The following is a 141,467-nucleotide window of genomic DNA, read 5'->3' as shown; positions in this document are numbered from 1 at the left end:
CAGAACAGGTTGGCGAATAGAGAACTGAAGGCATGTACCCACCCAAGGGCCCAGCTGTGCCATGAAGCCTCCAGAAGCTGCCCTTGGTAACCCTAGGTCAGGTCCCTTCAGTCTCACCCTACAGTCAGACCAGTTGCCTCTGGTTATAGACTACGGCCATGTGGTACCCAGGTCTCAGGAGAAGGGAAGATGTAAGAGCATCAGGGCCCCATTGACAGCGGCATTCTAGGACACAGCCCTTCCACTGCTTGCTAGGTCTGGGTGTCACCACCTACAAGGGGCTCTGATCTTAAGAGGGGCAGAAAGCAAGGGTCTCTTCACACGGCAGTCTGGGGGCAGCTTGAGGGTTAGCTTCCTGGGTGTGAGAGCTCTGTAGCCCCGTAGGACCCACAGTGTCCCCTTGTCCCACAGCATCTTGGTATTCTTCCCTTTAAACCCGAGCAGGTGGGTCAGGGGACTCTGGAGTAGGCTTGTGAGTTAAGGAGACATTGTACCCTGTTCGTGTTCAGCCTTGCCACCTCCCACCCCTTTGTCAAGTCCAAGGTCTCCCAGTTACACCTACAGCTGAGCAAGCTAGATACCCAGGGGCCACATTTCTCATTCAAACCAGGAGCTGGCTTCAGAGGCAGGAAGGAGACAATGCAAGCATGAAGGGCTGGGGGGGACAGGAGACAATGTCTGCCTTAGTGGGGAGACTTCCCTGCAGCAGACAACCACTTATGCTGAATATGCTGACAGAAGGGCAGGGTCAACCCAGCACCTTTTTGTTGTGGCTGTTGTTTGAGATAGGGTCTTACTGTATAGCTTTGGTTGGCCTGGAACTCACAGAGATCCGCCTGCCTCTGCCTCCCAAGTGCTGGGATTAAAGGCGTGCACCACCACTGCCTGTCCTGTACCTCCCCATCAGTAAGCAAGGATGAGGAGTACTGACACGGTACACAAACCATTGAATGTTGGCCATGCTGTATCTCTGGGATACCTGGAACTATGTCTTGTCAGATTTTCTGAATACCAGCTAAATGTTCTTGCATTTGTATGTCTAATTGGCATCATACAACAAACGGGCAGATGGCAACATTATGTTATTTCTTCCAGTCAGTCTTTTATATTTGAGGGCAACTAATTTGGAAAATTATCACCCCTAAGATACCCCAAAATGGGTGCTCAAGACTCCTCTATAGAACCCTGTAGTATGTTATAGAAGCTACGCATCTCTCGTGTGCTTTAATCTTCCTTCTGTGACTGGCAACACAACAGAAAGCTGTATGTGATGGGTTCATGTCCTATGGACAAGAGAAAAGTCCCCACATGTTTACCAAGGATAAAACAGTTTTGTAAAATATTTTATTTTGTTTTGTTTTTTAGAGGTAGGTTTTTTTTTTTTTTTTTTTTTTTTTTTTTTCTGTGTAACCCTGATTGTGCTGGGACTCACTCTGTAGACCGGGTCTGACCAGAGATTCTTCTGCCTCTGCTTCCTTAATGCGGGGATTAAAAATGTTTGCCACCACCCCCAGCATCTCAAAATATTTTCAATGGACTAGAGAGACGGCTCAAACTTTAAAACACTGCACAAGCACAAGCATTAAGACATGAGTTTGGGCCTCTGCAACCATATAAAAAGTCAGGCATTTAGGTTGTTTCCACCCGATGAATGAATAAGGAAAATGTGGTACATTTACACAATGGAGGACTACACAGCAGAAAAAAGATGACATTTTGAATTTTGCAGGAAAATGGATGAAGCTAGAAAACATCATTTTGAGTGAGGTAGCCCAGATACAGAAAGACAAATATCACATGTACTCATTCATAAATGGTTTTTAAACATAAAGCAAAGAAATCCAGCTCACAAATCACAATCTCAGAGAACTTAGACAACAATGAGGACCCTAGGAGAGACATACATAGATCTAATCTACATGGGAAGTAGAAAAAGATAAGATCTTCTGAATAAATTGGGAGCATGAGGACCTTGGGTGAAGGTTGAAAGGGAGGGGGAAGGCAGGGAGGGGAGCAGAGAAAAATTTAGATTTCAATAAAAAAAGAAAAAATAGACATACAAAATAATAATAAAAAACGTCAGGCAAAGAGGCATTTGTCTGTAATGCCAGCTCTGGGGAGGGGCAGATAGGAAGATCTCTGGTGTTTTCCATTCAGTCAGTGTAGCCAATAAGACAGCTTCAGGCCCAGTGAGAGACCCTGTCTCAAAAACTAAGGTGCAGAAGAAGAAACCCAACATCAGCCTCTGGCTTACACACATGCACACACATGTATGTGTACCATGACTGGAAAGCCCTTGGATACGGAAGGCCAACTGCAATTTAAATTGTTCATGTTCCTTTCTTCACAACATTAAATTAGTGAGTATGAGACACGAAGCAGTGAAGAAGAAACCTGACCTTCTGACTCCTTTTAGAGCAAGGAGCGTCTCAGTTCGGCTTCCTGTCCCACAATGAAGCGCTGGAGGTAATCAGTCCCTAAGCAGAAGAGGTTTATCTCAACTTGCAGTTTCAAAAGTTTCAGTGCAGTCCCTTGGCTCTGTCTCTTTTGGGGAGTGGGGTGGCACACATCACAGTGGAGACCCATGGCAAGCAGAAGAAGGTTGCACGAAATAAAGAGAGATGAAACTCCACTTGCTTTGCTCTGGGCCCCAGGTTTTCCTTAACCTGCCCTGGACATCCTGCATCGTGCAGCATGAGTGTTTGTTCCTGTGTTCTTGTAGAGCTCAGGTTTGGGGACTCCAAGGGCTAGTCACAGCTGGGCTCCCAGGGCTGCCTTGACCTCCTTGGGGAGACAGTATCCTGGGCAGTATGATGCCTTCAACGGTGCTGCCCTGCAATGAAAAGAACCTTGTACAACAGGGCCTTGACTGACAGACTGGTCTATGCAGCTCACCTGAACCCCGGGGCATCCCAGGCCAGATGACTGCCCTATGAGGTCAACACTATAGAGATGGTTCTGAGAAACTGGGGAAAAAGGACCTCTGCTGCAGCCTGGGGCCCAGTACATACCCCCTTGACACTACCATGCAAGAGTACATCGGCTGTCTGGAAGATGGCATCTACCAGAGACTGGGCTCTGGGGGGGGGGGGTTGACATGTGACACACCTCATTCCTAACACAGAGCATGGTGCCAGTGAAGAGTCCCTGGATGTGTGGTTGGAGACCTGAGTTCATAGGATATTCAACCTTGGCGACCTCCCTGACCTATTTTGGGGTCCTTGTGTGTCAGTGACTACTCCCCGCTAAACACACAATGTGGAGAGCCAGATTTAGGAGAAAGTGATTTTTGAGCCAGAGTCCATAGAAATCTTCCCAGGATACACTAGTGTTCCCTGGATCCTAGGTCATTGGATTGCCCTCTACTTCTCCACTTACCCCTGCTGGGTAAGCATGACACTGAGTGTGACTCTGTGAATGGTAACCATTCGGAGGGAGGCACTACTCCACCTTGTCCTGTGGACGGGAGCTCCAAGAGGCTATCCCTGCCCCCACTCCCCAAACTGATCCAGATCACCTTCTGCCTGGAATGGGCGGCTCTCCTTCCAGCAGTTCTGCTGCTCCCCACCCCCACTCCAGCTGAGCCTAGGGCAAGCCAGGGGCCCTGTCCAAGAGGTACTCTGCCTAGTCTAGATTTGTCTGTCCAGAATACCAAATGTTGGGGGTGTTCTCCCCAGGACAGCTTCAGGGCCACCACTCCTGACTATTCAGGGATGAACGAAAGCCCAGGGCCAGAGTCCCGTTTACATGCCATGATCAAGTTCTGTGGCTTCGGGCACTTAATCAGTGGGGATTGGTGTTCCGTAATTGACAGCTCAAGGGACCTTCTGAGCAGAGCAGCAGCTCAGGTGACTCACCTGTTGTCTGGCGCTTGTAAACAGACCTTTTACTCTCTACAGTGGTCGCATGGGGATAAGTTTGGGTAATGAATTAGGTGGTGACCACACCTCCTATCATGAGGCAGGTTACAGGCACAGGACAGTACGCTGCCCAAGAGAGCGCCACTCTGTCTCTCAGGCTACCATCTGCGAAAACACAGGGCCAGGGACTCCAAACACCATGCCTGGGACAGATTGCTTCCAAGAGGCTTAAGAGATCTATGCAGCAAGTTTGGTGTATGGACATGGGATGGACCCTGGTTCTACAGGTCAGAGAGAGAAATGGTGTCACTGGCCGGCAAGCTGCACTTTCATCACTGTGATAAAAGGCACTGGGGGTTTCCTTAGGCATGGAAATCATACAATCTGGAGGCGCTTCAAAACTGCATGGAGTCAGGAAGCAGGGCGGGGCGGCAGTAGCCTCCTTAAGCCGTAACCTGGTTGTGGGCTTAAGCAAAGCCTTCACCTGGCTCCCCACGATCTGGTACAAGCCTCTTGCCAATAGGCTTGTCTGCAGCAGAAGGGAAGTTCCCTGAGGCTGGGGTTTCTATCTGGCACACCAAACACACCCTCAGTTCACAAAGCAGAGAAGTTTCTCTGTGCCTGTGTTGTGTATGCGCCTATTGGTGCTTGAGGATCAGAGCATCAGGCACTGGTCCTCACCTTCCACCTTGACATACAGGGCTCTAGTTTTTCTGCTGTGTGCACCAGTTTGGCTGGCCTGTACACTTCCAGAGATTGCTCTGCCTCCCATCTCCCCATAGGAGCTCCGGAGTTACAGATGTGCTGTGAGGCCAGTTTCTATGTGAACCCTGAGGATTTAAATTCAGGCCCTCACACTTGCACAGCAAGCACTTTCACCCACTGAGCCATCTGTCCTGCCTCCTCCGCCCCCACCCCCACCCCTCTGAGCTCAGACTGGCCTGAAACAACAATCCTCCTGTCTCAGTCTTAGTGTTCAGACTACAGCTGTGAGCCAATAAAGTTGCCTAATGAAGACTTCAGATACACTATAATATTACAGGAGCACACCGCTAACGTCACCAGGGATTTGTGTACACAGGGTGGCTTATGCTTCCAGCTACACCCCACCTTTCCACAAATCACTTTGAGATATGGAAAAGAAAGCAGGAGCCAGGTCTCATGGCTCGGTAAAGACACTGGCTGACAATGGGCTCCTGGGAAAAGGATGACTCTCCCACAGTGGTCATGACATGTCTCATGTTGTCCACCAAGACAGGTCCACTCAGTCCTGCGGCCCCAAGCTGTAGCTGGGCTGACCCCAACTGAGCCTGATCCCCATCAGAGCAGCTGACAAACTTTGACCCTGGCTCTAAGGTTTTGGGTCCTATGGGGAAGAAGGGACCCTGTCGTTATACTGAGACAGATGAACTCCTTATACAAAGCCTTCTGTACCACAGGTACAGGGAAGACATCTGCTCTGTGGCACAGCCCTTCCTGCTTCTCACAGCCCCAACGGTTGTGCTCCAAACCACTCCCTCCTGAAGGGGTGCTTGAAGCACCCTAAAACCACCTGGGGATCCCCTCTGCCCCTCCCAAACCACTGCAATAAAAGGGAGCTTTGGACACTCGGAGACTTCAAAGCTGAGAGGTTCAGGGTCAAAGGTGGAGCTGGGTAATATCTCAGCAATCACAGCCTGGTTCCCTGGGCTAAGGAACGTGGGTGGGGAGTCCTTGGGAAGCTTCCAGATCTTCCTTGAGGGATCTATCTGCAGGGTCTAAGGATGGCCACTAGTCCTAGCAGCCAGCACAGGGGCCGCCCAGCACATGTTGGCTGCAAGCTCATGGACACGTTTTCCATCCCCTCTAAAACCTGGAAGGTTTAGACTTAGCACCATTTGCCAGCTAGGCAATTTGCCAAGGGCCACCCAACCAGGTAAGGAAGAAAGAGACCTGGGCTTAGATATGCCCACAGTTCAGAGATGGGAAATCAATAGTTCACACACATCAAGCTACGCTCGGTCTAGCACCCTGCACTTGCCCCTCTCACACAGACCCTTCCTAGTGGCAAGCAGCCATGCAGGGCAGACACTGGTTTACAGACAACCTGCATAAAAGCCCTTGTCCTCCAAGGTGTCTGAATTGCTTTGCTATCTGTGGAGAGATGGCTAGAATAGGCACTCACACCCATGCATCAGCTCATGCAATGTGGGGCTCAAGAGAAATCTCAGACACTGTCCACCCAGGCCTAGCCCTCACCTAGGAAACAGGGACGAGACGGTAGAAGGCACTGCAAACACCAACGAAAAACAACTTTATAGAATAGTACACTTTACAAGAGCGGGTACACTTTCCCACGCTGGCCAAACATCAGCGGCAGGCTGGCTTCAGAAGAGGAAAAGTGCAGTCAGGCATCTTGCCCTCAGGACCTGACTGGTCCAAACTTTGGCCAGGTTGGAAAGTTCTAGACAGTGGGGGTGAGGGGCAGAGACAATCTTTATTGTGCTCCAAGCCTAAGGATCCTTTGTACAAAAATAAGTCTTCATATTTTCAGTAGAGTCCCTCCAGCAGTTCAAGTTAATTCGTAAAAAATAGATTGTCATTGTAAAATCCTCTCTCCTGAGAAATCTCCAAGTCCTAGTGCTACACAGACTGGGAGAAGGTGTCATTCCGAGGGGTGGAGGCCGAGCAGAAGTCAGCACTTGGCTTTTGGTCAAGCTGCACCATACAGCATGGGCAAAACATCGCTCCAGGCTTCGTGGGCAAGTAACGCGGGTCTGTCCACCAGGAGACAGAGATGTGGCTGTGAAAGGGACAGAACGCATTAATGTGTGTGGACACCGCCCCACCTCCCAAGGCGCAGCAGGTAGTTTCGTTTGCTCGGTTAGTTTTGGAGTCTCAGTTCGTGGGTGCCTCGATCCGCTCAGAAGCGCCGACGGGGGCGGGGCGCACGCTCAGAGTCGGCCCGCGGTGACTCAGGGGCCCGCTCCCGCCGACTCATTCAGCACCCCGGCCCAGGACGCGATTTGCAATGCAAACTCACCCCGCCTCCAGCACTCGACTCGGCCGGGCTCCGCCAGTACAGGGACCTCGCCGGCCCGGCCCTGAGGCCGCTCCCCTCCTCTATCCTCCCCCTCCCCCATCCGCAGCAGAGCCCAGAGAGGAAGTTTTGCAATCCCGGACAAACAAACGCGGGTCTTGCTCAGGCTTGAAAAACGTTGAGGAAAAATGAAGCCTGCGCGAAATCGAAGTGATCGCCCCAGCCGAGGCCTGGCTGCACTGGGTCCCCGTGGCGCAAAGTGCCAGGCCCGCCCACCACGTGTCTCCTTTACTGCCTTTCCTCCCCGAGGCCCTGGAATTTACCTCAGAGGGGTTGGGTGCTCAGTAGCCCCCTAACCAGCTGGAAAAGTCAAGCAGCTCGCGCTCTACGGGACTCAGCTCTCCCTCGCAGCCACTGTCCTCCGACGAGTAGGCGGAGCGCGGGGAGCCAGGCTCCGAGCTGCCCCGGCGGTCTGGGGATGAAGACGCGCAGGACAGCGACGCACTGGCAGGGGAGGCAACAGGAGGCGCGCGGGCGGCCGAGGGCCGAGTGGCCGGTGTTAGCAGCCCTCCGGCAAGCGCGGCGCGCACCGCGTCGTGCTCTGCAAGCAGCCGCTGCAGCGCACGAATATATTCTACGGCGGAGCGCAGCGTCTCCACCTTACTCAGCTTCTTGCTGGCGCCGCCGTGCGGCACGTGCTGCCGCAGCGCCTGGAAGCCCAAGTTTACCAGCTTCACGCGGTTGCGTTCCCGCTCGTTGCGGCGTGCCACGGCCGCCGAGCCGCCCCCAGCCTCGGTTGTGCCAGATCGCCGGCGGCGGCTGCAGCGCAGCAGTTCCGGGGATGCGGGTCTCCGGCGAGCAGCACAGGTTCCAGCGACTCCAGGCGAGGCGGGCATGAGTCGGGGCAGCGCGCAGCCGTCCATCAAGCTCGCATCCAGCCCTCGGGCGCCTGCTAGGAGTTTCGGAGCGCTACAGGAAAAGTGCCCGCGAGGAACCGGGTGCGGTGGGAAGCAAACGGTCTCACCTCCGCTGGTCTCAGGCAGGGCACTGCTGCAGGATTTCCTGGTGCACGCGTCGCTGGCCTTCTGGAGTCCTGGGACCCCGTGTCGTACAAGGGCTGAAAGTAGGGAAGCGTGGTACGCTCGTGTCCCGCGCGTGCGGTCAGACCTCCCCTGGTCTCCTTGTGCACCGCTCAGGCGGCTCCTTTTAAAATGTATAGATAACCCTCCTCCTCGGGCCGCCGCCTCCTTTCTCACGCCCTCCTCCTTTCGCCTCGCCCTCCCGCCACGCTTCACCCTCCCCCTGGCGTACACATTCTGCAAAGCTGACACCGCGCGACCCCACCCCCACCCCTCTGGGTGCAGTTCGCAGGCTACTGCGCCCCTACGCCCTGGGCAGGTGCTTAGTGCGTCCACGACAAGTACTAGAATGCAGATCCGGGACTGTGCTCCTAAAGTCCCACGCCCCCAGGGCCTGTCAGAGGGTCCGAGTGTACTCTACAAGCACCCCTACCCACCCTGGTACTCAGCACTCAAGCCCCAATCGCTGCCAGGTCTCTGCACACCTAGAGCGCGCGACCGGGTGACGAACCCGACCAGGCTTTGCAGTGGCCGAGGAGTGAGCGCGAATCCCCCACACCTCCACCCCCGGCACACGAACCTCGAGCCCGCTCCCACGTTCTCCCCCCCCCCCGCCCCGGCGGAGGAGGCGGGAGCCGGAGTCTCAGCCAATCTGGGATCGTCCCTTTGGCCAATGACAGCTGGCGCGGTCCTATGCTGGGTCAGGAAGAAGCGTACGCCTGGCGCGTGGCTCCAGAGATGGGGAGTGTCTTGAACAAAGCTCCACGCCCACTCCGCCCCACCCTGCTCCTCCTCCCGGTCCCGGGCGTCCACGCACTGCTGGTACACACCTGTCCCACTTTGAGTGTAAGGAGGTCTTGAGAAGTGGTTCAGACATGTGCTAGGAAATTTCATGTTCCCCAGGCACCTTGTTCCCGTTCAGTCCCTCATGCACACCCCATGCCTCTTTGGTTTCAAGGAGCCTCAGGACTCGGTGCCATGACCTGAGGGGATGCAATCAAGCCAACTCTGACCCCTCCTTTCTCACACGCTCTCTCATAGGCATCTTACTACCAGCTCTCCAAGTCTGGGTCTCTTTTCCCGACTATTCCTCCTGAATCCAGCCAGACTAGTTCTCGTTCAGTTCCTGGGCTTTTTGCTCAACAACACTTCTCAGTATTCCAGCGGGCCTCTCAGTCCCATCCCTCCCCTGAGGCTGGTGGAGGGAGAGTCGAGGGGCAGGGAAATGCACAGATCTTGGAAAAGTCTTAGTCCTGCCCCCCGCTGTCCTGGAACTGTGCCCTTGGGGCCATAGCAAGTCCAGTTTAACCCAAAATGACTAGGTGCTCCTGAGCCAAGATCTATAGTGCTGAAGTGGTCTATTCGGCGGGTCTGGGTGCGTGTGTGTGTGTGTGTGTGTGTGTGTGTGTGTGTGTGTGTGATTGAAAGAGGACAACCGGCCGGATCCAGGACTTCTCTCTGCTTCCACACTCCCAGGGAGCGTTTGCCACCGGTGTGGTGGCTGCCTGCTGACTCCATTACCCTCCAAGATCCACCGGAGCTGTATCTACCTAAACTTCTAAATTAGCTTTTGACCATGCTGTGGGAGGTGGGCTGTGAGTCTCAGCTTCCTGGGTGCCTGCTCAGAGCACCTGAATGAGTCAAGTCACTTCTCTGCCTTGTGGAGCAATTCAAGTAGAAATGGAAGCAGAAAGTGGACTGGAGAGATTGTTCAGTGGGTAAAGGGCTTGCTGTGCAAGTGTAAGGATCCCAGTTAATATCCTCAGAACCCATATAAAGCCAAGATGGGAAGCAGAGGACAGAAGAATCCCTGTGAACTCCCGGGGCCAACTAGCCCCACGAATGCAAAACTGAACAATAGACTCTAATCTCAAACAGACTGGAAGGGGAGGACCAACACCTGAGATATCCTCCGAATTCCACACCCATCGTTGTGTCCACCCACACACACAAAAGCATGCACACACATACAAAATAAATGTGAACAGATTGTATCCTGGCTCCTTGACAAGCCTTGATCTGCAGACCTTCCCTGTTTAGCGATCACTTTTGTCCTGCTTGCCTCTCTGCTTTTCCCTGAGATTTTTTGCTGTTTGTTTTTGTTTTGTTTTTACTTTCCCTTCATGGGGGGGGGGGAGGGCCTCTTGAAGCCTAGATTAGTCCCTATGTAGTTAAGGATGATCTTAAACTTTAGAACCGTTCATTCTCTTTCTAATATCTCCAGAATGCCGGGTTTACAGGCATGCACCACCATACCCATTATATGTGATGCTGGGGATTGAACCCAGAGCTCTGTGCATGGTGCATGCTAGACAATCTAGCAACTGAGCCACATCCCCAAACTCCTTCCCTGGTTAAAAAAAAAATAAAGTATATATATTTATTATTGTATGTGTATGAGTGTATACCTGGTGTCCACAGGGGTCAGAAGAAAGTGTCAGATCTCCTGGAACTGGAGTTACAGATGGTTGTGAGTCAGTCACCATGTGGGTGCTGAGAATTCCACCCAGGAGCTCTTAAGCACTGAGCCATTTCCTCACACCCCTCTTCCCAGATTCCTTCTTGGCAAGCTCAAAATGATGAGAGGTACTCTTCACTCTACACATCACCAAGTGAAGGCTGCAGAGCAAGGGTGCTGATAGTCCTGGGCCCTGCCCTGGTGGTGAAGGTCCACACGGGTTAATATTTCTTGGGACTCTGTGGGACTGTAGCCATCGCTCAAAGGTTTGTTCAAACTTTATTCACTTTGGGACTGTGGAGAACAGCAGCTTGTCCTAGTCATCTACCTGGCCTTCGACTAGATTTTTTTAATTAAAATTTAATTTTTGAGAATTTCAAATATGAGAGATGTAATTATATCACCTCCACCCCTTCCTCTTCCCACTCCAAATCCTCCCTTGTTCACCCCACTCCCTCCCAAATCATGACCTCTTCTTATTTATTAGTTTTATACATGTATGCACACTCTACTAAATCCATAATGTTGTTCCTATGTGTTTAGGACTGGCCACTTGGAATGGGATAACCTATCAGGGAGATCACCCCTGGAGAAAACAGATTCTCCCACCTACAGAGCCTTAATTGACTGTAGTTTGTCTGCTAGGGGTGGAGCACTGTGAAAGTTCCCCCATCCACACTGGTTTTTCTCCATTGGTGATGTCATTTTTCAGATCTTGTATAGTCAGCCACATGGTTGAAATTTCCTGGGGGTAGCTTCCCGGTCATATATAGAAGACACAGTCTAGAAGCAGACTTCCTAATCCTCTGACTCTTAAAATCTTTCTGCACCTTCTTCCTCCATGTTTCCTGAGTCTTCTTTATAGAGATGGCCTTATAAACGTGACAGCTGGGGTGGGAAATCCACAGCCAGTTTTTGCGGATTTTGGTAATGGTCTTTATCTGCTGTAAAAAGAAGCTTTTTTTGATGAGATCTAAGAGCTATATTTAACCAGCAGACACAAGGGTAAATATTTAGAATGCGGCTGGCAATTTTACTGGCTCAAGAAAGAAAGTGGCTGTGGTAGACTTTCTTCTTTATCCATGATCTCACCAGCCACGGGTAATTGGCTAGGTTTATAGGACCAGGTATGAATCCTCCTACTGATCAAGCCACAAATCCAATTAGGCAGTTGTTGTTACTACTAAGATGTGTCATGACGCTGGAGAGATGGCTTAGTGGTTAAGAGCGCTGGCTGCTCTTCCAAAGGACCCCGATTCAATTCCCAGCACCCACATGGCAGTTCACAATTGTCTGTAACTCTGGGATCTTACACCCTCACACAGACATACATGCAGGTAAAACACCAATGCACATAAAATAAAAATAAAATAGCCGGAAGGTGGTGGCACACGCCTTTAATTCCAGCACTCAGAAGGCAGAGGCAGGTGGATCTCTGTGAGTTCGAAGCCAGCCTGGTCTACAAGAACTAGTTCCAGGACAGGCTCAAAAAGAAAAAAGAAAGCCACAGAGAAACCCTGTCTCAAAAAAACAAAATAATAATAAAATAAAATATTTTGAAAAGATGTGCCGCTACTGCACCTTTAAGGATCTCTTGCTGGGCTGGTTGTTGCTGTTCATAGTTATAGCTTCTTCATCTAGCTCACTCTCCACAGCTGGTTTCTGGCTCTCAGGAGCAGAGTTTGCAAGACTCCTTGAGACCCAGGACTTCTAGGAGTCTCGTTGAGACTTAAAATCCTTTCCGAAGTCCGACCATGTTTCCTTTATCCCAGGTTGCACCTGCCCTACTTTGTAACTCATCTTTCTCTGTCTCACCCAGCACCCAAATAATAACATGGAGACTTCTTACTAGTTATGAAAGCCTGGCCTTAGCTCGGGCTCAGTCTCAACTAGCGCTTAAACTTAGCCCATTTCTATTGATCTACATTCTACCACAGTTTTTTTTTTTTTTGTTTTGTTTTGTTTTGTTTTGTTTTTGTTTTTCGAGACAGGGTTTCTCTGTAGCTTTGGTGCCGGTCCCGGAACTAGGAACTAGCTCTTGTAGACCAGGCTAGCCTCGAACTCCCAGAGATCTGCCTGCCTCTGCCTCCCGAGTGCTGGGATTAAAGGCGTGCGCCACTACCGCCCGGCCTTTACCACAGTTTTTTTATTTCTCTCCTGACATCTCTCTCTCTCTCTCTCTCTCTCTCTCTCTCTCTCTCTCTCTCTCCCTCTCCCTCTCCCTCTCCCTCTCCGTCCCTCCCTCCCTCCCTTCCTCCCCCACTCTCTGGAAGTAGTCCCTCTTATACCTCCTGCCTGTCTATTGGCCATTCAGTGCTTTATTAAGACAATCACCGCAGTATATCTTCACACAGTATACAAACATCCCACAACACGACTTCTATCAAGCCAGTGTCTCATCCCAACCAGCACCTTTCCCATCTTTGCCACCCCACCCCCACCCTGGCCCTCTCACTTTCTGCAAGCTCACCCTGTCCTCCTCAGCCTAAAGGTGATGGTTCCCTAGGGATTGGTGTCTTCCTAGGTGTCCCCTTCTTTTCTTAACCTCACTCACCCACACCCTCTGACCTCTGACTTCTTCCAGCCTTCAACATGGGGCTGTTCCCTTGCTCTGGAAGTAGTTCTCTCCTGGACATGTGAGTCTCATGTGTCTCTCTTGTAGAACTTGGACCCTGGTTCTGTCTTTATTCATGTAGTCCATGTGACTATTCTGAAACATATGGATGGATAAAGCGTGAGCTGACCTAAGAAAGGAATATCAATCAAACATGAGAAGAGATGGACCAGTGGTAGGCACCACGGTGTTGGTAGAGATGAATGAGCAAAAGAAGGCAAAATCAGAAGACCACAGATTATATGGCTTCATTTACAAGAAATGTCCAGCATAGGACAATCCCCAGAGACAGGAATAGACACAGGGACAAGAATGAGAGGGAGGTGGGGGCTACAGAGTATGGATTTCCTTTTCATCACAATATTCTAAGGAGGAGGGAAATGGCTCAGCAGATAAAGTGCTTGCCATGCAAGCACAGAGGCCTGAACCCACGTGAAGCCTGGGAGTGCATTCCCGTAATCTCTGCCTTGCTCTGACGAGCTGGGAGATGGACAGGAGAATCACTGGAGGCTCTAGGCTTAGAATCTATACTTGTTAACCATGAAAAAACCTTGTCTTAGAAAGGTAAAGGTCGAGGACTGACACTCGAGAATCTGATCTCCATGCGTGCTGCAGCACACACATGCACACAGGCCGGCCGTGCTGAAGTTTACGTGTTGTGCTTGAATGGTTCAATGAAGGGTGTGGTACATGACTCTGCTCACAAAATGACTGGAAGGCTTTGATATGGCCTGTGCCCTGTCTGCTGCTTGGTGCCACTCCTTTGCAGGGGTCTTTTACTCCTGGCTTATGGGACTTCTCCTGGGTCTCCATCCTTGAGCTCTCAAGCAGGTGCAGAACAGCTTTTTCAGAGAAGAACCTGGTAGCAAACATGTTTTGTAGGTGACACAGTCAGTGTCACGTGCCCTGAATTACTAGTGAACAAATGCTGCTATGGATAGTAACAAAACACCCAGAGTGACTGTTTCCCAGCAAAAGCAATAAAGATGCTGCATCTGTAACTTCAGGTCCTGTTTATACATTACAAAAATGTATTTTTATTGTGTGTGTACACACGTTTATACGGGTGCAGGTGCACATGTGTGTGGGATAAATGCGCACTGTATGTAAAGGGACACGAGGCAGCCAGAGGACAATCTCAAGGGTTATGCCATCTACTTTGTTTTTTGTTTTGTTTTGTTTTGCTTTTGTTTTGAGACACTTGCTGACTTATATCAGGTGGCTGAGTCCCAGGGATCCTCTTGTCTTTGCCTCCCCTGGGACTGCAAGCAGTTAGCAAGCCTGACTTTTTAAAAGTAGATTCCAGAGTTCAAATTCAGGTCCTCATGTCCAGCAAGCACTGTACCAACTTAGTTGTCTTAGGTAGCCTACATTTTGATCTTTTTTTAACCACTTTAATATTTTTTAATTAAAAAATGATATTTATTTTATGTTATGGTTTGGGTGTTTTGCCTGCGTGTCTATATATGCACCACATCAGTACAGCACCTCCAGAGGCAAGGAGGAGGCCTCAGAGTCCCCGGAACTGGTGGTTGTGGGCTTCTATATGGATGCTGGAAACTTAACCTAGGTCCTGTGGAAGAGCAGCAAGTGTTCTTAGCCACTGAGCCGTCTCTCCCACCACTCTAGATTTGGAATAGTACTACAGCAGGCGAAAGTCATAATACGAGCTACAATTTCTGTCCATGTGACATGTGGACTGAGCTCCCCAGTTTCTCAATCTGAATTCATGGCAGGCTTATCTTATACTTCTTTTCCCTCAGCCCGCGTCCCTCCTAGGTCCTCTCCTCATGGATGTCTCCAGAACATTGATAGGTCAGTCACTTGGATACTGTCCTCTTTCATCCTTGTCTTCCATCTGTGGACTGGCCTCTTCTCTGGCTGATTTCCATCTTGCCCTTGGAGGCTGTCCCATGACTACTGTGGTCTCCTGAATGTGAAGGTCACCTCCCACTATCTAAGCTCCAGCTGAAAGCAGGGACATCCTGGAAAAATCTAGTGAAAGCAGGCCCGGTCCTTGGGATTCAGTCTCAACTTTCCGCATGCTGTACCCAGAGCCATCTGTCTGTATGGCTCCCATGCCACTTGGAAATGGTGCAAACACAGTCATCCCTCAACAACTGTCATTTCTTCATCAGTTGACTCTGTGACACTCAGATAGCAATGGAGCCTACATCCTAGACCATCCATGGGTCTCACAGAATAAAAGGGGAAACTCCCTAAGGTTTGCTGGTAGAGAGAAGCAAAGGATCATCTAGTTCAACATAGATTGCCTACCATTATGACACCTGAGATGCTCACTGAGGCTTTGGACAGACAGCTTGGTTCTAGGCCATGCCCTGGAAATGGGCAGTGCCATTGGGAAGAAGCCACTCAGCCCTCTGTCAACTCATCAGACATCAAACCATGAGGGAAGCTTCCATACATAATACAGTAGATATTCTCCAGGGATGTTGCTACCCATAGCAAGAAAACCTGGAAAGGAAGTGTCCCAAGGACAGTGGTTGATGCAATAAAAGCAGAAAGGAAGAGTCAGGTGACATGTGGCTCTCTCTAAAGTCAAAGAGTAATCAGGAGGAAGGGTTGGGTAGAGGGCTCAGACAGTAAAGTGCTTGCCATGCAGCCATGATCCCCAGAGCCTTCACAGAAAGCTGAGTGTGTGGTGTGCGTGTAGTCCCAGCACCAGGGAAGCAGAGACAGGTGGATCCTTGGAGCTTTTTGGCTCTAGGTCCCAGGAGACCAAGATCAAAAAAACCCGAAGTGGACAACCCCTGAGAAACGACACCTGAGGTTGACTTCTGGCCTCTATGTGTACATGCACACACACACACACACATTCATTCATACATACACACAAACACACATACTCATAAATAAACACGCGTGTGCCTACACCACACACATGCAAACATGCATACACACATACACACATCTACATACGTATGTATATACACACAAACATTCATGCACATACACATAAGCACACAAACATGCATTTATACACACACACAGCCTGCAGGGCATCCACAAGACTGAACGAAGGTGATGTGGTAAGAGTCAGGCCCACGAAAGCCTGTAGAGATGCGACTTCATCATGGGAGGATCCTTTACAAAACAGGAAAGACAAGATGGAAATAAACAATGAATACAATTAACTCTAGAGCATCAAGAAAGAAAAATTTTGCCAGGTGGTGGTGGCGCACACCTTTAATCCCAGCACTCAGGAGGCAGAGGCATGCAGATCTCTGGGAGTTAGAGGCCAGCATGGTCTCCAAGAGCTAGTTCCGGGACAGGCACCAAAGCTACAGAGAAACCTTGTCTTAAAAAAAGAAAGAAAGAGAGAGAGCTTTTCATCAAGATGGCGCCGAAAGCCAAGAAGGAAGCTCCTGCCCCTCCCAAAGCCGAAGCTAAAGCAAAGGCCTTGAAAGCCAAGAAGGCAGTGCTGAAAGGCATCCACAGCCACAAAAAGAAGAAGATCCGCACATCGCCCACCTTTCGGCGGCCCAAGACCCTGTGGCTACGAAGGCAGCCTAAATACCCCAGGAAGAGCGCGCCCAGGAAGAACAAGCTTGACCACTATGCCATCATCAAATTCCCCCTGACCACCGAGTCAGCCATGAAGAAGATAGAAGACAACAACACACTTGTGTTCATTGTGGATGTCAAGGCCAACAAGCACCAGATCAAACAGGCTGTGAAGAAACTCTATGACATCCATGTGGCCAAAGTCAACACCCTCATAAGGCCCGATGGAGAGAAGAAGGCATATGTTCGGTTGGCTCCTGATTATGATGCTCTGGATGTTGCCAACAAAATTGGAATCATCTAAACTGAGCCCAGCCGGCTAATTATAAATATACACTTTTTCACCATAAAGAGAGAGAGAGAGAGAGAGAGAGAGAGAGAGAGAGAGAGAGAGAGAGGAGGAGGAGGAGGAGGAGGAAGAAGAAGAAGAAGAAAAAGAAGAAGAAGAAGAAGAAGAAGAAGAAGAAGAAGAAGAAGAAGAAGAAGAAGAAGAAGAGAAAAGAAAAGAAAAGAAAGAAAAAAGAAGGAGAAAAATTTTAAAAAATTCAATAATTAATGATTAGGGAAAGTCAGCTGGAGTATATATTGGTGGTAAAATCATGTGCTCAGTGAGCTCAATGATCTGGGTTCAATCCTCAGAGCCCCAAGATCAACAAACATTTTTTAAAACACCAGAAAAAGGAATGTTAACAAGAATAAAGGCAAAAAATATTTTAAGTTGAGGAAGTTCCCATTAATAACTAAGATAAAGTGTCAGGAATAGAATGGAACCTCTCTTTCCTAAAACAGAAATGATCAGTTCAGAAAGCCACAAAGGACAGTGTCCAGGAGATGAGCAGCCAGTGAAGGGCCGCTGATGCCCTGCTCCTCTGGAGACGCTCTCCCTGCTGTGGTCCAGAAGTCACCAGAGTCACGGAGGCATGACAAGACTTCTGTAGGAAGGAGTCAGAGGCTGAGCAAGGGTCATGCGAAGGACTCAGTTCCAAGCCCAGCTATCATTTGAGCTGTCCAGCAGCCATGGCAGGGGACCCCACAACTCAGAAAGCATCAGGTAACTGTGTGGGGGCTGCAGGAGTAGGGGACACTATCCTAAGTGAGCACCACTCAAATCCTACCAAACCCCAAAACATCAAAGTGTAACTCCACTCTGCAACTCAACCATGTCCAGGACAGAGCTGGAAACCAGGAGCACAAAAAATACCGGGGGTCAAAAAGCCTAAAACTTGGCCTGATGATGATTCAGCAAGGAACAGTGCTTACCGGGCAAGCCTGATGACCAGAGCGCGGGACCTGGGAGCCATAGTGGAAGAAGAGAGTCTGATTTCTGAAAGCTATCTTCTGACTCCACAGGCATGCTGTGGAACGTACATTAGAGCACCTGCACGTCGTGTGTGTGCGCACGCGCACGCACGCACGCACACACACACACACACACGCACGCACAGACGGGTGTAGAAATGAAATCAAAATTGAAAAGAAAAGGATAGGGGCTAGAGAGATAACTTAGTGGTTAAGAACAGCTACTGCTCTTGCAGAGGACCAGAGGTCAGTTCCCCGCACCCATGTTGAGTGGCTCACAGCTTCCTATAACTACAGCTCCAGGGGTCCAATGCCCCCTTCTGTCCTCTGTGGGCATGTGAATATACACACACAAATACACATTACACACATACTCACATATCCTATACATCTTTAAAAAATATATTTTTTTTTAGATTTAAGTTATGCCGGGCAGTGGTGGTGCACACACCTTTAATTCTAGTACTCGGGAGGCAGAGGTAGGCAGATCTCTGTGAGTTTAAAACCAGCCTTGTTTACAAGAGCTAGTTCCAGGACAGTATCCAAAGCTACAGTGAAACCCTGTCTTGGAAAACCAAACCAAAACAAAACAAAAAAGATTTAAATTCCAATGTCTAGTGCCCAACTGTCTTAATAACTTTTCTTATTGTTGTGACAAAATACCAGGCAAAAGGAACTATGTGGGGTGAAGAGATGCTTCTTCACATCTCCCCAGGAATCGTGTCATGAAGCAGTTCACAGGCAAGGTCAGCAGAATATGACTGTACCTGAGTTTCACATGTTGAATGTCAAGTAGAAGCGCAGGAGGCATTTACAAGAGCAGAAGATGTGCCGGAAGTTCTGGAGACAAGAACATCAGCATTTGGGATGAAAAAATGCATCGGTGGCAGACTGGATGCTGTGGAAGGAAAGGTTAGTGAATCTGAAGGCACAGAAGTGGGCGGCATCCAAAGGTCAGCGCAGACAGGCAAGGCGAGGAGACGCACGTGTCTAACGTACACTGGAGCTCCTGAATGAGAACAAGAAATGAGACAGAAAAGACACCTGGAGAAAAAAAATAGCTGAAAAATTTCCAAATTTGATAAAAATCGTAAGCCCACAGATCCAGAAAGCTCAGCAAAACCTAAGAACAAAGAAAATACATCACGATCATATTATGTGAAACCAGGAAAGGAAAAAACATTCTTAGTCAGAGGAAAATGATACATATGCATACATGCAGAAAAAATAGTCTGTATGCAGAGACACCAAGAGGAGATGACACAATACTGGCACATCTGTTCGCAGCAGTATTTCTCAAAACAGCAAGTGTTGGAGGAAGCCCACATCCACTGGGGGCGGGGTGGGGGTGTGAATGGATAAGCAGAATGTAGTTTGACCCATTCTTAAAAATGAAGGAGAGGATGGGATGGAGGGATGGCTCAGCAGTTGCTGTTCCTGCAGAGGTAGGCATTAGGTTCCCAACCTCCACAAGATGAATCGTGTCTATTATTCCAGTTACAGGAGATCCGATGCCCTCTTCTGGCCTCTGTGGCAATGCATGGACATGGTGCCCAGACATACATGGAGACAAAACACCCACACACACAAAAAGAAATATCTCCTACCCCTTTTAAATGGAGGGGGCAGTGAGATGGCTCCGGGGGTAAACTGTGCCTGCCACCAAGCCTGACAATCTGAATTAGACACCAGGGACCCACATCGTGGAAAAAATGTTGTCCTCTGATCTCCGTATGTGTGCTGTGGCAGACACCCCTCTCACTCCACCGCACCCCACCCCCGTCCACCAATCAATCAACCAGTCCATGTAATTTTTAAAAATGAAGGAGGTCTGGAGATGTGGCTCAATTTGATAGCATGTTTATCTAGCAAGCACAAAGCCCTCGGTTCAATCCTCATCACCTCATAAACCAGGCAAGGCGCTCACTCTGCACTCAAAAGATGGAGAAATCCAAGGTCATCCTCAGCCACATAATGAATTCAAGCCCAGCCTGTGATATGTTAATCCTTGTTGAAAGGAAGGAAGAAAGGACCTAAAGGAAGGACATTTTAGCCAGAGGTGGTGATGCATACCTCCAACCACGCACATAGGGGACCAGGAGAGAAGGTCACAAGTTTGAGAGCAGCCTAGTCTACATAGTGAGACAGAAGAAAGAGGAGAAAAGAAAAGTGTGGGAAATTCATAGACTTGAGGACACAATACTAAATGCAATAAACTAGTCACAAAAGAACAAGTGTTGAGGCTAGAGAGATGGCTCAGTGGTAAAGAGTACTTGTTACTTTCTGAGAGTACCCAAGTTTGACTCCCAGCACCCTTTCAAATAGTCATAACTGCCTGCCTAGCTCCATGGGAACTGGAATCCTCTTCTGGCCTCTGTAGGCACCAGCAAAACACACACACACACACACACACACACACACACACACACAGAGGGAAATCTGGGTTGTGTCACCTTTTATTAGTATCAAAATCCATGCACAATAATTACAAGACAAAATGAGAAATTCGGGCACGTCGCCAGCTGCTCTGCTGCTCCTGCTGGGGACCAGCTCTCCACCTCTGCTGCTGCAACCTGGTTCTCAAAAGATAATGGGGAAACTCCAGGCTGTGACTTGCTGCCAACTCATTCACTGTCCAAGAGAGTGTGTGACCCTTGCCCCCTACCCTCTTGTTTCTTATTGGGTCACTTATCCCCAGAGAAGACCATGCCTATGCGTATTGAGCCAAGCAGCCCCAATGCAATTGGCTATCAGACCAAATTCCCACAACACATACACACACACACACACACACACACACACACATTTCAATAGATTCTTAAGGTTTACTTTTATTTTTTCCATAAAATAAATTTTAGAAAAATAAAAGGGGACTCCGTTTCTATGAGGTCCCTGGAGTCATCACATTCTTGGACACATAAGGTAGGATGATGAATATCGGATACTTGCCTTATTGCTGTGTCCAAATGGCCAACAAAAAGCAACTTAAGGAAGGAGGTATTTATCTGGCTTGTGGGTATCAAAGGTACATCACTGTGGAGAAGACACGCCATGCAGGAGTGTGGGGCCGCTGGCCACACTGAACCTAAGTCAGGAAGCAGAAAGAAGACTGCTGATGCTCAGCTCACTTCCTCCTTTTTATTCTGTGTGGAGCTCCAGACACAGGGTGATGTCATCCCATTCAGGGTGGATCTTCCTTACTCAGCTAAACATCTCTAGAAACAACCTCACGGAACCACAGACACATGGAGGAGTCTCCTAGGTGACTCGACACCCTGTGAACTTGATAGGGGTGACCATCACAGTGGGTGGGGCGGGGGGGGCGGGAGGAAGATTTGTAGTCCAGGTTTAATGGAAAAAAACTCTGGAAGGTGAAGACACCCTGCAGTTGGATAGTTCTGATAACTGCACAGCAATATCAACTTATTTATTGTTTTTGTTCCTGAACTCTGCATCCTAAAATGGATCAGGTGATGCGATGGTTTAAATGTGAAAGGTAATGAACACTCAGTCCCCAAAGAGTGCTTTTGGGGGATGTTGTGTACCCTTTGAGAGGTGAAGTCAATCTAGGAGGGCAAGCCTTGAGTTGTAGAGACTAGCTCTGTTCACGTCCTGTCCTATCTCTACTTCCTGGCTACCAAGGAGATGTAAGTGGCCACCATATACTTCCCCCCCACTGCTGTTCCTTTCTTGCTAATGAATTGTATCTCCAAACCTGAACTGCAACCCCCCAAAAACACAATCCTCCTTTAAGTTGCTTCTATTAGGTGTTCTGTAACAGTCACCAAAAGTAACCAATGCGGGATATTGGTATCAGGAGTAGGGCAGTTTCTGTGATAAACCCGATTACAGGCCTTTGGGATTGGTTTTGAGAGGAATGTGAATGAGTTTGGAGTTCCGAGATACCAAAGCCCTAGAATGCTATAAGAATTTACTGGGCAACTCTTGTGGGAGTCCTGAAGACCTGAGTGTTCATAGTAAACCAGACACTGAAGAGTGCGTGCATGTGGTTTCAGAGAACAAGGACTTACTCAGGAATTGAGCTAATGACATCAGTGTTACATTTTGACAAAGATATATTTTGTCTGTGTACTGAATACTTGAGTGTGGCTGAATTTAAAATAATAGACTAAGTTGTCTGACAGAAGAAATTTTAAGATAGTATAGTGGTTATTGCTTGCTGTGTTGACTAAGATTTACAGCGAGAGAAAGCAGAAAGTAGGGAAGAAAGATATGAAAATGTTTAGCTCCAAAGAAATAAGCATGGATATATTTAAGGCTGCAGACAAGGTAGCTATGGACAAAGTAGCATTGATTATGAAGAAATCAGTGCAGTGAGAGGGAAGCCAAGCACTCTGCACTTGGACAATAGGAAAGGTATATTGAAGGCCAGAACACACCCATCAATAGCTATAACGTAGAAAATGCAAATTCACTAGAAAGAGAATGCTTAGATAGAAAAGTGGCCACAAGTGTTCCCTATTTAACTTTCTAGGAAGTGTTTTCCCATACTGCCCTGAGATCACGCTGACACACAGAGGTCAAAGAATATCAAGCTACAAGTAGAACTGGCAGCAGAAGCTGGCAGTTGTGATCTCATGGTGCTGATTTTGCAGACATGCAAAATGGAAAAAATATGGGGTTCATGGAGGTTTGCCCCAAGGTTTAAGAAAGCCACCAAGTACCTGTGGTAGGGTTGAATTCTCCGCAAGGAGGACCTTAGAGGTCATTATGAGAAGCTGTAAAGATGAAGTCTAGATTGCATTAGAGACTTCAGGATGCTAGAGATTCCAGAATCCTGGGGTATTTACTAAGGAAAACTGCAGGTACCGAATGGAGTCAGGCAAAGTGAGGAGCTGGAAAAGCAGGCCCATCCAAGGCTTTTGGACCCCGCATGGCTCCTTAGTCCCAGACATGGGACATGAAGCTACTTGAGTTGGTGGTTTTCACTCTGGACTTCTGTCTTGCTCTGCTTCAGTCTTTCCTTGTTGTATCCCTACCCCTGCCTTTGGAATTTAGATGTTTACTCCGTGCCATTGTGTATTGGAAACATGTGTCAGAAATAGTGATCCTTACTTTATTTATTTATTTATTGGTTTTTCAAGACAAGGTTTCTCTGTTGCTTTGGTGCCTGTTCTGGAACTAGCTCTTGTAGACCAGGCTGGCCTCGAACTCACAGAGATCCGCTTGCCTCTGCCTCCCAAGTGCTGGGATTAAAGGTGTGTGCCACCACCGCCAAGCCTGATCCTTACTTTATAATAAAAGCACCCTCGTTTCATAATAAGAGCACTGGAGACAGAGCAGTAAAGTCAGGGTAGTTTACTTTGCAACATGACGAGGCTGGGTGTCAGCATGGGGTGCCGAGCACACTGAGCGCGGCAGAGAATCATCTTTGTAAATCCCAACACATGACCCTTCATCCCTTCTTGAATGATCAGAAAGTACAATCTTATGTGTCATCTCAGACTTACCTTTCCTTCTGACACTTAGTCTTTTTCTCAACAAAAGCCATGCACAGGCTCTATGTTTTACAGTGTTTGCTTTAAAGTTTATCAGATGTGTGACCTTGTAAGCATGGCCAGTTGTTAGTTTTCTACTCTAAACCTCTAGTTTTGGGGGCAGAGGTAGCTAGAATAGCAGGCAACCGCAAGAGTCCAGTGTTTTATGTTCATTTGAAACTGAAACTGAGATATTATTTCTAACGGTGTGTAGCTTTTTTAAATTTTATTTTACTTCTGCTCCTGATTTGGACCTTGAGATATCTGTCCGGTGCTCCAATGTGGGTCTGTCTCCTTTCATTGCCTGATGAAGTTTAATATTCAGGAGAATGCCTATATGTTTTTCTTTGGGTTCACCTTCTTATTTAGCTTCTCTAGGATCACGAATTATAGGCTCAATGTCCTTTATTTATGGCTAGAAACCAAATATGAGTGAGTACATCCCATGTTCCTCTTTTTGGGTCTGGCTTACCTCACTCAGGATAGTGTTTTCTATTTCCATCCATTTGCATGCAAAATTCAGAAAGTGATTGTTTTTTACTTCTGAGTAGTACTCTAATATGTATATATTCCATACTTTCTTCATCCATTCTTCCATTGAAGGGCATCTAGGTTGTTTCCAGGTTCTGGCTATTACAAACAATGCTGCTATGAACATAGTTGAGCATATACTTTTGTTGTATGATAAGGCATCTCTTGGGTATATTCCCAAGAGTGGTATTGCTGGGTCCAGAGGAGAGAGAGCACGAGCAAGAAACTCAGGACCACGAGGGGTGCACCCACATACTGAGACAATGGGGATGTTCTATCGGGAACTCATCAAGGCCAGCTGGCCTGGGTCTGAAAAAGCATGGGATAAAACCGGACTCGCTGAACATAGCGGACAATGAGGACTACTAAGAACTCAAGAACAATGGCAATGGGTTTTTTATCCTACTGCACCTACTGGCTTTGTGGGAGCCTAGGCAGTTTGGATGCTCACCTTACTAGACCGGGATGGAGGTGGGTGGTCCTTGGACTTCCCACAGGGCAGGGAACCCTGATTGCTCTTCGGGCTGACAAGGGAGGGGGACTAGATTGGGGGAGGAGGAGGGAAATGGGAAGTGGTGGCGGGGTGGAGGCAGAAATCTTTAATAAATAAGTTAATTAATTAAAAAAATTTAAAAAAATAAAATGAAGATTATAACCACTTTAAAAAAAATAAAGAAATTTTATTTTACACGACTTCACAGTTAAGAGATTGGCTGGCGTGTCAGAGGAGATGCTAGACTTTGAACAGTAAAACTAGAGAGACTTTAAAAACTTGATTCATTTTCCATTGTAAGCTGATCATGAATGAGCCTTAGAGGCCTGTGGGGAAGTATTACTGTTTAAAGGTAAAATGTCCCTCATGGACTCATGGGTGAGAACACTTGGTCCCCAGTTGGTGCTACTGTTTATGGAAGTTGTAGAACCTTTGAGATACAGGGACCAGTTGGAGGAAGTGGGTTTCTGGGGGGCAGATTTTCAGATTTATGACTAGCCCCTTCTTTCTCTCTGATGTGACAAGCCCTATCACACCGCACTGAAATAGCTGAAAGCTCCTTCCACACCGTGACAGACAGACTGCATTCCCGGAACTGCAGCGAGCTAGGAAACCCTTCTCCCCTGAAGCTGCTTCCGTGGGGTCCTTTGTCACAGTAATGAGAAAACCAGTGATTAGAGATGGCAAATTTCATCTGTGTGTTTTATTTTTAACTATGTCCTTTATAGGCTCAGGTATTTGAACACATGGTCTCCAGTTGGTGGCGCTGTCTGTGGAGGTGTAGGAGCTGCATCTTTTCTAGGGGAAGTATATCATTAAGGGTAGGCTTTGAGGGTTTACCCCACTTCCAGTCCAAGCTCTGCTTCCTCCCCCCCTCCCTTCTTCTCCCTCTCTCTCTCTCTCTCTCTCTCTCTCTCTCTCTCTCTCTCTCTCTCTCTCTCTCTCTCTCTCTGTCTCTCTCTCTCTCTCTCTGTCTGTCTCTCTCTCTCTCTCTCTCTCTCTCTCTCTTTCTCTCTCTCTCTCTCTCTCCTCCCCCCTGTGTTTTTGAGATGTAATCTCTTAGCTTTCTTCCTCCTGCAGCTGTGACTTTCCCACCATTATGGACATCTAACCCTGTAAACTAAGAATAAATCCTTCCTTAAGCTGCTATTGATTATGGTATTTTATCACAGTATCAAATGTTGTGTTCATCTGAATGTTTTTTTTAATATTTATTTATTTATTATGTATACAGTATTCTGTCTGCTTGTATGCCTGCAGGACAGAAGAGGGCACCAGACCTCATTACAGATGGTTGTGAGCCACTATGTGGTTGCTAGGAATTGAACTCAGGACCTTTGGAGGAGCAGGCACTGCTCTTAATCACTGAGCCATCTCTCCAGCCCCCATCTGAATGTTTTTAAGGCATAAGAAACTAAGCAGGGGCTGGGAAGATGATGGCTCTGCAGTTCAGAGCTCTGGCTGCTCTTATAGAGGACTCAGATTAGATCCCCAGAACCCACAAGACAGCTAGCATGCATGTGTAACTCCAGTTCCAAGGGGTCTGATGCCCTCCTCAGGCCTCTATGGGTACTTTACACATGTAGTAAGCATGCAAACATAAAGGCAAAATAAGTACTATTTTTTTAATAAACAAGGAACTGAATAAAAATAGCTACAGTGTTAGGTTAATAGCACATCTCAGAGTAAATTATGTCGTACTAACAATGAGGCCAGGAGAAAGTCACATGACACACTACCTTCAAGTTCTTTTTTTCTTTCCCATTTTCATGTGTGTGTGTGCTTGCATGTTTTTGCATATGTGAATGCATGTGTGCATGAGTACACATGCAGATGTGTGCACAAGCATGTGGAGGCCCAAGGTTAAACAGGAATTATCCTCAACCTTACTCTCATCTTATCCACTGAGACAGGGTCTCTTAATCAAACCCAGACCTTGCTGATACGGCAAATCTAGCTAACTGCTTTGCTTTGGGAATTCTGTACCTGCTCTGTGGCTGGAATTACAGGCAGGCAGTCCACACAGGAGTTTGAACGAGAATGGACACATAGGCTAATATATTTGAATATTTGGTTCACAGTTGGTGGAATTGTTTGGGAAGGATTAAGAGGTGTGCCCTTGCTAGAAGAGGTGTGTCACTGGGAGCAGGCTTTCAGGTTTCAAAATCCCATGCTCTTCCCAGTTAGTTCTCCCCCTCTCTCCTACATCTCTTTCCTATCTCTCTCTCTCTCTCTCCCTCGTGCTTTTGTGCAGACATATCCTCTCAACTACTACTCCAGTGTATTGGCCTGCTGCTATGCTCCTTGCCATGATGGTCATAAACTCTAACCCTCTGGAACTGTGAGTCCTTGAATTAAATGCTTTCTTTTATAAATTGCCCTGGTCATTGTTTTTCCCCCCATGGCAATAGAAAAGTAACTAAGTCAGAAATTGATACCAGGCCCGACAACGCTAAGGCTTTTTGTTTTTGTTTTTTGAGGAATGTGGAAGACTTTGCAACTTTGGACTAGGAAAGTGACTCAACACTGTAAACTGAGATTAATGGGTTATTCCAGTAGAAGCTTGGAAAGCTGAGAGCAATGTAGACTATGGAAGCCTGGCTCAAGAGGTTTCAGAGGGGAACAATTGTTGGGGAAGGCATTCTTTCATACCCAGCTGCCCAGACCCGAAATAAGCACACAGAAACTGTATTAATTGAAACCACTGCTTGGCCTAGCAGCCAGACACTAGAGTTCTTACCTGTACCAATGCTCAGACCAAAGGAACAATCCTGTTCTCAGACTGCCTCCTCAGACAGCATCCTCAGACTTAATTGCTTCAGTCTGCTGCCTCAGACTGCATCTGAGCTCCTGAGTCCTTGCACCTTATATTCCTCTCTCTGCCCAGCCAATTACTTCCCATCTTCACCTCCCTGGTGCTGGGATTAAAGATGTGGCCAACCACCACCTGGCTCTGTTTCTCTTTGAGAATGGATCAATTTAGTGTAACCCAAAGTGGCCTTGAACTCAGAGATCTCTGTCTCCTGAGTCTTGGGATTAAAGGGGTGTGCCACTACCACCAGGCCTCTAGTGGCTTAGCTTTGCACATTGATCTTCAGGCAAGCTTTATTTGTTAAACACAAACAAAATATCACCACAAGGATCAATACCCAAGGTTGACCTATGACCAACACACACAGACTATAGATAGCATTCTTACACCTACACACATACATATACACACATCTATAAAAATAAAAATTTCTAGTCAGATGCCACAATTTCCTTAAGGAACGTAAGAAGAAAAAAAGGCAAATTAAATTCAATAATCCAATAGAAGTGGACAAACTAGATACACGGGGCCATTAACAAGCCAAAAAATACACAGAGAGAAATGAGAAACCAAACACAGTCTTTGAGAAGGTAAATAAAATGGACAGAAGTCAGATTGATTAAGGGGAAAAAAAGAAAAGAAAATCTACTAGCTACCAAGAGCAGGAATGAATAAGAGAAGATCAGGTCTTGCAGATAGCAGTAGACACACATCGAGACAACAGAGAGCAACTTCGGGACATTAGTGCCTCAACTTAGCTGGAGTAGGTATATTTCTTGAAAGACACACACTAGCAAACTTTACATAGGAAGAAATAGTTAAGCATAATAGCCCCACATCTACTCAGTAGATTAAATTTGTGGCTGTGCTGACTAGGATTTTTTATTTTTTTTAATTTATTTATTTATTTGTTTGTTTGTTTGTTTGTTTGTTTTTTATTGTCAGCCTGACACAAGCTAGAGTCTCATGGGAAGAGAGAACCAAACCTCAGCTGAGAAAATGCCTCCATCAGACTGGCCTGTTGGCAAGTCTGTTCGACACTTTTCTTCCTTTCTTCTTTTCCTCCCTCTTCCTCCTTCCTTTTTTTTTTTTTTTTTGCTTGTTTGCTTTGTTTTGCTTTTTGAGATAGGGTCTCTCACTATATAGCTCTAGGTGTCCTGGAACTCACTATGTAGACGAAGACACATCGATCTACCTGCCTCTGTTTCCCCAGTGCTGGGAATAAAGGTGTACACCACCACTTGTTGTAGGGCATTTCTTAATTAGTGATTGATGTGGGAGGGCCAAGCCCACTGTGTGGGGTGCCACTACCCCTGAACAGGTGATTCTGTGTTGTATAAGAAAGTATGTTGAACCACAGGGAGCAAGCCAGGGAGTAGCTTTCCTCCATGGCCTCTGCCCCAGTTCCTGCTTCCAGGTTCCTACCTTAAGTTTTGCCCTGACTTCTCTCCATGATGGATTGTAAACTGTAAGATGAAATGAACCCTTTCCTCCCCAAGTTGCTTTTGGTCATGGTTTTTATCACAGCAGCAGAAAGTAAGGGTAAAACCTTCCAACAAAGAAAACTTCGTGTCTGTGTGGCCCATGTCAGTGAATTCTACTAAATAGTTAACAAAGAAATAAAACCAACCTATACAAACTTATCCAAAAAAACCTTTAAAAGGATGCAACCTTCCCAGATTTCTATATAAACCAGCATTGCTCAGATGCCAAAACCAGATGAACCACAGTCTTTTGTGCCTTGTGGATGTGAATGCAAAAATTCTAAAAGAAAATTCAGCCAATCCAAACCAACCTACACAGTGATGTTTGTCCTTGGAATGCAAGGTTGACTTAACATCTAAAAAAAATGGACTTGACTAGGGTTGGAGAGACAGTTCAGCAGCTAAGAGCACTGGTTGCTCTTACAGAGGACCAAGGTTTGCTTCCCAGCATCCACATGGTGGCTCACCACCATCTGTAATTCCAGCCCCAGGAGATCCAATCCCTCTTTTGGCCACCAAGGGCACTGAACATACATGGTGCAAATATATACATAGAGGCAAACCATTTATCAACATAAAACAAAATAAATAAGTTAAAGGAAGAAAAGAACTTGCTCTCTAGAAACTTTCAAGTTCATTGTACTGTGAATGGCATCTTGTCCAGGTTCCATCCTTCTAGATGCCTCCATCACCTTCCTGAACTTGTGTCTCTGGTTGTTTGAGTACTTCTTTCAAAGGGTTGGTACAGTGGCTCTTTCCGAAGCAGGTATCTGAAGCATGTCTTAGATGAGTGTGCCTAAACTTATTTTTATCCCAATTGCATGTAAATATTAGTTATAGCCTATAAAATCTCATGTCTGGGCTAGGGAAGTGGCCAGTCAGCAAAGTACTGGCACAAACTTGAGGACCTGAGTTTGATGCCCAGCACCAATGCAACAGCCAGATATGTAATCCCAGTGCAGAGGAGGCCCAAACAGGAGGATCCCTGAGGCTGGCTGATCAGTGAACTCCACGTCCAGTGAGAGACCCAATTTCAAAAAAAAAGGGAAGAGGAAAGCCATTAAGGAGAAACCCGTAGACCTCAAGCCTCCACATACACAGATACTCTCTCTCTCTCTCTCTCTCTCTCTCTCTCTCTCTCTCACACACACACACACACACACACTCACTCACACAGTGTCCAAAGATATTTCTCTTTAGAGTTATAGAACTTACTTTTCTCACATTTAGCGTTGTGTGTGTACATGTGTGTATGCATGTGTGTATGCATGTGTGTGTATGCATGTGTATGTATGCATGTGGAGATTGAATGTTGATGTTAGGTACCATCCTCAATCACTCTTCCACTTTATTATTTGAGGCAGGGTCTCTCTATGAAACCAGCGCTCACAGATAGAACTAGTCTTGCTAGCCATCTTACCTCTCCTTCCTCAGGTAAAATTACTGGCGGCCTACTGCGCCCATCCAGCAGCTCTGTGAGGTCTGAATGTCTCATGCTTGCCAGGCAAGTGCTTTAACAGCTAAGCCAGCTCCATTTTTAAAAGTTGCATTTTGAGCCAGGCACAGTGGCACATGCCTTTAATCTCAGCACTCGAGAGGCAGAGGCAGGTGAACCTCTCTGAGTTCCAGGACAGCCTGGTCTACAGGGTGAGTTTCTACACAGAGAAACTCTGTCTCAAAACAAACAAACAAACAAACAAAATATTTGTGTGTGTCCTGTGTGTGTGCACAAGCACATGCATGCACAAACGTGTGTGTGCAGAGAGGACAGAGCACAGCTTTCAGGGTTCAATTCTCTTTTTCCACTTGTAGGTTCCAGGGATTGAACTCAGGCCATCAGGACTGGTAAGCCTCTTACATGTTGACCCTTCACACAGATCCTCTAAAATTACCATTTTCTGATAAAAAGGAAGAGTTCTTCAGAGTGAGGGCCATTCCACCACCAGGCATAAAGCCCCGAGATGACCGTCTCATGTCAGAAAGCATGTCAGCACTTGGAGGCGCTGGGCACTTGTCAACATGACACAGGAGCCAGGTTCAAGGGACAGCACCGCTGGCCACATTAGGGACACCTGGGTAAATGGCAGTGACAGATTTCAACAGTTGGCAGTGGGTCCATTTTAAAGGTCATTTATTATTCACTTTGCTGTGGGCAAGAAAAAACTGGGGATGGGTTTTTTTGTTTTGTTTTTGTTTGTTTTGCAACAGAATGTCAACTAATAAATGTACAGAGAAGGATGGGGTTAGAAGGCCATCTCTTAGCAACATCATAATAATGAAGTCGGCCCAACTGGGTAACAATGAGGTTTTAATGGGACAGTTATGTGGCTTTAGCTTTCCTCATACCGTGGGTGGGTTTACAAGGGAAAAAAGACGGCACGACACTGGAGAAAACTCCTGGGTACAGCTTTTAGCCAGCGCTCAGTCAGTCCTGCCTGTGCTTCTTTTCGGACAGTGATGACAGGAGCAGGCCACACGTGCCTGTCCACTTCCAATACTTGAAAACAGGACGTGATCTCACCCAGGTGAAGCAAGAGCCTCCCGGCAGCATCAGCAGCAGGAAGCCAGCAAGGCCTGAAGCAACCAGGGACCTGAGCCGTTCACTGAGCTGAGGGCTCCTGAGGTGGGAGATACCTGGGGGGAAGGGAGGAGGAAGAAGTGGAAGAGGGGAGGAAAAGGGAGGAGGAGAGGAGGGAGGGAAAACAGGGAGGAGGAGGGCGAAGAAAAGGAGAGGAAAACAGACAAGGGAGGAGGGGAATGGAAAGGAGAGAGCAGAAAAGAAAGAGAGAGAGAGAAAGAGAGAGAGAGAGAAGAGGGATGGAGACAAACAGATGAGGGAGAAAGGAGAGAGACAGAGATGGGGGGAAGGAGGACGAAAGAGCAGGGATGGAGGAGGAGAGAGAGTGCGAGAGGTAAGCGAAAGACAGAGACAGCGTGTTCTGCAGGTCCCGGGGAGGGCTTTGAGACACTGGCAGAATACTGGTCCCCACATGGATACGTGGTCTGGAAATTGGGTCACCATAACAGTTAAAGAGGAGGGAGAGGCCTCAGAAGTCTCTCAAACCGTGATATCAGATGAACCTTGACCTTCAGCAGCTCTGCTAACTCATTGATCCTCAATAAGACTTTTTCATAGGAGGAATGGATTGGGGTCCTGTGGCTTGGGTATGGCTTGAATCATCCCCAAAGCTTCCTGTGTTAGAGGCTTGGTCTTCAGTGTGGCTCTGTCAGAGGCCCTGGGTCCTTTAAGAGTCGGTAGTAATAGCCACAGCAGTGGCACACGCCTTTAATTCCAGCACTCAGGAGGCAGAGGCAGGTGAATCTCTGAGTTCGAGGCCAGCCTGTTCTACAAGGGCTAGTTCCAGGACAAGCTTCAAAAGCTACAGAGAAACCCTGTCTTGAAAAACTAAGGGAAAAAAAAGAGTCAGCAGTAGTGAGTGAGAGACCAGGTCTCTGGAGGCAACATTCTACGGAGAGATTAAATAGATTAAATAGTATGCAAGGGCCCCAGTTGGTTACCAAAGAGGACTGGCGCAAAAACAAACAACAAACAAACAAAGCAAAAATAAAAACAACAAAAATCCAAGATAAGCCATATCAGGTAAAGTGCTTGTCCCACAAGCACGCAGGCCTGAGTTCTGTATCTGATGGCCACATAGGAAACCAGGCACAGTGTTCCATGCTTGTAATCCCAGAGCTGGGGAGACAGGTGGAGCCCTGGGGCTCGCTGGACAGACGATCTGGTCTTATCTTCGACTTCTGGGTTGCAGTAAAGCACCCTGTCTCAAAACACAAGGTGACTGTCTTCTGAGGAATGACAGCAGAGACTGACCTCTGACCTCTACAGGCACTGCACAAACACGCACCCAACACACACCAACGTGTACGTTCTTGCTTACACACAAACAAAGCAACTCTGACCCCTCCCCACTCTCTTACACCTACAGTCATGGTGACACCATCATCACGAGGTCGTCACCAAAGCCAAGCTGAGACAGCTATCATGCTTTGAACCTATACAAACCTCTTTTCTTCACACTTTCCCCAGCTTCAGAAGTTTCGATATAGTGAGGAAAAATGGGCCAAGACAGGGCTTGACACTTGTCCTAGACTGAGGTGAACACGGGTGACTGCTACCCAGGTACTCATCTGCATTTGACACACCCTTTAATGGAATGTGCCCCATCCCCAGATTCCTTAGCTTGGACTTGCTTCCAATGTGTTCTGGCTTGAAGGTGATCTGAGTGTGTCCCTACAAGACTGTTCTGGAAGTTCAGTCCCCAGAATAGCAGGGCTGAAGCCTTGCAGAGGTGGCTCTGTTCCTGGAGGCACCCACCTCAGAAGCATTAACGTCAGTCTCAACCTCGGCTTGCGTATGTGGTTGTGAAGGGAGGCAGCTTGTCCTGAGTCCCCTGGCATCCTATCTCACTGTGGGTACTCTCCTGCATACCTGATGAGACACAGCCAGGACACACTGGTCATCCAGGAGTTGACTGAGCAAATAGGAGGCAGCCACTGAAATTCCAGTGGAAAACTGGAGACCCCTTGGCATTCTGTGACATTTAAACCCACTGCAGCTGATTTCATCCTTAAAGGAGAACGAGGGAGAAACGGAAAGGCAGCTGCAGGAAACCCTATGTTTCCACAAGTGGAACAGTGATCTAAACGAACCCTTTTCTATTATAAAATACCCGCCCTTGGAATCTTGTTATAGCTTCAGGAAGCAGACCAAGATGAACTGTCTGCATCCTTCGTGTCTCTGTTGTACGCACGTGACTCTCATGATTAGACATCGTAGCAAATGTGTCACGAGTCTCTCAGTCATTTTGTCTACCCTCGGTTTTATTTCATAGACTAAAACAACGAAACCTCCAGAGGCCTCATCTGTCCAAGGGGTGACTCTAAGATGAGAGCGGCCAGGTGAAGGAGGCAAGGCTGGGGGCTGACTTGTGGACTATGCCTCTTATTCTGTCAGGACCCGCTGCCTGCTGACAGGCAGGAGTTTCTAGTTTTTCCTGCTTTCCCCCAGCCATCATGGCTGCTGCTACGCATTCCTTTGGTGAAGGGGTCAGCATTGACTACAAGGCCACTGGTGGGGCTTCGGGGGTAGGGAGTAGTGACGCTTCCTCCAACTACTGGCCCCTGTCATTGCCTCTGGCCGTTCATCAGCATGTACATGCATGTACATCCACGCGCACACCAGCCACGGTGCAGTGCAAAACAAGGACAGTACAGTGCACACACATGTGCCCCACCTACCCACATGTATGCACACATGTAAAAAGGTGCACACACACATACACATACATACCCTGCAAACATGCAGACAGGTTTGCACACAGGTATAAATATACATGCGCCTGGGCACATACACATGAAACCAGGCAGGGATGTATACATGTATGAAGGCATGCACACATCTATAAATGCCTGCACACATACATGCATATACACATGTATGGAGCACAGAAACACTTACATATGTGTGCACACGAACATGCAGGCATGGATATATGAATGAACACACACCCACACCAACACAGTCGTTAGTATCTGGTTGGTTGCAGGCTTTTCCTCAGATCCCTGAGAGGCAAGATCTACAGTACTAATTGGGGGACAGAAACACAGTCTGGGCAAGATCACCATGCTGGCTACTAATGCCAGCTTAAAATGGTCATACTGTTACGTAGATAGATTAGGTGAGGGAGGGCAGACCAGTAAGTGTGGAAGAAGACTTCTGGGGGAAGTGAGCAGAAATGATGGCCTGCACAGGCAAAGGGGAAGGTGGAGCAAAGAATGTTCCAGACACTGCTCAGGGAAAGAAGTCTACCACAGAGACATGATATAGGATCCCTCTCCTGAGGTCCCTGGAGACCTCAGATCCACAGAAACAGAAAGCAGGGTGGGATGATGGGTGCTGAGGAGGGACAGAGAGTCCGTGTTTCATGAGGAAAGATGCAAGCAGGAGGTGAACACCGCCGAGCTGTCATTTAGACGGTGCAGTGTTGTACACTTTATCACAGTGTGTGCAGGTTGTACACAGGCGTGTCTGTAGAGGCTGCTAGGACTGTATGGGGTCTCTGTTGACCTCAGGCTTCTGCTGTAGTCTGCAGATGAGATGGGAGAGGATGAGGACGGGAAGAAGAGAATACGGGGAGCATGAGACCAGGGTCCATGGAGCTGGCTATGCCATCGAAGAAGCAAGAAGAGAAAAGGCAGCTTGAGGAATTTCCTTGTTTCTACAAGAATAGAACAAGAAGAAGATAGAGAATGGTCACATTCTAGTAACCAGAGCTGGGGACAGATGCCACCCAGGCACTTCATGGGGAGGAGTGAGGGCCAAGACAGAGAGCCCTGCTAGACTTGGGGTCAGGAGCTCATAGAACATGTCCTGACTGATCACAATACACAGTGACCAGTTGGGGTCCCAGGGGATGAGAAGTGGGAAACAGGAGGTCCCCTATGTTGCTGGGCTCCCAGGAAATCTGGATTAACCTGTGGCAGACAATTGCCCAGCTCTGACCTATGAATAGCACAGGAAGAGGCCAGTACCCAAGACTTCAGGGATGGGTTCTAGGTGGGCAGGCCAAGACAAACGTGAGACCTAAAGAAGATGGTCGCCCCTTCACCTCCACATCCAGGGCTGCCACTTTCAGCTCAGGGAAGGTGGTACCATGCAGACCCCATCTCGCCCTGGCATCCACAGATACTTCTCTATGAAAAGAAAATACTTCATTGCATGTAATTGACATGGGATCTGATTTGCTCTTAGCATAAAACATAACAGCTCCGTCCTTTTCAGTAACTCCACTAGACAATCACCATTATGTGATGTTAGAATATTCCCAGCACACAGGCCCCAATCTCCCTACTGCCATTAGCACCCACTCCTCCCTTTATTCCCTCCCTAGCTCCAGGAAGTCACTTCCTTCTCTAAGAACCCGGCTCTTCTGGGTTTCTTACATAAATGGAACCCTTTGGTGAAACTTCTGGATAAAACAAAGCAAAGTTCCACTTTCACCTAACGGACAGCTGGGACTGCACAGCCAGGTGTGCATCCCCACCCCCACAGAGAGGGCAGGGATGGTACCCATCCCCCTTCTGGCTGAGCTGCAGCTGGAGCGGTAAATCCTGCGAGAGAAAGGTAGCATCTAGGAAATCATAAATACTAGGTGCAACGGTCTAGAGGAGGGGAAGGAAGAGTCATCATTCCGTCCTACTTGCTCACAGCATAGGGAAGGATTCCATAGCCCTCACAGGCTCAGAGCTGCAACCGGTCACATGGTCTGGCTGGTATTTATAACCATCTTCCTGCATGTCTCTTTCCTTCAGCCTATGCCTTGGCTGATTGTGGCCCTTTACCTGGTGGGTGACCTAAGCCTTCATTACCGAAGGGTCTGGGCCCTCGGCGGTCCAGCGTGGATTGGGCAGTAGAATCTTTCCACTGATGTTAATCATTGGGACCAGAGCTGCAGGTCATCATCTACGTTCTAGACTTTCTGTTGTGGAACCACAGCCTGTCTCCCCTGGTCAGGGCAGCTGCACCAGTCGGTAAACAATCAGCCCCTTGCAGCCTGGCAACTCTCTCACAGGAGTACCTCAAAGTGGACCTATGGTCACTTCAGCCTCCAGGATACTGGGAGTTAGTGTAGCACCTATTGGCAGAGGTCTTGATCAAGAGGACCTAGACTAGTGGGGACAGGGAGACAAATGCTACTGGCAAAGGGCTAGGATATAACTTGGTAGCAAGGTACTTGCCTGCTACGTGCAAGAGCCTTGGGTTCAATCTGCCAGTCACTGGTGGACTTTCACTGGGGAACAAGAATATCATTAATGCGTTAACCTCTGTGTTGCCAGGACCATGCGCAGTGGCTACAGGGACACGAGCACATGGATGGGTTCAGAGGATATTGTTCCGGCTCCTCAGTGTCCTCAGACCAGGGAGGGGGAGCCCATGAAGGATGGCAGTTCTCTAAGCTTGCACTCTCTGCTTTATGGCCCTGCCTGTGCCAAGTCCCTGCCCAGAAAGAAGCCCTGTGACACACAGCAGGGAGTCAAGCAGGCTGTGAAGGTACCCTGGGTCAGGAGAGCCAGTTCATATTCAGGTTTGCCTTGGTGCCAGTGGCAGCAGAGGGGTACCCCCATGATGGCAGTACTCCAACATCACCCAGTAGTGTGTGCCAGGCAGGGAACCTAGCAGATGGACCTCGATGAGTGGACACCCATGTACTGTGCCATACCATTCTCAAACCCTTTGGGGAATGACAGGGACATCCGGGGGAAAGGCTGGCTGGCGGCCACTGACTAGGTCCTCTCATCCACCATGGACCTCCATTCAGCCCAGGGGTTTATTTATGTGGCAAACATCTATAAGGGACATATGCCTCTTCACATCCTGTGCTCTGCACCCTGGGAGACCCTGGGAGAGGTCCAGCCTTTTCCTCAACCTCCTGCTACCACCTTTTTCAATGCTTGCCTTTCAATTCTTTGAGCATCATGACCTATTGGCCACCAAATGGTGGAACTTATAACCCTGATCTCCTTCCATGTCAAGTAGAGCAACCAGGGTAACTGTGCTGAGCCTCACCTGCTGGGGTGTAGCCTTCCTCCCATTCCCGACAGGAGGCTGCAGGTCACCCTCTCACTTGGGGATTGGGCTGACATGCCATGCAAAGCTACCGGAAGTGGAGGCAAGACGTTTTCTTTCTCGGTGACTGGGTACCAAGAAATGACATATGAAGGACAGGTGCTGCTGGGAGGGGCTGCCAAAGAAGCAGGAACAAGCCACTGGCATCATGGGAGCTCTTTCTGGAACTCCATGGAGCTTTGAAGTACGCAATGGTCAGTCTTGACTGTCAACCTAATAGGATTTAGAATCGCCATGGAAACAAACCTTAGGGCATATTTGTTGGGGATTTTCTAGATTGGGTTAGTTGAGGTGCAAAGGCTCACCCTAAATGTAGGTGGCACCATCTCGTAGACTGGGGTATCGGGATGGATAAAAAGCAAGCAAGCTGAGCACCGGCATTCATCTCCATCTGCTTCGTAACTGTGCGTGCAGCGCTGTGAGCTGCCTTCCTCACCATGGTGGACCGTCCGAATGAAGCTTTTCTCCCTTAGGTTGCTTTTGTGAAATATTTGTTTCAGGAATGAGTGAAGTGACTAACACAGAGTTGGTAGTTATCAGGCCTGCCCTGCACCCACTGCTTCTACGAAATGCTGAAACACACCTGTGTCCCCCAACCCATCGAATCATGGGTCATTTCATAGCTCATTTATACATACAGTTCAGGTCATGTGGTCAGTTGGTGTCACATGGCCACATGTTCTGTAAAGCCTAAGGGCCATCCAGGGTCTGAGGAAGTACCCGTGGGGGATGGCAGGGCTCAGCTCCATCGACCAAGGCGGCGGACCGTGAAGTCCCTGCAGGAGCCAGAACGGCCCCCACAGAACTTCCTACCTCCCACAGGCACCTTGCACACTGAGACTCTGATGCTCAGAGACACTCACACAGCTAAGAAGATTGCACAGCAGCCTGGGCCTGTCGCAGAGCCTCTTCTTGTCTGGATGTTTTCCATTGATGTGAAAGGACACCATGACCACGGCAACTCTTACAAAGAAAACACTTAATTGAAGGGGACCACTTATAGGTTCAGAGCTCTGGCTCGTTATTGTCATGACAGGGAGCATGGTGCCATGCAGGCAGATGGGATACTGGAGCTGAAAATGCTATAACTTGCAGGCAACGGGAAGTTGACTGTGTGACATTGGGTGGTATCCTGAGCATAGAAAATCTCAAAGCCCACCCCTACAGTGACTCACATCCTTTAACAAGGCCACACCCACACCAACAAAGCTGTGCTTCTTAATAGTGCCACTCCCTATGAGATTATGGGGGCCAGTTTACACTTAATACACTGGGCCTCATTGAAAAGTGACATCCCTGTAGGTCACTTGATGTCATGTATCTGATAACTGTAAAATCCAAAGAGAGCCACAAGGCCCTGTGCTGTATCCTACACAATAGAAAGTACCCTAAGCAGTTCTCCACTTGACCCAGGCCACTGGAGTATAGCAATATCATCATGGCAGAAGCCTCCCCCAAATCATGTGGGATTTGATCACCTGACCTTCAAATGCACACACACCATCTTTAGATATCATGAAGGTCAGCATTAAATGTCAACTTGATACAACCTAGAGTTGTCACCTGGGAAGAGAGTCTCAGTGAGGGGTTGCCTACTTTGGACTGACCTGAGAGCATGTCTGTGAGGACCTGTCTTAATTAAGTTAATTATGAGAAGACCTGGTCCACCATGGGCAGCACCATTCCCTATGACAGGGGTTTCTGAACTGTGTGATAGTAGAGACTAACAGCCAAAGAAATAAAACCAGGACAGATGCTTGCAACTTCCTGCTCAGATGGCGCAGGAAGCACAGCTGTGTGTTTGGAGCAGCAGAGCAGCAAGATGCCCATAGGAAGAGAAGTCAATTCGGATCCCTAGGGTTGGAATATAACAAGGTGTTCCCAAGCCTCTGAGGTGGGACAGACTAGTGTGTTTCTTAGTAGCTGAAGACAGCAGGTTCCTGGAAGTTTTATTAGATGTACGAAGAAACCCAGTGCATTCACCAGCTCCACAGCCAATAAGCTGGACTTTGTTAAATCAAAAGCTTCTGTTGTATTAGTCATCTCAGCTGTTGCTATGTCAAAATGCCTGATAGAAACAACTGGAGGAAGGAACCATTTGTGTGGGCTCCCAGTCCATCGCGGCAGTGGGAACAGCTCGTAGCTTCAGCAGCGGAACACAGGATGGCTTGCTCACTTCTCTGTGGATCAGGAAATAGAGACAGGTTAGAAAGTGAGGCCATGCTATGATCTTCTATGTCCATCCCACAATGTCCTACTGCCTCCAAGGAGGACGTACCTCCTGAAGCTGCAACCTTCCCAAAACAATGCCCCAGGTGGGAACTAGGTGTTCAAATACATGGGCCTGTGGGAGGCATTTCACACCCAAACAACACATCTCCTTTGCAGAAACATTGCTAAAAGAAGAAAAGGAACTGGATATGATAACTTGTACCTGTGATCCCAGCATTTGGGAGATAGGGACAGGTGAAGTCCAAGGTCATCCTCAGCAAGTCAGTGAGCTCAAGGCCAGCCTGGGATACAGGAGACCTGTGCCAAACAGAGAGGGTCAGGGTTACGGGAAGCTGGTGAGATGGCTCAACTGTTAAGAGGACACACTGAACAATCACGGAGACCAGAGTTCAGATCCCAGCATTCCCATGGTAACTTGAGAATTCTGTGTCCACCTGTGACCCAGCTCTGAGGGGATCAGAAACAGGAGGATCACTGGGGCTTCCTGGTTCCCAACCTAGCTGAGAAAACACAAACCACAGGCTCAGGAAGAGAGCCCCTGCTTCAAAGGAACAGGTGGAGAGTGATATACAAAGACACCTTATATCCTCTTTTGGCCTCTGCATATAGGCATTGATGTGTGCACCCCTCCACACACAAGTGTGCATATACTCACACAGACATATACACAAATAAGTAAATATTTTTTTTTAAAGATTTATTTATTTTTATTATGTATACAACATTCTGCCTCGATGTATGCCCGCACGCCTGAGGAGGGCGCCAAATCTCAGCACAGATGGTTGTGAGCCACCATGTGGTCGCTGGGAATTGAACTCAGGACCTCTGGAAGAGCAGCCAGTGCTCTTAACCTCTGAGCCATCTCTCCAGCCCATAAGTAAATATTTTTAGAAGAGGAGGAGGACAAAAAGAGAAGCCACAGACTGGGAAAATAACTTTGCAAATTTTTAAAAAAGATTTATTTATTTTTATGTATGAGGGTTTTATGTCCATGTATATATATGTACCACATGCATGCCTGGTGCCTATGGAGGCCAGAAAAGGGCATTGGATCCCCTGGAGTTAGAGTTACTGATGGGTTTGAGCCACCAGATGGCTGCTGGAAACTGAAGCTGGGCCCTCTGTAAGAGAGGTAAGTGTTCTAACCAACGATCCATCTGTCCAGCATCATCAAAGTATTTTATATGATAAAGGACCCCTATTCCAAATATACAAATAACTCTTAAATATCAATAATAAAAATTTATTTAAAAGATGTAGACACCTCACCAAAGGTGGGTGGGGTGGGTGCCTCACCTGTGGGTGTCAGACAAGCAGATTTTCAACATCTCACAGAATTGGAGAACTGCAATTCAAACAATAAGGAACCATCACTGACCACGATGATGGCCAAAGTCAGGAAAACTGACAATACCTGATTGTGTGTTGGGACATCACATCACTGCTGGTGGGAATGCCACATGGCACGGTGCAGAAGCACAGTATGTCAGTGCCATAGGGTAAGTGTGACGTTCCTGACACTGGTCCACGTGGTAAGCACTTAGACCCCAGTGAGTGGTGCTATTATTGAAGGTGGAACACTGGACTAGGGGGCTCAGCTGAAGGAAGGAGGCCATTTAGGGGAATTCCTTGGAAAACATGACTCTTCACCAGGCCCCTCTTGTCTTTGCTTCATGTCCATGATGAGATGAGCAACCTCCACCTGCACATGCTCCTGTCATTCCAATGTCGCTGCTGCAGCCAGGAGACACTGAGATGCCTCTGTCTCAGATGCTGTGAGTACCAAGAAATGGTCCAGAAACACCTCCAAATCCTAACTATTTCTCTTTCCCCAAGCAAAGGCACCAGGGAGTGGTTGCAGGTTCCTTTAGGAAGCTGGAAGAAAGAGGAATACGAGATTGTCTAGCAGAACAGTACCCTTTCTCAGTCTGGGATGCTGAACTGGGTCTTGGCAGAGTCAGGGCTTGTGTGAGTGCTGCCAGGGGGCGGGGCCTGAAGCTCCTCATTAGTGCTGTCAGCTGACTCTAGTGCCAATCCTTCAGTCTTGGAGATGCCATGACCAACTGAGCAGGCACAGGTATCTATAGGCCAGGTGACTCTAACCACTGTTCACCACAGATGCCACATTAGCAACAGGCCCAGGGGTTCCAAGCCATGTCCTGGCATAGGTCTTCCATAAAGGTCTCAGTTCTCCCAGCCCAGCACCCACCCTGACCAGCCACCCCTCTTACATCTGCCTCATTACTGATGCTGGGGTTTGAAATGTCAGGATTTGGTTGAGCACAGTTGTTTATGCCTGTAAACCCAGCGCTTTGCAGACGGAGGCAAAGGATAGAGTTCAAAACCAGCCTGAACTACTTAAGTGTTTCCGAGCCAGTCAGAACTATATTCGAAGGCCCTGTGTCAAAAATGAAATGAAATAAAACATCATAAGTTTATGTCACATTGACGTAAGACAGGAACAGTGGTTGGATAAGGTCACCATGAAAGCCCAGTGTGAACAAGCACATTGACTGGGACAGGACTGCATTCTCTGTGTGCCTGTGGCCTCTAGGAGGCAGAGACAACCCTAGTAGGCTCCTTCCTACTTCTCAGTACTCAGAGTAACCTCTTAGGGAGACTCCAGCCTTCAGTGCCATAGCTAGGGTCAAGAGGGCCAAGCCTTCAGGGCCACAGCTGGGGTGATTACCTAAACTTGGTTCTGGCAGTCTCTGCAAGCCCTGGTATGATAGAACTGAGAGTCTCTGGGTCTCTCAGGGTCTTGGCCTTTCTACTTAGCCCTTGATACCTTCAACCACATCTAGAGCTTTGACTGTTCAACTCACTGCTGCCAACCAGAGCCAACTCACTGTTGCCAACCAGAGCCAACACATCGATATCTGATCTCTAATCCCAGAAACTGGGTATAAGAAGATACAAGACTGGTCAGGTGGGGTTGGGGAGTTACAGCCATCATGTTGGGACACCACAACAGAGGAACAAGCATGACTTCAGTGGTCCAGTTGATGAATTTCTGCCTGGTTTTCCGGTGCCACTGGAGCCTGGAGGAGGTCCAGGGGTCACCCCAATAACAGCCCTCCCAGGTACCCCGAGCACTGGACCTTTCTCTTCTTCACCATCACAGGTAACCCAAGTAAGACTGCAAGACTCTTCCTTACACAAAAGAATGGGACAGCATGGAGTAGAGGAATGTGCTTCCTTAAAGGGAAGGGGGTCATGGACCTTGGACACCTCCCCTCAGGGAGGACAGCTGCAGCCTGCAGGGTGAGCTGGACCCCACTGATGAGGAGGGAGGGAGGACAGGGATGGGTGGAGCAGGGCTGGCCTTGGTGTCCACTATTGGGGCAGGTGTGAGTGCAGACTGAATGGGATTAGCGACCAGACGCCATAAGCAGAAAGCAAGAGACCCCTGGACTCAGCTGCAGGTAGAAGGCAGCCCCTAATGTATCTCACTCTCACCGGAGTGGACAGTTTCAGAGTTGGGACAAAGGCAAAAATCAGGCTACTCACAGGTTAGGCTCCCTAACAGTCCCCTCAGGTTTGGAGCCCCACTATCCAGGAAGTGACAAGGGCAGGAAGAGAACCAGGATGTGGGTGCCCCCATGCACCCAGGTAACTCTGGCCTCCCGGAGTGGGAAGGGCTGTGTGTCACCCACCCTGCCCTACCAAGACCTCAGATGTCAGGTGCAGGTTGCACTGGTCCCACTCTGCTTGGCCCCAAGGAGCCGACAGGAGTTTCTTCTGTCACACCTCCCTCAAGGTGGCTCTTAAGAGGACAAAAGAGGAGATTACTTCTTTGGCCCAGGCATTAGTCTTCAAGTTGCGGGAGCCTGCTCTTAGGCCAAAGTCCCCCATCCTACCAGGGTTCCCAGAGGCAACTGTGTAGGTAAACTGAGGCATTAGTGAAAGAAAGCTACACAGGAACCAATGAAGCATCGCACAGATGAGCACTGGCTTGAGGGGAGGGGTGAGGACAAGTGGGTGGTAGGTGCATGGATGGACACCAGCTGGCAAGTGTTGTCCTCTCCCCTCTCTGATGGAGAAGGAGCAGCGGGAAGGAAAGGTTTGGGGGAAGACTAACAGGGCAGGGCTTAGTGACACAATCTGGGACCGACACAAACAGGCTTTGAAATGAAATCAACTCTGTAGAGTTGTCTGGGCTGATAGAAGTGCTGGGGTTATGCCAGAGCTCACAACAACCCTCTCACAGCCTCTACTGCCAGCTGGGAGGACAGACCAGGGGAAAAAAAAAAGAACTGCATCCTTCCTGTACTGTCAGGATGTGGCACAGCTGTAACCTGGTGCATGGGGGTGGCCCCCACACACCAAGCATTTCTCCGGCATACGCTGCCTGGGTTTCCCAATTCCATCTGATTCTGCATGGCCTGCCTAGAGACAGCATTAGATCCCAAAGCTGAAAGCTACATCCAGTCAGAGTGCACAACCCAGCCCCCTGCAGCAGCCAATCATAGCTCCAGGCTGTGACCTGTAAGTCGAGAGCTCCTGCAGGCCCCTCCCTGGATCTGGGTCACTTGCTGGAGTAGCTCATAGAACTCAGGGCAGCGCTGCCTTACACCTGCCCACTACTTTATTATAAAGGCCACGATGAAGGGCGACCACAGCCACCAGACCAGAGAGCCTCGAGGTGAGGCAACTGGAAGGGGATGCCTCCATGTCACCTGCAGGCCCACCGCCCTCTGGCGCCTCCCGTGGTCAGCAGTTTGGATACTCCTACACTGTCCTTTACCTTTGACTGCGGCTTTAAGGTGCAGTTGGGCTGATGCCATCACGGGACTCCAGTTGTCCCCTACTCCATGGAGGCTAGGGAAGGGGTGGGATTGAGATCCCCAAACTCTCTGCCCTAGCTTGAACTTCCTGGTGTACACCCCCAACCCTAAGGCAACCTGGATGCCAGAACCAGTAGCCAACCCACGAAGGGTGTTCCTGCCACACTGGAGATTCTAAAAGGTTTTAGGTGTGTCCAACTTCTAGACCTCATGACCAACACTGTCACCTACAAAGTTCACGATCTAAACCAAAAGCTCCTACAGGGCTGGGAAGATGGCTCAGTTAGCGAACTGATCAACGAACAATGAGGACCTGAATTTGATCCCTACGCTCATCTTAAAAGTTAGCTGTGAGGGGCTGGAGAGATGGCTCTGCGGTTAAGAGCACTGGAGCCTCTTCCCAGGGAATCAGGCTTGGTTCCTAGGATGCTTATGAAGGCACACAGCTGACTGCAATGCCAGTTCCCGAGGATCTGACGCCCTCTTCTGTCCTTTTCAGGTACTGCGCCATATATGTGCAGGCAAAATACCCAAACACATAAAATGAAAATAATCTAAAAGAAAAAAAAAGGAAAAAGAAGATGGAGAGTAATCAAGGAAGACACCTAAAGTTGGCTTTTGGCCTTTGCATGTGCGTGAGTGCACACAAAAAATTGTGGAAAACAATGTTCTTAGTATACTCACAATCTTTATGTTCAGCCACACATAGGATAACTAGCTCTCCTCGGTCACATGCAGACCACAGGACCACAGGCTGGGCATCTGTAGGAGCTTTGGACCAGGAAACCAAATATGTTTCACAGCAACATGTGACATTGGTGAGAGACAGCTGTCACCCAGTATTGATGTATTGCTGTCAATTACCCATCTCCTGTGTCCCTGCCTGTCATTCTCTGGCCCAAGGCTCATTCAGGATCCCACATGACCTGCATCCTGCCTCCCAAGGCTCTTCTGGGCTAGAGTAATTTCTCACTGTCTCTGCTGCAACCATGAGATCTGAGGTGGCTGCTCAGGTGTCCTGTGGAGGGCCCTGAGCTGGGAAATGTCCCTTTTATTTTATTTTATTTTTTTCAGTGTTAGATGGGAGTCATTGGTTATGGAAGAAGACAGCCCTCTCCTAACCTCCCATACAGGTCCCCACCATCCACATGACTTGTCCCTGGGTGTCATGGCTGGGCTGCCAGCAAGGCCTCCACTACACAGAGCCTCTCTCTCTTTTCAGGAAGGAAGAGGCTCTGGCTGTGCATGCTGAGATCTGCTCTACCTTCAGGAGAAGGAGGTTGGAGCCTTGGGATGGTTTTGCTGGGATTCTTCTGGATGGGACATTTGCTCTCTTCTTCCTCACTCACTGATATAGTTTATCATTTACCTTATTGGAATGGATTCACTATGGGGGTGGGGCAGTGCCACAGCCCAAGTATGGAGGTGCTGTCAGGGGACAACTTGTAGAAGTCCATTCCTTCTATTGTGCAGCACCCAGAATTGAGCTCAGCTTGTTAGAATGGCGGCAGGTGCTTGCTTTTTTTTTTTTTTTTTTTTTTTAATCTAACACTATTACACTATTCAAAATTTTCAGCTTTGGCCATTGAATTTTTTTTTTTGCATAGAACCGTTTTTAGTCAGCTAACTCATTAGATAAAGGAAAAAGCAACAAAGAGGAAGTAGTGAGTAATATTCCAGCAATAAGTGCCCTATTGTACATGCATTTGCACACAGCGAGGGGGGGAGGAAGAGAGAGAAATAAATAAATACACACACAGGGTCATATACACAATACAGAGAGTGGCAGACACAAATACAAGTAAACACACACAAATACACAACATAAACACACACACACATATACAGAGACACACATACAAAGACGAACTAACCCACAACATACAAAACCACACACACAGATATACACAAACATACATAACACATATACAAACACACAAATGTACACATGGATACACATAGATATACACAAGCACACAGAGAAAACACATAAATGTACACACAAACACACATATATACAAACACACATGGAGACACACAAATACATACATAGACAGACAGACAGACAGACAGACACACACACACACACACACCATTTTGGAGATCTGGGCAGCCAGCAATGGGCCTGGCCTCAGGACAGGGTCTAGCACAGGACCAAAATGGATCGATCCCTGAACCATCTCTTTGAAGCCGAGCATGCAGCTTTGGGCTTCTTCCTGACTTTAGAGGGCCAGTACTGCCCTCTACTGGGAGTGGGTCATACTGCAGGGTGCCCTAAGCTAGGCAGTAGGCATGACAGTAGCTTTCTCTGACATACCACTTCCTTCTAAAGAGAGTGTGTCAAAGCAGAAGGTGGTCCTGCAACACATGGCTCCTTGGCCCTGCTGGTGGACTCAGGGAAGAGAAAGTAGTCACTGGTATTGGGGGGACTGGTTTGTCTCCACCACTTTGAGAAGACAAAGTAAGACCACCTGAGCAAAGCACCTGGCTCCGCTCTTTTCTCCTAGGCACCGAGTAATCAGGGACCGGACTCTAGGTGGTTCCAGGCCTATCTTGGGCCCTGGCGGCTTCCTGGCTCTCCCTCCCGTGCATGTGGAGAAAGGTGTTGAGGAATGAGTAAAACTAGGTGGCGAGCAAACGGAAGACTCTGCTGCAGGTGGCCTGCACACTGGAAGCTTAGGTCACCCCGGAGGCTTTGCTCGGGCCGCACCTAGGCTGCTCTGCACCCCAGCTCTACCTCACCTACCTTACAGTCTCAAGACAGGGTCTCTGGAAGATGACAGCTACAGGGGAGTCATCCGGGAATCTGGAAAGAGTCCCTTGAAAGAGAGAAAGAAGAGGCGACTGTAGCAATAGGCTCCCGTGTCAGTCTTCCTGAGTGGGTAGCCACTTGGCCATCTTCCCAGCACCAACACTGGTAGCCAGTACAGAGCCCTGTTCCACTGGCTTCTAGAAGGCCCAGGGGTCACTCCCTCAGTTACCTATTTTTCCTACCAAAGTGCTCCCTGACCAGGAGGACCCTGTATTACAGGATGGGAAAGGAGAGCCATGCAGTCCTTGCTGGAGTACCCAGAAGTCGCCTCAGGTGTTTACAAAGGCCCAGACTTAACCAGATTTTATGGGAGCCAATCATGTTATGACCAGGTACACCATGGCCTCAAAAGTCCACTTAGCATGGCCCACATGTATTTGAATTTGCAGTACTGTGCTATCCATGACTTATATCATTCTGTGTTATTGTAGATGATGTTTTAACAAAGATTCCTGTGGGTGTGCATGAGGCACAGGCCCTCCTGTGAAGCCCTAATATTTGAAATAAGAAAACAGTTGTTCCCCTTTCAAAAAGTGACTGGTAGCCACTTCCTAAATATAACCCCAGTAGCACAGACACTGAGAGAAACAATTAATAAATGGGACCTCCTGAAACTGAAAAGCTTCTGTAAAGCAAAGGACACAGTCAACAAGACAAAACAACAGCCTACAGAATGGGAAAAGCTCTTCACTAACCCCACATGGGACAGAGGGCTGATCTCCAAAATATACAAAGAACTCAAGAAACTTGACATAAGCAGAACAAATAATCCAATAAAGAATGGTGTACAGACCTAAACAGAGAACTCTCAATAGGGGAATCTCAGAGGGCTGAAAGACACTTAAGGAAATGCCCAGCATCCTTAGCCCTCAGAAAAATGCAAATCAAAACAACCCTGAGATTCCATCTTATACCTGTCAGAGTGGCCAAGATCAGAAACAATGATGACAGCTTACACTGGAGGGGATGTGGGGTAAGGGGAACACTCCTGCATTGCTGGTGGGAGTGCAAAATTGTATAGCCACTTTGAAAATCAGTATGGTGATTTCCCAGAAAATTAGGACACAATCTACCTCAAGACCCAGCAATACCACTGTTGGGCATCTACCCAAAAGATGCTCAATCATACCACAAGGACACGTGCTCAACTATGTTCACAGCTGAATTAGTTGTAATTGCCAGAACATGGGAACAACCTAAATGCCCCTCAACTGAAGACCAGATAAAGAAAATGTGGTACATTTACACATGGAGTACTACACAGCTATAAAAAAAAAAAAACAATGACATCTTAAAATTTGCAGGCAAATGGATGAATTTAGAAAAATCCATATTGAGTGAGGTAACCCAGACCCAGGAAGATAAATATAGTACATATTTACTCATAAGTGGCTTTTAGACATAAGCAAGAAGAAAAACCAACCTACAGGCCATAATCCCTAGACAACAAAGAGGACCCTAAAAGAGATATGCATAGCTCTACATAGAAAGGTGAAAAAGACAAGATCTCCTGAGTAAATTCGGAGCATAGAAGGGAAGAGGGGAGGAAAAGAAGGGAGCGGAGAAAAATGTATAACTCAATAAAAACAATTTTTTAAATAGATAAAAAAATAGTATAGACAAAAGTCATAAATTTGAGATGCATTCGGGACACAGGAAGAGTGGGAGGATTCATGGGAAGGGTAAAAATGATGTAAATACAACACACAGGCATGAAATTCTCAGAAACTAAAAATATATAAATAAAGGACGAAAAAGTGACTGGTAGCATCTCGAATAGTTCTTTATTTTTGTGTATTTATTTATGTGTGTGTTCCTGGGGTGGGGTGAGGTGGAGGCATGTGAAGGCCAGAGGTGAACCTCAGGTGTCCTTCCTCAGCAGCCAGCTAACTTGTTTATTGAGACAGGATCTTTCATTGGCATAGGAGTCACCAGATAGGCTAGGCTGGCTGGCCAGTGAGTCTCAGGAATCCTCCTGCTTCAGCTGGAATTACAAGTATGCCCTCGCTTAAGGCCTGGCTTCTTCAACATAGACTCTGAGGAACTCTTGAGTCTTCACGCTTGACAGGCAGGCAAACACTTTACCAACTAAGCCATCTTCCCACCCTATTTATTTCTGAGCTAGGGTCTTACTATGTGGGTTAGGCTAGCCTCTAACTTGCTATAATCCTCCTGCCTCAGCCTCCTAGGTGCTGGTTGTGAGAAACATGTTTTGCTTTCTATCAGAGATGGCTAGCCCACCAAAGGCCAATACCTATAAACTTGCCCCATCTTGAAACTCCTATGTATGCACCATGCCTGCTTGCCCAGCCCCTGGACATTCCTGAGAGCTGACTCTATCACAGCCTTCCCCTCTGTGCTGATTATAAACTGGCCAATAGCATCAGGTCCTGAGATAGTCACCACCTGCAGGAGTCCGTTTGAGGATTAACACCAGGAGGACTTTGGGACACTAAGGGTCCTAGTGTAGCTGGGCAGGTTAGTACACTCTTATAACCAATGCCAGACATTGGGCTCTTCTCTTACTGTTCCTCTCAAGACTCCACCCCCTCCCCCATGCTGCAGTGTGGCCCAACCCATCCACTGGGAAGCCTCATATACCTACAAAAGCCCAGTTGTCTTGGGCCAGGCCAGGGCAGCTGCAGGTATAGAAACTGCCCCTCTTCCGGCCTGTCTTTCTTCCTTCCTCAAACCCAGCCACTATGTTAGAAGGGCTGTTGACAGATGGGAGGGCACAGCCTACCTACTGGGTCAGCTGTGGTCTGAGGTTCCCCACCCAGTGGGGAACCACAGAAGGGAGGGGAGGAAGGGAAGAAAGAGGAGGTAGAGGGAGGGGAGGGGAGGGGAGAAGAAGAGAGAGGAGAAAAAGAGGAGAGGAGAGGAGAGGAGAGGAGAGGAGAGGAGAGGAGAGGAGAGGAGAGGAGAGGAGAGGAGAGGAGACCATGGAGCACTGGAATCGAATCAAGATTGCCAAATACCAGATACTGATCACCAACTTCTTTGTCTTGGTAACATGCAAGTGGAACAGAAGGAGTGGGTGGGCAGGTGGGCAGGTGGGCAGTAGGGGAAATAATTCACCATACCCAGGTCCTCCAGCACTGTGGTCTCCCCTCCTCCGACACCACAGTTGCGCAGACTGGGTCTGGGTCTCTGGTGGCCACCCTTAGAGGACTGTGTACACATGTCCTTGTAGCTGTCACCCAAGGGGCAGTGAAGAGCCTGGGAGAACCCAGGTTGGCTGGTGATTTGGAGTGTGCAGGGACAGCCAGGAAGGGGTGCTGCCTGGGATCCAGGCGAGGACAGGGATGCAGGGTCTCTGCAGACAGTTTGATGTGATCTTCTGGGTCCCTAGAGAAAATGGGCACGAGTATGTGTGTTGCATACTTATCTGTGTGTGATAGCCCGTCTGTGGAGGGCCCGTCCCTCCCATCCACAGAAACATGTAGGCCTCCCGCAGATGCCTTGCGCCTGGAGGGAGCCAGCTTGGGGCGCCCAGAAGCCCAGGCTCGACACTCTGTCACTGTGGGAGGGCCTTTGCAGATATGCACACCTCACTTTCAGCTGCTGGGTCTCTCTACGGCCACCATGGCAGTGGTCACTCACTTTGGAGACCGCTTTACTGTCATTCGTCAAGTAGCCCTGGAGAGGAACCCCTATGAAGGAATGCACTATTGGGGTAAGTACGGCCAGAAATGGCTGTGGAGCGGGAGGTGGGAGGGCTCCAGGGTCAGAAGCATCTGGGAGGAGTGACCTAACTCCCCAGCCCCAGACAGTCCTGACTCCCTGGCCCTAGGCTTTGGGCAGAGTCAGAGGTCAGGGCAGGGAGGAGATGCCGCAGTGTCCTGGCTTTACTAATAAAAAGCGGCGAGATTTAGGCAACATCAGGCCCTCCTGCCCTGGTTCTCCTGCCACACAGGACCGTTCAAACTGTGGCAGACCCCAGATCTGTGCTTTCAGGGCAGGGATCAAATGGCCTGTGGGACTCGGTAGTGAATACCATATTCAAAGGGCAGAAAATGCCTAGCTAGGGCCAAGTCTGCCAGAGTGCCCCACCTCCACAAAAGCAAGGCTTTAGTGATGGGGGTGATCCTGATAGGAATGCAAAGAACCTAGGAGGGTAGGAAAGGGTAGGAGAAATTGAGGCCCCTGAATGGGGGGTTGTCAGCCCCAGTTCCTAGGCCCCCTGCTTTCCAAGGTGCTAGGCCCCGCCCACGCAGGAAGCCTGGGGCCTGGGCCTGGGCTGATAAGGTCACAGCCCCACACTGCCACCTGTCACTAGAGCATGGGGATGTGGCTTCAAGATAGTCTGTGAGGCAGGGAAGGCAGTAGAACTGGGGGAAAGAATATGGTCCACAGCTTGTTCCCTGATCTTCCCCCTTTCTTCCCAGTTTTGGGAGGAAACAGGCTATCAGGCTATGAGACACCCCTTCTTTTTGGGCCAGAGATATGTGACTTTTGGGACCTCCCTAGAAGTTCAGTCCTGGTTCTGTGACACACCTCCCCCCCCCAAGTAGTTTTCAGATCCAACCTCCGTGCCCAGTCCCCATACTGGGTCCCTCACCCTTTGCCTCTCCCGTTCCACAGCCTTCTACGTGGGGATCAGCCTAGCAGGTCTACTGAGCCTGGGCGCTGTCCTGAGCACGATGGCCACAGTGAGGGAGGCCCATGGCCTCATGGCTGCGGTAAGTTCTGTGGTCGGCCAGATGACCCCAGCTTCCAACAGGGACAAGAGCTGGAGAGAAAAAAAGCCAGGGAATTGCCTGGCCTCAGTCGAAGTATCCTAAAAGGAGGACAGGTCAGGGACTATGCACCAGTGAGTCCCTCTACCTACACAGTTAGGGCCTTCCACTTGGCCAGACAGGACTCTCCCACCTGGGCTGCCACTTAAGTCTCCACAGGGCTCTGTGATACTCTGCCTTCCCCAGATCTAACAATGGTTCTGCAGCACCCCTGAAAGAGAGTTGGTACTCTCAGCCCTGGGGCCATCTCCAAAGACCTTGGGAGGACCTGGTTCTGATGTCTAGCCAGGTCTGGACACAGGACTGAATGAATTTCAATTCTCATTAGAAGACCAAGCAGGGACAAGGAAATCCTGTTCCTGCAGCCTGGGCTTCCTTCTCACAGGTTCACTATTCCTGCCTAGCTGCTGACGGGAAGTTTCACAACCCCATAGAAGAAAGCCCTTGTTGCTGCTGTAACTGTTTCTCCATGTGGGTGTCCTAGTGTGCCCCTACAGCCCTCAATAGTTAATCCAGGTTCCATCTGGCAGGACCCTCCCCATGGCCACCCAGTCCCCGTTTGACCCAGGCTTTCCCAGTCACCCGAACCGAGGCAGCTCCTTCCTGATGCCCTGGTCTCTTACCTGCCCCACTCCATTCCAGGCATAAGATCTCATTTCCCTCCTCCATCCATCCCTGTGCCCCTGTTTGTAGACTCCCAGCCTATGAGTGACTGGGGGAATCCAAGAACCCTCAGGAACCTGAGCTGGAGGCTATGCTTCCTAGATAGACCGAAACTAAACTTGGCAATCTTGTCTTCATGTTCAGTGTATTTGCTGATGACCCTTGGTCTCCAAAGACAGTGACAGAGTCACCTCCTTCCCAAGCTCCTCCCTGTCCTGCTTGGCAACTTGATCTGTGGACAAAAGATTCCAGGAACTTTAGAACCCACCCAGGCCTCCCAAGTCCTCAATCCCTCAGTTCCACATCCCTGACAGACTCAGGGCCTGGTGCGGTACTGTTATAGGGACAAAGTCACCCCCTAGCTAGAGCTGCTTCAGGGACCAGCCATAACTGGGTTGTGGACTAGGCAGAACCTGGCAGCTTTAGCCTCCCGGGATTCTCGCTCTGATGATACAGGGGCAGGGATAGTGCTGGTCGTGAACAAACACTAAACAAAAATAGCCTGGATTTGCCTCCCAGAGGGAGGCCCTAGCAAAGAGGTCACAGAACTGGTGGACTGTGACCCCAGAGGATTTGTGTCTTGCTGGAAGAAAGCATGGAGGAAAGACAAGATGGAGGCAGAGGTATGCAGGAGACAGGCCGAGAGGCCTGCGCCTGGATATAACTTCAGCCACCAGGGGGCACCATAGTCAGCATGAAGACTGTAAAGCGGGAGGCGGGAGGAAGGTGGGCCAAGGGGCCCAGCTCTGGATCAGCCTTTCCCAAGCTCCTCCCATGTCCTGCTTGGCACCTGATCCGTGGGCAAAGGACCTCCCAAGTCCTCATCCCTAACAGACTCAGGGCCTGGTGCGGTTATACGTGTCTCAGCTAAAAGACACATTCAGATTCCTTCTGTTCAGAGTTGTATTCTCAAGGTCACTCCAGGCCCAGTGCTCTGCACTTTGCTGAATCCTAGCACCCTCTACCCCGGCATGAACAGTAAGCCCAGTTCAGTCACCACAGGGTCACTGGGAGCTCCACTGGTCACAGGGCCTTAGTGTCATGTTTATACTTGTGCCTGTGTGCACGGTGGGCACCGTCTGCCTCTGCCTGCCTGGCAGCTGCCTGTGTACTGTCACTGGCCTGCGTTCTGGAGCACGTGTAAAGTACATATAAAAGGGTCTAGGGAGGGGAAACATCCCCCTTTGTGACTCTGGGCCCACTGCTCCCCTCCATGCTCTTTCCTGCCCCGCCTTCTGAAACACAGGAAATGAAGGAGCTAGCTAGCGGCAGGAAGCAGATTCAAGTTGTTTACAAGTTTATTTATTCATTTATTTTCATTTTGAATAAGTAGAGAGAAAAATGGTCACAGTTAGGCCTGGCCCAACCTCTCTCAGCACTAAGCAGATCTTACACACACACACACACACACACACACACACACACACACAGAGAGAGAGAGAGAGAGAGAGAGAGAGAGAGAGAGAGAGAGAAACAGAGAGACTAAAAACCAAAAAAAAAAAAACAAAAAACAGAGACAAAGACGGAGGAGGGAGGGAGAGGGAGAAACTCCCCTTGAGGATGAAACGGTTGAAATGGTTTCTGGAAAGGGCTGGACTCTGTGGCTGGCTCACAGCCTCAGCTGGAAGGCGGAGTTGAGGAATGGCTTCCAGACAGGGAAAGTCAGCAAGAGGAAAGAGCAGAGAGGAGGAGAAGGAGGGAAGAAAATGTGGAGGAGAGAGAACAAGAAGGCGGGAGGAGGAAGGAGGGGGAGGAAGGGATAAAGGCAAAGATAGGAGCAGAAGCAGCAGGCAAGCCAGGGCCAACTCCAAGATAGTGATGCAGGCTCCAGGTCAGGCAGGAGAAAGCAGGGAAGGGGGCACCCCACCACCGCAGAGCCCACACTCACCCAAGTGTGAGGGGGTAGTGCAGATGCCCCCAGCTCTTTTCACACACTTGGGAGAGCTAAGCTGCCCCTGGCGTAGACTGTTTGTTCCTGTCCTCCTGGCCTGTGACTGTAGGCTGCTCTGCACACTGGCCACTTTTCCCAGAGTGAGGCCACGGCTACTCATACTCATGCCAGTGACGCTTGGGAGTGAGGTGGTGGTTGATCCCGAAGGCTCAACGGTCACCTGGGGCCTCTGTGTACTGGGTGGGTCTATGTGCATGGCACTGGGGCTGACAAGAGCACAAGGCGGAGCCTCCGAGGTCACCCAGATGGGAGGTCACTAGATGGGACTTTGGTGGGTGCTATTGAGGAACAGGGTTCTTAGTGCAGAGCGACCCTGTGAAACTAATCACAGAAGGGCAGGGACTTGCGCCAGTGCCTGTATCAGGGAGAGATGGGCACTGCCCTCTAGTTCTGTAAGGAAGTCAGCAGTTGTACCCGACTAAAGCCAAGAAGGAAAGTGTGGAGTGTGTAAAGAAGTCCCTTTTTAGCTCTTGGGGTGAGGGGTAGGAATGGGATGACCACGGGGACCCACACAGTGGTGTAGAGGAAGGGCAGGAAACTCACGAGGAAAGGAAGGTCACAGTCTGGGGTGCCAAACCTATGCCCGGGGTTGTGGCCTGTGGTTCTCTATGAGTCAGGCTGTAGAGGTTAGGGTTTCCTTGGAAACGGGTTTCAGAAACGAAACAACAAAGGGCCCACAGAAGGCGCCCTGTATGAGGGGGCCATTACCTACCTTCAAGGGAGACATTTCTGGCTGGGGATGTGGGTCAGTTGATCGAACGCTTGCCTAGCACATATGACAGCCTTGGCTGAGACACTGGCACTGACTAAAACGTCGCGGTTGCGTACACCTGTAATCACAGCGCTGAGGAGATGGAGGGTCACGAGCTCAAGGCCAGCCTGGGCTACCTCCATGAGCGTCCACCTCAAAGGAGAGGATGGCAGGTGAATAGGGCTGGGGTCAAGGCTCAGCAGTCACAAGAGCTGCCTGCTCTTCCAGAGGATCCAAGAAACCACAAAGAACTACTTGTGGAGCCTGTTCTAGAAGATCCAATACCTTCGTCTGCCCTCCCCATATATGTGGCATACATAAATATAATTTTGTTTAAATCTAAAAAAAGTCTAAAGGGCAGGGGTAGAGGGTTCTGATGCCAACATTTCAGATCTGGGGAGGCACTACCTGGCCCTCCTGGGGTCACTATTCCTCCTAGACGTAGCTGTAGTGGGCTAGGGCCTCTACCATATTGGAAAGGCCTACCATTCCTAAGGAAGCATGTGCCACCTTAGGTCCCAGGTCCTCCAGAGGCACAGAGGAATCCCCCAAGCAGTACTTAATGGAGCTCAAGCCAGTAGCTCAACCCAGGCCAGTTGGGAAAGCTACCTACCTAGTACCCTGCCCTACCTCCCCAGGCCACATACCTGGCTGTACAGTGACCAGGCCATCTCTGTCCCCAGGGTTTCCTGTGCTTTGCCCTGTCATTCTGTGTCCTGGTGCAGGTGGCATTCTGGAGATTCCACAACCCCACCCAGGTGAGTGCAGCCAGGACCCTCTACCTGGACCAGCCTAGTTCTTTGCTCAGAGTTTCTGTTTTACCCTTTCTCCCTGCCCAAGGAGACCCCCAAATGCTCACCCCAATCCTGATATTAAATGAAAAAAATATTTTTTCTATGGTCCAGAGGATCTGGAAGAGGGCCGAACCCCAACAACAGCTTGAGAGCATGGGCGACCAGAGTTCTGCCTGAGGCAGCCGGGCCAAGCAGCATTTGGGCAGAACCTTCCTGTCCACTGACGGGTGGTCTGGATGGCTGGTCACAGCGTGGGTGGCCTCAGTCAAGACAGCTGCCAGGTATCAGGGGCTGACCTCGGGTTAGCCTGCAGCAGCTGCAGCCCATCTCCCTGTTCTAAAACTGTTTACATTCTAAGCCCTAAACTCGGGGTGCAGAACAGGCAGAGGCCTTGCAGGAACCAGAGGGCAGGCAGCAACTAGGGTTTAATCTACAGAAGGGAAAGGGATTCTTACTCCAGTCCTCTTAAGACTGGCTGCTAGGGCAATTCTCCAAGGCCTGCCTGACCGTGGTGGGCTAGGGTTACTCCTGGACCCTGGCTTGCTGGCCTGTCTTTTGTCTTGGATTTCTGACTTCCAACATGGCCCTGAGACCTGGTGAGCTACCTGGAGGTAGCCTGGGTGAAAGCACCCTAGGTTTAAAATCAAGGGTGGCAGGCCAGTCCTTTGTCCTCCCTGGGCCTGTGTCTGCTTCTGTAAATGGAGAGTAGAAAGCCCTGCTGCAGAGCTACTGCATGGTGGAGATGAGCCAGCAGTGGAGGGGCAGTCCGGATCCTCTGCACTCCCAGGTTGTCTGGAATGTGGACCTAGTTCTGGGTTGTCCTGAGGAATGAGGCCGCGTGTGGTACCAAGCACAACTTGCACAGAGCCACCATCCTCCCGTCCTCCCATGTTCTCCCTATCAGCGAACCAACCCAAGCCAAATAGGTCACAGCCTTAGACTTAGTCCTCCTAGCTGCCCCAGCCCCATGGGTAAGAAAGAATACAGGAATCAACTATTAATGCTTAGAAGCCATCCCAGCTCCCCAAAACCTCCCTGGAAATATCCCCAGGACATCCTAAAACAAGGGTCTAGCAAGAACGTAAGGGCAGATGAGGAGGAGACCTTGACTGTCTCTGTAGACCAGGCTCTGGCCTGAAGTGAGGATGGGGTGCTCCTTCCTGGTCCCCCCTCCTCCCAGGACACAGGCCTTGGCAGGCACCCAAGGTTGGTGAGGATAGCAGTGTGGCCTAGCCTGCTATGTACTGAATACAGAGAGATAGGGCTATTCATTACCCTCACTGTGGCTTCAGAGCTGCTCTGCCGCAATCTCCCACTGTCCCCAAGGAGTGGAAAATGAATTGTTTAGCTTTCCTTAATAATTCATGTCAAGACCAAGCACAGAACAAACATGTCTGTGTAGCCTGGGGACCCAGTGCTGGTCCACAAGCCACCTGCAGTTCCACGTGGGGTCCTCCTGGCCATGGCTGTACTACCCTGATCTAGCAAACGTGGAGGAAGGGGAATCACCAAGCCCGGTTAGATATCACAGTGTCCTGGTCTTAGGAAGAAAGATAGGGGGATCCCCTAGACATTGCTCCTCAATCTGCAGTAGCCTGGGCTGCCATGTCCTGCACAGATCCAGGGATTGACCTGAGGAGGCAAGGGAATGAAGAAAGGACAGACACACAGACACACACGAGAAAGCTAGAATCGGGCGGTTTGAACTCTCTGACAGGAAAGCTGCAGTCTCTTTGTCCCCAGCAGCTCAGTGTGTTTTTTATCTACAGCTGAATAAGGAGGCGGGGTTATTACAAGCAGATAAACAAGGAGAGTGCGTTTATCGCACACAGCTGGACAAGAAGGCAGTTTGAGCTAGTCTTAGTGGGACTCACGGGATGGGAGGCTTTGCCAACATCTCATGGATCTGAGGCTTTGGTCTGAGGCTTGACAACAAACACCCACTCAGTACATCATATACTCAGGGCTTCCTCTACCCTCCACACTGGACAACACACTTACAAAGGAGACTGGGTACCCCAGAAGCTGCTTGCCAACCCTGCAGACACAGATGCTTGCTGGGAGGGACCCTTGGATGAAGGATGTGGAGGCTTGGGGCCCTGGTTTAGGAAGCCTCTGGTCTACCCTCCCTATTCCCATGAAAGAACTACAGCCTCAAGTCTCTCACAGAACAATTTAAATGCCAAAGGGAATGCAGATGGCAATGCACTAACCCCACCCCCACCCACCGCCCTAGTGCTGGGCTCTGCAAAGAGTCCAGCCTGGTCTCTAAGACCCCAGAGTCCGGTTTTGAGGTCTGGGCAGACCTCTGTTATTCTGCTCATGGTGGGTGGGATGCTGGGCAGAACCAAGCTGAGCTGAGCTCTAGAGCTGATGTCATCTCTATTGTCCTGTAGGAATGACAGTGGACAGAGGGCCCCTGGGCGCTGGGACATCCCTGAAAAGTGGCAGGACTGATAAGGGAAATAAAGTCAATTGTGCCAGGGAGTGGTGCAAAAAGGGCTAGTCCAATAGTGCCTGTTTGTTTCAGCTACCTGCCCGACCCACGCAGCTCCAGGTATTCCCAGCCCTCCCCAGGATTTGCTCTCTTAAGGACACAGTAAGCCCACAAGAGGGCTCTGGCCCAGACTGACCAGCAACCAAGGCCAGCTTGGCACCTGCCCTGAGTGGGGGAGGGCCGGGGCAGGCTGAGCTGGGGATGACTCATGGGGATGTCTGGCTCTGTTGCATGGATGGAGAGGGAGAAGTCGGTGCCAGGATCAGCCGTTAGCACGGAGTTCCCCTGACTCCTACAGGGCCCTTGGGCCTGGGCTGGACTTGGTTATAAGAACCTCTGACTACCTGCCTGCCCACTATGACCTGCAGGCAGCTGGTGAGTGAGGCCCATAGTGGAATGGACATCAGGCTGTGGGACAGACACGCTTCCTCTCTGAAAGGCATGAGTGACCAGGGGAGACATAGGGCTTCAACACCACTCCAGCCCATTCAGGACAACACTCTGTGTGACCTGGCTGCTGGCCTGGCATAAGGCTGGGAGTCGGGAGAACTCAGGGTCTTCAAGGCAGAAAGTCGTTGGAGGACATGCCCTGAGCCAGGAGATCAGTGAGTTCCACATATTTGGGATGCCTTCCTGGAAGAGATGAAATTCCAATTTGTCTCTGAAAACATTCAGCCTGGAGGAGGACATCTTGGGGTAGGGACTGAGCAGAGTAGGGAATCAGAGCTAGGGCACAGAAGCAAAAAAAGTCTAGGCTATTTGAGTGTGGAACAGAAGCAGGGCCAGCCTTAGCCCTGCCCAGCTTCCTTCTTCCTCTCCTGTGTCCCCCTGGATCTGGCTCCAAATGCCCTTACCTTCCCTGGTCCAAGACTAGAGCAAATCTTCCCAGTATTCTGGGTAGTTCTGAAGAAGGGCCAACAAGAACCTTAGGGAACAGAGGAACTAGTCCAGGCTTCTGTCCATGCTTCTCAGCAGGCTGGGCCTATTTCCTATATCCAGATGAGCAGAATGCTACCCCATGCTACCCAGAACCCACCACTAAGGGTGGGTAGCTGAGATCTACTGGCCTCTTTTTTAACCCTTGAGAGTCCTAGGGGCAACAGGCAAGCCATAGGATTACCATGGAAGGAAGAAAGTTCCTGAAGAAGGAGGCCCAGGATGTGGGCTTCCCTGGGTCTCCCTCAGGCCATTGTTTCCTGGGATGCTTTTGGTGCAGGTGGAGGATGCAGTATTGGACACCTATGACCTCGTGTATGACCAGGCAATGAAGAGCCCATCCAGCAGCTGGTGGCAGGAGCTGGCCACCATCCAGGACACGGTGAGCGAGGGACAGGGTGGTCATACTTGCTGTGCCCCCAGAGAATGGGTGCCAGACATCCTCTAGAGTCAGCCATCCTGGCCAGGCTTCCAGAGAAGATCCCAGGACACATGTCCCATTGTGGGTAGATGACTGAGATCTCACCCATCCCCCTCTGTCCCTAATAGGACTGGCTACCCAATGTAAGTGCAGAATAAAAGGGTAATGTCCTTGTTCAACACAGACTGAGAATTCTAAGAAAGAATTGGGTATTCTTCAAGGAAGTAGGTGTTCAGGCAATAGGCAGGCAGTGGGGCCCTGCTCTACAGGGACGAGGTCCTCAGGGAACTATACCGTTCCATCACCAGGGCTAAGGCACTGGTGGATATTTTTCCAGCAGCTGTGATCCTGATTCCTGGCTCTTGGTCTCTTGGGGGCCCCCATTGCAGAATCGCCTAAGTTGCTTATGCTTTGGTGCCTAAGTTTTCCCATAAGTCAGTCCTGCCCACGCTATGCTCCTCTCTGGTCTGTCTTCCAGTTTCTGTGTTGTGGGAAGAAGTCTCCTTTTGGGTTTCTGGCGAGCACCAGAGCCATCCCATGTCAGGGCCAGGAGGCCATGAGAGAGGTGAGGAGGAGGGGGATGAGAGTTTCTGTACTCAGATCAAATGAAGGTTGGGCACTTCAGGTTCTACCTGTGAAGGGACATCTTCATCCTCTTTGCCCCTTTGGCCTCTCACATTTTGGGATCTGTCCTAAAGTCTCAGGGATGTACCCGCCCCCCTCGCAATCCCCCCCCCCATGATAGGTGGCTATGGGGCAGGGAACTTATGAGATGGCTAGCTTGACTTGGCCCAACTCCCTTCCACAGGCTAGCATTGGATATGTACCCCGCCCACTCTTTTCCTCCTTTCTGAGGCTTCCCCAGGCCATCAAACTCCTCCCCCACCCTCCCCTCTGAAGCTTCTAGAAGCTCAAAGCTAAGGCTCTATATAGGAAGGTGATTGATTTACTATTTAGGAGGAGTAGAAAGGGGTCCCCCAGAAAGAGCAGAAAGTGCCAGGGGAGGGACAGGGAGGAGCTCTTCTAACCTGAGGACTAGGCCCTGACCCACTCTCCCCCACTCTGGCCCTCTCTCCCTACCCACCCAGCCCCCTCTTTGTCCCATCCCCCTGCTATCCTGGAAACAAACCAGCCTTATCTCATGGGGAGAGATGTCTGGCTACCCTCCAAGAAACAAGAGGGTGGGGAATGGCTCAAGGCCCAGCAGGGAAGGGAGCTGGCCTGATGGGAAGGGGCTGAGAGTCAGGGAGTCCCAACCACCCAAGAATAGTCCTCAGGTCCCAAATTCAAAATAGCTCAGTGCCTGCCTCCTGTTGCAGGGTGGCCAGGGACCACAGCTGGGTTACAAAGGACCCCTGGTGGGAGAGAAGCCAAGGCCAGCTCAGGCCAGCAAGAGGATCACTTACTTGCCAAAAGGCAAGAAAGCCCCGTGTAGGGTTTCACATGGTCCAGGCTATCCCCAACAAAAATGCCAACGTCTGAATGTCCCAGAGGTCAGCTGTCACCTTCCTGTGCCCACAGCAAAGAGACCTGCAGGTCCAGAGTCCCTGCCCCCACCACTAACAGCAGGCCCTGGGAACTAGAGTACTTCCACCCTGGACTGCCTGGAGACAAACAGCGGCCTAGGGAGGAGCTCAGGGCAACTAGAACAGGGTAGTGAGCCACTGCCCCCACAGAGACAGGCGTCATGGCCTCAGTCTCAAGCTTCCTAAAGCCTCTTTCCCACAGGGTTCAGCAGTTCGGCTGGGAAAGGTACACACCTTGACTGCCCTAGCCTTAGCACTGGCTGAGCAAACCATGCAGCCCCAGGGGCATCTAGGAAAAAACTGGAACGAGGAGAGCCACACACAGTGTGCAGGGAGGACCAGTCAGGGTGGGCAATCAACCGTGCATGTTGCCTCTGTGCAGGACTGCCTACAGAGGATCGGGAACTTCCTGTGGACACATTACAGTATCGCCTCCACCCTGACCTGCACCAGCCTGGCCCTCACGGTAGCCATCAGTTCCTTCCTTGGCCTCCTTCTATCCCGCCCCACCTTGATGCTTCCCAGAGAGAAGCAGTCCTGGGTTACTGCCTCAGACCGACATTCTTTAATCATGGCACTGCCAGGAACTTCCAGGCCCAGTCAGCAGGGAGGAGCCAGCCCCTGACCCAGGGAGGTGGTCTGGTGTCTATCTCATGCCCTACACTTTTCAGTCCTGGGAACTTCCCTGGAAGTGGGAAGGCTCTGCCATCAGGACTGTTGGTGGCTGCTGAGGCCTGGGAATCTCTCCTGATTGCTCCAGGTGTACGCTATGATGCTCTGCGCCTTCCTGTGGTTTGCCATTCATTCCTACTGTGGCTTGGATCGCAAAGGCAGATATACCCTCACCCCACGGTAGGCCCCTCTCTCTCTAGAAGAGTCTTACAGCACCACAGGGTCCCAGTGTATCTATGCCTCCCACAGCAGATATGTTGTTACCTGTGCCCAGTCGGAAGCCCTTTGGAAGTGTGGGGTGACGACATGCCCTCCTCTACTCTGCCCATTTCCAGTCTCTGATGAGACCTGACATCACCCTGCCACCAACACAGAGAAAGGAAGATTCCAGCCCTGCCTCCCCACTCCCTGCGGCCCAGAGCCATGGCTCCCAGGCCAGAATAATTGGTCTTAAGGAACCCCAGGACTCCTCATTGACAGAATCAGGAAGGACCCAGTCCCAGCAGCCAGGAAAGCCCTTCTGTTCCCAGAATACTTAGACCCTGCTGTGAGCAAGCTCCATCCACCCACACACCCAGCACTCTGACATCTGGATTCCTATACCCAGCATCTGCCCTGGCCCTCTACATTCTGAAAATAGCCATGCCATTGCCTCCAGAGCACTCTGGGGCATGTTTATAAATGTTCGTATGTGCGCACAAATGAGTGTGTAGAGGCTGGAGGACAATACCCGTTGTCATCCTCAGGAATGCTGTCCTGCTCTGACATAGAGTCTCTCCCTGGCTTGGAGCTCACCAACTAAACTAGACTCAACATCCAGCCTCCAGCATTTGCCACCCTCTGATCCTGCTGCCACAGACACAGCCACCCCTCCGTGCCTTCCCTGTTGTGATGGACCAGAATCTCTCTGGAACCATGAGCCAGAGTAAATCTCAGGGCTGGCTAGAGAGCCCTGAGAGCCTCTGTCTCTGCCTCCCCAGTACTGGGATTACAAGCATGCACCACCACACCTGGCATTTTTAGGGTTTTAGGAATCAAACTCAGGTCCTTGTGCTTGCAAAGCACTTTTTTAATTTATTCATTTATAATTTATTTAATTGGCAGGAGGAGGGACATGTATACATTCCACTGACTGAATTATACTCCAGTCCTTCTTACAGTACCTTCTAGAACATTCTGAAATAGCCTCACCACCACCATTCTGGGATGGATTTGCAGTCCCTTCTAGAATGTTCTACAACAGCCTCTTAGTCCCTATAGAACATTCTGGAACAGATCCCCAGTTCTTTCTAGAACATGCAGAACAATTTCACTGTCCCCTTTTGCTTCTCAGAGCCCATGGCTGCCAGCCCCAGGAACCCAGCCTCTTCAGATGGACCAAAGATGGAGTGCCTCAATGCCCCTCTGAAGCATAAACATTTGCTAACTATTCGACATCCCCTCTGAAGCACGGGTGTTCGCCGATCATCAGGTCTAGTAGGATGCTTGCTGCCTACTTGCCCACAGAGATGAAGACGTTGGCGCTGAGCCCTCCATGATCCACCTGGTGGGGCAAGGGAAGGGGAGGAGATTCTATCAGTGTGTTAGTTATTTTTACATTGTTGTGGCCAGACATCTACCAGAAACAGGAAGGACTTACTCTGGCTCATGGTTCCAGAGAGATTCTGGTCCATCACAACAGGGAAGGCACGGAGGAGTGGCTGTGTCTACCGCAGCAGGATCAGAGGGTGGCAAATGCTGGAGGCTGGATGTTGAGGTAAACTAACTTGCTCTGGGTCATTGTGGAGCAAAGGTGACTTTGGCTCTGTAGTCCCGATAACAAAATACACAGAACCACATGGCAACAGCCAGGGTTTTGAAACTAACCATGGGTTTGTCAATGCTCCTTAGTTGACCATATCCTCTCACCTGCGATTCCAACTACCGCTCCCTCCTGCCAAGGAAGTGTTAGGATCTTAAGAGATGCTGGAATGTGAAAAGTTACCTGAAGCCAGGTCTCCATGATCCAGCATCCATGAGGTCGTCACCCACCATGGCAGGGCTTTTTAGGGGATGACACTGTTTGGGGGTCACCCATGCTCCCTATAAGTAACTCCTCATCCCAAGAAACCAATTGGTTCAGGTTGAAACTTGGGTAGAATCCTTTCCATGCCCCATCTGGGGTGACCAATTTCCTGTTCCTGTTTCCCAGAGAAAAGTAATAGCACAGAACAGATAGAGTAGAACCAGGGGCAGTGTCTTAGGGTTTCCATTTCTGTGAAGAGACACCATGACCACGGAGACTCTTAGAAAGGAAAACATTTAATTGGGGGCTGGCTTACAGTTCAGAGGTTTAGTCCATTATCACCATGCTGGGAAGCATGACATCATGCAGGCAGACATGGTGCTGGAATGGTGGCTGGAAGTTCTACATTTGGATTGGCAGGCAGCAGGAAGAGAGGATGCCACTGGGCCTGGCTTGGGCATCTGAAACCTCAAAGTCAGCCTCTGGTGACACACTTCTTCCAATAAGGCCACATCTCCTAATAGTGTCACTCCCTATAAGCCTACAGGGCCATTTTCATTCAAACGACCACAGACAGGTATAACCTTCAAAAGCCCACCCTTAATGACCTACTTCTGCTAACCAGACTCCAAGTCCTTCAGGCTCCACAACAACACCAGAAGCTGGGGATAGAACATTCAGAATATGAGCCTGTGGGAGAGGTTTCAGAGCAAACCCATGACACAGAGCAAGCGTACATGAGCCTGTGGAAAACACCAGATTACAACTATGACATCAGGTAAACAGCTCCATGCGGAACAGACAGAAACACCTAGGGTGATGTGATGAGTCTGTGGAACAGGACAGAATAGGTAAGCACAGAGGAAACCAACACAGGGCAGGCCAGGAGCCCTGGTCAGATATCGCCCTGCACCTCCCACTTCCAGACACTGCTATGTTCATGTCCTGTGCTGTGAAGCAAGGAGCATCAACCTGGCAGCAATGTCTCTGTCTGTCACTGTGACAAAATGCCCGGGGGAGTTAAGTTAAAGGAAGAAAGGGAGAAAATCAGCTTAAACAAAGGGAGAAAAATCAACTTAAACCTGAAAAAGTCAACTTAATTTGACTCTTTTTTTTTTTTTTTTTTTTTTTGGTTTTTCGAGACAGGGTTTCTCTGTGGTTTTGGAGCCTGTCCTGGAACTAGCTCTTGTAGACCAGGCTGGTCTCGAACTCACAGAGATCCGCCTGCCTCTGCCTCCCAAGTGCTGGGATTAAAGACGTGCGCCACCACCACCCGGCTTGACTCACGTTTTAAGAGGTCTCTGTCCATGGTCAGCTGGCTACATTGTCTGGGGGCCCGAATGAGGCAGAACACAGCAGGGATGTGTACAGTAGAGTTAACACCCATGGTGGCCAGGAAGCAGAGAGAAGGGCCAAAGACAAAGAAAACCCTCTTCAAGGGCACCACCCAGGAACCTCTTCCTCAAAGGAAGCCTCATCTTCTAGCTTCCTTTTTAAAATGTCATTAAATTATAAACCTCTTCATGGATTAATCACTTCCCAGAAGCCCAGACACTGAGAACTGCTCTGGGGACCACGCCTGTGGTGTGTGTGTGTGTGTGTGTGTGTCCGTGTCCTCACAACAGCAACCTGAAGTAGCAGCAGGTTGTGGGTCAGAGCCCAGATGTGGGCAGGTTCTTTACCTAACCTCTCATGAGGCAGGTTTGCTGGGTCCTACTCAGAGGCTTCTAGAAGCTCCTCCATCTGGGCTCACTCTGGCTGCTGGAAGAACCTAATTTATTGCAGCTGTGGGCTTGTGGGCCCTCTCTCCTCAGTGGCTGCCAGCTAGGACAACTTTCTGCTCTGTGAATTTGGTTTGCTCCCCTCCTCCGGCTCCTTCTTCAGACCCTAGCACAAGCTGAGCCTCCCTTGTGCTACGCAGTCTCTGGCTTCCAGCAGCTGGTGAAACTCTTTGCTTTAAGGGCCACATGATGATCTTGTCTGAACAAGAATTCTTTCTTCTATTCCTGGTAAAATGCACTGTGCCTGACACTGGACATTTGACCGCGTTCAAGTGCATAGCTCAGCAGAATTAACATCCACCCACACCATCCGCCTCCAGAACTTTCCATCTTCCCAGACTGAAACTCTGTCCCCATTCAACGCTGACTCCCTGCTCCCTCCCCAGCTCCTGGCTCTAGGTCCTGCTTGCTGCCTCTGCTGATTTGGTGAGCCTGAGGCCCTCCTGGATGTGACTATCTCACCACGTGGTTCCTCTGTGTTGCACAGTGAGGGAAACATCTTACCATGCTTACCATGGCCTCATAATCACCTGCTGGGGGACTGTGACAGAGCAAGGTGGGGCATGTAATCTAAAATCCCTGCCTCCTGTAGCCACTGTCACATGACAATGCAGCCACCTCTACAGAAAACTATTACCTGCTCTTGAATATTCACATAATTTGTGCAAGCTGCTAAGTCCCAAGGAGATACACTGACCCAGCCAAGGTCAAGGCAGCTGAGACCCCAAATGCTGCCTAAGAGAACATAAGGGATGTGATCCTGCCTCACACCCAGACCCAGAAAGCGAGGGCCCCCCTCTGCAATTGGTCACCAACACATGGGGAAAGCCAAAACCTGTTAAACCCCACCTTGTGTTTCGGATGCACACACTCCCTCCTTCCCACACATTCACTTCCTCAAATAAGAGGAATTAAGCACCCCACATCTGAAAACATACAAAGTTTTCTCCCTAGGGAGATTCCCCCAAAGTCATAAGCATTTGGTTCCCTGAGATGGAAAGTTCAGGGTCTCTGGTGCAAGCAACTTCTTTGGTTCTATTTTTGCCACCTCACTCTACTTCATAAGAAATCAGCACTAAATAGAGCACAGATATTCAGGATGTTCTAGTACCAACATGGGGAGGACAGGATGTATTTGGCTTACACTTCCAGGTAAAGGCCCGTCATTAATGAAAGCCAACTCAGGAACTCAAGCAGGTCGGGAATCTGGAGGTGGGGACTCAAACAGAGACCACATAGTAGCATCGCTTACTAGTTTGTGCTTCATGTCTTGCTCAGCCTGCTTTCTTTTACAACCCAGGGTGGCACTGCCCACAGTGGGTTGGACCCTCCCACATCATCATCAATCAAGACAATGCTCCCACAGACTTGCCTACTGGGTAATCTGATGAAAGCAATTCCTCAGTTGAAATTCCCTCTTCCCAGATACGTCTAGGTTTGTGTAAAGTTGGCAAAAAACTAACCAACACACAAGGCAAGGTCCAGCACTCAAAGAGGCAGAGAAGGGGATTATGAGTTTGAGACCAGCATTAACTTAATAGAAAGACTCTGTTTCAACAAAAACAACAACACAAAAGAAGGGGGGAAAGGAAAGGCAGAAGTAAGGAGGGAAGGAGAAAGGATCCCACACACAATGGCGGTGGGAAGACGGCAAATAAAGAAGAAAAGTAAGATCTAGAGCCTGTAAAATGTACACAATACAGTACAAAATAATCCACCAGATGCTGTAAGAGAAAGATCATCTCTGCGGCTGCTCCCCAAGTCACAGTGTGTGTGGCTCTAAACATCCATGGTTTGTCCTGTTTTCCCAGCTCTTCATTCCTGGGAAAATCTCTTCTTGACTCCTGTTGCCATTTCTTCCATCACTAACAAGGTGGGGTAAGAGAGCTCAGACCACCAGAGCCTGCTTAGAACAAGCATCATTATCCTGTTTCTTCATTAGGACACTACTCAGTCAGCACCATTTAGGGTCTCTTAACCCAGCAGAAGAGAAGTCTGAAGTAGCCAGGTGCCACCACAGTTTCTAGATCTGCAGTACACTCTGTTGGCTGACCAGAGTGTTTGTTCCCCTGTTGGCTACCGAGAGCTTTGACCCAGTGTAACGCCTTTGCAGGCACGAGGCAGAACTCCTAGGATGGTTCATTAGCTATCCTTATAAGAAGTGGTGCCCCCACACCCATCCCTCAGGCTTCCGACCTAGGGGCTCTCGTTTGGGAAAAGCAGCACCACACTGGTTACACATACCACATGCCACAGGAGGCTACACAGTTTTGCAATGGAATCTCCCAATGTGATCTTAAATGATACTTGAGAAGCGACCCACAATTCCACAAAATGTCCCTGATCGCTAGCTGAATAGCAACTTCAGTGAATCCAGGGCAGCCTTCCCATGATCTTGTGCCTTTGGCTTTAAGGTTAGTCCCTTAACCAGAAACAATTATACGGGTTGGATGCGGTTAAACTGAAATTTAAAGTTAAGAGTCAAAGTTTGATCTCCGTTGTGAGGATTAAAAGGATACAAACTTAATCCGACAGTGGTGTTCAGAAACAGGCCCTCTAGGAACAATAAATACATGCAGGCCTACTCGCTTGGTTGCTCTCAGCTAACTTCATCCTTCCTATTACTGTTCTGGACCATTTGCCTATGGAATGGTATTGACTGCAGTGGCTGGGGCTTTCCAAATCAAGTAAAAGCTGCGACAATTCCTCCACAGACCAAGTTGATCTGATAATAGGCTCACAAGAATAAGGCCCCACAGATTTCTTCATGGCTTTACATTCATTCTGTCACTTGCCATGGGGATGCCCTTTATTGCCCCAGGACTCTGAAACAAGGAAGCCATCACCAGCGGAAAGCCCCTTGACCTTGACCTTTCAGAAGCATGAACAAAATAAAAATTGCAAGAGCATCTTGCCTCAGGTATTTCATGAAGATAATGAAATGCTGATTAACATAGAGAACTGGTAGCAACAGATAGATCTCATTAGAAAAGGGTAACAGAAGAGACAGTTATGGATGGATGTGGGGAGCCAGAACAGAAGGATCAAGTGTGGATGGGGAGGAGAGAATGGGACAAAGGAGAGGATATGGAAAGAGACAACTAAAATTAAGGTCCATTTGAGAGGTCACATAATACAGTAGAAGCTTCCTAAAATATATACATATATGAAGGAAATCTAAATGAAACCATCAAATAAGGGGGACAGACAGAGTCCCAAGTGGTCATCTCTTGCCACCAAATGAAACTTCCGGTACAGGGATTGGGTTACATCTAACTGAGTTGTTGGCCAAAAGGGTCTCGTGGGTATCCCCAAACAACCCAGACAACCAATTGTTGCCAAGACAATAGGTTGTTCTACACAAACTTGGGACAATAAGGCCCCACTGCTGAAGACAACACCTACACAACTCATGGAACATGGCGAAATTAAGCTGGCGCCTATATAAAGCCTTGGCTTCTACATTCTAGCATCTTTGGTACAGGTAAGTACTCTGCATACTAGCAAAAGAAAAACATAAACAGCAACACAGCTACAAACCCTTTGATCTACAGTAGGACTACCTGCAAGATACGCTAAGGCAATAGTGGCATAAAGCTTGTAATCAACCAAAACCTGAATTGACTTAATGTTGGAACCCAAACCCAACACTGCTTGGGTAGCCAAGAACCAGAGACTAGATAGCCCAGGGACCTAAGGTAAAACAAAATACTACTGTTCCAAAATACAAACGAACAACTGAAAATTAGCAATAAAATGACTCCTAGGGACATTCTGCTATACTCATGGGCCAGTGCCTTGCTCAGCCATCATCAGAGAAGCCTTCTCCTGCAGTGGATGGGAACAAACCAGATATCATGCGGAGAGTGAGAGACATTGAACACCCAGTCCTAAATGGGATGTTTCTATCGAACCCCTTCCTCCTCATGAGCCAGGGAATCCAAAGAAGATGACGTGGAAAGAGTGTAAGAGCCAGAGGGGATGGAAGACACCAAGGAAACAAGGCCCTCCACGCCAACACGATCAAAGAACATTTGCACTCTCAGAGACTGAAGCTGTGCTCACAGGATCTGCTTTAACCAGCACCAGGTCCGCTGCGGTTATATTACAGCTTCCAGTTAAGTGTGTTTATGAGATTACTGAGTGTGCAAATGAGAAAGTCTCTGATTCTTGTGCCTTCTATTGGACTCTTTTTTTCTTCTGTTCGTTTATCCAACCCCAATGTGACAGCTTTTGTTTTCTCTTATTATATTTTATTTTGTTATATTTTTACCATTATCCCCTAGAGGACTGTTTATTTTCTAATGAGAGACAGAAGAGGGGTGGATCTGGATGGGAGAGGGGTCAGGAAGAACTGGGAGTAGGAGAGGAAGGAAATGAAATCAAGATATATTATGTGAGGGAAATATCTATTTTCAATAAAAGAAAAAAAATAATTTTAAATAAATAAAATTTTTTAAAGAAAGAACAAACAAATGAGCACTGGTACCAAGAGTCTCACCATTAGAAGTGTACCGGCGTAGAATTGGGAAGCTGGCAGAGGAAGGGAGAGTTGAGAAAGTAGTTATCAAATGACTAAACTGTGCAGGGTTGATGGCTAAGCGGTTAATAGGACTTTCTGCTTCTGCAGCCACACCAGACAGACCACAACTACCCATGCCTAACTTCAGCTCTAGAGAACACAGCTCCCTCTCTGGCCTTACATGTACATACTGACACACACGTATACATACAATTAAAGATAGTTTGTTTAAAGAAAAGAGGCTGAACTATTGTAAAGGAAACATTGTGGGTAATTCTGATAGGTACAGAAGACAAGAGACCAGGGAAGATCAAGGACAAGTTAGGGACTGCCTACATGGTGGTTAACTAGGACGCTTTGGGAACTTGAATGGCTCTTGTCATGAGACTCTATGGGGGCTGAAGTAAAAATAGTGAGCTTGTTTACTTGCTGAAAGAATCTCAACATGGCACAGCATCCAGGATATGGCACAGGTAGTTGGGCTGGTTGGTTTGGTGGTTTAAATGAGAGATATCTCCCATTTGAACACTGTAGTGTGTGTTTGTGTATACACCATGTGTATGTGGGGCCCCACAGAGGCCAGAAAAGGGTATTAGATTCCCCTAAAAGTGAAATTGCAAGTGGTGTGAGCCACATAATGTGGTTGCTAGGAATCAAACTCTGGTCCTCGGAGCAGCAAGCGCTCTGAGCCACTGAGTCATCCTCTCACAGAGCCCTGTGCAGATTAGTTTTAACGGTCAACTTGCAATAGCTCAGAACCACTTGGGAAGTCTTAATGGTAAATTATCTAGCTCAGTCAGGTAGCCATTAGGCATGGCTGTGTGGAGTTGTCTTGGTTGTCAATTGGTGTGGGAAGACCCAGTCCACTGTGGGCAGCACCACTCCCTAGGCAGGTGGTCCTGAACCATAATACAAGGGAGAAAGCTAGCTGTGGGCTCTCAGCAAGGAGGCCTGCATGCATTGCTTATTTCTTTTTGCTCTTGATGTGATGTGACTACCTGCTTGAGTTCCTGCATCGGCTTCCCTAAAATCATAGACTGTGACTTGGAATTGTTAGTCAAATGAGCCTTTTTCTCCTCTGAGTTGTTTTTTCTAACTTTTTACTTTCTAACTCTGTGTTGTTTGTCACAGAAACAGAAATGAAGCGAGAACAGTTTCAACAATTGCTTTCTATCAGGTTAACAGGCTCAGGAGCAAAAGGGGCCCAGAGTACAATGGTCTGGGGGAAAAAATCTTGGCCAGAGAAAAGCAAGAAATAAAGGCATATAGGGAACAGCACAGAAATCATTTGCTATGATGTCAACACAGATAAAATGGAGCCAGTGGTTTTACATTCAGACAACTGGGAAGACCTCCAAGGCATCTCACAAATCTAAGAAAGAAACCCTCCTTCAGGGTGGAGGACGAGGACTGGAGGTAAAGTCACCAGCAGGTGTCGACAGGTACCTCAGAGGACACTGCCAACATGTTTCCCAGATGCTGGTCCCAGATTAAAAACTCCCTGGCCATATGTAGGTGCCCTGTTTGATATGAATTTCTTGCTCACACATTTAAAACTTGTATATGCCAGCCATGTAAATTGGTATTGTTTTCTGGTTTTGATTTCTTACTTCTCTGCTTGTTAAAATAAGTTTGCAAGAGGCTTGGCCATGTCTGTTTCCATTTCACAAACACCTGCTGTGCCTCCTGTCAACCGATGGACGAGATAACATGCCTCGTCTCAGATAGATGAGATAACATGCCTCTTCTCATTGGCTCACGGGAACTCTAGTGTATCACCATAGAGATCACATGTTGCTCATAATCAGGGTAAATATACTCTCCTGACTTGTGATCCTCACCCCATGTGTCTGTGTGTCTGTATGTCTGTCTGTCTGTCTCTACATTTTACTGTACAGCCCTAGCTGTCCTGGAACTCACAGAGATCCCTTCACCTCTGCCTCCTGGTTGCTAGGATTAAAGGTGTGTGCACCATGGGTGGCTCCTTCCACTTTCTTTTTTTTTTTTTTTTTTTTTTTTTTTTTTTTTTTTTTTTTTTTTTTTTTTGGTTTTTTCGAGGCAGGGTTTCTCTGTGGTTTTGGAGCCTGTCCTGGAACTAGCTCTTGTAGACTAGGCTGGTCTCGAACTCACAGAGATCCGCCTGCCTCTGCCTCCCAAGTGCTGGGATTAAAGGCGTGCGCCACCACCGCCCGGCCTCCTTCCACTTTCTTCATGGAGACTTTTATTTTGAAAATTTGGAAAATCTTTGTGTCTTTTACCATTTTATGGAAAAGCAACAGAAAGAACACAGCACAGACACACACACAAACACACACTGTGATGGCTTACTCTATGCGACATCCAAGCAGAGTGTTAATTTTGATTGTCAACTGGTCTGGATTGAAAAACCCTGAGAATGTTGGAGAGGTGGCTTGGGAGTCAAAAGTGCCTGCTCTGAAATCATGAGGACTGGAGTATGAATCCCAGGACCCATGTAACAAGGTAAGAGATCTCCACAAAAACTTGGAGCCTCAGCTCTGAGGTGAGAAGAGACAGGAGGATTGCTGGAACTTGCTGGTTCCAGCCCAGCTGAGAGTAACCCACATGTTCAGGGAGAGACCCTGACTCCAAAGAAGAGTAAGGAGTGAGAGAAAACAGTGGAAACCTCTGACCTTTGCATGTGCACACACTCCTGCACACATATACCCATATCCACACACAGGTGCATACACACACATAAATAAACACAAAATAAAAATAAAGCACTTGGGTCTATTAATGAGGCACCTTTGGATGAAGATGTTTCTGGTATAACCGAGAAGGGAAGACACCACCCTGAATATAGTCGCACTATCCCTTAGGCTGGGGTTCCAAACTGAATAAATAAGTTAACAGGAGAAAGCCAGCTTAGTTGGGGGGGGGGTTCTCATTTCTCTGCCACATGCTCTACACCATGAACCAAGTAGCCCTCTGCCATGGTGCACGCTGCATTCCCTGAACTGTGAGAACAACAACCCCTCTTCCTTCAAGTTGGCTTTTGTTAGCTATTGACCACAACACAGAGAGAAGTAACTAGTGACCCAGGACATGCTATCCAGATGTGGGTTGGAAAGCCTGCTGCTGTGAGAATTTTTTTTTCAGGCAAGGAATAACTGAGCAAGCATGCTGGTTAGTTTTTGTCAACACAAACTAGAGCCACATGGAAAGAAGGAATTGACATCAGATGAGCATGTAGACAATTTCTGTGGGGCATTTTCTTGATTACTGATTGATGTAAGAGGGGACAAGCTTAGTCCTGAAGATACAAAGTTGCAGGATTTCCATGACCCAAGGCAATAACAGGATATCCAAGAGGAGTCTCGGTGAGGGCCCAGTATTGATAGTGTAGCCGAAGCCAGAGGTATCAAGCCAGAACAATGACTCATTGCAGTGAACACGTGCAAGTAAAGATGCATGGACTAAAGTCTATACTGTATGACTCATTGGGCCACACCACTATGAGAATTTTTCCTTAAATTTAATTTTATTTTGTGAGGGAGAGTGCAAAGGCAGAGGGAGGACACGAAAGGACAGGGAGATGAATGGGATCAAGATGCATGGTGTGAAATCCACAAAGAATCAATAAAAAGTTAAAAAAATAAAGTTTATACACAAGTATAAAATTATAGAAAAAAAAAAAAGAGGCCAAGCCATGTGAATGGTGTCATCCTGGGTATGTGGTCCTGGGCTGTGTAAGCAAGCAGGCTGTCCAAGCCATGAGAAGCAAGTCAGTAAGTGGCCTTCCTCCATGGTCCCTTCTTCAGTTCCTGCCTTGAGGTTTCTGCCCTGGCTTCCTTTAGTGATGGACTTAGAATCTGTAAGGTGAAATAACTCCTTTGTTCTCTAAGTTGCTTTTGGTCATATAGCGTTTATCTCAGCAGTAGAAATCAAAGTAGGACACCGGGTGATCCCCATGATGTGGGGTCTTGTTCAATAAGTAGCAGCTTGCAGATCAGAGACTCCCACTTCCCAGAGAAGCAGTTTGAGCCATGAAAACCCTGCTTGAGTTTCCAGTCTGCTGGCTAAGATGCAGAGGTTGTATTTGCCAGCCCACTGTGATAGGTACCAAGCCCTTCAAGAAAGTGTGTGTGTATTTCTCTCTGTGTTTGCAAGTACCTGTGTGTGTGTGTTGTGTGTGTGTGTACATCTGTGTCTGTGTTCCTAAATGTAATGGCAATTAAGCATTTAGAATTAAAGTAGATTGTAAACATAGTGCTCCATATGTACATTAGTTTAGCAAATTCAGCACTCACCTCTAAATATGGAGGGTGTACTCCCATGGAACGGCAATCCATCACTGTCACATCTGCTATGTTCATAATAACTCTCTACTCACATTGAAAACATAACCCAAATTCAGTTTTCCCATGTCCCCAGATGGCTCTTGCTACTGATTTGCTCAAGCCCAGACCCAACCGAGCTGCACCCTGAGCCCGCCTCCTCGGTCTAATGTTTACTCCAGTTTCCTCTCTCACCCACTCTCAAAACCTGTCCCCTAGCCGCTGTCTTGCTGCAGGAGGCCGGCTCAGCAGCTGGAAATCCCCAGTCCTTGGTGCCCTCCTCTCTCTATACTCCACTCCTTCCTATTCCCTGTCACAGGACGAGAGTGGCATCCTCCTAGATGAGGCCACACACTCCTTAGAGCCCACACCCAGGCACCTTGTATTTGCTAAGGTCACCAAGGTTCAGCTAGACATTTCCATTTCCTGTGTGAATGTTTATTTATGTCCCTTCTGTTTGCTACTTTTCTTGGTGCCGTGATGCGTACTTGAGAAGAAGCCATACGGGAGGAAGGGTTTATTCTGGATGATGGCTTCGGATGCCATAGTCCATCACAGTGGGAAAGGAGCGGCGCTAGGGGAGATGGAGCAGCGACTTCACTGCAGTGAGAAAGGGTGGCAGCTACTCGCTCTCACCTCTATGGGCCAGGAAGCAGAGACCATACAGGAAACGGCAGCCTATAAACCACACAGCCTACCCATCTCCAAAGGAGGCCATGGGTATTAGAACCCCTGAACCTGGAGCAACAGGTGGTGCTGAGATGCCCCACCTAGGTGATGGGAACTACTGAACTCAGGTCCTCTCTGTAAGAGCCACAAGCGCTCTGAACCACTGAGCCGTCTCTTCAGCCCCATTTTGTCTATTTTGAGTCAACTTTGTCCTTTTACAATTTTTTTCTAGCAATGTTTTGATTTGGTTGACATTTTCAACTTTCATGGCCTGAAATCTGTTGGAACACTGTATTTTGAGACAATTATAGATTCCCAAATAGTACACAGAAAGTCTTGGTGAATTATTCCTTCCGGCCTTCCCCAAAGCAGACATCTGCATAAATACCATGCTAACAAGTACAGACATCACTTGTTCAATGCACACAGATGATGCAGACGCTACCAGATGTGCCTGCGCTCACATGTGTGAGTATGAATGCACATGTGTGTACTGCCTGCCTGAGTGTGCATGTGCGTGTGTGTGTGTGTGTGTGTGGCTTTGCATAACTACCACTGCAATAATCAGAACGTCATCCTCACTGCCTCCCTGATGCTTCTTAAAGCCACAGACCCCACCTCCCCAGATGACCACACAACCCCTGACCTCATCTCTACATTCTCCATCTTCCTTTGGGAAGGAGTGAGACAGGGCCTCATATAGTCTAGGCTGGCCTTAAATTCCCTCTACAGCTGAGGATAACTTTGAACTGTTCCTCCTGCCTCTACTCACAATTTGGAATAACATTCATTACACCTAGCCAACCAGTTTGGTTTTTGTTGTTTGTTTTGTTTTGGTTGTTTTTTGTTGTTGTAGTTTGTTTGTTTGTTTGTTGTTGTTGTTGTTGTTTAAGACAGGGTTTCTCAGTGTAGCTTTGCAGCCTTTCCTGGAACTTGCTCTGTAGACCAGGCTGGCCTCGAACTCACAGAGATCCTCCTGCCTCTGCCTTCCGAGTGCTGGGATTAAAGGCGTGCACCACCACTGCCCAGCCAACCATTCACTTTTTAAGGCACATTTTCATCTATTACACTTGGTGATAATATGAACAAAAAGATGTTTGAAAAGGTCATAGAGAAACATATTATTTTGTTTACTTAAACATACATGTACACTTATGCACATACAAACAATTAAAGAGAAGGTCATGTCTTTGGGAAGGAGTGGGTTGGGATATGGGAGGAGCTGGAGCTGGAGAAGTGAAAATAATGTAAATAGAGTACTCATGTATGACATTCTCAAAGAAATGTTTAAATAAAAAATAGCTGCTATGTATTCACGCCTAGAATCCCAGCACTCAGGAGGCTGAGGCAGGAGTGTTCCTCCAAGTTTGAGACCACCATGACTACGTACTGGGGCGAAGGAGAGTCTGGGATATAGGGTAAGTCTCTGGCTGGAGGAGGGGTAGTGGGGAGAGAGCGAGAGGAGAGCCTGACCCTTCATGTGTGAGCATGCATTTGAGCGGATGTGGCTTTTCATTTTTTGGGACGAATGCAGAGACTGCACTTGGTGGCTGGTGACAGCTATGTATTTAGATTCATTCCTAAGGAACTACTCCACCTTCCTCCCGAGTATCGATCTATCCCCTAGCCCTTTCCCAGCATTGTTTTTGATTTTTTGTGATCTGCTTTGCCAGACTTTCCAACTTCTCCAAGAAGCCCTTGGCTGGGCCTCTCTCACGTCTCCCACTGCCAATTCAATCTCTGCTCAGAACTGTGTTTCCTTCCTTCAGCACAGTCCCTTGGTTTTCAGTACCACAGCTGTGTCTTCAGGGCAGTTCCCAGGTCATTGACATCCCACTCGCCAATGTTAGATCAAAAAGAACAAAACAAACGAAAACATAGAGTCTGATTTGAGTGGGCCACCTGCTCCTGAGCATGGGGTCTCCCCTGGAGTGTGACAGATAGACCTAGTGACACTCCATTGGAGAAAGCTAATTTCCTTTCTCAGCATACATCAGTAGCTAATAGCGTCTTGGTTAGGGGCGGAGCTTTGTGTCCACTTCCCCTTCTCAGTGCTGGAATATTGTCTGATTTGAACCTGTGCAGATCTTACATGTGCTGTCACAGTATCTGTGTGTGTGTGCATCCAACCTGTTGTGTCTGGAAGACACTGTTTCCTTGGAGTCATTCACCACCTCTGGATTTTAAAATCTTTCTGTCACCTCTTCTGCATAGATCTCTAGTCTTCAGTGGAGGGGATTAATGACATCCCATTCAGGGCTGAAGTGATGTACTGATGTCATGAGCGAGGAAGATCTTGACATCTCATTGCTAAATGTCAAGTTTAACTAAGGCCCATGAACAAGCCAAGAGTTGTGTCTCAAAGTGAGTATGGTTATCTATAGATGATGATAGGGCTACACTCCAGAATAACAAGGGTCTCCCCTGTGATCACCTACAAGGACCTGCCAAAGACTCCAAACGGCATCGCTACCAGCCACTGCCACCTTAAATAACCATCAAATCTGCTGGATCATATGGTCCAAGCAGCAGAGCAGCCTGCAGAGCAGCTGGGTCCCACTCAAAACTAGCAGCTTTCTGAGTTTATTTGGTGTATAGACTAAAGCAACACACCCAAGTAAGGAGTTTGCTGCCTCCAAAATACAAAATGCTTTACTAACAAGTCCCGAGTGCCTGTCACTTTCCAGTTCCTTAGTCCTATTAGCATAACGTCATTAATGTAAATGGGTCAGTGTGATACCCTGTATATCAGGTTCCCTGCAAACTAAACTATGACACAGGGCTGGGCGTTAATATGCTCTTAAGGTAAAATTGTAAAGGTATACTGCTGGCCTTGCCAGCTGAAAGCAAACTGCTTCTGATGGCCCTTATGGACAGGTTTCCAGAAAAAAAAAAAAAAAAAAACTTGCCGGACCAATGGCTGAATACCAGGTACCAGGAGATGCATTAATCTACTCAAGTAAGGAAGCTGCATCTGGCATTGCTTCTGTGACTGGAGTCACTACTTAGGTTGCCATAGTCAACTGCCATTCTCCATGATCCATCTGTCTTTTAAAGCACAGGCTAACAGGGGGAGTTCAAAGGAGATACGGTAGGAACCACCACCCCTGCATCGTTCAATTTTCCCAGCTTTATTTACATATTGCACTACTTTGTTTACGAGTGTTTTGCCTGCTTGTATGTCTGTGCACCACATGCATGCTGCCTGGTGCCCATGTGAAGAGGGCATTAGATCCCCTGGTTCTAGAGATACAGACAGTTATGAGCTGCCATGTGGGTACTAGGAATTGAACTAGGATCCTCTGGGAAATCAGTCAGTGCCTTTAACCTCTAAGACATCTCGCTAGCCCCTCTCATTAAAAAAAAAAATTAATGTTAGTATGGGTGTTTTGCCTATAAGGGTATCCATAAATCAAATGCATGTAGTGCCCTTGGAGGCCAGAGGAGGGAGGGCATCAGATCTTCACAAACTGGAATTACCACCAGGTGAGTGCTGTGAACCAACCCTAAGTCCTATGCCAGAGTAACCAAGTGCTCTTAACCACCGAGCCATCTCCCCACCCCTCTCTACCTACAGCGTCTTGCAAAGCCTTACTGGTGGCATTAATTTCCATAATCCTGCCATGGCATTTTCTTTTTCTGGTTCATGATTTTTCCTGGTAGAGGCAACTAAGGGCTTCCATTTGGCCTTTCAGACCATAATAGCCCTCATTCCACAGGTCTGACAACCAACGCTGGGGTGCTGCCAATCTCTAAGTATATCTCTCCCACTGGACAGAGTTTGTGGGTCCATTGGACCCACTGTGAGTCAGACTTTGGCAGAAACTCCATCCATCACCTGACCTCCACAGGCCCTAACTTAACTGGATACCCATGACACTTTGGAGGCGGTCTCCAGAACCAGTGTCAGTTCAGAGACAGTCTCTAACAGGCCTTGAAAAGACTGGTTATTTCCTTTTCCTGGATGTGAGTTACTCTAATCAAAGCCCATGGGTTTCTTTGGAGAAAGATTGGTTGACTGTAAAACTTTCTGAAGCGTGACACAGTCTCCTGAGGGGGACCTGCTTCTCCTTCACTCAAGAGGTTCTGGCTCTGTAAGCTGCCATGTCTGGACATTTGTTGAGGAACTGTGATTCTTTGTCGATACAATTCAAAGTAAACTTTTAAAACCGTTTACATTTATTTTATATGTATGGGTGTTCCGCCTGCATGCATGTCAGGTGCCTGCAGAGGACTACAGTGGGCATTGGAACCCCTAGGATTGGAGTCACTACAGATATCTGTAAGCTGCCATGAGGGAGCCAGGAATTGAACCCAGGCCCTCTAGAATAGAAGTCAGTGCTCCAAAACGCTGAGCTGGCTTTCCAATCCCTCAAGGGAAATGTTTCATTTGCTCTGGAATTTGCTTATACAGATGGAGTGGGTGCTAAGTAAGCCCCTCCCCCATCTATTGCTCTTTTGGGAACACAGACCACTAAGCTATCCCAGTTGGACCATAATGGACACTGCTTGGTGTCTCTGCTGTCCATTAGCATAGCATGCTGGGGGAAAAGAGGGTAAAAATTAGCATATGAAAGAAACCAATGGTAGAGGAAGTCTGGAAACATCCAACTAGGGGCTGCATCTAAGTGACAGATTACACCCGACTAAAGCTCCTGCTCTCAAATATTCCAAATGTAGAGCATGTAGCCGCGATATAAATGACCCACAGCAGCTCATGACTGCCCTGGCTCAATGCCATCAGAGCTTCTAGCTTTTCCCAGCTCTCAGTCTACTTCCATTCTTAGAAGGGCCATTCTCTTTCCTCTTATTCTCATTTTAAAGTTACGTTCACTTATTTATTTATGTGTGGGTATGTGCGCATGCTGTACAGTTCTTTGATTCACAAGATGGAATAGCAATGCTCTTTCCCCACTTCCAGAGTACCGTCGCGTCTTTAGCAGTTTTAGGTGTAGATGAATTGGAGAGCCAGTTCCAGACACCATCAAGTCCACTAGAGAAATTCATCCTTTGGATTCTGCCTCTCTAGAATCTGCTACCAGTGCCACAAATTGGATTAAATGGAGTTCTTTAGAGACAGAACTAATAGAAGAAATATGGGTTATAAAGAAGGATTTGTTAGATTGACTTACACAATACTAGAGATGCTGTTTAGTCCACAAAGTTCATCACCTTGGCAGTCCCAGTCTGGTGCTGAAGGTCTGGAGGATTCCTGGGGAGTCACTAGTGTTCAATTCGTGTTGGAAGAAGGCTGAAGATGCTTGAGTCTGACGTCAGAAGAGGACAGTCGCAGCAGAGACAGACACATGGACTCCAGACCAAGGGAAGGCAAACAACCAGCACTGCTTTTCTTTAGACTTTTTTGTACTGGGTCACCTGCTGGAAGGTACTCACTCCTGCTGGGTTAGACTGCTCTGGAACCACCTGTTAGAAATAAAACCTGGTAGTTCATTTCCAAATGGCCCTGAGCAACCTTAAACCCAGTTACCAATGAAAACACTAGACCCCTGCTGATGTCTGCTAGTCCAGCTATTCTCTCTTCACAACCCAATATATCCAAACTCTCCTAAGCTGTGCACCATCTCGGAGTTTAGAGTTTTTGACTTCTAACAGACAAGCCTCCCTGCAAGATGGTGCGTCTGATAAGTGTTAAAATAAACAGGCTCTAAAACACAGAGCGAACCCACACAAGGTTTTTGTCCAGAAAAGCCACAGAAGGAAGAAAAGACCTAGATAACATGTAAGCTCTGACCTTCCTGGGTATTCATAAAAGGGAGGAAGGACCATTGGTTTAGAAAACATTCTCTGCATTCAGTCAGTGTGCCTGTCACGTCAGGCTGGTGTCCAACTGTAGAAGAGTTAAAACTGCTGTGTTTCTGCTGCTCTGAGTCTCCAGGACTCCTATTATAAAGTGAGGATCACTTTCTCCTCACAGATGTCACACAAGTGTGTCTCCTAGGTGATTCGGTTCCTGTCAAATTGACAGTAAAGATTATCTATCACACACTGGGCTGGTGCAAGAGGAGTGAGTGGCCCACAACCATGTCCAGGCCTGACACGTATGTCTTTGGTCCTGGCTTTTCACCATCACTAACTTGCTGGTGGAGGTTGTGATGGAGGAAGACACTAAATCACATCAGACACCCACGGTTTAGCCCAGTGTGATGGTGGTTTTGATATGCCAACTTGACTGACTGGAGGTATTCAGATCAAACCCTGCCTCTGAATGCACATCCCCAAGGGTGCTTCTAGGAGCAAGCAGCAAGGAGAAACAGTGAGGCAGGTGGCCCAGCAGGGGTGGCGTGTGCCTTTAATCCCAGCACTTGGAAGGCAGAGACAGTCACATTTCTGTGAGTTCAAGGCCAGCCTGGTCTATAGAGCAAGTTCCAAGATGGGCTCCAAAGCTTCAGAGAAACCCTGTCTCAAAAAACGAAAAAAATATATATAATTTTCTATTACAAAAAATTTCCAGTTGTTATTTTACAACTGCAGTTTTGTCATTGTTATGAATCTTAATGCCAACATATGACATGCAGGTGGACCTAGGTTACCCCTGTAAAAAGGGTTTTTTGTTGTTTTTTTTTAACCACCAAAGGGTAGAGACTCAATGGGCTGAGAAATTGCTTCAAGCCCTTTGCTAGACTCCTTAGGTAATTGTCTTGCTGCATTACAAGAAATGAACATCCCGGTTTCTGGTTAGCATTTGGTGCTTATGGTTCTGACCCTAACTTTTAACCTTTTATTTTAAGTTCAAAGATTAACAATATAAAACATTTTATAATCACAGATGTCCCACAACCTTATAAATTCAAGTATTTTTAAAACCTTTTTAAAAATTAAAAACTCTTAAATGTCTTCCTGCAATGTCAAAAATAAAGTACCTCTTTGCCCCCCCCCCAAAAAAAAACCCAGTGAGGTAGATAACCTTCCTAGGCCACTGAGATGTAGAGTAGAAAATAGGGGAGACATTAATTTGCCTCCGTTTTGCTTCCTCATCACTGGAGCTGAGGCATTGGACTTCTCCTGCCCTCAGACAAGATTCACACCACCAGATGTCCTGATTCCTGGGCATCTGTCTATGGACTGAATCACACAAATGAGGTCCCTCATTTTCAGATGCAGACAAGAAGTGTGGGACGTATGAATCGGATTTTCACTTTAGATGACTGGTAAGTAAAACAGGGAGGTAGGAAGGTAGATGATAGATATAGACAGATAGACAGATAAACAGGCAGACAGACAGATAGAGATGATAGGTGGTATTTTAGTTACCTTTCTGTTGCTCTGATAAAATGCCCTGACAAAAGTAACTTTAGGAAGAAAGGATTTATTCTGACTCGTAGTTCAAAGTACAATACATAATGGCAGGGAAGTCTAGGCAACAGGAACCTGAAGGACCTGGCCATTTGTGTCTCAGAGCAATGACCATCTTTGCTCAGCTCACTTTCTCTTTTTCATACAGTCCCAGATGCCAGCCAAGGGAATGGTGCCATCCACAGTGGGCAGGTCCTCCCATCTCAATTAACTTAATCTAGATAATCCCTCACTAGTGTGTTCAGGGACTTGTTTCCTAGGTGATTCTAGATCCTGACAACATTACACATCCTGGATGGATGGATGGATGGATGGATGGATGGATGGATGGATGACAGAATGTCATTATGTATAACTTTTTAAATATATACACACATTAGCTGGAGGATGCTGACTAATATACATTTTTGTGCCAAGAGCATTTTCTAGAATTGATAGTCTGGTGTCTCTAGATTTAAAACACCAATAACTCTATTATTACTACTAAGAAGTTAGGAGCTAAGTAACTCTGCATATGAAACTTCTAAAGAGTTCTTGAAAGCTAAGACATCAGTCCTTTGCTCCTAAAATTTCTCAACCAGGTGACCAAAAGGATGAGCTCAGGGTTTGCACTTCCTATCAAACATCACACAGATGGTCTTCAAGCTCCTGTGTTGTGAAGGGCAGCCTTGTCTCCTGCAGATTCAGAGAGGAAATGTGCTGAAAGTCAAAAAAAGAACCTCATTCTAGACTCACTAGCTCACAATGCAAGGTAAATCTACTATTGAAACGAGGACACTGACTGGGAAAGAATAGATCCTGAAAGCTGGGATGGGGTCATGTGGGGAGACCCTCATAAATCTGAGGACACCAAGACCCTGTGTTCCGATGAACCTCTCTTGCCAGCATGTGTGGTTCCCACGGGCAGGAGAGATGGCTTGGTGGTTGAGAGCACATATCGCCCTTCCAGAGGACCTGAGTTCAACTATTAGCACCCGTGTCAGATGACTCACAACTCCCTGTAACTGTAGCTCCAGGGGATCTGACATCTCTGCCCTCTGTGGGTAACCCCTCCACATATGCAGTATATGCTCACACATACACACACAACTAAAAATAAAATAATGCCTTAAAATCAAAGCAGTGGCTCCTAGCCCATAGATGGGACCTCCCTGTCCACCTGAAGGAAGTCTATGATGCCCAAGGCAACAACAAGGACCAGGCAGGACAACACTGGTCCCTTCCAGCACCACCTCTCCTTGTATGTTCTACTTTGCTCTTCTATTGCTGTGATAAATACCATGACCAAAAGCAACTTGGGGAAGAAAGGATTTGTTCGGGTAGCATTTGCAGGTAATAGCCTATAACTGAGCCAAGTCAGGGCAAGAGCTCAAGGCAGGAACCAGGAGTCAGGAACCATGGAGGCATGCTGCTTACTGGCCTGATCAGTTCATGTTCAGCTGACTTTCTTATGCAGCCCAAGCCCACCAGTCTAGAGATGGCGACACCCACAGTGAACTGGGCCCTCCCACATCAATTACAGGTCAAGACAGTCTCTCACAGATACAGCCATTCTTTAACGGAGCCATTCTTTGCTAGGTCTGTGTCAAGTTGACAATGAAAACTAACCAACACAATTGTTTGCAGACTTACAAGTAAAGGTGTGTGCCCATGCAGAACAGCGTGTGACCCATAAGGATATGCACTACATTTTAGAAGAATTGAGTTCTCCATTTTATACAGACAAGAAACTTAGTGAAAAGGAAATCATTTGATCTCATGTGATAATAGACAGCAAATGAGACAGCAAGGTAGGACAGGTTCAAACATAAAGTTGGATCATGAATCAGTATGGGAGCACCGGACACAGATCTCTGTCTAATGATGCAGCTCCGGGAATCACGAGGATTAAAGCCAGGCTGGGTGGTGTCGCCTTTAACCCCATTACTGGGGAGACAGAGGCAGGCAGATCTCTGAATTTAAGGCCATCCTGATTTACAAACCAAGGCCAGTCAGAACTGTATAGTGAACCGTATCTCAAAAAAAAAAACAAAAAAACAAAAAAAAAAACAAAGGCAGTTAGTTATTAATTGGTTAGTTAGTTAGTAAGTCAGACTGATTTTTGTGTGTGTGGATTACATGGTGGTCCACGGTGAAGGAATCAGAAATAGGAGACTTAGATGGTTTTATGTAGAGGGGTGAATGAAGGACATAGGAAGTTGAGTATTCTAGATTAGATTCAACTTGTTAAACTTGTTTGCCCACACTGGAAATGTCCAAAAGGTTGACTTTCACCATGACTATGAGAATCAGACTTGGGGCAAGGGGGCAGGGGCAGTATCCTTCCACTGCTCTGTGACTGCTCATCTCTAAAGACTACCTTACACTGAAACCAAAGCTAGTCAATTGGAAAACTCAAATTCAGTGACAGTCATTGGATCTCAGGGTGGCATGGGCCATGTGGAGGTCCTCAGCGGGCATAAGCACAGTGACTGCAGTTACTATAATGGGGTGCACAGACAAAGCCACAGTCTGAGCAGTCTGGTCAGTGCAGACCTGTGGTGCTGGCTGGATTGATCATGGAGATCCTTCGGGGAAACAGAGAGAACGTCTGCTAACTTCTTGTTTGATCTTTCTATGGAAAACTTCCAGGATCTGTGAGCAAAAGTATAACTTGAGTCTTAAAAACAAAAGGTCATAGACTCTAGCAATCCCCAGACAAGAGCCAGTTTATGGATCTGAGCTTCTGCATGAAGGGGAGCCTGCAGGAGAAATCCTGCCACAATACCCTAAGTCTTCTTATGGCTCTTTCCTTCCCCCACGTGGACCCAAGGTCCTTTCTCAGGGAGACTGCCCTGGAGAAGAGGAAATGAGCAGCGTGTTCAGGGCCTTCTCAGAACTGGCTGTCGATCGACACCAACTCCAGAAGACTAGATCTGTATGGTGGCCCCACAGTCAGAGTCAGGACTTACAGCGGGAAGAAAATCCATAGAGCGTCAGGTCTGATCCATCTCATTGAGAACTTATAGGTCCCTAATTCCATTCTGTGATCACTTTCCTAGATCTAGAAAAGAAAAAAAGGAACAGATATACTTAGTCAGCAGCAGGATACTAGTTGACTCCCTGACCTAAGCAATAAGAGTTGCTATGGTAACAAAGGCCAAGAGAAGCACTAGACTAGCGTCACTTCCAACTGGGGAACTAGTGAGGTGAGTGCACTGGTACTCCTCAGGGGGACTGCAGACACCATGCAGCAAACTGGAACTGCATGATGCAGGGTGACCCAGACATGGTGGTACATGCCTGTAAGCCAGGCACTCAGGAGGCAAAGGCAGGGGAGGGTCACCATAAGCTCAAGGTCAGTTTGATCTACATAGCAAGTTCCAGGCCAGCCTAGTCTACAGAGTAAGACTCTGTCTCAGAAAAGTAAAAATGGGACTGGTAAGATGGCTCAGTGGGTAGAGGCACCTGATGCCAAGCTTGGTTATCTGAGTTCCATCCCCAGGACCTGTATGGTGGAAGGAGAGAATCAACTCCCACGAGTTGCCTCTGGCCTTCACATGTGCTCCATGGCATATGTACCCACCACCCCAGTCCACAATAAATAAACATATTTTTTTAAAAAAAAAAAAAAACAAGAGTAGTAACTTCCATCATCACCATTATGTCACCACACACACACACACACACACACACACACACACACACACACACTCAGCTCTCCTCCTGGCCTGAGCAGTTGACCGGAGGGCACTAGAGGAAGACAGTGGGATCTGCCACAGCTTTGCCCAGGTAGTAACTCCAACCACAGACTCCCTACTAGGTGCTGTTTCCCAGACTGGATGCATGAACATGTGCCCTGGTGACGGGCAGCAATGGCTGACAACACCTCTTTCCCTACCCTTGTCTCTCCATAAGGCCCATCAGAGTCAGTGTGCTTTCATCTGGCAAGGCCACCTTCTCCATCCTTCCTCAGAGTCTCTGCTCTCCAGTCCTGGTCCACAGTTTGGCTCATAAGGAACTTAAGGACCTTTCTGTCCCTCCTCCTCATTGGCCTGTAGCACTGATGTCATGTTGACTGGATCAAGCAATTCAGAAATAGCAACTACTGACTTCTTGGTAAAACACTGGTGTGTCAGGGAGGGAAGTCGATTCAAATAAATTACAGCATAAGATACTCAGGCATGTCAAAACATCTCTTCCAGGGAAAGATGAGTTATTACACATGACTCCCACCCCCAACCAAAAAAAGCACAGCCTCTCATGGGCCTACCCATATTCTTCACTTGGGTGTGTTGCTCAGGTATTTACTAAACTATGCAAATGCCTGCAACAGGGGGAGGCTCTCCAACAGGTTCAGATGTTCTTCCATCGGGGCTCTTTGACCCTCACAGAAGAGCTGCTAGGATTGGGATTGCAGTGACAGAGGCTTTGGTTTGACCACATAGGGAAGCAGCAGACGGCCCTGCCAGATTTGTGGAGTGAAGGCCCGCCCTTATTTGCAGACAACCACTTCCCTAATGAAAGTCTGCTCTGGGCTGCTACTGGGTATTCATAGAAACTTGTCTCACATATTACTGTGCATCCTAAGCTGCCCATCATGAACCACATGTCAAAAAGTTGGGTGTGTTCAGCAGCAACCCAGCCTCAGATGGAAGTGAGCAATCTGATTGGGTCTAAGCGGGCCTTGAAAACACAGAATAAGTACCAGGATGGTGACCCAGATGTCACTGCTTCATTTCTTCCCAGTTGACAGTTGTAGCCTCATGGAGAGTACCCTACGATGAGTTGGAAGGATAAGGAATGACCTGTGCCTGGCTTACCCAAGTGTAATGGCTAATTTTATGTCAACTGGACACAGGTAGAGTCGTTTTGGAAGAGGGAGCAGATTGGCCTGTAGAAAGCCTGTGATGCATTTTCTTGACTGATGCTTGATGTGAGTGGGCCCATCGCTAGGCAGTGGTGCCCCATCCCACAGGGAGCGGTGCCACCCTTGGGTGGAGGGTCCTGGGTTGGCATAAGAAAGAAGGTTGAGGGGCTGGAGAGATGGCTCAGAGGTTAAGAGCATTGCCTGTTCTTCCAAAGGTCCTGAGTTCAATTCCCAGCAACCACATGGTGGTTCACAACCATCTGTAATGAGGTCTGGTACCCTCTTCTGACCTGTGGGCATACACACAGACAGAATATTGTATACATAATAAATAAATAAATAAATATTTAAAAAAAAAAAAGAAAGAAGGTTGAGCAAACAATGAGGAGCAAGCCAGTTAGCAGCCCTCCTCCATGGCTTCTACTTCAGTTCTGGCCTCCAGGTTCCTGCCCTGCTTGAGTTCCTGCCCTGATTTCTCTCAGTGACAGGCTGTGGCACCAGCTTTAAGATGAAATAAACCTCTTTCTCCCCAAGTTGTTTTTGGTCTTGGTGTTTTATTGCAATGGAAACCCTAAGTAAGACACCAAAGTTATGTAGGCACATCCCACAAGTTGACAGTCACAATGCTGTGGACCTTTTTGAACACCCCTCCAGGACAGTGGTGAGGGGACCCTCTCAGATGGCAGAGTTTCGTTGGCCAGTGAACTTGACTATGCCCTTTGCTTGGGAAGAGAAATGGCTAGGCCTGGATTATAAATCAGTTCTTGGACTACATCTAGTGGCTTTGCTGAATGACTAGGGACTTAGAATAAACTTAATTAGAAAATGAATGACAAAGAAATTTGGGGAAGAAATACAAGCAAGGAGCTGGGATGTGTTCTAGTGGACTTTGTGTTACTGTGATAAATACCATGGCCAAAAGCAACTTACAGAAGAAAGAGTTTATTTTCGCTTACAGGTCCAGACGGATGAGTCCAGCATAGCAGGAAGGCATAGCAACAAGTGGTAGACATGGAGAGATCCGATCTTTAACCGTGGAAAGCTGTAAACACAATGCAGAGAGTGATTTGACCCGCCCTCGTTTCTGCCTCCTTAGCACTGGGATTATAAGCAGACCCCAGCATATCAGGCTTTTTTATGTGGGTTTTGGGGATTGAATTCAAGACATCATGCTTTCAAAGCAAGCACTACCAAATGAGCTGTCTCCCCAGCCCTAGACTGGTAACTTTAAAACAGAAATCTGTCTCTCAGGCTTCTAAAGAATGAGAAGTTGAAGATCAGTTGTCTGGGGAAGACTGTTCCTCTCAGATGGCACCTCCCTGCTATGTCCCAGCACGGAGGGACGAGTGAACATATCCCTTGCTCCTTCTATAAAAACGTGGATCTCATTTGCTAGGAGTCTGCCTTCCTAAATGAGACAACTCCCAAAAGCTGGCATAAAACATCATGTTTCAACCTCGGGGATACTGCAGTACCTCTGGGACAGGAACACACCTGCTGACAAGTAAAAAGTGGCCCGGGCCATATCCATGTAACCCACATGTCTAACTGTGTCGCCACCACTCTGAAGCAGCTGGCTTACAGCTTGAAAATAAGGCACAGCACCAACTGGGTGGCAGTACCTAATGGAGCTGAGGCAGAATTCTCCAGAAGGCTGAATGTTCTCTGACTCAGCGTCTCATGTCCGGTACTGTTTTTCCCACAGTCACGATTCATGGGTCCAGAAATCAAGAGGTGGCTATGGGAATGGAACCACTAACCACCACCCCTGGAGACCCAAGCAAGATTTCTGCTTCCTGTTTGCACAACCGTATGCTCTACTGGCCTAGAAAGCTTGGTCCCAGAACAGGGAGCACTTCTGCAAGGAGGCACAACAAACACCACAGTCGATCCGAGTTCCTCAGGCTGAGGAGGAGTTAGGGATCGGTGGAATGTCTGGCCATGACTACCAGAAGAGATCTGTAGTTCAGGGCTTCCTTAGGGTGTTCCTCGTGTCACCAGGTTAAGATGGATGGAACCACAAGGACTCACAGGCCAGGGAAAAGTGAACATGCCAAAAAGTCACCTGCCAGGCAAGAACCAAGAGCAGCCAAGGGCAAATGGGTTGCAGAATGGGCGGTGGAAGACGGCATTTCCGAACGATAGATAAGGTGATGTGACCAGAGACAGCTGCAGAGATTGCAGCAGCTACAGCACTTCCTCTTCTAATAACGTGTCTAGAGAGATGTCTCAGCAGTTAAGAGCACTGGATGTTCCTGTCGAAGACTTGGATATGGTTCAGAGTAGCAGCGTGGCAGCTCACAATTGCCTGTAACTTCAGCTCCAGAGTATCCAACACCCTCTCTGGCTTCCATGGGCAATGCACACATGCAGTGCACATACGTGCATGCATGCAAAACACCCATACACATAAAATAAAAGTAAATTAAAAAAAAACTTCAGACAGTTTCTAGCTGAATAGCTCTGGCTGACCTGGAACTGGTTATGTAGACCCAGTGGGCCTTGAATTCACAAAGATCCATCTGCCTCTGCCTCCGATGTTCTGGGTTTAAAATTGTGCACCACCACACCCAGCAAATTAATCTTTTTCTTCTTTTAAAGAAAGTGTCTGTGGGTATAAAGTTCACTATGAGGAATCAGTATCTGGTTTTTTTTTTTTTTTTTTTTTTGGTTTTTTGGTTTTTCGAGACAGGGTTTCTCTGTGGCTTTGGAGCCTGTCCTGGAACTAGCTCTGTAGACCAGGCTGGTCTTGAACTCACAGAAGGAATCAGTATTTGTTTCCTTCCTGTGTCTTCTCTAGCTTATTCCGGAGTCACATGACCCATAACCTTTGAGTTATACAGATGTCGAGAGAACAAACATCACCCAAAGACTACACATTCTCCTCTTGGGAAAGGTTCAGGGGATACTTGGGATGCACCACATGATTGGCTCATGCTATGTCGAACCATGGCCTTGTAGTCTACTGGGAGATAAAGTGGGATTTAGGGAGATGTTGCTAGGCATGTGAATCTAGCTACACCACTATGAATGTGTCCTGTTGACAAGGACGTGGCAGTTCAGAGTGTCAAGCTGGTTATGACTGACTTGGGTTATGGGACTGCCCAGATAGCTAAAGAAGCACTGCTGTTGAGTTATCTCTGGATGTTCTTCTAGAAGATCCTGAAACTTGCATCAGTGGCTTTGGGGAAGACCCTCCTCACCCGATATGGGCAGCATCATCTGAACAGCTGAAAGCCCAGATGGAAAATGGTAAAGTTCTCCCCTTGCTTCATCCTCCTGGCACACACACTTCTGTGGACATCAGAGCTCTGGGCTCTCTGGGAGAGCCAAGCATCCAGGACCTTCACTGACAGCCCTACCCCCTGGATGCAGGCCTTCAGCCTTGGATTGTGTATTAGTTTGTTGGCTCCCCTGATTCTAAGGCATTTGAATTTGGACTGAACATCAGTAGCTGGTCTCTTGGGTCTCCAGACCATATGCAGGACTTACCATGGGACTTCTCCGTGTCTACAACCATATATACCAATGTCCCTAATAAGTCCCTGTCATCAGTCTCTGTCTCGGAGTGGAGATACAGTAAAATGGAGCAGGCCTCTGTGCAGTCTTGACCCTCCTCACTAGAGATGCTCCAGCTCACAGGGCTGCCTCACCTGAGTTCTTGTCCTTCTGGGGGTCCTTCTAATGACTGATAGAGGGACAAAGGGACAATACTTCTCTCTCAGTTCCTAGTGTCTCTAAAGGGCTGCATCAGCTCCATAGGTGTCCTCGGGCCATCAAAGCTGTCTTGAAAGTCTCCACTCCTCTTCTCCTCTTTCCAACAGTGGCATAGAACAGGGAGCTGTCCCTGGCTCCTGGACTTTTATGGGGTGCAAGGAGCCTGTCCTAGGCAGGTGCTGTGGGACTGCCAGGCTAAGGACACAAAGCCTAGGATCAGAACCTGGACACTATTATTAGCAGGAGCCTCCTTACAGGACAGGAAAACATGGACTCTGGGCTTCCTAGATGGAGAAAGAGGAAGCAGGGGCCTCGATCTGGCTAGAAAGACAGATGCCCACAGAGACTTGCAGGCCCAGGGCTCCATCCACACCACGGCCCTTCCTGTCTCAGTCCATGTGCAATGTGGGCACTGAATTAGAGACTGAGATAGAGAATAGTCCACCCTACCAGATGCTGTGTCTGTACCCAGTGTCCCCACGTGGTGACAACATTTAGAGGCTCAGAAGTGCATGCATCTCCTGCAGATACTGGTCCGCAGGAACAGCTGGCCTTACTGCGATCGGCCTAGTGGACAGTGGCTCTTAAATTTGGGATAGCAAGCATTCTCAGAGCCCCTGGCATGCTAGAAGGGGTCAGAAGGTGGACTCCTTGTTGGAGCCCCATCCTACACCATAGCTGGAGTTCAGCCCCTCCCACTAGGTCTCTCTCCAGTGGCCTCTGACTCTGTGTCTCCTTCTTTCTCCTTCTTCCCTCCCCCTGCAGTGCCATGAGGTCCTTGAACCACTCAACCTCTTCATCACCCATCCAGGCTCCAAACAGCTGCATCCAGACCAGTCTCCCCCACAAGCTTCCCCAGTCCTGTCGACGTCCTCTGTCAAATCTTCCGACTCTCTTGTCTGCCACAACTTTTGGATCTCTGAGTTTTATTTAATATTTTTTTTCTCTCTTAATTACTTAGTATTGATCTGGAAACCAGAGCCTGGTTCCACTGCACAGAATTAACAGCAGGTAGTACTGATAGCTATTCATTTTCATTAACGTTAGGTCCCAAACCAAGTCATACCCTAACCACACACTGGTCGGTACTGAGGCCTAGCCCCACCCTCCCAGCCACTCCCTCCCTCAAAAGCACCTTCCCACTTCCTTCTCCCACAGCTTAGCCCAAGCTGGTTTGGCCATTTACTTACACTTGGGGAAATGGGAAGCAGAGATAGTTAAAGATTCCGGAACTTTCTCCCACAGCACCCACCCTTCCTGGCTTTCCCCTGAGTATTCCCAGCTATTTCCTTGATTTGAAAGACGTGCCTTCAATTCAGACTTCAGGTTCTGTGTTGAGTAGACCCCCCTTCCCTCTATGTTCTGCTCCATCCACAGTGGCCTTTCCACCAGTCCCAGTGACCCCTTGACCTATCAGGGTCTAGGTGAGGAGGGGATACACGACCGCCCACACCTTCTTCTCCTAAGGGCTACCCACTTCTTCAGATCTCATCTTGCAGCCTCTCTGTGGGAACTTCAGGGTCCTCTTCAGAGAAGCTGGCTTCCCCTGTGTGGCCTGGTCACATGGAAGCTGGTGAGCAATTGCTGTCAACAGTGGGTACAGCTTGTCCAGGCAGCCCCAGGTAGTCTAGACAGTAAAGACATAGATCAGGAAGAGTCTGTGACAGACCAAAGGGCCTGAAGTTTCAATGCGCCCTTTATGCTCTCAGCAAGAGTCTGGAGAAAGAGGGGCAAAGGCCGTGTTTAGGGCAGACTGACTCTAATCAGAAGGGGCAGGGCCTGTGTGAGCCTGGTCCCTGCAGAGACAGGAGATGATTTACCCAGGCTGTCCCCTTCAGCCTCTCCAACCCCTACAATCCATGGTGATGGAACAGAGGTGGGAGGCAGCGGTTGCTGGGTCTCCCTAGGTTTAGATTCCACAGGAATGGAGGCACCAAGAACATCACAGCCAGCCCTGGACACTCCCCAGAACCCCTCTTTCCTCGGGAGATGGGTCTCAATAGGCTACTGTTTCCAGTGCTGAGCAAAGACTCCTGGGTAGATGGTGAAGGTGACCCTAGCCTCACACTAACAGGCAGCACCCCTGGGGTCTTAGCTCAGAGTGACACAGAGTCCATAAGGGCAGGATTAGTCCTATAGATTGAGGCTCCTCCCTGGCCCAGACAGTGGGCCGTCTGACCCCCTCCTTAGGGACAAGGCCTCCACTTACTTGCTCAGTCCAGATTTCCGGATTCCACTGCCTGTGAGGAGGCATCCTGAGGTGGAAATAATGCGAAGCTCTGACCAGCCCTCTCTCACTTGGAGAACTGTGTGCACCTGGCCTGGCTGATATCTTAGAACTGCACCATCCTAGGTGGGCAAAGGTCCCACAGTAGGGGTAGCTACAATGTCCAGTCAGCCACAGTAGGGTTACAGCCCTCCAGAGGCCAACCAGGTTTTTTTCTTCCCACAGCTGCAGTATCCACCCCCACCCCAAGGAATCCAGAATTGTTGCTGCCCTCTTCCTCCAACAGCCAGACTGAAGGGGGATTGAGTCCCTACAGATCCTAAGGAGACTCATCCTGACCCACATGTGACCTTGACAAGCTCCCTGAGAGTTGATCAGATCCCACATCTCAGGGCTCCCAGAACATACCAACACGCTCTCTCTGGCCCAGCAAGTCCAGGCCTCCCAGCCCAAGGCCAGCACCTCGCTGCCAACTGTTCTGTGTATAATGGCAGGCCACAGGCAAGCTCACAAGGCCTTTGCACTCAGCCTGACACACAGGGCCCTGCCTTCAGCTCCCTTTTCCTCCTGACTGAAGGCTTGATGGCTCAAATCTTTTGCTGGGGCTGTTTGTTGTCCCTGAAACAGGAAGGTCTCCCTGGCTGATGACCTCTTGACGATCTCTGCCTACAGACCAGTCACTGGTGGCTCTTCCTGTACCTGCACTGCTGCCCCTGTGGGTTTCCCTGACTCCCTGCTGGTTCTCCTTCCACCAGAGAGAACACTTGGAAGCACAGTCCAGCGCCTGACCTCCTAGGGTCCCCAGATCCAGACGCAGACTCCAGCCTTTCCTCTCAGTCCCCTCCCACGCTGTCGGGTCTGGGGTCTTTGCACACATGCCGGCCAAGTGTGAGTAAGGCATAGGCCTCAATTATGTCTCTGCTTAACCGCTCAGCCACCACTGCTGGGTAGAGATCACTCTTTTCTCATCCCCTTCTGGCTCCTCTAAGTTCCCTAACTTGGTGAGAGGTCCTCTTACTTTCTGTCTGTTCCCTTTTGCCCCAGTGCTCTCCTGGTCTGCCAAATGTGATGACCAGAATGAGAAATGATTTCCTTCTCTAGTTTGTTTTCTGTTGCTATGATAAAACACTATGGTTGAAAACCGACTTAGGGGAAGAAACTGTTTACTTGGCTTATACTTCCAGATTACAGTCTATCGTTGAGGGAAACCAGGGCAGGAACTTGAAACAGAACCCATGGAGTAATGTTGCTCGTTGGTTTGTTTGCAGACTCATGTTTGGCTAGCTTTCTTATATATCCCAGGATGACCTGCCTAGGGAATGGTGTTGCCCACAGTGGAATGGGTCCTCCTACATCAATTAACAATCAAGACATTCCCCCACAGGCCAAACTGAACTGAACAACCCTTCAATCGAGATGCCTTTCTCAAGTGGCTCTAGGCTTTGTCAAATTGACAGTTAAAGCTAATGAGGACATTCCCCCAAACAGACAATGTCCATACAAGACTCTAGGATTCAGAACCCTCGGGAAGGAAAGCCTAACCTCTGGGTAATAAGCCCTAAGCATCAGGACACAGTACAGAAAGCCTAGGTCCCTAAACTTAGGCAGGACCAAGTAGAGAACTCCAAGTATGCTCCCCAAATCAATACATCCCCATTTCTATTCCTCCCTTCTCAGACCAGCCACCTTCCGTGGAGGCCTACCTGAACTGTGTTTAGAGATAGTTTATATCGTATGCAGCCACAGCTCATTTACCACAAAAGCTTCCCATGGGCAGAATGGAGTCCATGTTCTCATGGACTCATTCACAGATGCATGCAGTCCAAACCACTGCCTAATCGCAGAACACTTTTATACCCCAAAGATGGGATGAGATCTCTTGGGTACCATCAGCACCACCATCCATGCGCCAGGCAATGGCAAGACTCCCTTCTATCTCTCCATCATTCTACCACTATTAGGTCTCTCTGTGAAGCCCTGGTGATCCTGAAACTCTATGTAGACAAGGCCAGCCTCAAACTCATAGAGATTTGCCTGACTCTGCCTCTCTCAGGTGCTCTGGGATCAAAGGTTTGCACCACCACACTTGACTTTCCACGTCACATAAAAAGAAAATGTTGCCTACATGGTCTTTTACACTTGGCTTCTTTCATCAACAAAATATTAAAGGGCTTTGTTTTGTTTTTGTTTTGAGACAGGGTCTTTATAGTCCTGGTTGGCCTGGACCTTGTGGGAATCCTGCTTCTGCCTCCCTAAGGCTATGATTAAAGGCATGTGCCACCACATACTATTATTTTCATGTGTACATTAGGTTCTCTAAGGAAACAGAACTGATAGAATGAGCATATATTAATATATATTCAAAGGCAATTTATTAGAATGACTTACAGGCTGTGCTCTGGATATTCCAATAAGAGCAATCTCCCAGTGGAAAGGCCGAGAATCTGGTAGTTGCTCAGTCCACAAGACTGAATGTCTCAGCAGTCCCAATCTGGTGCTGGAGTCCTGGAAGATTCCCGAAGAAATGCTGGTCTTTGCTGCATGATGGGATCCTGAAAAAGTAGGTTCTAACACCAGCAAAGGAATGCCTCAACAAAACCGACAAAACATGCGGGAAAACAGAAAAGAAAAAAAAAAAGACGAAGAAGCAAGCTTCCTTCTTTCATGTACTTTTATGTGAGCTGCCATCAGGAAGTATGGCTCAGATTTAGGGTGGGTCTCCCAACCTCAAAGGATCCAATTGCAGGAACACTCAACTGCATGAGTTTTAGTTGATTCCAGATGTAGTCAATTAGCAGCCAAGATTAGTCATTATAAAGGGTATGGGTGCTTTGTGTTCATGTTTGGGCATCATGAGCGTGCAGTGCCCATGGAGGCTAGAAGAGGGCATTAGAACCCGTGGAGCTGGAGCTACTGGCCATTGTAAGCCACTGGCTGTGGACACTGGGATCCAGACTCAGGCTCCCGTGATTGAGCAACAGGCCCTCTTAACGCTGAGCCACCTCACCAGCCCTGGTTCCACTTTTTGGCTATGATAACAAATGCCACATTAGTACATGGATCCATTTTTGTATGGATTCAGATTTCCTTTGGGGGGTTTCAGAGGTTTTATGATAGTAGAGACTTTCCTCCCATGACGGTGCAAAGATAGTTATTCGTTACAACACCACCAGTTGTCACAGGTTTCTTTTGAAAATGAATCTTTTCCTTTAACATATACCATCTTCTCCCATTCCAATCCCACATATGCAGAATCACAGAGAGCATGGCGACCACGATTCCTGGAAGTTCGGTCTGTATTGTGGTCTCTATCATTTGGGTAGAGAAGTGAAACCCTTTGGGTATCTGGGTGCTTGCATGCCTAGAGAGTCTTATTGAATTTAGAGTCACTGCCTAAGTCCCAACAAGCTAGATTTGGTTATCCATTCTTCATAAGTCAGTTAAAAAGAGCTAAGTTAAGGAGCTAGAGACATGGCTCAGTGGTTAAAAGAACTGCTGCTCTTGCAGAGAACCTAAGTTTGATTCTGAACACACATGTCAGACAGCTCTCAACAACATGTAACTACAACCCCAGAGACTCATGACTCATATACCCTCTACTGACCCCTATAGGTGTGTGTGCGCGCACACACACACACACACACACACACACACACACACACACAAAGAGATCATACACTCAGAAAGACAGACACATTTACACACAGATAAAATAGAATCTTTATTAAAGGAGACAATAAGCAGGAAGGGGGAGATTTATCCAATACAGTTACATTGGGAAAAGGGACAGAGAGATCCAGAGATGCCCTGCCCCAAGTCCATCCTCAGGGTCCTGACATGGGGTTAAGGTTTAGAGAGTTCTGATATGCATAACTAAGCAGACCTGATCAAAGTGTGAGCCCTTGGCCCACCATTACCTCAGCTCTCAAATCTTTCCTATAAGGTTCTTTGACAAACTGCAAATCTTTCTGCAGGAGACAAAACCCTCTTCTGCTTGTTCTACTACTTCAACTTGTTCTTCTCTCAGCATACTTCTGGGGAAATTCTAATTTCTTAGGTCCATTATCTCAGTAGTCTGATAGCCAAAGAGAGGGGCAAGAATGCTCATTCCTGCCAAGGCATTCCTTGGGCTGGTGCTAGGCTGAGTTCTGGTAGCATGACAGATCTAGAAATACGGCTTTCAAGTCCCTTTTCCTCAACAAATCAGAACAATCTCTTGCTAACACGATGCTTGCACCTCTTGTTTTAGTACAAATGTTGGTGTTAGCTACTTTTCTCATTGCTGGGACAAAATACCTGTCAAAACCAGCTTAAGGACGGGTTTGTTTTGGCTCTTGGTTTGAGATTCATGGCAGGGAAGGCAAGGCGGCAGATGGCAGGATGGAGAGGCACCACCACTGCCTGCTTAATTATTTTACGTGTATAGGTGTTTTCCTCCACGCATGTCTGCACATTATATGCATGTCCAATGCCAATGGAAGCCAGATGAGGGCCTCACATCCACTGGAATTAGATCCAGGCAGCTGTGAGCTGCCATGTGGGTGCTGGGAACTGAACCCGGGTACCCTTGAAGAGCAGCCAGTGCCCCTAACTGCTGAGCCATTTCTCTGGGTTGTAGGTCTCATTTTGATCATTTTGGCAGGTATGATATTCGATAGATTTGTCTTGGTTTTTCTCTGTACAGGGATGGCTATACTAGAGCCATATGCTAAGAAGATTCCTTTCCTCATTGAGTTGTATTGTCCTCTTGTTTAAAACCAAAACTCTTATTTCTAGAATTTCTATTCTATTTATTCTATTGCTCATCATTGCTACTGTGTTGGTTAATTTTTTGTTTGAGTTTGGTTTAGTTTTGTTGTTTTTGGTAACCTGATACAAGCTAAAGTCACATGGGAAGAGAGAACCTCAACTGAGAAAATGCCCTCATCAAACTGGCCTGCAAGCAAGTCTGTGGGGCATTTCCTTTATTAATTATGGGTATGAGAGGGCTCAGATAATAGATGGTGCCATTCCTGAGCAAGTGCTCCTGGGTTGTATGTGTTGATTTCTGTTTTTTGTTTTTGTTGTTTTTGGCTTTTCGAGACAAGGTTTCACTGTATCAATCAAGCCTGTCCTGGAACTAGCTCTTGTAGACCAGGTTGGCCTCAAACTCACAGAGACCCACCTGCCTCTGCCTTCCGAGTGCTGCGATTAAAGGCGTGCGCCACCACCGCCCGGCTATACTAGATAGTTTTATGTCAAGTTGACATAAGCTAAAGTCTTATGAGAGAGGGGAACCTCAACTAAGAAAATGCTTTCTTAAGATCAGGCAGTTAGGCAAGACTGTAAAGCATTTTCTTAATTAGTGATTGATATGGAAGGGCCGGGGCCATCCCTGGGTTCTATAAGAAAGCAGGCTGAGAAAGCCATGAGGAGCAAGCCAGTAAGCAGCACCTGACCATGGTCTCTGCATGAGCTGTTGCCTTCAGGTTTCTGTCCTGTTTTGAGTTTTTGTTCTAACTTCCTTTGAAAAGTGACTTCCGGGAGGAAAGATTTACTCAGGCTCACAGTTCAAGGGTACACTCCATAATGGCAGGGAAGGCATGGGTGCTGGGATTTAAGGCAACTGGTCACATTATACCAACAATCAGGACGCAGAGTGATGAACGCTGTGCTCAGCACACTTTCTGCTTTTCATGCCCTGTAGGATCCCAGCCCCCGGGATGGCAACTGCTCCCCTTTCGGGTGGGTCTTTGCTCTGTAGCCAACCCAGTCTAGAAACTCCCTCACAGACCTGCCTGTAGGTTATGTCTCATGGGAGACTTTAAACACGTACCAGCACACTGTCCTTTTCCATGCTCCTATGTCCTTTTCTATGGTACGGTTTCCATATTGCCGAATCACCCTGCTTAGAACCCTGGGGAGAAATGCTAAGACTGTCTTGTTTGTTTCATCTTGTCTTGTCTCTGACCTTTCTGGGTGAGGAGCCTCCAGTTTTCCTTAGGAGGACATAAGCTCAGGACTTTTATAAATCTTGAGTGCTTCTTCGGGTCTAGAGGACAGATCCCCTTCTATTGCTGGGGAATGAAGTACTCTATCTGGAGAGCGTGTGGGCCGGGAGAATAGAGGGCTGCATTTCCCATCTCTATGGAGATGGTCACAAGAGTTTTGTCTGGCACTGCTCTGGTTGTTTTTGGATGCTGAACTCTTTTCAGTACACAGCTGCCTTGCTCCCTGACCTGCATATGAATCTCTAGCAAGCAGAAGTAACGGTGGCCAACCTCCTCGCTTGAGCAAGCTCTGCATAAACAGCCCGTTTGGATTGTCTTCATGAACTTTAGGAAACTGAGAGCGCAGCTCTGCAACAATCTCCCCCTACCTCCTGCCACACACACGCGTGCGCACACACATACACACACACACACACACACACACACACAGCAGAAGTCCTCTGTGGCGTGAGTCACAAGACCCTGGGACTGGGCCAAACAGGACTTGACCTTGAGTTTCCCATCAGGCCAGGCCCTGTTTCAAGCGACAAGGACATTTTGCCTTTACCCACCTAGAGACACACTGCAGCATCTACGTCACACTTGGGAAAACTGAGAAGCCAGTATAGCGTCATATTGGCAGGAGAATTTTGAGACAAGCCCTGGCTGTGAAGGCCTGCTCTTCCCACCTTCCCACACCTGCTGGACAGGGGAAAGCAGGAGGAACCTCCCTTCCCAGGCTTAGGCTTCCTCCCTCATTCCCTAACACAGCTCATCTGGCTTCACCACTGATATTCTGGAGCCAAGAAAAGAGATATTGTCAGGCTGAGCTAACCACAGGGACCCTTCTCTGATGCTCTCTCTGGGTACCTACCTGATCCATGTCCTACCAAGCTGGCCCCTTGGTCTCCGCATGCTCGCAAAGCCAAGCTGGCAGGATATTAGGCAGGGCACTTAGATGTGGTGCTCACAGGTGCAGGCCCTGTAAGGCGGCCCCAAGTACTCTTGCAGCCAGTCATCTCAGCAAGCCTCCTGGAGCCTGTGAGATTGTTCCCTACCCCACCCCCACCAAATGGAACAGAATGTACCCATGTTGACCTTCCACCTAACCAAGACCTGTCTAGGTTTCTCCTGCTTACATCTGCTCTTGGTTCCAAGAGAGCTTCCTTTCTGTGTCTTGCCCTGGAATGGTTCTCTCAGCCGACAAGGCTTTTCAGGTGTCAGAGTCTGGACCCATCTTAGCTCCTCTAAGACCCTCACGTCAGGTGACATTTCCCTGGGGAGATGCAACATGAACATCCATTCACTCCAGATTGGGAACTGACAGCAAACCAAAGAAAGATTCCACTAAAGTCCTACTTGGTAAATGAGTCAGGTCACTGGGACTACTCACAGGAGTATGAATGAGTGGCTACTTACGGGATCAGAGACAACGTGAAGGCAGCTGCATCACCAAAAACCCCAGCATGGGTGATGGCTGACAAAACGATATCCTGGAGCTCTGGCACCTCAACAAGTCAGATCAAGGGCTCTCCTCCTGTTTACATGTCCTTGGGGAGGAAGGGACTTTGTAAGTCTCAGGAACTCCTGAGACTTGTTAGTTGTTCATTTCCTAGTCTTAATCCCTTCCCTCCAGAATGGGATGTTTTAAATTGGAGAAAACTGCTCCACAAAAAACTCCCCCCCACCACCACTGTGGTTGGTCAAGCATCCTGGAAACTCCTTCTTAGCTTTGATGTGATCAGAGCCTAAGGGCCCCAAAGGAAGTGGCTGTGGCTCCTTGGCTGTCCATAGCCAGCACTTGGAGCAGTTCCTGGCACACAATGGAACTCACTAAAAAAAAACTGATGTACCACACAGTACGTAGACAAAGCAGTTGACCCTTGCATGACCTTCAGTGTGCATCCCCTACTTTGGGCATGAGGTGTTCCATCACTGGAGACAGTGGAGAGCTGATGAGCAAGCAGTTACCCATCTCTGCACATGCAAGGACTGTTTTTTCCTCACAGACTCCCTCGTGGAGACTCAAAGGACTTTTATTGTGGCATCCCTTCAGATTGGTGACTTGAGTTACTTTTATTGTGACATAACATCAGCCTCTAGGAACTATAAAAGTAGGCACAATCCTTTACTATAGCAGCTCTACTAGCCTGCTACAAAGCCAAAACAAACGCGCAAATTAACCCTCAAGAAACCTACTAGCCTAGCAGAGTAGATGATTCCAGTAGCTCCACCCAGGAAGTTACTGGCCAATCATCAGGTGTACATGTGTATTATACACAGTTCAAATTTTATAGCCCACACCTATAATCTCAGCACTTGGAAAGCAGAGGAAGACAGAACTCTGTGAATTCCCAGAAAGCCAGGACTACTTAGCAAGACCCTGTCTCAAAATTAATATATAACTTCCAGTGCCCTGTAGCCAGAAGAGTCCCCGGGTGAGCCCCATAGGGAACGTGACCTTAACTGCTCAACGTTTTAAGAACAGGGAGTGAACTGGAAAAAGTTGAGTCTTGGGAACTGGTCCTTCCATGGTCCCCAGTGAGTCCTTGCTGATGAAACAGCCAGGTTGTCCTCCAGTTTGGGGAGGGGGTGACAAACGTTTCGCTGGAATATCACCACAGTGACAGCAGCCACTCCTCACCCAGAAAGGGGGCACTCCGGCCCCGAATCTTTTCTCACTTCTTTACAGCCCTAACTTTCTGGGAGCCAGCTAGAGGATGGAGGAAGGACACTTGGAAGGCACAGCCAGGATAGCATGAATGCAGTATTTGAAGGTGCACCCGAGGGTGCTCCAGACACAAGACTGGGTAGGAACACCGGGTACACTAGTGACCTTCCTAAAGGCAGTTTCCAGAACTGCAGCCAGGGACTCTATCTGTGGGACATGGGATTAACCAACCAACATAGAATTCCATTCTAGAGCTTCAGACACATCCAAGTTGCTGCCTAGGAGATAGATACACAAAACATGCTAACTCTTAAGACCCTTTCCGGTCGAGACAGCTCCACTGGGGAACCCTCGGGGAAAGTCCAAGGCGCCCCAACAAGGGAGGAAGTAAGGATTCTTTGGGGGTTATCTTGTGGTCAGCCCTCGTCTAGCAGCCTGCCCCCGGGGGATGAGAGCCCTCAGGAAGCTTGGGGACATCCAACGCGCACACACAGGCACACAGCGCAAGGAGACCGTGAGAACCATCTGCACTGAGTTCCTGACCGATTACTCTGGAACTGAAGTGGCAGCAGCACCCAAGCACCCCTTGTCCAGGAACCCCCGCAGGCGGGAGGCGGGGCCTGAGGCGGAGTGTCTTCGGGGCGGGGCCTAGGAGGGGCGGGACCTAGCGGTCTATAAAGAGTGCAGAGCGCGGCGCGCGCCCGGTCCAAGCGAGCGCGCCCCTGCTTCTTAGCGGTCGGGACTCTCGTGCTTTCCGCTAGGCCTCCAGCCCTTCTCTACCCAGCGTCTCGCTCGCTCTCCACTCCCCAGTTCCAGGGCCTGCCAGCGTCCCTGGCCACCTGCCAGCCCCGGACCCCAGTCCTGCGTCCCCAGACCGCCCGCTCCAAGACCAGCGCAAGCTCCGCAGGCCGCGCGCCGCCATGGGGGTGGAGGGCTGCACCAAATGCATCAAATACCTGCTCTTCGTTTTCAATTTCGTCTTCTGGGTGAGCAGCCACTGGGAACTGAGGACGGGTGAACCGTCGGCGGCCAGGGTGGGCAGTGCGCTAGGCCCAATTGAGAGGGCGCAGCGCGGCAGTGAAGTTGCGGCGCCACCTGTGGGCTCCGCGCTCCGGCCGGGGGCCTGGCGCCCCTCGCCAGTGGGGTTGGGGCCAGGAGCTGAGCTTCCAGGCCTCTGCTCGAGGGTCTTCTGGGGCCGCGGAATTAGGGGATCGTTGGCCTGTCGCCTCTGAGTGCTGGGGACCGATGCAAAGATCTGAGGGTTAGAGCCACGTAACCCTGAGCCTTCAGCTGTGGAGGGGGTATAAGCACCCTCGTGAACGCTGTTTTGGGGACCATTCTGCTTCGCGAGCGCTGAGGGGGCTCGAGAAGGGCGGGATCTTGGCGCCCCGCCCCCATGATCTCATCGTAGCCACCGCCCCTGGATGGGCGGCCTCGAAATGGTGGGGGCACACTTCGTACTTGCCTTGGAGACGTCCACCCCACTATTATTTCACCCTTACTTGCTCTTCAGCTTGGTATTGCCACCCTGGGAGGCTCGAGCTCTGGGCCTAGAGAAGGACAAGGTGGCCCGCGTGCTGCTGCGCACCATGCCCCAGTTCCTGCCCACCCCGCAGCTGCCCCTCCTCCTTGTCTGTCGTCTCCCGCACAGATTACAGCCCTGGCCTGGCCCTTAAGGTTCTGAGGAGGCTTTTGAGAGAAGGGGGGTGTGCAGTTCTGAATTGGTGCAGACTGGGATAATGCAAAGATCTGGTGTCTATACGAATCAGGGGCTTGAGGTCGTCTCAGACATAGCTGGGCTCTCCACTTTGGAAAGAGGTGCACACCCATTTGGTCATCTTGAAATGGAGACTTGGTTATAGGAGGGTCTCTAGGGGTCCGTTGGTCCTGTCTTCATTGCTGGGGAGTGACCATTGGTGGTGTGTGTTTCTTTCCATTTCCTGACTGGCTTGAGAATGAGGAGTGATAGAGTCTAACAGGCTTTCCTGCGGGGACTTGAATGGGCAGTGCTGGCCACCCCTCTGGACAGCGTTGACACCCCCCCCCCCGCAGTGCACAGCCTGCTCTTCCCTCCATTCTCCTTTTTCCCATGAAGAAATGAGGTTATGTGGAAACAGTCTGTCTCTAAAGTTGAAGAGCGAATTTGTAACATGGCCCCTAGAGTGGGTGTGTAGGACAGGGGGACACCTGTTTCCTATCTTGACTGCTGAAGCTCCAAGGGTGGGTCAGGGTGGGGTAGGGAACATTAAGACGTTGGGGATGGGTAGCAACTGGACTGAACTGTATGCTGTATGACCTGATGAGGAGACCCTGGTTGTCAGTCACAGTGACCCCAGGGAATAGCTTGGGTGATGGGGTTAATCTTTCTCTGTTGGGGCGTGCCCTGGGTCATGGCTGGGTAGCTATCTTGGTTAGTGGTGCCATCTCTGAGCCGTGCAAGGAGTTAAATCCACTCAGGAAGTCCCTCCACTGACCCCTGAGCTCCAGATGCGCGATGTTAGGAACCTGCAGGGTATTTCTCTTTTGGCCCACCCACCTGATCAAGCTGGTAGCCCCTCAGTCTCCCTGGAGAGCTAGGGCTGGGTGAGGCTGATTGTTTCCCAGGCAGCTGGGGTGGAGTCCCAACATATCCCTGGGGGGTAACTCTCTATTGAGGCTCCAGGAAACCATTCTGAAGCCTCCCCTGCTCCCAGAGGCCCACTTACTGACTGCAGAACAGTGCAAACCATGCCCTTTCACAATCCCATGGACCTCTCCTCCCCACCCGTGTTGGCCTCCACAGTGGTCAGGGATCTGGGGCAGAGCCAGACCACAACTGACAAACAGCACCCTGGCAGAGGGGCTTCCTCTGTGCCCTGTGTGGCAAGGCTTGTCCTGTGGCTGATAGTTTCCTGATGCCATGAAGTTGAACGTTTGGGGAGCCCCACCCCACTGCTCTGGTTCTCAGCCTCCACTTCCTCCCTCTAAAGTGGGAGTTCCTGGGGTATCTCTCTCCTGGGATGGTGGGCAGACTAGCTAATGCACTCCAGAGCGGAGCAAGGGGCTTGGCATAAAGGAAGCTCAGGAAATGGATGCTGGGCACAGTGTCCAACAGGGAGTTGGGCCAAGGAGAGCTGAGGAATGGTGTAAGAGGTGTCTGGGGAAGGGGCTGAGAGGTCCTGTGGGCCCGTGATGGATATGGAGGCTAAGGGTTCCAGAAGTGAGATTTGGTTGACAGTAAATGTCTCGATGGGCACTTTTTAAAATTTCCAGCTTACAGATTAACGTGGCTTTTCTGTTGGAGGGGATGTCCCAGGCGCCCCAGACTGCATACTCATGATCTTGTGCCCAGCAGTCCTCCTTGGGCTAAGACCCACACTTGACCTGTCTTGTTCAGAACCTACTTTGGGGCCAGCAGAGTTTTGGACTCCCAGGACACATGAGACAAGACACAAACCTGAAAGACGAGCAGTGAGCAAATTCAGCAGAGGCCATGTAAGAAGCTGGGTGAATACCTGTCCTCTGAGACAGGTATGGGGTAGAGAGAGCCATCTCCTGACTCCTGCTGGGAGTAGGACAGGAGAGTAGGGGATGGTGTCCCTGTTTATCACCCTGCCAGCCTGTGTCCTGGGGTGGGCCTGTAGTAGCTTAGTGTGATAATGACTCCATAGGTGTAGTTGGATAAGGGAGGGGAGGCCACCGGTCCTCAGTGGAATGGGAGTTGTGTTCCTTGCCCAGAACTGGCTGCTCCTCCAGCCTAAGGCTGCTTGGTGGCCCCCTTCCAGTGGCCCAGGCAGCCCGACCCACCACAAAAGGCTGATTACAGCCTTAACTGGCTTTAATTCTCCAGACGGCACATGACTGTCTGTCACTTAGTAGTCTGCTGTCTTCCTTCCGGCAGAGGGGCTGCAATCCCTGTGGGCTCAGGGTGGAATGAGGACTTCCTGTGCCTAGTTTCACCTGTGGGAGAGCAGACTTCCCCTTGTTCCACCAGGCTGTCAGCTTACCCGACTTTGGGAAAGACAATCAGTGGGCTGGGCTGCCCGGGAAGGGGAAATCTGTGGTCGGTCCCTGGGCTGGCTTCAAAGAAGGATGTCTGCGCAGTGGAGAGCACAGAACTGGAGTAAAGAGGTGGGAAGCCTCTGGCAGCCTCTGCCCTGGTTCTCACACACGGCTAACTCATGATAAGAGCCCTCACCCTATTCTTTCTCTGGACCCTTCAGGCTTTCTCTCAGCGCCTCCCCCTAGTTCAGTCTGGCTTCCTCAAATGGAGCGTCTGTGCTGCTCCAGGAGGTTCACCAACAGCTGCCAACCTGGATTGCAGCACCCAGAGTCCACCAAGGGGAGGAACCCCAGTCATAAAATCAATAGGCTTAGAGTCCAGGTGCCGCAGGGAGATAGTAGGCAGTCATGCTTGCACACAGGCCTGGCCTTTGGAGAGGGCTCAGGTGGGGGTAGGGTGGGGTGGGAATGTGGGGAAGTCCAGGTGCCAGTGGCTCTGGCCCTGATACCAGGGCACCCGGTAGGTGAGTGCCGGGTGTTCCTGCACTCTATAGGTATCTCTTTTGTTTCTAAGACTCTTGCTAGAGAACCAGATGTCCCAAGAACTGGCCTTTGGTGTCCTTCAACTGTTTAATAGGATGTACTGTGACCTGGCATGCCAGTAGCCTTCCAGGAACCTTTTGACTGTGGACATCCTTCCCCCTGTACCTTCCCTACAGTACACAGGCACACACTATGCCATTCAAAACCATTTGGGTTCCTCTGCGTGGACTCTACCTTTTGGGAAGCGGTTCACAAGGGATTAACCAGTGATTAACTGGTGGTGGGAATCGTGAGCTGGCTGCCAAAGTAACTACAAGGGGGTGTTGGGAGAGGGCACCTGCTTTCCTGCGTGTGAAGTCTGGGGAGGGCTTCAGGGTTGGGAGTGCAGGGAAGTCCGTTAGAACCCAGGTGCCTAGGATTTTATAGCTCTAAATTACCATGAGTTTGTAATCCAGGCCAAGAGCCAGGCAGTTAGGGCAGAAGGGTGATAGGGCCCCCCAGTTTGCTGTGCTTCCTTTGCGCTATCTCTCAGATCACTCCATGCTTTGTGTCAGCTTGGGTCATCAGCACTTTTCTCAGGGTGGGTCTGTGGCATTCTATGACTTGTTTACCTGTGGTCAAGCATCAATGTTGGCTCTGTACTGCAGCTTAGCAGTTAAGGTCCCAGTGGTATTTAAAGGTGTCTGGTGTGGCAGGTGCAGGAATGAGGAAGCCCAGGCCACCTGTCCTCCTGAAATTCTATCCCTGAGCTCTGGAGTGGGACCCAGTGCGGCAAGGGCTTATGGTGTGTGGCAAGCACAATCTGTAGCTGCCACCCACCCACTAATACATATCCACCCTCTTACAACTTTTCTTGGCTAAAAGTCCCCATCCTGGGGGCATGGCCTAGCCTTCGGCCCTGGTAACAGTCTTCCCTGTACTCTAGAGACCATGATAACAGCTCACCCGAAGTAGCACCCTGCTGGGCTGCTATCAGATCCTTGTGAGTGATGAAGGGACTGAGGTTTTCAAGCAACTGTCATGTGAGGAAGTAGTGGGAGGGGGTAGAACTGTACCCCACTCTGCCACCTCGTTCCATAGTCAGAGTGGGCTGTAAGACTATGCCAGCCCCACAGCTTTGCCCTGGGACATGGTTGGGACAGAGGGCCACGCCTAGCCTGGTGCAGATGGGAGCTTCTTGGTACTGCTGGTGGCAACACCAGGGCTACATTGGACTCTTCTACCCGCTCTTTCGTCCCCTGCCTCCCTTTGCTTCTAAGTGGGTACCAGGCCCACTGAGCTTTCTCTGAAGCAAACAGCCTGGCCTCCCTGTCGCCTCTGCTGTTGTCATCTCTGGAAGATCACTGTGGCCATCAGGGTCCACACAGTCTCCCTTCAGGGTCTCATGAGACCCTGGCCTTCCTAGAGGAGGGCAGGTGTAGAGTGGGTGGGGAAAGCTTCCAGCTTCTCTGTCTGAGGAACCTTATAGCCTGGACCTGGAAAAGGCAGAGCTGGGATGGCCCAGCCTAATCTCCTGTACCTCAAGACAACAGTGTATCTTCCATGGCCCTGCCCCCTCCCCAGCCTGTCAGTTGGGCCCCAGAGCTAAGCTTTTGCTTTGCCACCTATTTTTAGATGTTAGGACAGTGGCTTCCTGAGGCGAGGGGCCTGTGAAAGGAACCATGCTTCCTGGCCAAGGCAAGGATTCCTGCCCCTCTCTCCAGCTTCCTTCCTGAGCTTCCTTTGGTGAACTGCAAGTCTTTACCTCCTAGGAAGGCCTGAGCAGGATCCTATATCTCTCAGAGAGGAATCTGGCCTTGTCCACATCCTCCATGGCCTGACCAGGCCCTGTCCTCCTGTTGTGCCTGAGCACAGGGACCCGGGTGGGAGGACAGCACCTAAGTCAGCTCTTTCCATTGGCCTCTTCATCTTGTCCTTTCCCCAGCTCCTAAAACCTGCCAGATGGAGCCTCTTTACTCTGACTTATCCCAGCTGCCCAGGGAAGCCTTTTGCCCCTCTGCCTTTGATCTTCACAGTCTCTGCCATCACCAGGGAGGTTCCTAGACCCTCAGCCCCTTCCAGTTGCTTAGGTGGACAGCCTCTTTCTGATGCACCTTCCGTTGTGCACCATGTACCTAGGAGGCGTGGAGCAAGCCCCATCCTCGTCTGCCTCTGCCCTTGATTCTTCTGCCAAGACACAAAAGGTCACTAAAACAACAAGCTGATGTTATAGTCAGACTTCCGGAACATGTGGGGTGTCTGGGGTGACCATTCAGACCTACCAGGCTGGTGACAGGAGCTCTGTCCCTTCCTGGAGGGGTAGGTATGCCCCCATCTGAGGTCTGCCCAGGGCTGGCAGTGGGCAGCTAGCACAGAGTAGAATGCTGCCCCAGGCCTGTTCCCTTTCAGTCACTTCTGGGAAACCACAAGACCAGCCGGGCAGGGACCCAGCGTGCTTGGCAGCTCCTCATCCTGTTAAAGTTTGAGTCTGTTATGTGTTAGTCTTCAAGGAGGAGGAAGCAACATAATCCTGTATAGAGTCATGAATGCGTTCTTCTGTGCTGTGGAAGGAGCTCCAGGAACCTACCTGGGCATGCCACCTGGGTGCTTCCCACCCCCACCTCTAAGCAGAAGGTGTCTGAGGCTGTAGAAGCAGGTGGTGGACCCACCTGGGAAGAGAAGCTTTGGGCAGAGGCATCTTTGGCCCCTGAGTGGATGCATGAAGAAATCCCAGGATCGTTGGTAAGGTTCGTTGTGGATCGCCTCCTCAGCTCTAGCAAGAGCTAAATACAGTGACGTCATATGTTGCAGCCTGTGTGTATTACTCCCTTTACTAACAAATGAAGGTGCGGATGGAGGAGGTTGAGATGGGCCTAAAGTCCCCCAGCTCAGATATGACACAGCTAGAGGTTTGGGTCATCCTTAACCTTACCTGTGCCTCTGTCCAATGGCACCGCTGCATATTTCCATTGACACTAGACTGGTATTTCTTTAATGGATGTGAGTGTTGCCCAGTTTTTGCAGATCATTCTAAACCTATGTTTCTGTAGACAAGATATGTACCTGCCTGATTGCTGCTAATCACCACGACACCCCACAGGCCTGGGGAATGTGCTTGAGCACAGCTTCTGACCTACAGACTGGACTGAAGCTGGGGTTAAATAATAGTTTTCTGTAGCTGTGACTGACATATAACATAGCCAGCATTTATACCCCATGAAACTGTTAGTGCCATCGGAAGAGTGAATGCCCAGAGCATCCTAGGGCCCTTTGCGGTCCCTTCCATTCCTGCTCCCCCCAGCACTTCTACTGGATTATCTCTGCACTATCTTGAATGAACTTTGAATTCTGCTTTCATATGAACAGAGTCCAGAGGCACCAGCCGCTTCATCCCCGATGGGCCCCTTTCACTCAGCACCTTGACCCGTCCTCCTTGCGATCTCGTGGGTCTGTGTCTTCTCCCTGCCTTGTGATGGACCCAGTGCCTGTCCATTCATCGGTCAGGAGACATATGGACTGCTCTAGGCTGGGCTGTAACAGGGAAGCTTGAGAAACATACACACCTGCGTGTAAAGCCTGAGGTGCTAAGCTGGCTGTGGTGAGGAGGCGGCACCAGCTAACTTTCTCAGAAACGACAAGCTGCCTGCCGGTGCAACAGAGCCACTCCACCACTCCTCACCCCACCCCGCCACACCCGGTGGCAATTTGGGCCTAGTGGGTAGATTGGTAATCTCCCTGTGGCTCTTTGGAGCCTCATGATGTCAGGATGGTACTCCCACTTTATACTTGAGGGCCCTAGCTCAGTAGATGCATATCTCTTACCATGGAGTCTTGGAAGTTCCTTGTCTGTTTTGGTCTTTTGAGATGGTTACATTTTGAAGCTAAGGTTCGTTTCCAGCCTCTTACTATTTGAAGACCCCCTGTCCCACCTTCCTGAGCCCCATCATTTTCCCAGCACTTCCTCTCCTCCTCCCTAGAGCAGGGGGTGGAGGGTCACTTTGCTGGAGACAGCCAGCCCAATGCCTGGCATTCCTTCCTTGCCCTCTCCCACTCAGCTCTCCTTGCCTCTGAGACAACAGATGAGTGGCCAAGTCTCCCATTCCCCCCTGCCTCACCTACCCCTCAACCCCAGTTCAGACCTGTCAGGTAACATGAAGGACTGAAGCCCAGAGACTTCTCTGAAGTCAGCTTCCTGACCCCACCTCTTTCATAAAGCCTGGCTGTAAGTGGTGGCTTGGCCAGACACCCACATTAGCAGGCTTTGGGGCTAGGCTGAATATCATCCATTGCCTACTTCTGCCTCCAGGTCACAGGGAAGATTCTCTATCAGTAGAGAAGTCTGAGTCAGGCATGATTGCATGCCCATCTGTTTACACACAGACTGAGGAAGGCAGGTGACCCACCAGCTGCCCCTCAGCTTCTGTAGCTATTGGGGATTTGTCACCATGGGGTCTTTTAACTACAGAGGGAAGCATGGGGAGCAGGCATGCCACCCAGTCCTTCTGCTCTGGAACATCTCAGAGCGACCTCCGGACCAGTTCTCAAACAAAATACATGACGTTTCAAAGCTGCAAAGGAAGCCAGGTTACCAGGGCAACTCGGGCCGATCACCTCCTCCTCTCATGCCAGTTTAAGAGGAGTGTTGCCTGTTGTGGCCTCCTGCCAGGCCCTATCCTCCTGCCTCTGTTGCCCAGGCTGAAGGCTAGCCTCTTAAGGGCGTATAGACACAGAGCTGTCACTGTAAGGCTCTAGAAGCTCTGGGGATCCCCGGCATCACTAGGCCTTTGCTCATAAGGGCACTCTCAGGGTCCCAGCTTTCATGTCGTTTGTAGGTTGGGCACAGTGTGGCTTTGATTGCTGAGAAGAAGCTAAGAAACCACAGGACCCATGGAATGAGGGTACAAGGTGATGGTGTGTTCTGCAGAAAGTGGCCCCTAGCTTCCTCTCTCAGGGATAGGCGGAGGACAGGATCCTAGGGTAGAAGGAGGTAGGTGGGTCCCACAGGTCCTCTTTCCAGAACCAGTCTGTTTGGGGATTCGCAGGATCTTTCTTGAGCTTGTATGCTGACCTGGATCCCCAGAGAAGGAAGTGGGCCACCTGGTGTTTTTTTTTTTTTTTTTTTTTAAATCAGGCCCAGGTTTTTGTTTCTGTTTGTGCTGGGCAGATCCATTGACCCCTGCAAGAAGAGGATGCCTAGAAATGGGGAAGAGAGTGCCTCTCCCTTGGTCTGTCCTGAGGGCCACCTCCTGCTTCCAGAAGCTCTATTATAGGGCTTCACACAAATCCATGGTAGGAGGTGCCCTGCTGTTTCCCCCGTCGGGCCTGATGACATTACATTGTCACCCCTCTTCTCGTGGCAGGAAGAACTTGGTATCCCCACCACGGGGTTCCCAGTACCCTGCCTGTGGCAATCCCTAAGCAATCTCAGGACTATTAGGACAGGGTACCTGTGCCATACTTCTCAGATAAAAATATTGCATGGTTGGCCAATCTGGAACTTGAGATAAGTAGAAAAAGAGGTTTTGTTTTGGAGACAAGGTCTCTTATAGCCCAGGTTCATCTCAAACTCAACATGATCCTCCTGCTTCCCGTCTCTCAAGTGATACCAGGCATGCACCACCAAACCCAGTATATGTGGTCCTGGGGATGGAACCCAGGGTTCCCGACATGCTAAAGCACTCCTATCAATGGAGCCACATTTTCATCATAAACCTTCTTGTATGTGTCATGAAGTATTGGGGTACACTTGAACTCTGTTCTGTAGTCAGAGAAGCTTGTGTGCTGCAGGGCCCCAGTGGACAGTGGCTCAGACAATGGACAGACCCCCACAACTAGAAACGATGGCCTCACATGATAATTGTGGTAGGGTTCTATCGCCCCACAGTGCTCTGGCCTCTATATGACATTGTTCCTGGTTTTTCCTAGCTGGCTGGAGGCGTGATCCTTGGTGTGGCTCTGTGGTTGCGCCATGACCCACAGACCACCAGTCTGCTCTACCTGGAACTTGGAGACAGACCAGCACCCAGCACCTTCTATGTGGGTGAGTAATAAGGAGACAGGGTCTAGTCACTAGCTGAGAACAGTCAGGGTGGGCTTCCAGGAAGAGCCTGAGGGTCTGAGTTTGGTGGGTAAGGCATTAGAACTGGCAGTGGCCTAGGCCTAGTATGTGCTGGGCAGGGAGACTGCCCATAAGAGGGGCTCTTAAGACTAGAAAGTTCTCTTGGGTATAGTGCTGATAGAGACCCCACAGATCTGAGACTAGGCTAGGCAGAAGGGAAGCAGCTGGGTGGGGCAGGAGCCTTGTGAGACCTTACTTATTTTAACATGTGCGTTTCTGGTGAACCTCCCTGAGCAGGGTGCGGCTGGATGCCTGGGCTAGCAACAGCTGAGCTCCCAGGAGTCTTGAGTTGGGGAGGGCTGGAGACCGGGCAGTCGGTAGATGACTCAGATGCTCTCCCCACCCCCCAGCACACAGCCAGACTGCTACACCTGCCTTATTAGGCTGTCTGTGGGGGACTGAGCACCCTCCCTCCCAAGCAGGGAAAGCAGAAAGAGGGCTTCTGTGCTATGTTATGCTATGCTAGGCTATGCTACGCTGTGCTCAGGGAGGCAACTCTCCTTTCTCTCTGTGAGGGGGACTTGGCACCCTGGGAACTCAAGAAGTCTTTGGAGACATTTCTGCCTTTTCACAGTTCCTAGCACTCATCAGGAATCTGAAGTGTATTCTCCCTCTTGTGTGGAGCCTAGAAGGGGCTTGGGAGACATGCTTGATGGCTGGCAGGGGGGTAGTGTCAGGAAGTCAGAAAAAGCCATTATTCTCCCTTTCTCCCCTCGTGTTCCAGGGCAGCCAAGGTCACACCACGGTTGGCTGTTTTTCCTTCCTCTCTGTACCCTCCCCTCATCCTTCCCACAGGTAGAATGGTCATGTTAGGGTCCAGGCAATGTACAGGGGAGGGGCAGAGCCTGGTCTCCTTTGAGGAAAGCAGGTCTGGGTGTTAGTGGGGAATGTCCTACAATGCTATTCCTCCTTGGATCTGGTGCCTTCAGAGGAAAAGGATGCCCATCAGCTCACATGGAGACTGCAGCCTGTTGTGTAGCAACTGGTGTGGGCATCTTCACAGTGGTGATCAGGCATCAGAGACAGGAGGAGTACTGGCCCGTGAAGGACTCTTTCCTGCCCCTGGGCCTTCCGCAACGTGAATGCTGTGAGGCTGGGCCAAAGCTCCCACTTTGCCCTGATAGGAGAGGCTGGGTACCCTGCAGAGCCCAGATAGGGTGGCCTAGGAAGCAGGCAGGTCTCTGTCCTCATGTTGTCACCATAGTCTACATCAGGGTCCAGCTCCAGAGCTGCTCAGTCACCTGCCTTTCTGTGGTCATGGCCTCCTGGGCACTGAGGAAATAGCCCCAGGCCCTGGACTATGTGGCAGGTTGGGCACTGAGCAGCAAGGCGCATGGCCTATGCACAGGAGCTACTCTGGCTACTATCTCCCTGCTCATTCTGAATTGGCTTTCTGGAGCCCTCCACTGCCCCTGAACTGAGCCCTGCTGGGAGCAGATGTGGCCCTGACAAAGGCACTTTGTCTAGTGCTTAGGAGAGTTGGTTCAGGGGCTTGCTTAGCTGTTGATCTGGAGGTGAAGGCAAGGGCAGGCTATGCCAGTAGCCAACTCCAGGCACCTCATCTCAGGCACACGGTGTATAACCATTCTGCTCATCTAACTCTTAAGGACAAGAACATGTGGGTGGGGCAGCTGGATGACTGACAGAAGGACAGGGGCAGCCTGAGCAGAGCACTTAGCACCTGTCACACATACTGGCTGGGCTGTGAATATACAGGGGTGCACTTCAGACTATACCCCAGGACCTTCAGATGGGGCATGTGCTAGGCCTAGAAGGGTCTGTAGGCAGTCTCAGGACAGCACCTGTGTGTTAGATACCCTGTCCATCCCCCTGCTGGGCCTGATACAGTGACAGAGAGCTTACTTCATCTTGAGATGAGGTTTCAGGGCTTAAGGACGGTGGTCTGGATGAAGTTGCTCTGCCTATCTGGAAGCCAGTTGCTGGGCAGCCCTGGTGGGAGGCTTTCCCTGGACCAGATGTGTTTAGTGAGGTCAAAGGAAACCAGGTCCATGCTCTGGCCTGTTTTTAAGCCTGGCAGTAGGTCCTGGCCATGGCGCCTTCACCCCTGGGCTGGCCAGGCAGGGGACAATGGGCCTGGCTTTGTGCAAGGAAGCTTGGACTGCCTGGCAGTGTTGCCGTGGAGACTGGGGGATGGGCTGTGTCTGCTGAGGGACCAAGAGCTGGAGGGTTCTTCAGAGACACAGTGGTCTTTCCCAGGGCCTGAGGGGTACTGTGAGCACTGAAAGAGGGACATGGTCCAACTGGTGCGTCTTGGGTCCCAGTGCTCCCCTGTATATTCACAGCCCAGCCAGTATGTGTGACAGGTGCTAAGTGCTCTGCTCAGGCTGCCCCTGTCCTTCTGTCAGTCATCCAGCTGCCCCGCCCACAGGTTCCTGTCCTTAGAGTTAGTTGGGCAGAATGGTTATACACCGGTGTGCCTGAGATGAGGTGCCTGGAGTTGGCTACTGGCATAGCCTGCCCTTGCCTTCACACTCACCCAGCATGGGGAGTCCTGGGCATCCACTCCCAGACCAACAGCTGAACCCAAGCTGCTTCCCCATTTCATGCACTAAGATGGGTAGTCCTTCTCAGCCCTCTATAGTGAGTGCTAAGGGTTCCTATTCTCGGGTGCAAGTAGTGGGGGACTGGCTACAGGGCAGCACATACCTGTGAAGTACAGATCACCTGTGTCCTCTGGAAACTGAATTGCTTTTTATCCTCTGGTGGCAGTGGCAGTTCCTCTAGCAGGACACTGACGCACAAAAATCTCACATTGCCAAACTCTGCCTGTTGTGGGTGTGGGTGCCCTAGACACTCCTGTCTCAGACAGTGATGCATGCAGCCTGCTCACTCAGTTCTTCCCCTCCCCAGGCATCTACATTCTCATTGCTGTGGGAGCTGTGATGATGTTTGTGGGCTTCCTGGGGTGCTATGGGGCCATCCAGGAGTCCCAATGCCTGCTGGGAACGGTAAGTAGGAAGGGCTGCAGGGCTGGGGAGTAGGGTTTCTGGCAACCTCTGTCTTCCCCAAGGTTTTGGTCTTTCTCTTTGATTTCTGTTGAGTCTGACTCTGAAGACTCATTGACAGAGGGAGTTTCTCTTTAGAAAAGCATAACCTCCAGAGGGGTGTCTTACCCCAGAAGCCAGCCTTAGTGGTCCTGGCCACAGTAGCTACTGGTGGAGCTGAGTCCCAGGTATGTCTTCTAGAGCTTGGCCAGCCAGTATCAAAATCTTGGGAAGCTGAAGCACACTTCATAGTTTAATCTTCCTGTGTATGTACGATAAAGGGGGTAAGGAAACTGAGGGCAGGGTTGGGGGCATATTGCTGCATGTGCGTCTCTGAAGGCTGTGGACGCTTAGATTTGTCAACTGCATCTCCTGTACCAGCTGCATCCTGCAAAGCAGGGAGCAGGGTGAAACCATCTGGGTGCCGAGCTGCATCCTTTGTCTTTCATGGTTCTGTGTGGTTCATTAATCAGGACGTGGTTGGTGAATGTGGTCATCCCCCTTGGCACATAGTTGTTGGTCATGTGGGCACATAGAGGGCCATGCTGAGATTGCTGGTCAAAGCTCTGACCTCTACTTTCCCCCTAGTTCTTCACCTGCCTTGTGATCCTGTTTGCCTGTGAGGTGGCTGCTGGCATCTGGGGCTTCGTAAACAAAGACCAGGTGAGCCTAGGTTCACTGGAGAGGGAGATATGGCTTTGCTCAGGCAGCAGGTGTGGCCTGCTCTGAGCCCATGGGTTAGAGGTGCTTTTCAAATTTCTGGTGCTTGCTGGTAGAAGGGTCTTGGGAGCTCAACAGAAGAGGTGGCATCGGGGGAAGCCGAGTGCTCTTGATGGTAGTCCCTGTATTTCATGTGACTATGGTTCTCCCCAGATTGCCAAGGATGTGAAGCAGTTCTACGACCAGGCCCTTCAACAGGCTGTGATGGATGATGAAGCCAACAATGCCAAGACTGTGGTGAAGACCTTCCATGAGACGGTACAACTAGGCTGGAGCAGGGAGGGCAGGTTGTGGGAGTCCTAGCATGTATGATCTATGGAGATGAGTCCTGTCTTTTCCCAGACCTCAGAAACAGGACAGGGCCTGGCTAAGGTTCTCCTCTGATTTGTAGGTCCCCAGGTAGGAACCTAATGGGCCTCATTTGCCCAGGGCTTTGGAGGAACAGGGTTCTTGAGCAGTGTGACAAATAGAACAGGCCAGCTCCCAGATGTTTTGGGGGCGATGATGTGCCATGTGCCAGACCTTTCCCTTGTCTCCTGAAGCTTCTAAGCTGACAGTGATACTCTTGGTCTCTGCAGCTCAACTGCTGTGGCTCCAACGCACTGACCACGCTGACCACCTCTGTGATGAGGAATAGCCTGTGTCCTGCAGGCACCAACGTATTCAACTCCTTATTGAAGGTGACACGGAGTGGGAGTGGGCATCATATCCTGGGTGGTAGGTAGGTGGTGAATGTGGACAACCAGGAAGATCAGCCCTTCAAGCAGGACATCAGAGAGGCTCACAGAACATCTCAGCGAGTGGGGTGCTAGGTCCTGAGAGCCTGGGTTTGCCTCTGCAGTATCCTGGGAAATGGTTCTCTTAAGTGGTCCCTTATACATACTGGTGAGCCTAGGGTACTAGTGGGGTCAGAAACACTACCCTGTAATAAAGAAGGCCAGCAGGTCCATGTATTTTATTTTGGATGGAAGATAACCTGTGGGACATAAATCCCACCTCTTGAGTATGGTGGTGGCTGTGACTTAGCCACTCACTGTTACCACCCTCTGGCCATCCCTGCAGGAGGACTGCCATCAGAAAATTGATGAGCTCTTTTCTGGGAAGCTGTACCTCATTGGTATTGCGGCCATCGTGGTAGCCGTCATCATGGTGAGCACAGGGCCTGTTTGGTGGGTGAGTGCCACCCCTCACAAGCAAGGACCTAGGTGCTGACAATGCCCCTCTCTCCCGCAGATCTTCGAGATGATTCTGAGCATGGTGCTGTGCTGTGGCATCCGGAACAGCTCTGTGTACTGAGGCCCTTCACTCTGTACCACAGGGACCCTGCAGTGCCCTGCCCCTGAGTGACGAGAGACCTCCTGGGGGCCATGGCCTGTGTATATATTTCTGTATTACTCTGCTACACTTAGCCTTTTGAGGGTTTTTTTTTTTTCATTCTGAACTTTTCCTGTTACCTTTTGGGGGCTGACATCACACATAGGTGGCGTGTGTAGGGATATAAGGGTGGAGCTGGCCCTGGCTTGCAGGGCCCTGTACTTCCGGGACCCCTGGGGAGCTCTGCCTGCTGAGCCAAACCTCCTCCATAGCTACTTGCCCAGAGGCTTTGTAGCTGAGTTAGAGGGCCATGTCCACCCACTCTGCCCACTGTGGGTTCACGTTGCTTATATCTTTTTATCCTTGTCCCTTTCCTGCCCCCATTTCAAAAGCTGGGTTTGTAAGCACTCTTATGCCTTCAATGCACCTGTTCTTTCTAACGTGTCACCTTCAACTGTAATTACATCTTGAAACAGTCATTTAATAAAGGAGGAGAAAATCAGGCATGCTAATGGGACTGCCAGACCTCTTCCTGAGCCAGTAGTGTTAGAGACCGGGCTCAGCTCTGAACTTCGCCAGGCACAGGGTGAGCAGGTCCAAGAGAGGCTGTGGAACACAGTGGGAGGGAAGGGTTGGGACCCAGGGAGCACTCCATGTGAGTACTCCCTCGTTTCTACCTCCCTGTCCTAGGAACTCAGTGCTGACCTTATACCAGCCTTGACCTCATTTCCACTCATCTGTTGGACATGCCAAGTCATTGCTGAGCAGGGTAGGCGGAGCCACACAGCAGGAAAATTCACAGAATGCTGGGGATAGGCTACAAAAACACCCCACCCCTACCCCATACCCCTTTTGAGGGACAACACAGCAAAGGTTAGACCATTGCCCCATCCCTAGTATCTAGGTGCTTAGAAATGTTCTAGAGCTGGGTGGCTCTAGCCTATGGTCTCAAGGAGTAATAGGCAAGATGGCAGCCCACTCAGCTCAGCCCTGTGAACTAAGGGTCAGGCTAAGCAACCTCCTGGACATCAGCAGCTACCACCACTACTGTCTTTTTCCCTTGACTCCTGTCTGAGCCCCTCCCCCAGGCTGCTGGCATACTTAATTGACCTCTAGGGGAGAGAACGCCTGGCTAAGATTCAGATCCCAGCTCCTAGCAGCCTCCCAGGAGGCTGATTTGTCAGTGAACCCCAGGCTTGTACTAGGGCGTTCTGATCTCGACCTCCCTCACCCCTGTACAAGCCTGTTCCCTGCTTGGGTGGGCTGCTGGTCTGAGGAACCCTTTCTACTCTTTATGTTGTGAAGCATGTGGCCAAGGCTGTTGAGTGGCCTGCAGCTTCAAGAACTAGGGAAGAAGGGGAGCACGAAGCAGCCCACTGAATCCTCAGACTCTGGTCCCCAAGGATGCAAGAGGACAGCTCCAAGCCTGGAGCGGGGTTGTGTGCGGCTTTGAAAAGTGGGGTCCCTGTCCAGGCAGAGCCCAGAGGAGCGGCGTCGAATCTCTGCTGCCCCAACCAACTAATCGACACTCCAGGGCCCACCACATCTCTAGATTCCAATAGCCAACTAGGAGTTTAGTCCCACCCCGCTCCAGAGAGCCAACGGAGCACAAGACCGGCGCCACTTCCGACCAGGAAACTAGTTGGCGCCCGCATTGCGTGGTGACGCACTTCCTCCCTGTAACGAACCCGGCTCAGGCGGGTTCCGACAGGCGGCACTGGAGGCCTCAACCCTTTGTGACTGGCCTAGCCCTAGAGTGTTATGGGAATCGAGGCCCCTTGGTTCCGCCTCTTCCTGTTTCGTCAATTCCGTGTCCGTTCCGGTTTTCGGTGATGCGCATACGTGAAGGTTACACCTCCCATCGGGCATTGGTCCATTGCCTTCTGGGAGTTGTAGTTCCTGATGTACTAAAGTCGTGCCATTCAGACAGCCGGGGACTCGGTTTCCCAGAAAGCCGAGCGAAAGTGGGCAGGAACCACGGAACGAATCCCGCGGAATCGGCGGGACTCTGCTGGGAAAGGCCGCTGGGTATTGCAACGTGCACGGAACGGTGAGCGTCGGCCTCCTTAGAACCGCGCGACTAGGCCAGTCCCCTGACGGCTCTTCCTCCGGACCTGGCTGGGTAGTCTCTGCGGTGGTGGTGTGTACCCGGAGAGGCTGTGCTCTGCTGATCTAAAGCCTGTCTCCAGCATCTCCCAGCGCGCATCCTTTATATGTCTGCACTGCTCTGCTCTCATGTTTGACTCTCTTCCTTAACCCTATCTAACCTGCAGCTCCACAGTGCTCCTCAGCTTCGCGAGGCCGTCGCCCGCCTGCATGACCGGGCAGCGTCTGACTGTGAACAGAGGCGCCTAGGAAGTAGTGGAGGTGAAAGAGGGGAGCCTGGGAGGACACGGAGGGGCGTGGCCTAAGTACACCCCTTACGGCGGAACTTGGACTATTTCGCTACAGGTGGGGAGGGTCCCAGGCCGGCATGGCGGAGGCGGAGACTGGTTTGGAGGCTGAGGAACCCACCGAGGATGACACCCTTCCTTCTGACACCGTCTCCCTCAGCGACTCGGACTCGGACCTCAGCCTACCTAGTGGTGCCGAGGTGCAAGTCTTGTCCCCGGAGAGGCTTTCTGGGGAAGCCCAGGAGGACTCCGGCCCTGATGACCCTCCCTCACCCCTCACGGGTGTCCCCACCACCCCAGTCCAGCCGTTCCACCTCCGAGGCATGAGTTCCACCTTCTCGCAGCGCAGTCACAGCATCTTTGATTGTCTGGAGAGTGCGGCCCGGCAGGCACCGCCCTCTGCGCCCCAAACTAGTGTGACTGACAATGGCAGCTTCAAACGGCCTGTGACTCCCCCAAGTCAGACTCTGGCAAGGAACCTGAGCAGAGTGCATGAGAGCACTGGCCCAGTCAGGGTACCTCCTGTGCCGGATTATGTGTCACATCCTGAACGTTGGACCAAGTACAGTCTGGAAGATGTGGCTGAAGTCAGTGAGCAGAACAATCGTGCTGCTGCTCTGGCCTTCCTGGGCTCTCGAAGCCAGGCATCCCCTACAGACTATGTACCCTCCTTCAACCAGGATCCCTCTAGCTGTGGGGAGGGTCGAGTGGTCTTTACCAAACCAGTACGAGGCAGTGAGGCTAGGGCTGAGAGGAAGAGGATCCTAAAGAAGGGGGATGTGTCAAGTGCTGGGGGTGAGGCCTCTGTGGAGCTGGCCCATCTGGCCGGGCCTGAGGCTGAGGAGTGGAGTGGCCACCAGGGACTGCAAGAGGTAGTGGTACCTTCAGGAGCTGACCACCCTGGGTCCTCATCAGACCCTACAGGGATGGAGGCTGTTGGTTTCCATGGCAGCAAGAAGCGGAGCAGAGAACATTTCCGGAACAGGGACAGTAACCCCGAGGGGCCAGGGTCTGAGAGAGGCCCCTCAGTTTGACTGCAGTGCTAGCTCTCCACCTCCTCACCTGCCCAGCCCAGGTTTGAGGGAAGCTGTGTTGTGCAACAGCCCTGGCTGGGAATGTGGGACCTTGGAGGCCCTTGTGCCCCAGTGTCCTGGGGTGGACAATAAAGGTTTGGGGTATGTCTTGGATTTTGTGGATTTTTCTGGGCCCCCCTCAAAAGATCTGTCCAAACAGCCCTTGCCACCTGACTGCAGGACTCCATCTACATCAGCCTCTTTGCCTTCCCCACTCCAGTGGGAACTGCTGTGAAGGTTTGCCATGGTCCTTTACTTTTGCCACTGGTGAGCCTACCCAGAGGGACTGGGCTCATAGCCACGCCCAGCCTTGTGCCCCTGATGGTAATGGATGAACATAATCTGCTCCCTGAAACCAGCACAACCTCAGCACCAGGCCTGTGCAGATCAGTTTTAGGAAGAGGGTAGATTGAGTCAGCAAGGGAGGTTGGGCAGGTGTCCACCCAAAGAGCTGGTGCCCTGTATGTCTCCAGGACTTGTGATCTCTGTGTAGGACATTCCTGATGCTAGGTCATTTAGCTGGGGCTTAGCCCAGGAGGAAAAGAATGATGTGCGGGAAAGATACTGCGTACCTGGTGTGGAGGCCAGGGTCTTGGACCAAGCTAGCTAGCCTGTCCTGCTAAATACCAAGTCTGCTCTAGCGTCTGTAGTCCCTATTCCGGGACTTGAGTGTCCCCCAAAACGAGGGATCAGCCTGGATGGTCATATATTTTGAGGAGCAATGGAAGCAACCGAGATGCCGTTCAATAGGTTAGGTAGCTCCCCATGCTCCCCAGGTGTTTGAAATGCATGTTCAACCATCCCTGCTTTCCAGTGTAACTGGGTCGAGGTGGTCTGCAGGCTTTATAGCATCATTGGGTACCCTTGGACAGTATCTTGGGGTTACTGCCACAATGGTTTCACAGATAATGCTGTGGGGGCAGAAGGGTCAAGGCAGGTCTTTGAGAGCAGAAAGAAACTGCTGGTGTTTAAAAGGTGGTTTTCTTAGGAACTCAGGGTAGAGATAGGGGCCTAGACCCACTTTAGTTCAGCCTAGGCAGATGGTGTCCTGTGTGGGACTTAGTTCCTGCTGTCCAGTTCATGCCAGTGAGTGCTCTAGGTAGGACCGGAAGAACTTCCTCCTGCTGGGGCTCCCAGATAGGTGCCAAGAGACATCAATTTCATTTTCATAGGAAGGAATGTCCAAGAAGTGGTGTGTGACAAGGCCTAGAAGACCATTTCTGGGAGTTGCTGAGAGTAGGGAAAGGTTGGTAGACCCCAAGATGGCAAGGTCTGGGGCTCTAGGACAGGTGGTCCCTCCATGTCAGGTGTCTGAGGGTGGCATGCCAGCCTCTGGGTACTCCCTGTCTCTGGCAGAGACTGGCTGACTCCTGCGACCACAGTTCTGAGAGCCTGGGAGTAAGGAAGGGAGAGAGGACCTTCAGCTGTGGAGCCCCAGCTGGGGCAGGACAAGGCAGGAGAGAGGCAAGGTCCAGGATATGAGTGTGATAAGGCCGCTTGTCCAGCAGGTTTCATACCAGACAGATCCTTGGCACTCTAAGGCTCTGCCTCAGGCACCTGTGTGCCTTGGGAACAGCGGCCTGCCAAGGGGGTAGGCACGTCCAGCACAGGTGGGGAAGCAAGGCCAGATGCTCAGCCTACAGCTTTGCTCTTGCCCCAGTCAGTGGCCAAAGGGAAAAGCCCATGCCCACCTCATTCCCATGGCCTGAACAACACTTACTTAAGTAGGTGCTGCCTGGAGCCACTGTGTCAGCCATGGAGGACAGGAGAAGCGTACAGTAGTTGGCCTGGAAGAAGCCAAAGAAGGTGCTGGACTTTGGCACGGGGTCCCTCCCATGTGACTCCCTGCCAGGGCAACTGCGGCACCAAGACTCCTCACTCTGGACCAGGCTCCCCCATGTTGCATAAGGGATGGTGACAGGAAGCGGTGGAGATTCTAGGTTTTGTTGGAACAGCTCTAGAAGAAAGGTGGGTCTCTAAAGTGACTTGGGGCAAGGACAAGCATAGGCCAACATATGTTTTTGCCCTGAGATCTCATCTACCCGGGCCATAATCCCTCTGCTCTGTCCCGGCCCTAATGCTGCCCATCAGAATGCTAGTACAGGGCTATATGGTAGTTCCCATAGAAGCAGAAGGATGGCCCCACCTCAAGAAGAATGGACAGTGGGTTGATGGCTTGCCTGTGATTCCAGACACTTGATCCTCTTTTCTTGCTCTCTCAGCCCCCCGACGTATTTGGCAATCAAGTCCACTCTGGAAAGCAGAGACGGCCACAGATGTGACACTTCCATGGCGCGCCACAAGGGGGAGCCTGCCTGCCCTAACTGCTTTCTCGGCCTCGGTCTGCTGTTGCCTCTGCGCTACTCTCCTTTTAATCTGGATCTGGGCTCTGTCTGTAGATACGGAACACTTCTGTGTCCTCCCAGAGATTGAGGTCCTGCACCTGCTTGGAAGTGTTCAGGAACAGCCCTTCCACCACCCAGCATTGTCTGGGGATGGATCTTCAGACTTGAGAGAGGATGAAGACAGAGTCCCATTCATAAAGATACCTAATTATGGGGTTTATGTCCCGTCCCTCCCCCCACACCCTCCCCCTAGAGCAAGAGGCTGGAGTGCTGGGTCCTGTGACACAGCCATGTTTCCCCAGCTCAGTCGTCCTATTACTGGCACTAAAGAGTCTCATCAGCCTTAAGGCAGTTCCGAAAATCCCACCATTACTGAAAAGACTAGATACTTTTCTGCCTCCATATGCTTGCACTAGGGAGCCCCTCCCAGACTTATTGCCCCTCATAACACCCAGTTGACCAAGGTCAACCCAGCCCCACTGCATCTGAGTCCACCTGCCTCCAGGTAGGGCCCTCTCTACATCTCTGGGCAGCCCATGAACAGGCATGGTGACCCCTGCCAGCCCGAGCCTCACATGCCTGCTGTGTGGAGTCCCACAGGCCGCCCCACCTGTGTGCCGTTTTCCTCAGCGCCTCTCCCTCGCTGTCCCTCCTCCGTTTCTCCATGGCGCTCAGGAAGTTCTCCTTTTGAACTGTTTCCCAGGTAATGATCTTCTGGTCCAAGGGGGCAGGCAAATCTCTCTCTGGCAAGGTGGGAGACAGCAGCAAGCCTTGGAGAGCTGTGTGGGCCCCTAGGGCAGAGCCCAAGCCCAGGCTGTGGCAAGGGACTAGTGCAGATGCCACCAGGTGGGGCACAAGGCAGATGGCAGAAATAAGCCCCATGGAGGAATTTTGGGCTGCAAGGGGACAGGATGGCCCTATGGCTGTCTAGTATGGGCCTGGGGCTAGATGAGAAACCCCAATCCCTCCTGTGAGTCTTCTCTGGCAGCTAGGACCCTTGGGAACAGTGGCATCCAGCCTGTGACCTCACCTAGGTGTTGACGCTTGTGCTGGGCTTCTTTCCTGAAGACCCTCTTGAGCACCAGACTCAGGTGGCTGAGCAGGATGAAGGGCGGGGCCAGAGCTGGTCGCCCGTGGTATTCAACGATGAGGTGGTAGCGTTGAAACTTCCAGAACATGTCGGCATTGCCCTGGACCACTTGGAATGTGTAGCTACAGGACACATGGCCAAGCCCTTGCCTTATAAGCTGCTCTCCCCACCCATTGAAACATTCTTCCTCAACCCGGCGCCACTTCCCACCCTATATGCCACCCCTCCTGGATCCCACTTCCCACCTTTCATCCCACCCCATTTACTCTCCATTCCCTATATGTCATCTTAATTGCATTCAGGGGGCAGCTGGCCTGTACTGGGAGCCCTTTCAGAGATGGAGGCTAACATAGGTTTAACTGTCAACTTGACCATCTAGAGTCACCTGAGAAGACAGCCACAATTGAGGGACTGCCAAGATCCCATTGCCCCGTGCATATGTCTGTGGTGGGTTATATTAACTATTATTTGATGTAGGAGGGCCCAAGCCATTGTGGGCCGCACCATTTGCTGTGTGAGTGGTCTTGGGCTGTGTAAGAAGTCCAGCTAAATGTGAACCTGAGTGAGCTAGCAAACAGCATTCCTGTGTGGTTCCTGCTTTGAGCTCCTGCCCCGACTTCCCTCGGTGATGGATTGTGATCTGGGCATGTAAGATGAAGTAAACCATGCCTCTTCCTAAGTTGCTTTCAGGTTTTCCTAAGTTTCCCAGCAATGGAAAGAAGACTAAGACAGGGGCCAGCACCCCTCAGTCACAGACTCAAGTGTACTGCCGTGGGACATACTCACAGGCCTGAATCCCCATGCCTGTAGACTCACTCTCCTTCCTAGCAGGATAGACATCAGGCATTGAGCTGGGGTGTGTTCACAGTATGCCCGGAGCTGAGGCATTGGCTCTCTACTGCAGGGCCAGCCCAGTGGACACAACAGCGAAAGGGACTAGGTCCTTTCTCCTAGAGACACAGGTCCTATCTCTGCCGGCACCCTGAAACCAGCTCCACTGAGAAATTTGAGCAGGGATGTAGTGAGGGCAGGTGTCCAGGAGAAGAGGGGGTACCTGAACATGGCGATCAGCAGGTTCATAAGTAGCACATTAGTGACCAGCAGGAAGGTGACCAGAAGGAGAATGACCACCCAGTTGGCATAGAGATTGGGACAGGAAGCCGAGCTTTCCAGCAGTAGAGGATGAAGTGAACAGTTCACACGGGCCTCTGCAAGACAAACAGACATCTTCAGACTGGGAATGTGGTTCCAAGCTGAGGCCACCAGGGTGCAAGTCTGGCTAAGCAGCCAGGGGCCTGGTTCACAAAGGGCTGGCTATGTGAACCACAAAGCACCAAAAGCGCCACTGTGGAAGCCAGCCCTAGTTGCACCAAACTAGCAGGTGGACTGCGTATCATCTGCACTCCCTGCTGGGATTCCAGGAAAGGTCACAGGGCATGGAGGCAAGCCAAGTCCATGTGAGGAACGGAAGTGAGGATACAAGAGTCCTGGAACCCATTTCTGTCTGTCATTGTATGAAACAATTCCTCACCTACCCCAGAAGGGCTTACTATCTGTGCCTTTCCCACCCAGGGCTCCCAGGTAGGAGTGTGTCTGCCACCTTCTAGGCATCTCTGCCCACTCTGGGAGTTTCCACTGTCCTGGGCATCCCCTCTAAGGCTCTGGGCCACAACACTAGCCCCATTTGAGCTGTCAGCCCCTTTATGTGTTTCCCCTCCAGGTCTCCACCTTGGCTACACCTGGCCAAGCTTGCAGGGCAGCACAGGCCGAGGTTGCCATCCCTGCATCCATTCCATCTTCTCCAGGTTGTGTGCTGGTGGATGACTGCCGTGTAAGTGGTGTGGACTTATGTGCCTGCATGCAGGTTCTATTCCTGTTCTTCTAGAGCTCTGTGTTACAAGTGACACTCCAGGGAGGCTGTGTGGGGGTGCAATTCTGCTATGTTGGACTTTCAAGGTCTACCTGTATGTACTAATGTTTCTCTGACCCTGTCTCCCTCTCTAGGACAAATTCCTGCCTTGTTGCCCCAGTGAGTTATGATGAACTGTCAACCCGTGGGACAGTAAATGAGTGTTGTGTGGAGGGGCATATGCAGCCTTCTGAGAAAGCCGGATCTCATCTTTTTACCTTAGCAGCCCCCATGCCTATGAATGAATCTGTTCCCCCACTCTCTTCCCTCCCAAGGTACCCCAGAGAAGTGGCCAAGCCCCACTTTGTGAAGCCATAAGTCTGCACCTGCCTGAGGTCTGAGAAGGCCCACATGGCCTGGTTGAACACAATTTGACCCTGGAGTTCAGAGTTTGGTGAAAGAGGAGAAAGTGTGGTATGAAGGGAGTGAAGGGGGTAAGGGAAGGGAAGGGAAGGGAAGGGAAGGGAAGGGAAGGGAAGGGAAGGGAAGGGAAGGGAAGGGAAGGGAAGGGAAGGGAAGGGAAGGGAAGGGAAGGGAAGGGAAGGGCTTCCCCTGTTTTTATACCTCACAAAGTCGGCCAGAATTACCCAGACCTTAGTTTCCCTCTGAGCACAGACATGTTAGAGAATACCAGTCCATTCTCGGCCTAGTAGACTCTATGTGGGGAACTAACAAGGGGACTGGCAAAACTGCTTCATGCCTCGCTATACCCGTCACATCCATAGTGGTTCTGCTGACCCTGTGGTGGCCTCCATGTCTAGACTAAGGCCCTACCAACCTGCTGCCCTTCTAGGCTGCCAGTTGGCCTGAGCCTGTTTCCCAATGCTTGTGCAAGAGAGACCAGAATTGTAGTTACTAGAGAACTGAGACTCCAGAGCTGCTCTGACCAGGGCACTCAACTTCCTCTTTCTGCCCCCAGGGACTGGGGTCATGAGGCCATATGGTGAGGAGGAGGGGAGAGGCAGGCAATACCTGCTTAAGCTAATGGCTAGGAAAGTGATGGCTCAGGTTGAGCAAACACCAAAGGCGCTGGGGTGGGGAGAAGAAAACAGCCCAGGGTATGGCTTGGGAACACTCCAATTCGAAGTTAATTCCCAGCCCTTCTGTCGTCAGAGGCCTGGGCTTGCTCCAATCTCACGTCCTCTATTGACAAATATTCATCAAGTGTTGTGATTGCTGACCTGGCCTCCCCCAGGATGGCCGGAGTCAGGTCTCTACTGACTATTCAAATTGCATAGCTCCATGGTTGACTAACCCTAAGTCCCTTGACACTAGCATGAACACTCACCCTTATGCCTCCATCTGCACCCCATCTCTAAGCCTGTGCATGCTCAGTAGAGCTGTTGTCCTAAGCCCCCACTCTCTAAGCCCTTTTCCTGTCTAATGAACCAGATCCCTCTGCCCAATCTTAGTCCCCCTAGGTCCTCACAGGTCCCCGTTCTGGCTCCAGTGTTTTCCTTCCTCCACCACCCACAAGACCCCTGCTGTAAGTACCCAGCTGCACCCACTTGTCATGAAGTTCCTAGGATCTCCATCAGCCCTAGCTAGGTGCAGGGCCTACGTTGAAGGGACACCCATGATTACAAACAAGCCACACCCCAACAGGCAGCACACACAAGCTGGATGGATTCCTAATGGAAGTGGGTTCAGTTGGAAGTGGTGAGCAGATGGATCACGTGGAGACTTCAGTCAGGTAAAGCAGCATGGAATGGCCAGGGTGGCCCAGGTTCTTCATGCTGTGCTCATAGCGTCTGTCCATTTTCTGCCCCTCACAAGACCTCTGTCTCCAAGAGCCAACCCAGCCCTCGGCCTCCTCAGACAGAAAGTCAGCTCTGGCTATTTGGAATCTCCATGGCCTACTTCCCAGTCAGGGAAAAGGTGGGGGTTCTATGACTGGCTGTGTCTTGTCCTGCCTCTGGATCCCAGCCTGGGAGGTACATAAGGCCTCTGGCCTAAAATTAGGATTGTCTCAGGCATTTCCAGCCAGGGCCTTGGTGACACAGAAGTCCCAGCAGAGGACCACATATCCTGGAGCCCACCAGCCCACCTTCCTGGCTCAGCACAAACCATCAATCTCGTCCAGAGGGATTTGCCCAAAGATCTGCAGATAAGGCCGGTAGAGCACTCGGCGGAAGATCCACTCCAGACGGCTGTCATGGGGGTGCAGTAGGGCCTGTGTGGTCACACCATAGGCCACAAGCCACACGCTCAGGAAAAAGAGGAAGAAGAAGACATCCTTCATCTGCAAGGGGGAGGCTCACAGTCACAGATGGGCTGAATGGGAACTCACTTTCCTCCATGTGGGAGTCCGGAGAGCTTACTCTCACCTAGGGCTGGCGTTTCTGGGTTCTTACCTCAGCCAAGGGTTAGAGTTCCAGGTGGATCAGCCCCTCTCAGGCCTATGGTGTCAGGGTTCTCGCCACCACCTTGGCTGGGGTTTCAGGACTTACCCCCATTCAGGGTTGGAGATTCCAGGTTCCCACTGCCAGCCAGGGTTGGGATGGCACAACCACAGGGCTCATCACCACCCAAGGTCAAGGTCCAAGGGGGCTTACCCCTAACCCAAGTTAGGGTTCCAGGGTGCTCACCTCCACCCAGGGCTAGGATCCCATCTACCCAAGGCTGGGACTACAGGAATTACCCCTTTAGGTGGACATAGTGGTGGCTTACTCTCATCTAGAGTTAAAGCCCAGGGCCCTTACCATCTGAGTCAGTGTTCCTTTGGGCTCCTCTACTATCCAGGGCTGGGGCTCCAGGGGACTCACCCTCAATGAGTTTAGGGTCCTGAGAACTCACTATCCTCTGGGTTAGGTGCCCTATCTATCCAAGGCTGGGGACCCAGTGCCTCATCCCCCTCAAGGATCAGGGTCCCCAGGACCCACCATCCGCTCTACAATGATGATCTTAGGACCCAGCTGCTTGTGAATGGCAAAGATGTGGATGAGCCGAAGTGTGAACACCATGAAGTCGATGGCCAGAACAGTGCGGCCAGCCTCGAACACGGAGGGCAGCATCCTGGAGAGAGACAATGACTGGGTAGAGCCGCAGGTGCCCATGGACATCAAGAGGTTTCCCCAAGATACAATGTACGCTCGCCAAATGGCCAAAGGGTAGTTTCCAGGACCACACCAGGATTCCAGAGGACTGAGTGGGCCTCCTAGACCTGCCCATCCAGCCCAGCGGAGGCTACAGACCTACAGGTAACACCAACAATGAACAGGAAGATGGCCACCATATCACACTTGTTCCAGTTGTCCTCCACATACAGAGTAAACTTCTTCACCAGGCGTGTGTCCTCGTCTGTAAAGAAGCCCTGGCGGAGGGAGGAAGTCTGGTTACAGCTGCCAGGTTCCACCTCCCTGAGACCAGAGTAGAATCTGCATGGATCAAGGCTCAGTTTGCCAAGCTGATCAGAATCATCTGGTGACTAGGAGCCCGTGTATGGTTGGGTCTGGGGGTATCAGCTGAAGATATTTCAGGGCTGAGTCTGGGAACAAAAAATGAGGTGCAGCTGAAGTTGAGTCAGAACTGTCTGTGACTGAACTCAGGGTCAGCTTACATTGAGTGTCTGGACTTAGCCAGTGACTCAGGCCAGGGTTCAGACTCTGCTAGGGAATCATGATCAATGTGGAGCAGGGCTCAGGGCTCAGGATGGAGCTGAAGTCATGCTCAGGGCTCTGACTGTGATGGACATCAAGACTGTGATGAAGATCAGGCTTATTCTGATCACGATAAGGGCTGGGTCTGGAGTTGGGATTGGGGCTCAGTATGACCAGGACCATGGCACAGTAGCCTGGGTTGACAGGAAGGCCACACTGTGGTCTTGTTCTATAGATGGACAGTCTTGGCCCTCAGAGCAGGCCCCGCCTGGAGCTACACATAACACAGCCTGAGTTGCAAAGCCCAGAAGAAGGCCAGGCTCCCCACTGACCTGTCGGATTTCCTCCAGCACCAATGTGAACACCCAGAAATAGAGGGTGACCTCAGACCCAGATGGCCCCTGGGGAGGTGGCCAAAAGTCCACCAGCAGGACATAGGTGAAGAGGAAGAGGAATGCAAAATACATGACCACGTTCCCCAGGAACACAGTCACAGGCGCTCCCCAGAACTTCCGCCACCGTGTGAGCAGGAAGGCGGCTTGTGGGCCCAGTTCGCCTGGAGCCCTTGGTGTTTCTGTCAGCTTCTCCAATCTGTGTGGGTGCAGAGGAGGTCACCATGGTGAGGAGGCACCTAACCACCATACCCCCATGGGAGTTCACCTCTGTCTACCTGTGTCTAACCCCTTCCTCTCTCTCCATCCTTCCCAGTTTCCTCTGTTCTTAATTCCCATGATCCCCAGCCTTCTCTATCCTTCTCAGCCCTCTCTACCCCTTCTATATTCGCCTCCATTTTCCTTGCCCTCTGTCTTTCTGGGCCCAGTCTACCACCTTTCCCACCTTCCTAGCTCCTTCCATCTTTCCTTGCTTCATCCTTCTTGGCCCCTCTATCCATTTCACCCCCCTGCCACTTCTTACTGGCCACCCTGTCTGCACAGGAAGCTCTTTTCCACATCCAAGCTGTCTGGCTCCTGCAGATCTTCCGGGCCCATCCTCTGTGGGACATCCTCACTGCAACACAGGGAAGGCTATCCCAAGCACACAGACAAAGAAGGAAGTACTAGGCCCACTGAGAAGGAGGGCTCACATAGTCAATTGGGCATTGGGCTATGAGAAGTGTTAACAGTGAGACTCTGGCGCCTGCTGCTGCCTACATAAACCTACCTGAAGGTGATGAGGTTGGTATAGATGAGGGCTGGGCAGGTGAAGGCACCCAACAGCCGTAGGATGGGTGTGCCTGTGGCCATGTCTCCCCACCAGATCTTGGTCAGGAATGCCTAGAATAAAGTTCCATGTTCTGGATGCCTACCACCACATTTTCACTTACACAGGGCCCTGTGCCTGAGGTGCACAGACCCCCCCCCTCAAGCCCCCTCCTGTGCACCTGATTGGCAGAAGGTCAGACTCTTTCCAGGAGCACATGTTTGACTGTTCGCAACCTGCTCTCCTTCCCTTCTTTTGTCTTTGCGGCAGTCTCCTATAACTCAGGAAAGCTGTGAACTACCTAGCTGAGGATGGCCTTGAACTCCTGGTCCTCTTGTCTCCACCTCCCTAATGATGGGATTGCTGTCATGGGTCACCACACCTGATTTATTCAGTTCTAGGGATTGAACCCAGGGTTTCGTGCATGCTGTATACTCTATTTACTGAGCCACACCCCCAGCCCTGTTGTAACCTTTCAATAACAGAATTGTGAATTGGGGTTAAGGACAACCAAACTGAGAACAGGTGTTACTTGTTACTGGGTCCAAGAACCAAGCTAGAAAAGCATCCCTGATGAAGGATCAGCTACCCTTCCTGGTCCCTTCCATATGTTGCTTGTACATGAGCTGGAAACTGTAGGCTGGGACATTAGCTGAGGTACCTCAGTGTTCTGGGTGGGTAGCCTGGGCCCTGCCAACGTGCCTTCACCCCAGGCCATCCTTAGGCTGATGAGCCACTCACTTGCACACCATCATGGGCAAAGAAGGCCTTGGCATCGGCTTCAGTGGCCAGGTGCAAGCAAGTGGTCCGGCTCCAGCTGTGGTTCCTGCGTACCAGCAGGGCGAAGGCGTGGTCCTCACTGTTGCTGTAGCACTCTGAGAAAAGATCTGCACAAAAGCCAACTGCTGGGATGGGGTGCTGATACCTGGCCCCTGGATCCCCATCTTCTGCAGCATACATACATCCTGCATCTATTTTCTAGGCTCCAACCAGGCCTCCCATGCTACAGGGCCACTGAGAGTCCCTGCTTGGTCCCAGGGTCCTTCTCAACCTCTGACCTTCTCTTGCCCTTCTCTTAGTACTGTGAGGGCCTTAATTGCCAAACACCTTTCACTCTGTGGTAGGGCCTACTATGTAGCTATCATGTACTGAGGCCTGTCACCTCTCCACCTCCCTGTTCAGGACTTTTTGACCAACCTCCACTCTCAGGAGTAACTGCCCTGAGTTCTGTGCTCTACATAGGAGGCCACGAGGGTTACTCTGAACTACTTTCTGTAGACAGCCACTTCCCTGTCTTTAGGGGAAGAGAAGCAGAGGCCTTCTACCTGTCACTCACCCAGGGCCAGCTGCTCATACTTGGCCTCACGCATGGTGCGGGCCACCTCTGCTTCCTTCTCCAGGTGGGACATTTCCTTTATGATCTTGCAGGCAGCCAGAGCAGCAGCCACACCCTCCTGGCCCTGGAAGATGGAAAGACAGGATTTTAGAAGGTGGCCCAACTGTCCCACCATTCTCCAGTCTGTTTCTCAGGGTGCCAAGGGAGCCATGGACTGAGGTGACTGCTCACCATGGCCCAGAAATATGTGGCCATCTCATAACGGTTCTGCAGCACAGCCCAGAGGAACAGGTCCCTCCAAGGGTCCTCACTCTTCCGATTGAGGTCTGGCAGCCACTTCTGGCCTGTTGGTCGCTTGGGTGGCCCTCTCTCCTACAGAACAGGGCATCAACATTCAACCCATTCAGCACACCTTGGCCCAACCTGGTTCTACTCACCTCTGCCCTGCGCCAGTCTTGGTAGAAACCACGACAGGCATCGTGCAGGAAATCCTTGAGTACACGGGAGACCTCGTGGAGTGAGAAAGCAGGCAATCCAATGGGCAGCTCCCGGGCCTGTTGAGCACCCAAGCCAGCCAGTGTCAGCCGGCCCTCCTCATGCTTACGTTGTAGCAGTTCAAAGAGGAGGCTCTTGGGGGATACCGAGTGGTAAAGTTGCTGCAGCCGCCCATAGGTTAAGAACTCGGCCATGTCAGCGCCACTGTCCACAAAGAGGCGCACGAAGTCAGGCTTGTTGCTCACTAGGGCATCCGTCATCACCTCTTCCAGGTCGCAGGACTGGATTCACCCAGTAGAGGAGGAGATCGGGACAGTAAGAGGAAGAAAGAGGGGCTGGACATCCTCTCCTGGGCACCCCAATCTGTACCCTGAGACTGGAGCAGGCATGGGTCAGCAGAGCATTCAGGACTCAGGGGCCAGAGATAGGAAAGGACTGATGCATTGACAATAAGTGTCAGGACTCTAACACCCCAGCTTGGACTTTGGGGATTCCCTAATGTCATTCTGACCCCCTCCAGGACAACAGCTGGAACAGAGTGGACCCAGATGACACCCCTGAGACCCTGCTTCCTCAGGCTTCAGTACATTCCCTGCCCAGTGTTCCCGAATCAGGTCTGGGTAGGGGGGCACCTTCCATTCCACATCGCCATTGAAGATCTCGCTCTTGGCAATGTCCACGCGGTCCCAGGCCACAGCCAACTTGAGCTCGTCTAGGTAGTCTTGGGCCTCCTGGCTGTGGCTCTTGCAGGCTGTGGGAGGGAGGGAGTCCCACAGAGATGGAGGGGAGGAACTGGAACTCTCTACAGACTTGATGGGGGCTGGCAGCTGCCTTTGAACTGCAGCAAGAGGCACAGGACTAAACTAAACACTCAGGGACAACATTCCAGAACCTCCTGGACTTAGTCTGCACAGGTTTCCGGTAATGTACACCTTGGCCAACATCTTGCCCATGAACAAGGCAGGGCCGTACACTCCCATGCAGACACACTTCTCATGGAGAATGGCTGTACACTTTCACCGAAGGCCACAGCTACTCCCAAACCCCAGGATTAAGAGTGCCAGGCTTTTGTCTCCATGAAGCTGGGACTCACTGAAAGTCACATGTGGTCCTGGGCTCCCAGGCTCCCTGGGCCTCACTGTCTTGGGAAGGCAAGTGGCTAAAACCAGAGCAGCCCTTTTGTAGACCAGAATGACCTTGAACTTGCTAGGTAGCCGAAGACGACTTTGAGCTGCTGATCTTCCTGCCTACCAGGTGATCCTCCTGCCTCTCAGGGGTAAGCTATCACATCTGGTTCATGAGGTCATGAAATTGAACCCAGGGCCTTGTATATGCTAGGTAATTTTTTTTTGTTTTTGAGCAGGGTTTCACTGTATATCCCCGACTATCCTGGACCTCACTCTATAGACCGGGCTGGCCTGGAACGTGTAGAGATCCACCTGCCTGTGTCTCTCAAGTGCTGGGATTAAAGGCAAGAGCCACCACTGCCTGGCTCAAACATTTTGCCAACTGAGACGCATCCTCAGCCCCAGGTGTACCAGGCCCTCTTGGAGTGGCCCCTTACTCAGGTATGCCCTCATTCCTTCCCCAACACTGCCTTGCCCAGCTTCCAGCCTGTGTACACCTGTTCCAGGTCAGCCCCACTGGACTGACAAGCCTGGGTGGTAATCCAACACCTTCATCAGTGGCCGAGTGGACAGATGCATGGTACATCTACACAGTAAATATTAGAACTCAGCCTTGGAAATCAGGGTTTCCTGGCACTATCTGCCAGGGGGAATGGGTCTGTGGGACATTGTGCTTTATGAGGGAAACTGGGTACAAACAATGCAGGTTGTAATTCCATTCATGCAAAGTGGCCCCAAAGTTCACATCTATAGACAGAAAGCAGGTAGGGGACCAGGACCTAGGGACAAGGTGAAGTTGCTAAGGCTTTTTGGGAGGGGTAATAGAAAAATTCCAGTATTGGTGGTGGTGACAATTCCCTGAGGCTAGATTATAAGTCACTAGACTGCACACTTCAGAAAGGCTTTGCAAATCTGAGTCACCAGACAAGTAATCCGCTGCGGACACTGCTGAGTCCTGCTGCCTCTGCGGGCAGGTCTAGGCGGCTCACCTTTCACAAGTGCCTTGAGGATGACAGTGTCCAGGTCCTCAGAACCCTCCTGCTCGAAGTCATACACAGTGAGAAGGTGGGGGTGCGCAGCAATGTTCTGTAGCTAGGGCCAGGAAGAGGTCTTGAGGTCTGAACGGAGCCTGAAAGGGTCTTCAGACAAACCACTCTGTCCCGCGGACCCACAAGCCTAGCTTAGCAGCTCAGCCTGACAGGCTGGCTGGCTGGTCTCACTGCTGCATAAGGACCCACTTGATTCCAAGATGGGATGGGAGAGAGGGCACAGGCAAGGCCTGCAAGACTTTCAGGAAGGACATTCCCACCCCAGGGGTTGCTGGGAGGAGAGACACAGCACGTGGCCACAGCGACCCCCAGCAGCACGCACCAGCTCCGTCCAGTGCACAATGGCTTCCCAAGAGAAACACTCGCCGGGGAATTTCTCTCTGAACTGCTTTTCAGTCACCTGAGGCACCAGGAGATGAGGCTGGCTCACCAGAGCGGCAAGTACATCAGCGATGCCCCCAGAACCTGCCAGGATCAGCCACGGGGCAGCCTGCTCCACTGCCCTGGAAATCCTCTGGGGAGGCACAGGTGACATCCAGATGCACATTTAGGAGGTGCCTCAGCCCTCCACACTACCCCGGGGTACCTTGGAAAACCACCACATCCTCCCTGACTCCAGTCAGACCCTTCCTCTTCCCTGTCCTTACCTCCAGGGTTCTGGGGTCACCGTTGACCAGTAGGCAAAGGACAGGTATCTGGATGCTGCTGGTGCCTGTGGATATAGCAGCCATGAGGCCACTTGATGCTCAGAAAGGGAGAAACTCAGGTCCTCCTCATTAATCCCCCCCAATCTCAGGACACCGCCCCCCTCCAGTTACCATGTTTCAGGCACACCCTGCCAAAAAGCTTCCTTCTCCCCCCCCCCCCTTTGAGACAGGGTTTCTCTATGTAACAGTCCTGGTTGTCCTGGAAATCACTTTGTAGACCAGGCTGGCCTTGAACTCACAGAGATCCACCTGCCTCTGACTCCCAGGTGCTGGGATTAAAGGCATGTGCCACCACCTGCTTCTTTTTAAAAAACAAAACAAAACAAAACAAAAAAACCAAAACCAGGGTCTGATGTAGCCCAGTCTGGTCTTGGATTTTGAAATGTAGTTTAGGACGATGTCCCTGTTTCCATTTCCAGAGTGCTAGGACCACAGCATGTGCCACAGCCCCCGGTTCATTCCGTGCTGCGGACTGAACCCAGAGCATTGCGTGCCACAGGCAAGCACTCTACTAACCGAGCGACATCTCCAGCCCACGGTGGCTTTCCCCCTCTCACTTTCAGCCAAGATAGTGTATGAAATCCCTGACCGTGGGCCAAGACTTCAGCTGTCTGTCTGTACTCTTCAGGGCTGGCAGGTAAGCAAAGTAACCTGTGAGATGTGAGGCCTTGTGGCACCGACCATATCCAAGGATAGCCGCACTATGGCTAGGTAGCCACTCTACCAGCCTAGGATAGAGTCGCTCTGCATCACAAGAGACACACTGGGCCAACAAAGTGATAGAAGCGGGTGGGAGCAACCCCAAACTGCTGGGGTCCTGTGGAGGCCTTTGTGGTATCAGATACAGACCTGTTTTCATTGGCTTCACCAAAGAATTACACGGTTGCTTGTTAATATACACACACATGCTAAGCAGTGGTATAGTCATTTATACATATCATTCGTCTGCTCTGATTTTCCCAGTCCATCTCTTTCACACCAGCCAGTTGTACCCATTCCTTCAGGCATTTCTGCCCCCTGGTGGCAGTGGAGGGGACTGCACCTCTTAGAAGCCTTCTGGGCTAGTAGAGTCTGCAGCCAGAACAGTGCCAATTAAAACAGTGGCAGCTGTCCTGCTATCTGGCCAAGAGGTGGTTGCCTAGCCAGGGCCATCCTACCCAGCTGTGCCACTCTCCCATCCCACCCCAACAGCTCTTCTTCCCGGGTCTTTATGCTCAGGCATGCGGCGGGGGTGGGGGTGGGGTGGGGTGGGGATGCTTCCTGGAAGGCCTTTTCCCACTCATTCTCTATGAAGTGTGTATCATATCTCCATGTCTGCATCCCCAAGATGCTGCCTGTGCATCTGGAGTGAGCCTTACCCCCATAACCTGTCCTCTGCTGAGAGATGTGCTTCTCCAGGCTCAGCCGTAGCTCTGCCAGTCCGTCCCCACTCCCGAGGCCACCAGGTTCCACCAGGATGAAGTGGGAGAGATTGCTGTCCAGGGGGCAGAGAGGTCCCTGGATGCTGCCCTCCTCTGCAGGGTAGTGGATGGGAGTATCCTCCTGTGCCAAGCGTTTGGGAAGACATGGAGAGGTGGAGACCTCAGGAGCAGCTTTGGCTGGGCCTTGCTGCGTTGTGCACGCCATGCTGGGGCCCTGGGCAAGGCTTCCGCAAGGCCTCAGAGTCCCCACCCCTCAGGCAGAGGGAGGCTGGACTGCTGGGCCAGGGGCCTCCCTGGAATGAGTGAACCATGGAAACAGCTGGGGCCAGGGCTGTGAAAGCTCCACCTTCTAGACTCTTCTGGGCTGGGGTCCAGACTTCACCTCAGTGGGGCCTCCTGGGCTTCTCATTGGCTATGCCTTACACAGTCCACAGAGTGGGGGATGTGAATGAATACCAGAGAGCAGAAGCCACCTGGCCAGGGTTTTCCGGCACATTAAGACAGCAGTCCAGCTAGGCTGGGCCCTGAGTGCTATCCGTCTGGCTCCCTAGAGGAGTGTAGCAGGTTGCCACCCTTATTCCTGAGTGATGCTGCCACCTGCTGGGGAGTGCTGAGCCCCGTGGAACCAATGTCTTTCTTCCCACTGAAGCCCATACTTGTTCCCCACCTCTCAATACTCTCAGAGTCTCTGTGGGTAACATAGTCCTCCAGTCTGTCCGTAGCTTCCTCTACCCACACAAGCTTACTGAGCCCTAACAGCCTTGGATCCATGAACCTGTCACTAACCTGGACACCATCTAGAAGCTGACTATGAAGGATACGGTCCAGAGAGGCCATTCCAATGGCCACTACCCGAACTTTGGTGGATGTGCTAGCCAGAGAGTGATCACGTACAGCCTGCCCAACATGACGGGCCAGGCCTACACAGAGGGCACTGGTCAGGATCCAAGCACCTATAGGAGTTGGGAGAGAAAGGGTCTGGAGTTCTCATAGCTGACTGGCCCAGCTTCATCCCCTAGCCATATTATAGCCAGAGACCCAGGAATCAGGTGATGGGAAATGCTTTTATTCCCCTTCCCCCAGAAAGGGTCTTTAGAGTGTAGTCTAGCCTGTAAATTGAAATAATTCCCCTGCCTCAGCGTTCCATGTGCTAGGAGTAGAGTATGCACCAACATGCCCAGCTTCAGGGAACACTCTGAATCTCACGGACACTAAGGCTCAGGGAGGATATGTGTGTGGCAGATAGTGATCTTTTCCAAGATTTGGCATAGATGCTTTCAGGTAACATGGATGACAAAGCTCCCACTTCCTTCTGACTGTGAATCATTCCTTTATTATAATCACTTCTGCAGCGAGAGACGCAGAAGCTCCACCCCTCCTGCTGGGTGTGTGTTTGTGTGTGCAGGACACCTATGTGGGGACAGGCACATGTGCTGGCCAGGGGTGCCATTTATCTCGTCTGTGTAAGATAGTCTCTGATGAACCTGGAGCTCGCTGATTTGGCCAGTCCGGCAGGGACTTTCTTGTCTGTTTCCCTTTGTATTGGGATTACAAGTACAAGCCTCCACGCCCAACTTTCTGTATGGGTGTTGGAGATTGGGCTCAGGTCTCTACTGAGATATCAAAGTTAACGTGTGCTGGTTAACTTTAATTTATTTCTAAAATGATATAAGTGCATTCAGTATATGCATATGAATGAAGTTGCCCGAGGAGACCAGGTGTCAAATCTACCTGAAGCTAGAATTATGTGCAGTTCCAAGCTGTCTGATATGGGTGCTGGGAAAAGAACCCCAGTCCCCTGCAAGAGCGGTACATGCTCTTAACTGCTAAGCATCTCTCTGACCTCTGTGCTACTCTGTTTTTGAACCATCAACATGACAACCCAGAATCACCTGGGAAGAGAATCATAATCTAGATCAGCTTGGTCAGTGGGTATGTCTGTGGTGGATTGCCTTGGTTGTTAAGTCATATAGAAAGACTCCACACACTGCGGGCAGCACCCTTCCCTCGGCGCTGAATTGCATAAAAAGACGAAAGTTTGATGAGAACAAGTACGTAGAGATTTGTTTATTCTCTCTGTTCCTGGCTGTGGATGGGATGTGACCAACTGCCTCGATTTCTGCCTTTATGTCTCGGAAATGATGGCCCGGATGTGGAATTGTAAACCACATGAATCCTTTCTTCCCTGAGTTGCTTATGGTCAAGGTATCTATCACAGCAGAAATCAAAGTAAGACATCCTCTGGACCCATACATTTTCAAAGTAATGCCTAGGGATTTGATTCTGACATCTACAAGTAGCCAGATTTCCCCGCAAGGGTGGTGTGTGGGGACACACCCTAGATGGTCCTTGGTGCACTGACACCACTCAGAGGCCATGGCCTATGATTGGAGTGGATGGCTCTCAGGGAAGGACCAGCTTCTGCCCATCACAGACCAGCTGGTGATGGCCTTAAAGTTCACCTGCACCACATGCCCATGACCTGCTGCCGTGGTCTCCCTGGGTATCACCAAAGGTGGTGAGTAGGAGAAATGTCACCAAGGAATGCTTCCCCCTCCCAGTGACAAGCAGGGCAACAGTCCAGGCAGGCCCAGTCCAGGGAGAGCCTTACCTGTGCTCTGAGCTGCTTTCACCAGCCCCTTGCGCAGGATGTCCCGAAGCCAGGACTTCATAGCAAAAGGCCGCTCCTCACCCACCAGGGACACCACTAGGTTGGGGGCTGGCAGGTGCCACTCGGTGAGCAGGAGTTCAAAGAGCATAGAGGGGTCCACGCTGCTTGGCACCTTCACAAACTGCGGGGTAGGGGGCAAATGAGTTCAGAGTCAGGGCACAGGTAGGCAGCATTGGGTTGGGGGATTCTAAGAATAAGGTAAATGTTAGGTTGGAGGGAGTTCCTGAGGCATTCTGGGCATGGGGGAGGAGGCTGGGCTTAAGGGCAAGGCACAGATGAGTGGGCCCTAGAACCCTCTTGGGGTAAGGTCTGTGTGATAATGGTCGTTTCAGTATATCTTTCCCTCGTGAGTGGGGGGTGAGGCAGGAGTCCCGGACCTCATGATTCCCATTATCACAAGTGCAGGAAGCAACTCTCAACCTTTGCCCATCTGGTCGGGGTCTCTGCACCCCTACCTTGCCTCGCTTCTTCCCGGACCCTCCGAAGTCGACCTCTCCCAGGCATAGCATTGGCTCCCATCCATCGCCAGTATCTGGGGGGCTTCCAGGGCAGGAGCTCTGGGCAGTCTGCATGGTGGCTTCTCTGTGAAACATATGATGGAACCCAGAGAGTGGGGTAACCACCCTCTTCCCCTCTTCACAAGGAAGACCCATCCCAGGTGACATGAGGTAGCTGCCCACCTGTTGGCCCCACCTTCCATGCCTCTAGCATCTTTTTCACAGTAGCTGTAGTTAGAGTCAGGCTCATTTCCCACAGGGAAGAGGGGCGCAGCAACCCCCCTGCCTGCCCCTGTTCCCCACACTTACCGAACTCCGGGCATCTGGACTCCAACACGCCTGTCACAGTTCTCCAGAGGCCTTTGTAGGGGGTGTCCTGGAAGCCCCCAAAGACTAAGTAAGGAATTCAGTTTCCTAACCCAAGGGTGCCACACCCTAGACTGTTCTTGTCCTGGACAAGGTCTGAGGACACCCTGGTTTGCCTCTGAGTAGGTAGATGAGAAGGCAGGGGACCTAGATCAGATGCAAAGGGCTTGGGAGGATAGAGTGGAGAAAAGGAGGGACCTAGGTGGACCTAGGTGGAGGGGAGGCCAGGGAAGGGAGGCAGAGATGAAGGCTAGAAATGGGAAGCGGGGACAGAAGGCAGAAAGGGAAGTCAGGAAGGGAAGTCCGTGCAGGGTAGCAGTTGAAGAGGGCAATGGGAAGAACAGGGAGGGGTAGAGAAGATGAGCCTTGTCCTGGCTCCCTGGTCTCATAGGCAGAGGCAGGACCCC

At 50.0% G+C, this 141,467-nt stretch overlaps 5 protein-coding genes and 1 long non-coding RNA gene across 8 annotated transcripts; 3 read left to right on the top strand and 3 right to left on the bottom strand.

Annotated features, from left to right (window-relative positions):
- Positions 1-7,173: 7,173 nt before the first annotated feature.
- On the bottom strand, positions 7,174-7,853 carry Ascl2 (achaete-scute family bHLH transcription factor 2). Its single transcript, XM_057779302.1, has one exon. It carries the CDS (start codon positions 7,800-7,802, stop codon positions 7,221-7,223), a length of 582 nt encoding a protein of 193 aa, XP_057635285.1. The 5' UTR covers positions 7,803-7,853; the 3' UTR covers positions 7,174-7,220.
- Positions 7,854-39,283: 31,430 nt separating this feature from the next.
- On the bottom strand, positions 39,284-101,003 carry LOC130880672 (uncharacterized). 3 transcript variants are annotated; one of them, XR_009057616.1, is made up of 8 exons: positions 100,871-101,003; positions 95,871-96,049; positions 92,733-92,882; positions 88,469-88,580; positions 85,641-85,732; positions 80,508-80,799; positions 39,754-39,848; positions 39,284-39,499 (listed from the first exon to the last, which is right to left on the bottom strand). It is a non-coding gene; the product is annotated as an uncharacterized LOC130880672 (long non-coding RNA). The 3 variants fall into 3 exon arrangements; XR_009057617.1 differs by having other exon boundaries at positions 95,871-96,034; positions 100,871-101,002; XR_009057618.1 differs by lacking the exon at positions 100,871-101,003 and having other exon boundaries at positions 88,495-88,580; positions 95,871-96,048.
- Positions 50,093-63,891, top strand: Tspan32 (tetraspanin 32). The gene is made up of 9 exons (XM_057779817.1): positions 50,093-50,158; positions 50,712-50,826; positions 51,735-51,832; positions 55,938-56,012; positions 59,762-59,863; positions 60,381-60,467; positions 61,811-61,894; positions 62,189-62,280; positions 63,434-63,891. The coding sequence occupies exons 1-9, from the start codon at positions 50,093-50,095 to the stop codon at positions 63,513-63,515; spliced, it is 801 nt and encodes a 266-aa protein (XP_057635800.1). The 3' UTR covers positions 63,516-63,891.
- A 1,808-nt stretch (positions 101,004-102,811) lies between the features above and the next one.
- Cd81 (CD81 molecule) lies at positions 102,812-118,286 on the top strand. Its single transcript, XM_057777965.1, has 8 exons — positions 102,812-103,108; positions 112,551-112,665; positions 115,615-115,712; positions 116,337-116,411; positions 116,622-116,726; positions 117,047-117,148; positions 117,531-117,617; positions 117,702-118,286. Exons 1-8 carry the CDS (start codon positions 103,043-103,045, stop codon positions 117,762-117,764), a joined length of 711 nt encoding a protein of 236 aa, XP_057633948.1. The 5' UTR covers positions 102,812-103,042; the 3' UTR covers positions 117,765-118,286.
- Positions 118,287-118,428: 142 nt separating this feature from the next.
- On the top strand, positions 118,429-121,345 carry Tssc4 (tumor suppressing subtransferable candidate 4). The gene is made up of 2 exons (XM_057777964.1): positions 118,429-120,149; positions 120,234-121,345. The coding sequence occupies exon 2, from the start codon at positions 120,256-120,258 to the stop codon at positions 121,207-121,209; it is 954 nt and encodes a 317-aa protein (XP_057633947.1). The 5' UTR covers positions 118,429-120,149; positions 120,234-120,255; the 3' UTR covers positions 121,210-121,345.
- Positions 121,346-122,377: 1,032 nt separating this feature from the next.
- Trpm5 (transient receptor potential cation channel subfamily M member 5) lies at positions 122,378-141,057 on the bottom strand. The gene is made up of 25 exons (XM_057778535.1): positions 141,004-141,057; positions 140,653-140,779; positions 140,138-140,318; positions 138,313-138,479; positions 137,464-137,647; positions 136,046-136,110; positions 135,721-135,912; positions 135,339-135,441; positions 133,855-133,973; positions 133,165-133,503; positions 132,959-133,099; positions 132,728-132,851; positions 132,133-132,278; positions 131,353-131,465; positions 131,107-131,199; positions 130,524-130,782; positions 129,787-129,905; positions 129,475-129,607; positions 128,660-128,834; positions 125,738-125,891; positions 124,624-124,805; positions 124,204-124,336; positions 123,429-123,501; positions 122,969-123,035; positions 122,378-122,640 (listed from the first exon to the last, which is right to left on the bottom strand). Exons 1-25 carry the CDS (start codon positions 141,015-141,017, stop codon positions 122,552-122,554), a joined length of 3,492 nt encoding a protein of 1,163 aa, XP_057634518.1. The 5' UTR covers positions 141,018-141,057; the 3' UTR covers positions 122,378-122,551.
- Between the last annotated feature and the right edge of the window lie 410 nt (positions 141,058-141,467).

The sequence above is a fragment of the Chionomys nivalis genome, chromosome 8 (assembly GCF_950005125.1).
Source record: "Chionomys nivalis chromosome 8, mChiNiv1.1, whole genome shotgun sequence".
NCBI classification, from domain to species: Eukaryota; Metazoa; Chordata; class Mammalia; order Rodentia; family Cricetidae; genus Chionomys; species Chionomys nivalis.
The sequence above is the reverse complement of the archived record's forward strand: the minus strand, read 5'-3'. Positions and strand labels throughout refer to the sequence as shown.

Coding starts and splice junctions, on each gene's coding strand:
- Ascl2 (XM_057779302.1), bottom strand. CDS start 7,802: ATGGACGGCTGCGCGCTGCCCCGACTCATGCCCGCCTCGCCTGGAGTC.
- Cd81 (XM_057777965.1), top strand. CDS start 103,043: ATGGGGGTGGAGGGCTGCACCAAATGCATCAAATACCTGCTCTTCGTT. Junction 116,412..116,621: donor GCTTCGTAAACAAAGACCAG/GTGAGCCTAGGT, acceptor GGTTCTCCCCAG/ATTGCCAAGGATGTGAAGCA. Junction 117,149..117,530: donor TATTCAACTCCTTATTGAAG/GTGACACGGAGT, acceptor CCATCCCTGCAG/GAGGACTGCCATCAGAAAAT.
- Tspan32 (XM_057779817.1), top strand. CDS start 50,093: ATGGAGCACTGGAATCGAATCAAGATTGCCAAATACCAGATACTGATC. Junction 50,159..50,711: donor TCACCAACTTCTTTGTCTTG/GTAACATGCAAG, acceptor CCTCACTTTCAG/CTGCTGGGTCTCTCTACGGC. Junction 51,833..55,937: donor CCCATGGCCTCATGGCTGCG/GTAAGTTCTGTG, acceptor CTCTGTCCCCAG/GGTTTCCTGTGCTTTGCCCT.
- Trpm5 (XM_057778535.1), bottom strand. Junction 135,442..135,720: donor TTGTGCACTGGACGGAGCTG/GTGCGTGCTGCT, acceptor TCCTGGCCCTAG/CTACAGAACATTGCTGCGCA. Junction 132,852..132,958: donor CCACATATTTCTGGGCCATG/GTGAGCAGTCAC, acceptor TCCATCTTCCAG/GGCCAGGAGGGTGTGGCTGC.
- Tssc4 (XM_057777964.1), top strand. CDS start 120,256: ATGGCGGAGGCGGAGACTGGTTTGGAGGCTGAGGAACCCACCGAGGAT.